Genomic DNA, 143108 nt, shown 5'->3' with positions numbered 1-143108 from the left:
CTATGCTCAGGCTATCGCGTGCACTACAGCCACTTCCAAATGTCGGCTTTACCATATACGTGGATGATATAACTATATGGACCACAAAGGGTTCCCTGGGCCAAAAAGAAACCACCCTACAATCAGCAGCCCAGATCGTCGAGGACTTCGCCTCGCAAAGCGGCGTCCACTGCGCCCCGGATAAATCGGAGGTCATTTGAGTACATGGCCCGAGATACGTCTCTCCAGGTCCCATCAACCTCACGATCGAGGGTCAAGCCATTAGGGAAGTTAACCTGATCCGCATTCTTGGTCTTTGGATACAGAGGAACCTCCGTATTACCCACACTATCCAGACTCTCAAAACTACCGCAAACCAGATAGCTCGCATGATCAGCCGCCTTACCAAGCATCGCCAAGGAATGCGAGAAGAAGACACTCTTCGGCATGGTGCAAGTACTGGTACCTAGCTGAATCACAAACGGACTACGCTTTCACACACTGACAAAGGGAGAGGAGCAGCAAGTTGACACCACCATAAGGGGGTATACAAGACGGCCCTTAACCTTCCTAAAAACACCTCAACGGAGCGTCTGACCGCACTAGGAACCATCAGCACCTTTGCGGAACTAACAGAAGCCATGTCCGTGCATCTCAAACACTAACACTTCAGACCACCCAAGGTGGACGAGCCATCCTATGCCAAGAAGGCACAGTTGCGGACATCCGCGCACTAGATGCTCAATCCTCTCTAGAAAAACAGCACAGGGAATACATCAGCGTGGCCCCGATACCGAAACATATGCTTAAAGACTTTCACACAGGCAGACGACGAGCGCGAGTATCCTACCTATGCCGACGCCTAGCCGAACGTGGTTTATGTTGACGCCGCAGCATACCCGGACCATGACAAGTACGCAGTGGCGGCAGTGGATCACCGCTCTCCACTCTATTCACTGCTTCTGTAAGACCCGAAACACCAGCGGCCATGGAGACCACCGCCGTGGCCATTGCCATTAGGCATTACGAGTCCCAAGGTCAAAGCGCTCATGTGATCACAGACTCGCAACACGCGTGTCGAAACTACCTGAGATGCCGAGTTGCTAAGCACGTCAGTCGGTTCATGGGCACTACACTTCTCACCACGCACCACCAAATCACCTGTACCCCTGGCCACGAGGGACTGGAGGGAAATGAAAGGGCACATGCCCTAGCTCGAGGCATCATCAACCGGGCGGGGCCACAAACCGTGCCCGCTTTTACCCCTCTACCTTCGAGGTATAACGAATGCCTCGAGTTTCAGCGTCATCAGAGGAGACACTTCCCACCACCTCATAGGAAATTAGACACCCCAGATGCCGTCTCTTGGCGGCAGATACAGACGAAGAGATTTCCAAACCTCCATAGATTACATCTCATACACCCAACATTTTACTCCGACACCTGTCCCTAGTGCCAGGCCCGCCCTACACTCTACCAGATTTCATGGGGATGTGGGGCCAAGACCAAACACTCTACAGACGGAAAACACGTATTTTGAGCGGTGGGAAGCGCTGCTAACCAGCGATAACCTGGAGGACCAATGGGCCCTCATACAACAGGTCCGCAGGGCAGCTCAAGCCAGTGGAGCCCTGGAATGAGGGCACCACCCATAAGCTCGCCCAACTCCCCTTCACTTTAATAAAGTTTTCCCTCCCCTTTCCCTATCCAGGCAGCCTACGCGCCCTCGTGTGCAACCGTCAGCGGTGAACATATGGTAATCGGAGCGAGAAACATTTAGGGCATTCTGCGCCGTGGCAAATCGTGCACCTGCTTCTGGGGACACCCAGAAGCGAGCGAGTAGCAACCGCACTCTCGCAGCTTTCTCTACAAGGTTTCCGGTGCGCGGTACAAACTGTCCCAGCATGCATCGCATGCATACCTTCAAATACGCCAAAGCCGTGCGACTGCAGTATCTCATTTCGTTTCGTTGTCGGCTGCACATACGAGTGGACTAATAACAAGCCGGCCAGACAAAACAAGCTCGGATTGGAAACACATGAGTCTGTGATGTGCTTCACGGTCAAGTTTCGCGTGAGAAGTCAACTGATATCAAAGGTGGCATCATGCGGCTTCTCCTATACGCACGGTAGCAGCAGCATAGTGCCGTCGCTCTTAAAATTGGCCCATTGGCTGAGGAAAGTGAGGTCACCAGACAGGAAGTGACGTCAGTTCCTGTAAAATAATCAACCTCTATTATGCTATCGCACTGTCAACGCATTACGTGTCCCTGTGCACTTTTAAAGGCAATCGTGCCTTTAACGTTTGCAGCCGTGCATTTTTTTTTTGTCTGGAGAAATCTGTGCACTGATCTTTATCCCCAGTAGGCGCACTCAAAGTGCGCGACGCAGGTGGCAGCTGCCCACGCAAGTTTCCCGGAACATGGTAGCCACGAAAATGCTAAATTTAGCCTTACTAAATTCCCTCGCGGAGGGGCGTGCGAAGCACAACTTTCAGTTGTTGGCTTCATGCTTAGACTGCCAAGTGAAGCCTTTTCGTCGCTTCCATGTTCTATAAACTCTCGTGAGCAGCTGTACACTGAAGCAGTAAGTGCGCCATCTTTTGTCATGTGGTTGAAATGGCGGCTGTAAGTGGGTGTTCCGAACAAGCGGGGAGGGGTGGGGGAGGGGCGCTGTATGTCTTAATATTCGCACATATATCGGAGTTAAAAGAAAATTTCGTTACCGCAGCGTGCAGGCGATGCTCTGCGGTTTGTTGAATGCTGTCGTTCATTGAGTAACCGACGGTCTCTCACTTTCTGTGCGCGCAGGGACGATGCCCAGAGATAAGAGGCCAGCCACTCCATGTGATCGCCTTCCTCCCGCCGCCAAATCCCTCCTAGCGTCCGACTGCGTGTGCCTCCCACAGCGGGAGGTGTCACCCTTCCTGGAGGCGGCACCTTCCCCTGCAGCGCATCTTTCTCCAGCTCGTGCATTTTTGTCCGCGGAGAACCCCCGAAAAGACTGTCTCTTCGTTCGCCAATGCGACCGCCTCCTGCCCCGTCTCCGCAGTGTTGTTATGATCTGTCCGGCGGCACCTCGTATGGGCTTTGTGGATACCGAGCTCACCAATGTTTTCGAGCCGCTCTCTTCTTCGGCGTTACCGACTTTTTCTCTATATATGTTTTAAAGCTAGGCGGAATGTCTGTTTTAGGTACACCTGACGTTAACTCAGGTGTCGTAGCCGCTAAACAATCTCACGCGTGCGACAGCACGACAAAAGTCTGTGAAGCTGCACATTCCTCGAAGAAGCTGCCTGAGGCACGGGATATGAGCGTACCAATTGAACTGTGTCATTCCGCAGACTCCTCATTCGTTGACTGGAGCATTTGTCAGTCACGCGAGTTTTCGTTATTAACACCCCCCCCCCCCCCCCTTTTTCGGGTGCACACGTCCTCCACCTAGGACATCGCTGATGGAAATGTCGCAGCTTCGATTAAGTACATCTCACGATGTACGCTGTTGGCGAGCACACTGCCCAATTATGCTTCAGCATTTAAATTGTAACGAGGACCCTTGGTTTCTGGTGCTTCTCGGTCTGCGGGAGACGTCGCGAAGTTCGCCTTCTCTGTCTCGTTTGGCAGGACGCATATAGCAATGCATACTGAGAAAGTGAAGGAAGGGGTGGGGGTGGGGGGCGTAGGGCAGATGCTGCCAGAAAGTTTGGCTTCCCTTGCTGTAGATTCGGGCTTGTTTGTGGACAAGATTCCTCGCTTCTTAACCAGCCGTTAGAGTGCAAGCTTTGCTCCATGTACAATCAATCATTAGGCCGCTGAAGAGACCAACAGGGAAGTAACGTAAAGAACGTGCGCTTCGCAGGTGCATTAACCGTTCGATCGCGGGACTGGTTCGCAGAAATATTGAGTTTGGCTCTGTTACGACAGTCGGAGAATCACTGTGCAAAACATCTATCCTGGCGTTGACCAAGACGTCACTGTATTCCTTGTTTGCCAGGGCCGTTCGTATACCATGATGGGCGTCTCTCCCATGTGTCGCTTTGGAACGTTAAACCTCACACACGGTCCCAAACCGTGCATCATATGGAGCCGCCTTGCTGAGGTTGTGGCACACGCCTCCCATAGGCCAAAAGTGTCAAGCGTGCAGAAAACAGTCTAACGTTCAGAAAAGTAACAGGTTTATGTGTGATTTACTCACACTGTGCAGTCCTCACAGCAACCTCCCCAATCCCGACGCACCAGCAGTCAATGTCTCATGCTGCGAACAGGAAATTCTTACTCAAGCGCTGCCCACGAGCCTCATCAAGTTGAAATCTCGGGAACCGGTTATTCCTTATCGCTGGTTTGAGCTCCAGACTGCCTACAGTGTCGCTGTTAAGGTGGATCCACTCCATGGGCCTAATCGTTGTGTAGTCCATTGAGCGCCTGTCATGTGACTGGACCGACAGGGCAACGTGCGTTTCCATTGCCTATATAGATGTCCCTATATAGTCACGTGATGTGCGGTCCGCGGACTACAGGCTATGGTTCGCTCCAGCGTATATACCGCTTACGAAACTTGAGACCCCTCATGTTGTTACTGCACTTATTTTATTCTTTGTCTGTTACGCCGCTGTAAGTGGATTTTGAAAGCTGCGCTGTGGATTTCTGCAAGAACGTTCTAGGTCTTCTTCATTTGTGAGCACCAGATGTTTCTGAAGCAGGTGACGTAACGCGGTCGCTTAGAGCAGAGGAAAAAAATGCATGGCGTGCAACGACTCTGGAATGATTCTATTGTAAACTGCCCCGATGTACTCCCCCGAACGTCTTGCGGACAACCCGCGATCGACGCATCGTTTACACGGTTCAGCACCAATTACGTGTTCATTCCCGCACGATTTACTGACAATCCATCGCGCAAAGTACAGAAAAGAGCCAATTTCAAATCATTTTAGGAGGTTAAGATATTTTTCGAAGGACGGTTGCCCATGGCCGAAGACAGGTTTCTTTATAAGTGGCTCTACATAATAGCGTTAAAGCCTCAATAGTCTTCACACGGCAATGGGACCGAAATCGGATGCGTCTTATAGTTAATTTAGTCGGCGGACGTTATCTGAAAGTTTTATACCGCGGCATATTAGGGCTGCTGCAGTGCGCTGTTCATTGGTTGTGTAAAAAAAGGAAACTGCAGGCTTCAAATACCAAAATAACTTCTCAATAATCTGACCTAGCGCGAGCAACCGGAGAGGGATTTGTTGTTAACGAACACCACTGCTGTTCACCATTGAGGGGTCTGCCGTGAGCATAAATTTATTATGTCTCGAGTTACATTCCACACGCCCGTGTGCCTGGTCTCCCATCCTCTGGTTTGATACTTCCGACGCTCCTATTTACCGCACTCGCCTTGCAACTCTCGCCTTCACCTCTCGGCAGGGCATTATGCTGTTCTTGCACAGTGTAAATAGGCCTGGGGTGTTCATCTTCGACTGCACCTGAGCATGAACCAGTGTCATTTTTAGCAGTGCAGCACTCACGCATGAAGAAAAAACAGCGATGGTGTAACAATGAAGGATATATAGTCGAACCTCGTTATAACGACATGATGGATATAACGAAGGACTGACGATTCTCCTTGGAAACTCGGTCCACACAGGCTATAAAGAAGCTACGGCTATAGCGAAGTAATCGCCGGGCCGCTTTCAACAGGTTCAGCTGTATATATATATATATATATATATATATATATATATATATATATATATATATATATATATATATATATATATATATATATATATATATATATATATATATATATATATATATATATGGTGAAAGTCTTGAGGTTCCGTTTCGTGCTGCTGTTTAGTTTCCGCCGGAAAGTATTATGCAGTGTGCACTTGTAGTAACCGAACTAAATATGCGAATGGGGCAACGGAAGCGTGAAAGCACAAACTGCAATTATCCGGCTTTATCTTTTTTGTCTTGGTAGCAGTTAATCCAGCGCATTTTCGGCGCATGCGTAGTGACAGGACCTGCAAATGCGTGAAACAACGCCCTAGCTGCCATTTGTCGATCTCCTTTTCCTTTTGTGTGTGTGCTGCATCTGGCGTTCCACTTTCTTTTATTGGTGTCAGTCAAGACCAGCAGCATTTACTATAGATACGATTGCTTATGATCCCGTGGGTGCGCTATGCGTACAACAAATCCAAACACACGTGGGAAAAAAAATTAACAGGGACCCCTAATTACAATGCGATAGCATTAGGTGCTGATGATGCCTTTACATCGAGTTTTGTGTCATTAGTGCATGGTGGTGTTTGCGGACCCCTTCACGTCTCTCTGCTCACAACGAGAAATCCCTTCGGCTCATCTAGCAGGCAGTTATTTGTTTCCCCGCAGGTTTCTCGAGGTGGTGACACGGGTGCTCACGTGACGGCACGGGCGCCATTTTGCTGCCCAGCGCGTAGCTTCAGCAGTGCAGACCGAAGCGGGAGGCGATAATCCCATTACACGCGCCCGCAGTTTTTCGCACTGCTCCACAGGCAACAAAATGGCGGCCGTTGTGAAGTCAGTGAATACTCCCTATAGTTGTCATCCGCCCTCATGACGTCACTTCCATCCAGCGAATTAGCGAATTTTATAACCGACGGTACATTTTCTTTCCCCCGATGCGGCTTCTGTTAATGCGTTAAAGAAAAGCCAGTTGCATTATGGTGTTTACATGTATCAGAGGAATCATGTACACTTGAGACCGGGTACAGCAAGATGCCCTGCCGAGCGGAGCACCAACTTTCGGCCACCGCCGTTCATCCGTGTTTTCTGACCCTTTTTGCCGCGTACGCATCCATAGCGCATTGTCCCGCCGTGAAAACCCTCCGTGCCTCGAGTCGTTCCGACAGTGTGACGCCTGTAGGTGCAGCCAACGGTGACGTCACGCATGTAGGCGAGCTATGTTCGCCCCCGCGCATATAGGAAAGCCAATGGGCGCCCGACGTCATCCTTTGGTGTGTTTGCGCGCGCATCTCGCTGGGTTAGACGGCCGGTGCTTGTCTGCGCGGCAACAGCTCTATACTGTCGCGGACACTGAGCATGCACAGCTGTTGCCGCAGATGTGCGAGCAGTTCGCTCGATGCCGCAGCCTTGAGCGAATCTTCTCCCCGCAGGGGGAGGACGGTGAAGCGGCATGTCGAGAAGACTTTCTGTTATACTTGTTGAGTGTGAATAAAAATGAATGATAAAACAAAGGACGTTGCATCGGTGGCTGATTGGTTATGATACTGAATATTATTGCCCCTTCGCTTTAGGCTTATACAAATGAAGCGGTGTGGAGACTGTTGTTGTTGTTGTTATCCTCATACAGTGACACATGCCCACACAGGGAGATCGGCCATTTGAGGTGCACAGATTTTTTGTGCCACAAAGGTGCAGCGTTAGAGAAACAGATGAGAAGGACATGCGAAGGGGGTTTCGATTGTCTTGTCTGGAGCTGATGCCTGCACTCGGCGGAACTGTCCCAATGGACACTGGAACTCCCTTGGATGTCCTGCGGACGTCCATGGCAGTTTTAATGTCAATTTTTTGGGGGGGAGGGGGGTAGCCAGCGACATCTAGCCGAGCAAGCGACCCACCTTGTAGGGCCTTAATGACTGGCCACCCTATACAGCGGTGCAAGGAAATTAAACTATATAAAAACAGGAAAGGTTAAGGGAGTAAAGAGTGAAGAGCGTATACTGCGCACGTAAGGGCAAGCCCGCGCCGCTGGGACAAGCGTATTGCCTGCATGCAACGTAGCATTACAAACTTTCAGGGCTGCCCGTCATTGGATGCATTGCCATAACAGTCCGTGTTCCTTCAGCAGAGGCCATATGGCTTATTTTGTTATGTCATTACGTATAGCAACATACTTGCGTGAAACGTATCTTGTATATCTGGGTTATATTGGGGATATTACCATAGCGACGAGCGGAGCACTGAAAGCCGCAGAGTCTCTAAGCAGGGTCGGATTTACGAAAACGAAAATCGGTTATGAGGAAAAAAAAAAGGGCGCAGTAGGTTCCTCACTTCTAAGTGGACACCTCAACAGCGCCATGAGGGAAGGGATGAAGGGGGAAGTGAAACAAGGAAGAGAAGACGAGGTTCTGTAGAGAAGGGCTCCGGAATAATTTCGACCGCCTGGGGATATTTAATGTTCGCTGGCACCGACCAGCACATGGACATCTTCTGAGTTTCGCCTCTATCGGAACGCGACCACCGTGGCCAGGATTGAATCCGGATCCTCAACCGAGCAACTTAACCACTTCGGCGGGGCGACTCTTGCAAAAGATTTTTAGGGGAGAGGGCAGTGTTTTTATCTACACAATTAATACAGTTCTTGTTCAAACAAAATTGCGCTCAGTGCGTTCTTTTCACGGAAATTTCCGGGGGGGGGGGGGTGATTTACTACCCTTAATCCGCAATTCTCTCCCGCAGCATGTTCAAAGCGGAGCTCCCAAGCAAAGAGTCTTAATTGCATGCGTTTACATTGCATGCTGGGGCGCTTCAATGTACGCGTTACATTTTTATCGTTTCCGCACATTTTCTTCAGAGTTTTCTCGAGAAAGCACATGCGATAAAGAAAATAAAGGGAGACAGCTTTAAGGGGCGACGTTACGTAACACGCGGGACGCACACCTACCCTCCACCCCCACATCCCATGAACGGATACTGCACCCGGCTACCCCAACAATCCAAGCAAAAGGTTCTCATCAAGAGCTTACCCGTGGCACTGATGGAGCGGAGTAAACGCAGCAGACATCCCACACACCTACCCAGAGGTACTATACACTCCAACTGGCACGTTATTACAAAAGTCAACGTTGGGGATTTTTTTTTTTTTTGAGGGCGAGATCATTAGCAGGGTCATGACGGCTAAAACTTCGGCATCGGCGTCGGTGTGAAGAGTCCACCTTCCAACCGTGGCAGTTGGCAGGTGGTTTCCCGGGGGAGTCCCCGCTCTCAAACTGCCACCTCTCTACCACCTGCTATAACACCGGTTATAACGAAATACTGGCTATAACGAAACACTGGTGTTAACAATTTGTTAAGGACACTCCAGTAACAGGTGATATGAATGGGTTTTAATGATAGTGGCTCAGTGAAGTTACAAGTGGCGGTAGTGGTCGTAGTGGTAACACTTCTCGCTCCAGGCTGCAGAATGATAGCACAAAGGAAGGAAGGATAGCATGCTCTCGCATTTCCTGCGCCTCAATTCAATGGATCGCAGCCGTACTTTTTTCTTCCTTTTTCCGTTGTTCGTTCTTTTGCATTTGTGCACTGATCATTGCGGATGTCTCGAATACATCGCCAATAGCTCGCCACTTACGCATTGCATTTGCTGCTTCGCTCTGTAGCAAGCGACTACCGAGGAACAGTGGCGGCGCGTCAACATCTCAAGCAGCTGGGTCTGGCGTAAGAGGCTTGATTCTGCGAAGGCTGCTGCCCGCGCCCATGCGGCCATTAGCTGCACATGGCGGCCATCAGAGGTACACACGCGAATCGATCGCGTTTCCCCCAATTAAGCAAGCTACTCCGCTCGTGGGCCAAGACATCCCCAATGTAGGACTTGCTTGCAGGGTATTCGTGACAACTGACTCATTAAATTCTGAAGCTCTAGAATGTCCTTCCATGCGTCTGTTTATCAGTGCGCTCCATCAGTTGAAAATATCACCTATATTGCGCTAGTGTGCAGTTATATAGGCCTCGTTAATATGGGCACTTCGGTTCCCGAGCAAAACTGTCCACGAAGCAAGTCGTTCGTAATAACGCATCATGAAGAACAAAAAATATTCTGAAAAAAAAAAACGCTTTATGACCGCGGTGGCTCAGTGGTTAAGGCGCTCGATTACTGATCCAGAGTTCCCGGGTTCGAACCCGACCGCGGCGGCTGCGTTTTTATGGGGGAAAAACGCTAAGGCGCCCGTGTGCTGTGCGTTGTCAGTGCACGTTAAAGATCCCCAGGTGGTCGAAATTATTCCGGAGCCCACCACTACGGCACAACTCTCCTCCTTTCTTCTTTCTCTCCCTCCTTTATCCCTTCCCTTACGGCGCGGTTCAGGTGTCCGCCGATATGTGAGACAGATACTGCGCCATTTCATTTCCCCCAAAACCAATTATTATTATTAATCTTGGATTATTATTATTATTATTATTATTATTATTATTATTATTATTATTATTATTATTATTATTATTATTATTATTATTATTATTATTATTATTATTATTATTATTAAATATTCCGATTGCCATTATCATTAAAAGCACGTTTGAAGCGGTCCGTGATACGTGTGATGGCGCCTCTTGGCGGGATGAAGCACCTTCCACTACGATTGTTCACATCCCAAAAACTCTGTAGTCACTCGGCCGACCGCTGCTGTATTTGGCTTTCGACGTAATGCACAAAGCACATTTTTCGAAGCCATTCCTGCCATGTGGGAAATGGCAAGGCGCGTTGACTTGGACATCTTTCCACTATAAAACCTGGGACAACACATAAAAAGGTCTTTACTACGGCATTTGCACTTTCACACTGCCTTAGGCTAGAGTTCAGAACTCAAAATACCCGAGGCGAAAAATCTGGCAGAGGCACTCCGGATATTGCTGTCATCGCTGTACATAATAACGGGACAAAAATACATGCGTCCCAAATGGGCTCCGTACATTTTCTCCCTCTCTACTGTCCGAACAGCGAGTTTCCATACTAACGAGGCCCAAATGCATTGAAAAAGTTTGGTCCCAGAAAAATTGCCCATAATTCGAGTGGTCCATATTAACTGGCGGCACGACTGTATATTGTTACATCTAGAGATGCGCGACCGCCCACGTCTTGTGATAGCGTGATGACGCGCACACGAGCTCAGGTGAAATGCGCACATCAAAAAGCTCTGACGTTAGATTCGGGCAGCTGACGAAAGTAATGCCACGTGCCGCACCGACCTGAGAAGTGTGACGCCTGTAGACGTCTTTCAGGTCACACGATATGAGTGTGACGTCACGTTGGTGCCGCATTCTCCAGCAACTGAGAATCGAAACTGGCCGCTGCAACGCAATTGTTCTTCGCCTATGTTCCCTTCTTATCATCCGCTACATCGACAGCCAAACATCTGCGATAGCGGGGTGGTGTAGTCGCTCGAGCCGACGAGAGACGAAAAAAAAATCAAAGTGGACAGAATAGATAGCATTTTCACACTCTGCCGACCATAATCGATGCAGCTAACGATTGCATTGAATGTTTCGATGTTTTTTAGCTTCTTGCATCCGGCACAGTGACCGCTACGTTAATTAACACCGGCTAAAGTAAAGAAAATTCCAGGGGTACACTTAAGTCTGCTTAGGTGCAGTAATGCGAAACTATTTCGCTTACTGCGCGTCCTTCAACTTCATGCGCGTCCGCCATCTGCTGTACCAGAGCCGTACATTGCGAGGGGGGTTTCAGTGGGAGACGCATGATGGCGCTACGACTGCACTTTTATTCATTTCGTGGGGACACGCACGCTCTGTCCACAACTTCCGTCCACAGCTTCCGGTGACGCCACTCATGAGCCAAGAAATACTTTCGCATTAAAAATCGGTGTGTGTACACGTGAGGAGGGAGGGAGGAGAGATGAAGGCTAGGACCGCTTAAAGACGTTAGACATTTTAAAATATTGTGACCCTAGCGGTTAGGGATGCAGAGGAATAGCGGGGCGCCGGTGCACATGCACAGAACGCCAACGTCCCTCGGGTTAGTGTTCTGCGCATGCGCGCTGGCGTCCCGCTATTCACCTAACCGTAGTACTGAGCCACAGTACCCGGATTCGAACCCGGCCGCTGCGGCCACGTTTCGATGGAGGCGAAACGGAAAAGACGCCCGTGTGCTGAGCGACGTCAATGCACGTTAAAGATCCCCAGGTTGACGAAATTATTCCGCAGCCCTCCACTACGGCACCTCTTTCTTCCTTGTTCTTTCACACACGCCTTCCTCCCTTCCATCACGGCGCGGTTCCGGTGTCTACCGAGAAGCGAGACAGTTAATCTCAGACCAGCTGGGGATCATTAACGTGCACTGACATCGCACAACACCGTGTGCTGTGCGATGTCAGTGCACGTTAAAGATCCCCAGGTGGTCGAAATTATTCCGGAGCCCTCCAATACGGCACCTCTTTCTTCCTGTCTTCTAATAGTCCCTCCTTCATCCCTTCCCTTACGGCGCGGTTCAAGTGTCCGCCGATATGTGTGACAGATACTGCGCCATTTCCTCCCTCTCCCCCCCCCGAAAAAAACAAATTGTTATTTTATTTATTTCTGCGCCATTTCTGTTGCTGAACAACCACAAATTACCCGTAGGGTCGCCCTATTCCAAAATTTCCTAGTGTTAGGAGGCACCCTATGATCCGTATCACTGTAACCGCCTATCGTCGTGGACAGCACGTCTGGCATCAGTCGACTGTAGCTGGCGAGTTGGCAAAGTTAACAACTCAACACTATAACTATACGACACAGAAGCGGAAATCGACATATATAGGAATGAACATAGGACTCGACGCCGGCTTTCATCTGATTGTTTGCTGGAGTTCGCAAGAATGCCAGCGAGACAACAAAAGAGCACATTCGGAACATGCGCCAGCGTAGCTTGTCCGAATATGTCTATTGCGTATTAATTTTCTGATCATGAAGTATGGCCGAGTAGGGGCTAATTCATGTCGGTTTTTTTTTTCTATCTTATAGTTAAGCGTCAGCGACCTCCCTTGCAGTTTTAAGTCGGCTGCTCCAGAACTTCAGTGTCCTCGAACATCGGGGTACACTCCGACCACCGTGAACATTACTCTCCACAGAGGGTGTAGAGAGGGTGTAAAATCGGTGAAGGTTTCTAGTTTATCGTCATGCAGTGCTAATTGAGGGAACAGCTGGTCTGGCCAATGTCTGTAGCAGTTAATTTTGCTAAATGAAAACGGGATGCGGTAAACCACCCATGACACAAACGGTTTTAACGTTTTCTACTGCACCCACCGCCAGCATCTGCTCCCTTCGGGGCCAGTGGGTGCAGTACAAGGCATAAAATGCGGTGTGTTGCCTGAAGACAGTGATAACACCATTTCTAGTGTCATCTCGCTATAGCCTCGACCATGGCCCGTGGCCTCGATCAAACACGCTACAGCAACTTATGACAAAGAAGACGCAGAGGTGGTTCTATGAGTCACTCATCTTGAAAGGTGCAGTTGGGAAGGAGGGGAGTCCCACTTGAATCATGTATTTCTGTGACTTTTTTCGTCGGAAAAATGAGGTTCGGCATGAGTAAAATCTGTTGCTTGATGGAGATGGAGAAGTTCACCCCCCTCCTTGAATCCTCCCCTTCGTAGAGGGTCACACAAAAGCCACGTCATCGTCACCACCACCAGCCTGACTACGCCCACTCCATGGCAAAGGCCTCTCCCACGTCTCTCCAATTAACCCTGTCCTTTGCCAGCTGTGGCCACCGTATCCCCGTAAACTTTTTAATGCCATCCACCCACGTAACTTTCTGCCGCCCCCCGCTACGCTTGCCTTCTCTTGGAATCCATTCCGTTGCCCTTGGGGATCAGCGGTTATCTTGCTTTCGCATTACATGCCCTGCCAAAGCCCATTTCTTCTTCCACACAAAACCCAGTGAACGATAACACGTTCCCAGAAACAGAGATATTATTCTGGGAGCCGTCAGCACAGAACGCCACAATAGCGCTAAAAGTGGCTAGGAAACTGCCCACGCTGCCTCGCACGTCTCCAATTCATTTTCATAAACGGCTTTGTGCAAGCACGGCATAAGGAGCAGCTAACAGCTGTCTCCTCCTTGCTCTGTTTACAACACGACACCCCATGGAGGCCTGCCCTTTGTGTGCGTCTCTCGGCTAACACGTGAAGCAACATCGCGCCACGTCGCTCACATGCATCCGCTTACGTGTAGCATCCACGTGTAGTTCTTCCCATTCTGTTCAGTCTATCCACACTGGCATGTTCTGATGAACTCCTCTCTGAACTTCGGAATCTCGCAGGTACTGTTAAGCCGTACACGCTAAAATGTTTCGGCTATAATGTCGGGAATGGGTAGTTTTGCTGTCTCTGCCTCCCCTAATCTCTCTTCCCAAGTGCAGAGTAGCCAACCAGAACACCCTTCTGGTTAACCCATCCCTTAACCATCCATCGTCAAGTTAACTATCCATCGTCAGGCGCGGTTCAGGTGTTGTACAACGATATATGAGACAGATACTGCGCCATTTCCTTTCTCCAAAAAACAAAAAACTATTATTATTATTATTATTATTATTATTATTATTATTATTATTATTATTATTATTATTATTATTATTATTATTATTATTATTATTATTATTATTATTATTATTATTATTATTATTATTAACCCATCCCTGCCTTCCCTCTTTCATTTTTTCTTTCGCTCTCTGCATAAGACTTGTCATTCTATCAAGAAAAACCTAACGTTTCTTGTCTGAGGTGAGAAACAGAAACAGGGCTGTACGTACCCAGACCCTCCCCCTTTTCCCAAATAAGGGCAACGAATAATCCCTTTCTGTAAACAAAGCTTCATTCATCAATTCCCTGCATGCCAAATGCTGTAAACACTGCCAGTGAAACGCCACACACCGCCTGGTTGGCTCAGTGGACTACTTAAATCTGACCACGAGACCACGGGTTTGATGATCAGTCCAGGTGTTTTCACGGGACCATAATGCGCAAAATCCGGGAATTTTTGCCACTTAACCTGCGAGTGAGACAAAGAGACGATAGCTCATCAGTTTTTTCGCTGTTTTTATGCGTCAAGATCTTCGGCAAGGTCTACTCTCGCATTCACAAGTTATAGAACGCAATATTAGCAAAAACAAAAAAAGCTTGCTTTCATCGCTTCCTTTGCACCCACCTTGGAACAGATATATGCAGCTAATTCTGATTAGGAATAATGAAGTATGCCACTGAATCTCAAGCAGTGCTCCCTGGTTGGTTGGTAACAACTTTATTCAAAAGTCCTGCAGAGCTTTCGCCGACGGGGCCTTAGGTCTCCCACGTGGGGACGTCGAGGTGTTCCCTCGCCGTCGCTTCGCGGGCCTGCTGGATGGCCCAGAGTTGGTGACCGAGACTGGGGCTGCGCAAGGCAGCGGCCCATCGCGGCGGGATGGTTCCGGAGTTAGCACCGTCAGGGTTTTTTCTACAGTCGCAGAGCATGTAAGGTAAGGTTGCTATAGCAGTGTGGCAGACCTTGCATATATTCGTCGGGTATGTCCCGGGGTAGAGTCTGTGGTATTGTGCCGGGTTGGGGTACGTGAGCGTCTGCAGTTGTCTGAGGGCCACCGCGTGCGCCCTGTCCAGCTTGTCGTTGGGCGGAGGGAAGGTTCGGCGGGCCAGGCAGAGGGCCTTGGTAATTTCGTTGTAGCTGGTCAAACAGTCTTTGGTGCTGTCCCATGGACGACGGTCGCCGGCGCGGTTCGCGAGCTCGCGCGCCTTGGCGTGTGCCGTCTCGTTTCGGTTGCGATATGTGTCCGATACTTCTCCCATGTGCGCCGGGAACCACTGGATTCTGGTTTGAAAAGCTTCCTCCCACTGGACTCCCTGGATGCAAATAAATTTCTTCGCCAATTTACTGTTACATAAACATTAAGCGGCGTGTATGCTTTCTCTCGTTCGCTCAGGGAAGCCGCAAGCCAACATTGCAGGCGGCTCGCAAGCACCGGCTGTGGCATTTCTCTGATAATGGCCTTTTGCAGCACGTCGTCAGATGCGTCGAGGCAACTATCGTATACTTGCCACTGATATATGATCGGTATTCGACTTCGCCGCATTTAAACGACGATGGCAAGACTATGAAGGCATTCGGAAGGAGTGCAAAGATGTGTTTATGTAGTGCATGCATTTAATGGTCGATATTAGAGCAAGTGTAGTAGATTAAACTTCTCGGGGTCGATCAACGAGCATGAGATAACTTAGCTCCAATGGCATACCACCGCGCGCTTACACTCCAAAAGTACTCACTTGCAGGCTAGTTGGGCAATTTATTTGCTGTCACTCCCACTCCCCGCTCCAACTGCTTCTCGCGGCAGTTTGCTCCAACGGTTAGCGCGGGTTCTGATCGCGATGATTTGCAGCGAGAGCTATTAGTGCATAAACTCCCAAGATCGCTTAGGTCGGCGTTATGGCCGCAGATAGGAGAGGAGAGGGTCGAGGAGGGAAGGAAGGAAGGCACGCAAAGGAGCGGCGAGCGCTGAGTCCGCGCCGAATAAAGCATGTTGCTACGGCGCATGCGCAACCGATCATCATCATGATGAGCCTGGCTGCACCCACTGCAGGGCAAAGGCCTCTCCCATGTCTCATCAATTAACCATGTCCTTTGACAGCTGCGGCCACCGTATCCCCGCAAATTTCTTAACCTCATCCGCCCACCTAACCTTCTGCCGCCCCCTGCGACGCTTGCCTTCTCTTGGAATCCACTCCGTTACCCTTAAGGACCAAGCGGTTATCTTGCCTTCGCATTACATGCCCTGCCCAAGCCCATTTCTTCCTCTTGATTTCGACTAGGATGTCATTAACAAGCGTTTGTTCCCTCGCCCACTCTGCCTGCTTCCGGTCTCCTAACGTTACACCTATCATTTTTATTTCCATAGCTCGCTGCGTTGTCCTTAACCTAAGCTGAACACTTTTCGTTAGTCCACGTTTGTGCCCCAAGATACAGCCGTTGTATATTTTTCCCTCGAGGGATATTGGTAAACTGCTATTCATGATCTGAGAGGACCAGCTTAGGCGCTCCACCCCATTCTTATTCGTCTAGTTATTTCCCTCTCATGATCTGGATCAGCGATCACTACCTGCCCTAAGTATTCCTTTACCACTTCCAGCACCTCGCTACCAATTATGTACTGCTGTTCCCTTGCGAGACTGTTGAACATTACATTGGTTTCCTGCATGTTAATCTTTAGAACCACAGTACTGCTCTGCCTGTCTAACCGGTAAGACCGGTGAAAGGGGGAGGGGGCGTTCTCCGCCTCCTCCTCCTCCAAGCAACTATAGCCGTTGGCTCCTTCTGTAGAAGCCTAGCAGTGCTGTTCCACGTGGCGAACGAGCTACTCGGCTGGGCTGAAAGGGGGAGGGGGCGCATTCTCCGCCTCCTCCTCCTCCAAGCAACTATAGCCGTTGGCTCCTTCGGTAGAAGCCTAGCAGTGCTGTTCCACGTGGCGAACGAGCTACTCGGCTGGGCTTGGGTGTGTTCGTCTATGCAAGCGCACTGCGCGTCTTGCTCCGATGACGTGCACGTGCTACGCGAGCACCGGCAAGCGCTGAGATGGTGTTGTGCGGCGGCTCAATTCTCGTTACCACGGTTGCCCATGCATGCAGACAGGATGAGAAAGCAGTAGCTCTATGAGGACAACCGAACAAGAGGCGGCCCTGCAAGCTCTCTTCCGGTCCCAGGAACGCATAGGAATTCAGGGTGTTCATAAAACATTGCGTGAAAACTGACGCGGCGTATGCGCCGAGGAGAGAGAGAGAAAGAAGTGAAGGTGCGCGCCCCCCAAAAATAGTTCGAGCTTTCACACGTGTCTTGTCAGTTGTCTACACAGAGTACGCACCCATTAAGAGCTAGCTGTTGCTAAAATCCGTGTTACAGGTTGGTAACGGCAACCGAGGTGTCAGGTTTTCACGGTATTTTGCTCCGATAAAGAAAAAGAAATGGCTGGCGGTTTAGAATTGCTAAGCATGTGCCATTCAGCCTGAGGACATCATCATCATCATCATTGCTAAGCACATCTTTATTGCGACGAAGAAGACAGCTGGAAATGGCGCGGGATGGAGCGCTCGCGCTAGGCCAGCGGCCATTAAGTCATCTCTTGTCAATTGTTGAACACCCCTACCCAAATTTACCGCGCAGAGTAGAGCGCCAGTGGGTGCCGGCTCACTCTGGGAACCCTGGAAACGAGGCTGAGCCGGCACCCACTGGCGCTCTCTGGGAACCCTGGAAACAACGAGGCTGCCGATAAATTGGCCCGAGGTTTGATTTGCCGGGCTCAGGACAGTCTCGATCCAGGATTCTCGAGGGAGCGGACGCACACCTTACGCAAATACCCCGTTTGGACCGTCGGACTTACCCCCCCCCCCCCTCCCCACCCTTCTCTTACGCACTCCCAACAGATTCTCTTCAGACGCCTCCAGACCCGCTCTCTGTCATCACCCCAGCTGTTATCCCACTATTGTGGCACATCCCCTGCATGCTCCCTATGCGGTGACCCTCACGCCACACTCTCCCACATCCTTTTCGGCTGCCCTGCTGACCCTCCCCCGCAGGGACAGCACGCCATCTCGAGCTGGGAGGTCCTGCTCACGTCTGCAGACTCGGCATCGCAGCTGGCTGCGGTGACTCGGGCTGCCGACGTCATGTCCCGACATGACCTATATGATGTAGTGCGGGACCGCTCAGTGGACCAGGGACCCAGCAGGGTCTAAAACTCACTTGCGAAATGAAGTTTTTCTGTCTGTCTGTCTGTCTCTTGTCAATCGTTTATTGTGCCTCATTCTTCGGCCGCCCGCCACTTAACAGTATTGTGCGAAAGCGCGGTTTTTTGCAGGTGGACACCACCGCCACGTACCTCGCGCTTTCTCTCTCTGTGGACACCATAAGGCAGACATATCACACATACTATACTCATGTAATCAAGACAAGCTATCGAACAGTCTGCAGCTCTCTACCCAATCGCGGTGGGAGGCCGCGCTGCTCAGCTCGGACCCGGAGGCTCAACTCCGAGTCACGGAACGGGCCGGAGAGTCGCCGAACGACATCGTTGGTCGGGCACCTGGCGTCTGGCTTAGAAGAGGAGCCCACCGCGGGGAGGGGAACGTCACCGCAACCCGCGCCTAAGAGGTGGAGGAGGAGGAGGAGGAGGAGGAAAAACCTTTATTGAAATGTAAGATAGGTGAGATTCGCGGAATCGGATGGTGTCTTCCATCCTCTTAGCAGTAGCCGTCTGCCCCTAGTCCAGGGCTCCGCTGGATGCTGCTGCCAGCTGAGCCCGTCGAATCAGCCCAAGTTGGACGTCCTGACGGTCGCTGGAGAGCATTCCTTCCCACTGCTCCGCACTCGGGTTTGGTATTATTGGTACCGCATCTATCTCCTGGCTGGCTATCCTGGCGCCTAAGAACTCTTCTTTAATAAAGTTTGCCTCCTTTTCCTCCTCGCGCTTTTGAGGTGTACACTGACTCAAGGAGCCAGTTATGCGCCTTTCCTTTCCTCAAAACCAACGCAGTCTAAACGTTCCGCTAGTTTTGAGAAAAGGAAAGACACAATTTCCTCAGCGTGTAGGCGGACGACACCGCTTACAACGCGACTGAGGTGACCACTCACCCAGTGAGCTAGTTACACTTACACTTGCTACTCCCGAGTGTGCACTGAAACTCCACTGGACGTCCGCAGAATGTTTCAAACACCCCCAGGACGTCCAAGGGAGTTTAAGTGCCCATTGCGCAGAGGCTTCACACACATACATAGAAACAAACCGCTGAAACCCAGTGAGTGCGACTAGAAGTGCTTTCGCACTAAAAAAAATTGGGGGGAGATAAATTCGATTGATGCGGAGGAAATGCGAGACCACTCTTCTCTCTGCCTCCTCTTCCTTTGTGCTATTGTTCTGTAGCGTGGAGCACCAACCGTTCCACTACCACTACCGCTACTAACTTACTAAGCTACTACCATCATGCGCACTAGAATCCAATCACTGCCACCTTTCAAGTGTCCTTAACAGGTTTATAGCCGGTGTTTCCTTAGAGCCAGTATTACAACAGATGGAGATGTGGCAGGCGGAGAGTGGGAACTGCCTAAACGCCATCTGTCAGTTTTGCAGGGTGGAGGCCTCACACAGGCGCCGGACACCGACGCCGGACAGTATTCGCCGTCATGGCCATCCTAATAACCTCGCGTTAAAAACAACATGGCTGCCGCGCGCTGCTGCCACGCCCTATGGACCTCCTTCACCCCGCGACGTCACGAAGATGCGGTGGCGCTGATGTTAGCAGCGACTTTCGCATGGTAGGCAAAACAGGTTCCGCTTGCCCGTGCCTACCGCAGCTGCCGCAGCTACCGGCGGCTGCTTCAAGCCTGTGCACTGCAGAAGCAGCATGTATTGACCAGCTGCGTCACTGCTAGATCCGCGTAGTAGCATAAAAAATATTAAATTAGCCTCGATAGGTTTCTCGCGCAGGCATTGGGCCACGGTAGTAAAGCGCGAAGTCTGGGAGTCGATAGGCACTGCCACTCAATGCACTTAATAGCATGCAAGTTACTGCGTTCATTCACCTGAACTTCAGGATAGTAGGCTGATAATTGCTCAAGGAAAAAAAAGACATGTGCAGCTGCACACGTACTTATCACCAAGCTTGAGCCGGAGTGCACGGGGCGCCGACAGGTTCACTCGCCCCCAAGGAATGCGTTTTTTTTAATAGCACACCATGTTTTAATGGCGCGTTTTATGACATTTAATATTTACTTGAAACTGTTTCTTGATATGACGACGTAATTATTTCATTCGAGTAGAAAGATGTCTGGTTAAGTTGTGTCAATCTTGCGCGGTCGCGTTGGTGTGCTTAGAATAGCGTACCTTAAGTGTGCTAAACGCCATATACTTTTTCATTGCATCATGCATGTGTCATGTTTCATGAGGTAGTACATGATCGCGAAGCTTGTTTGGAAAGAAGCAGCCGCAGGCGTCCTACTGACAGACACGTGGCGAGATTGAGAGGGGACGCGGCAATGAAAAGTGTTTTCGTTATTCATGCATGCAATATGTAACTAAACTTGGTGCAAATATGAAATTCCTACGCTAGTTTCAGCTATTTCTTTTATTTAGAGCTATACCTGGTGCAGTTCTGGGTAATTATAATTAACACCGTCGTCAAGTCTCCCCAAGGTCTCAAATAATTGAGTAGATAGTGCGCAGTTTTTTTATGCCAGTATGTACATAAACCCCTGTTCTGTACGATGACGCGATTAGTTCTTTTTCTATATGATCAGTACTTACGCATGCATAGTTACATGAAAACGTTTCTTACAAGAAATAACTAACAGTACTTACTGCACGTGTAGGGAAAAAAAATCGAGAGATTTGTTACGCTCTTCAACGTCTCAGGAATAGTTTGCGACAAATGGAATCATTTGATTTTCATGCGAATTACGAAGGTGAGTGATCCAGTCGCAGAAAATGTGAGAGGTCACAAAACGAACCTTAAAGTTTATTCCCTCGTTTATGGCATCTTCGCTTTCGCTTTGGTCGAAGAAATGCGGCACTGAAATCAAAGAAATCACCTCACAATTTTTGACGAGCACACTTCTAAAAAGCGTAATTTATAAATTTGTACTCAATATTTTGCTATAATTTTTCGTCACGAAACTAGACCTCAGGGCCAGGAAAGAAAATAATTCTAGAAATCAAAAATTTTCACCAAATCGACCAGCTTAACAAGAGGACAAGTCGGCCTGGCTGGTGCGTGGTCATGCGGCTAAAAACAGCGCTAAGCAAGACAGGAGATCAGGGACACGACGCTGTCCCCACTTTTCGCACAGCGCGACACGTACGTATGTCAGCAGACGATGAGCGCATGTCTGCTCCGACGAAACAAGGCCAGCGCTTCCCCTCACTATTGTCCTAGTGCAGAGTGCAAAACTAGTGCAGTGACACTAGTGCAGAGTGTCAAAACTTGTTTTACTCAATGCCTAGCGCATAAATAAACGGCAAGAACGCTTTCTACATGTTTACTACTAACCATATATACAATACAGTGGCAAACTATTGCTCTTTATAGGCCGCACGTGGCCAACGCGAGCTCATGTACTTCAACAAATTACTAAGTTGGAAGCATCGACCATTGCTATGATTCGCAGAAACTGGAAACGTGCCTACAAGCCTTGAAAACCCGCGCTCAACACCTATCCGCGACGCCACTCCCCGACCTTTTGCCTACCACGAGCTCGCTAGCGACTGCAGCGCCACCTCGTTTGTTTACAAACATGGAGGAGGTCCATACCCTCTTGAGTCTGAGCCACCGTCCGTAACACCTGCAGTAACACCCCGTCAATACCCCTTCCGACATCACCCCCTCGATCGCTCGCTCGCTCGCCACCATCGCAAAGCGTTAATTACCTGAGCTAGCACGTACTCACACTAATGCCCTGGATGGGATTTCAGGAACTCCAAAAAGCTTCTGTTTTTTTTTTTTAAAGAACTTGCGTGAGGCGCTGAACAAGCACGCCATGTCTATCGCGAAGCGTGCACGAGTACCGCTTGCGACGGGCTGCGCAATCGGATCAAGCAACAGCGTCTGGTGGAACAAGCCCAAAACACTTGCGGCAGAAGCGGCGGCGCAACTTGGAATAGCCAGGCGGCGATATGTAAAAAGCTGCAAAATTTGACAGTTTCTGCCGGATACAAATGTGGCCGTCAGTAGTTATCCCTTTTTACCTACAAATTGAGTGAGCTTCGAATCCTGTCGGAGCAGGCGATGAGGGCGCTGTTAACACAGGACAAGAACTAATTACCAGCGCTGTTTTAGTAATAAGTAAATTGCAGGCCATGAAGGCCAACGAGTACGGCAGCGGGGACACGAGGTCAGTTGGGTTATCGCCAGAAGGCATGAATAGCAGTCGTCGGTTTGCCTGATACATAACACGCGGCAATCTGGCCGCAAATGAAGGCATGGTTATAATAAGCTTTATGGTATAACGTGGTTTGTCACATTGAGGGTTTCATGTCAAACAATTAACTTGCATGTTCTTCGGCGGGAATGCGGTGTATGGAATGTTACTAACTACGAATGCCTGAACTAATGCTGAAGCAACTTTTGTTTGTGCTCAAAAGCATTTCACGAACCGCAGAACGTCTTTCAATTAATAACGCGGCTATTTAAAACCTCACTCTCCGAACCGAAACCGAAACAGTTATTATCATCCATTCCTACACGTTTAGCCGGTAGGAGCGTGCGTCGTCCGCTAGGTCGCCGCTCCGGCAAAGGGGCAAGTGGCCGCAACGACAACAGCACAGCAGCAGCGCAGCAGATCCTCTTTCGTATCCGCTCGGTTCGCGTCTGCACATGTGTTTCTCTCGTTGTGCGTAGCTCGTATTTCGCGCTAGTTCGGCGGCGTTTTTACAAGTAGCGCGTTAACTGGCAGTAGCAACCGTAGTGTTTGAGTACGCAGTCACATGTTACAAGCAGCGCAACAAAACCGGTAAGGCCGCATCGTTTAGTGGACAAGATCGATGTTCTAACCTCACAATGTGCCTTTTATATCTGTGTGTTTAAAGCGCGTGGAAATTTCTTTCTAGAGTGATTCATGCACCCTATACCGCTGTCGTCTATTCAGTGCACTGCATGCGGCTGAATGGCTGCAAAAATAGAACTCGTCTTTGAATAGTCAGCGGAAATTGAGCTTCTTGGGCAACTTGAATGCACTGTCGGCGTCGCTCTTTAATTTTTGTTTAGACTTGATTGTTGCGCGCTCCTTATGATGAAATCGATATAGTTCGTTCGATGAGTACCTCAAGCGAGTTAATGCGAAAATAAATAACAGATAATGACCGTATAGCCTGGTGAAAATCCGAACCATGTAGCCCAACTGGTTTACAGAACAATTCCCGGTTGGTTTCATAAAGCAGTTGGATTGGTAAGGATTTTCACTCGAGTGTATACAAGGTGTCTTTTATTTCCACTGCGCAGTTAGATTATGCAAGCGGTTTCATTTAATTCTTATAAGCTACAGTGTGAAGTTAATTCCTGCGCATTCCTGTATTCTACTTCTCCAGAAATACTATGCATGCGTACTTTTTTAAGAACAGCTTTAACTTAAGCTGCGGTCGTTGGTTATACCCTATAATGTTAGAGAACTCTGTATATCCTGTGACCGTAGATCTGCATGCGTGAAGATTGCATCGGTTCTAATGCTTGTTCACTCTACTCTATGTATTCCCATCTCACAGGTGTGATAAGTGTAAGGACTGACTTGCAGCGCGTGACAGCAATGGGCATCGAATCTGGAGAGCCAAAGTCCACACCACGTGCCTGTCATCTCAACTGGGCCCTGCTTTTCCCAAAGGCGAACTTCTTCCTTCTTTATGGCGGTAAGTGACACAACCCAAGATAACGCTGTCATATCACCTTCCGTGAATGCTGAGCCTCTATCTCTTCTCCGGAAAGTCAAGGCAAAGTGCATATGTTTCAAAAGGTAGCGAACAGTGTTGTTTTACTTTTTTTTTCAGCAGTATCAAAGCCTAGTTGAGAATAAATAAAAAGGCCTTTTTTTGAAGGCCCAGGTTTAGTGAAATCCAGCTTCGGGGTGTCACATACATCATTCTTATGACCACTTCTACAAGCCTGTCACTGAGAAGATGTGTTACAAAATATGTTTTTTTGCACTAATCATTGTCACATACTTAAAAAAAAAATTCCTTTTCCCCTTTAACATTATTTACCACGGCCTTTTTTGTACTTGTTTCTCACAAAGGAAGTGATGTTAATTTTTTTCTTTTAATTTTCTCTTGTTCAGGAGAGAGAGACGTCTTGCTTCTTCGTTCATGAAGTAGTATTAACTTCTTATAGCCTAGCTGTAGAAATCCGCTTTTAAGTGAGAGATGGTACTCTTCCCTATGGGCTCCTTAGTGTTTCTATGTGTGAAAGGTGTTGCTTGGTCATTTCATGCTCATTTTTATTGACTGCGATCCAACTTGATAAAGTAGGTTAGTTCAACTGTCAATGCTACTTTTACTTGAATTTTTTTGACAGGATGTTTCCTCTCAATGCGACTGCATTTCCGTTTCGATCGCTAGAGCTCCTACCTCCTTTTCCTTTCAATTTTTTTAGTTTGCAGTACTGTAACATTGTTTTAAGCATGAGCTTCTATCAAACATATGCAGCACATTGCCACCAGTACAGCACTTCATCTCTAGCCTCGCAACGGCTTCCTTTTGCAGTGGGCAAGATACAGTGTTACAGATTTTTGGGTAGTACTGATGTCCTGAAAGACAGTGTATGCTGTTATGTGTTCTAAAAATGGTGTAGTAGATAAATGTTCTGGGCACTACACAGGGGTGCGTTTCGTAGAAGGAAATTATTTCCCACATGTGCCACTCAAGGCATGTTGGATATGTGAGAACTGCTATAACATTTCAAACTTTGTGCATTTCGAAACATCTGTGGATTTGCTTTCTCTTTTAATACATCAAGCAAAATAAAAAAAGCAAACTACAACAGTGCATGTTATGTTTTAACTAACAGGGCACCCATTTAAAAGGTATCTGGCATATTCTAAGGCCTTATTCAATTTATGATCGTTTACCCTTTGCAGTCTGAAGCGCTTATCCACTTTGTGACACTTTTGGTCCGAAACTATTTTGCCAGTTTTAGGCGCCACAAAAGAAAATAGGAACTGTGTAAGATTATCTGAAGTGTTTATTTTTGGGCTTCCTTTACATGTCCAAGTCTTTCAAAAATATTTGGGCAGCGTGTTGTACCCTTCAAAGGAGCTTTGAGAAAAATGTGCACAATTGGAGTGGAGCGAGCACGGAAAATATTGTCGAGTGATACCCGACAGCAGACCAGAATGGTCGTTTTGTGTTGTCGGGAGGGGTCCGACAAGAAACCGCAGAGGGTTAGAGTTATGTTATCTTCTTGCTTGTACTGTGCAGCATGTGGTGGTACTAAACGAAATGTGGCCTGCATCCTCATCAGGCAGTAAAAGTCTTAATATTTGACTATTGGCAAAGGGTCGCCTGTGTGGATTTGAGAAACTTTAAACCACTGGCAGTACATCTTTTGATCATGCTACAAAATCTAGCAACTATTGCGCTTCCAGTTGGGGTCATCTCCAGATTAGTGTACTGACACCTTTGATGAAAATTTGTTTGAGCTTTGCAATACGGTACACAAGCCGTGAGGCATCCTGCGGCCATTTTATACATGCAAATATTAATCTACTTTGGCCATACACATGTGGACAGGAGGGGGCAATGGAGCAGTGGCCTCCCCTGAAAGATGCGGGAAAGTGCAAATTTTATCTCATTATCTCTCCTGTTTCCAAATAGACACTAACTGAAAGGCATTACTATGGGCAGGAACCACCCCTTTAAAGAGACCTATGCACACATATAGCTTTCATGCCCGCTACTTCTGAAATAATGCTCGCTTAAACATACTTGCTGAATATGAGTCATTTCAGGGCATACATTGAGTACTTATTTAGGCTTATTTAATCAGGTGCTCCACCAAAGTTGAACCTTTATTGTGTTCTTTTTTTTATTTTTCAGCATCTGCCATCATCTTGCCTAATATTTCGGTGTTTGGGCGTGAACTGGGACTTGGAGCAGCATCTATAGGCTTGGTGCTAACAGTCGCTCCTTTCGTTATCTTTCTCGTCCGACCACTCATCGCAAGCATCTCCGACAAGCTGCAGAAGATTACACCAGTGCTCATCACAGTCGTCCTGTTGGAAGCTGTCTGTGTTCTGCTTGTCAGCTTCATACCTCGCCAAGAGGTTCCCGTTGAGCATGATGCCAAGTTGAGTTTTCAGCTCAACTTGACCGCTTCAGATGCAGTGGGATCATTCATGGGACTTGAGAGGGATTCTTGTAAAGCAGAACACTTAGCAAACTCCACCATTTACTGCTCACTCACATGCCCTTGCCCAGGCGGTAACCAGACTATTGAAACGAGTGTGAATGAGTCATGTAGGTCCCTTCACTTTACAAATTTACAGCCCATGCCGGGAAATGTGACCAGTGCTTTTCGTCTCATGAGCAACGAAAGTGGACCTCTGTCGAGTGCAAGTTTTGACTTTGGCGAAGTCGCGGTGACTTGCGATGCAAACTGTTCAGCCGAACTGCTGCAGTGTTTGAAGAGAGATGCAGACTCTGCCACTGCCGTCGAAGACATGCACCTCCTCCAGTTTTGGCTCTTCCTTCTTCTAACCTGTCTCATTCGCACTGCCATCTCCAGCATATTTTCCCTGTCTGACACTGCCTGCTTTCAGCAGCTCGGTGACCAACCTCAGGACTACGGCTTGCAGAGGCTATGGGGCACTGTTGGCTGGGGCATTATGGCTCCGCTGAGCGGGCTGCTAGTCGATGTCGTCAATGCCTACCGGGGCTACAAGAGTGAAGTCCCTGGCTTCTATATGGCTGTTGGGCTGATGCTGATGCAGTGTGCGGTTGGCTGTAGGTGGAAACTGGGACCTACAAAACGCACCAAGGGCATTCTGAGGAATGTTGGCACCCTGCTGAGGAAGCCCAAGCACCTGTGCTTCCTGCTCGACATCTTTGTGGTGGGCAGCTGTAGCAGCATCCACTGGTACTACATCTACTGGTATCTGCAGGATCTGCATGCCAGCAATCTGCTCATGGGGCTCACGCTGGCGACGCAGAGCTTCTTGGGTGATCTGCCATTTATGTTCCTGTCTGGGTGGCTCATAGGTGGGTGCTGCCCTGCTGGGCTTCTTAGAACTGATATAAGCTTAACTCTTTGTACACTGGACAAAGAATGGTTGGGTTTTGACTTCTCAGGGCTGCTTACTCAGCAAAAAAATACATTGTTGTGCTGTTCGTTCTTCAGTGCTACATTTTTAGATTTTTCTTGCCTTGTTTGGTAAGTGTTGTTTCTTTTCTTTTTATTGTTATGCAGATATTGTTGAAAAACTCTAGTTGAGTGCTCTGATTTGATTTGTAACACTAATTATACCAACGTTGAAATTGGTGCACTTTGTGTGAGCTACAAGCAGTAACTGTGGCTCAAGAGAGTGAGGTATAAAACTGTGATAATGGATGACGTTATAGTGTGAAAAAAAAAAAAAATGCATGCAGTCATTTAGTAATACAAAGCAGATATTAGACAAACAGCTATCTCCATGAACATTTATGCAAATCTTTTGAATGAGCTAGATTTTCTTTTCACTTTAATGGGATAATTTTAGCAGTCTTGAGCTTCACTGCATCAAATTTGAAGTATATTTTAATTTTCATGGGACAGTAGACACATGTAGCACAAATGGTATTCATTCAATGATTAGCTTATTTAACACCATTTTCCTCTAATGGGTAACTAAATGCCTAGTAATGGTTAGCTGTTAAATAAAACCAATTGCATTAATGAAGACAACTGTTTCTTGCATTTGATATCTGTCTGCCATGTCTCAATGCACTTTTTATTATTGCAGCTTCTAGAGTGAGCTCATTTCTTTTCTTTGGTCATTAAATCATTTATAAGCTGTATTCATGGTGTGATTATGCACAAAGGGACAATTCCATTTAAGTTAAGACTGTTACATCATTACATATTATTGTCCAATTATTCTAAAATGTTATGATGAATCAGGCAGACCAGATGGATTTTTTTATTTAGCATTCTATGGAAGGCTATTCCTGCATTGTGCAGAGGTCAGCAAGGTGGCTATTAGGGCTTGTGCAGGTATCTTTACATAGCTTTTTGAAACACCATATTCGAGTAAGGCACCCCCCCCCCCCCCCCCAAGCCAGGTGCAGTGAGATATTATTAAGCACCTGTCACAAAATTGTGTGCATATGTGTTCTTGGCAGGCATTGATGATGATTGGATAGTTTTTACGGTGCTAGTTTCCAATCAGGAAAGAGTGTGTTGTAGATCTTTGTTAATGACATTATGCTGATTAAGCCTACTTCTTCGTGCATCCGTCGATGCCACATGATTGTGCTAAACTAACAAGGGCAATGTGTGCGCTATAGAGATTATTCATTCTCAAGTTTGGCGAGTGTCAAGAGGCTCTCACATGGCAATACTGCATTCCTGCAAATCCTATATAGTCAAGGTCAAACTGAGGCACAAGTGTTTAACCAGGTGTTTCACTTTCCTTTTGTTAAGCCATGCCATGAATTACTCGTGGCTTACAAGGCACTGGGTTACAAGTTGGGTCCTTCTGGACTGCCAGATTACCCTGCTCCTGAGTCAGCATTGTGATTCGATACGAAATGGCCGCGCAGCCATGGTTGCCTCTAAAGGTTCACCATGCAATTGAAGTCACAAATAATTTCTATGGGATTATGGTTGAGAAGCAAGCTGTAGCAAGCAATTAGCTATGTGGCCACATCTTCCCAAGTTATGGAGCAGCATAACTTAGTACCAGAAGTTGTGCTTAGTTGCGCCGAGCTTGGATATCGTTTTGAGGCTGCACCGCTCCGTATCATTGGGTGCCTTCTTTCAGGCAAGCTGCAGCACATCAATGTGGTGCGTCTGGCCTTCTTGGGCTTCTTCATCAAGTTCTTGGGCTACTCATTCATGCACAACCCCTGGTGGGCCATCGCCATTGAGCTCCTGCAGGGCCCCACATACGGCTCCTTCTATGTCGCCATGACCTCATATGCCCGCAGCATCTCTGTGCCCGGAACAGAGGCCACCTTCCTCAGCATTATTCAGGGAGTCTTCGACTGCCTTGGTGAGTGAGGCCAAAGATTGAAATGGGGCCAGGGAACCCTTTATATCTGTGAATGTCTGCTGATGACTTGCAGGATATTTGTGGGAAGCTTTGGGGTTGTTTGTGTCTAACTATTGACAGGGGCCTTAAAGTTTTGTTTTCATAGAGGTGCCCAAAAAGACATACCCAATAAGACAAAAAGCTCTAAAAAAACTCTATCTTATTCATTGTGGCTTTATGCACAGTTTGAATGTCGTAACTGTGTAGTGACACTCTACGTATGACATATGTGGAACCAACACTAACCCTGTTTAATAAGTGTGAAATTGACACTGGCACTTTTCTTTATTGACATGTTTCACATATTTCCATCACCAGAACTCTTTCTAAACTCTCCACTCAGGTTTTCACCGCCTGCTCTATAACACTGCTGTAATGGCATACTCTTCGTAAGTATTCAAGTGTGTAGCAGTGTCACTTTCACGTTGTGTACAGGTATAATATAATTTAGCAGTTAAGATTAAGGCTATATAAAGAGAGGCATTATTACAGAAAACGAAAAGAGGCAGGTTTAATTTCCGTCAGTATAGCACACACGTGTACATCATATGGTCTTGGAGATTACAATGTTGGGTCAGCATACTTCCTGTCTTGATTCAACTGTCACTAAAATTTAGTTCTTGTAAACAAGCTTCCCATATTTTTTCTTTGATGTGCACTGTTTGCAGAGATTTTAGTACGGAACCTTGTCCTGGCAAGAAAGATTTTTTTGTGGGGCAGCGATTGCAACTGTAAATGCGGCACTCAGAACATCAGTGAAATAGTGGCTTCGATTATAGCCATAGCCATGTTTGTCATTCCTTCTCATGTTGATGAAAGTGGTGGGATTAGAACCCATGTCCACAGTGAAACTAATTGCACCTGATGTCACAGGTGCCATGATGGTGAACTATGCACAGCTTCAGCAGTACAGGCCAGAACAAGTTTCAATAGGCGTTTTAAGTAGTTTCTCACAGTTCCCCTGGTTTTCCAGCCATCACATCTGCCATCACAGCTGCTGTGCTGTCGGTGCAAGCTTTGTAAAGACAACGCTGCGGTACATCTTTGTTGTCTTACGCACAATGAAATTATTCCAGTATACCATTATTTTAAAATAATTTTTGTCAGTTGAATGAGAACTTGACTGAGCTTCATCCTGTAAAGAAGAATAACGATTGTAGATCAGGCAGCAAAGTAGCTCTGTGCACACATTGCACCACAGAATAATATTGTGGCAGTTTCTTTTGTTTGAGGTGCAACCTGGCAGTTTTCTCAGGTGTGGATGAATGCCAGATTACGCTGCTGCATGTGCCACTCCTAGGGGAGACAGCAGAAAAGGGATTTACCGCAATCTTAATTAATTGTACCTATTTTTAAAGTATTTCATGCCAGAGAAACCAATTGCACTAGACCAGGGGAAAGCTTATATCCATTGGAGTACTGTTCCATTGTTTCTTAGTGACATGAAGATAATCGGGCATGGAAAGGGCAAAATGGGCGGCATAAGAAATTTTTAAAAACCTCACAGATAGCAAAATACGAACCTTACATATATATACATTAATTGGAATGTAGGGAATGTAATTGAAGCATTTCATGGTGGCGAGTAATAAACACCATTAGAAGCAGTCCTTTGCATTAGTGCTGCATGCAGAGAATTGGCACTTATTTTGATGCAGCAGCAGAGGGCAGTACGAGTGCTCTTGCTGTAATTGCCCTTTTTTTCCTTTGCTGTTTTATGCTCAAAACTGACAAAGTATGCCGATTATTTACGTTCCCCTCTGGGTATGTGCTACCTGTTCAATAATGTGTTGAGATGCTTACGAGCATGCATCACCATTTAGAATGTTGTGAGGTGGGCCATATGTACTTATCGCATTTGACAAACGCATAGCTTATAGTTGCAGTGCTGTGCCTTTGCGAACAACCCGTGATAGGCAAGCTACATGGCACATGTAAGCAAAGGTGCAACAGCTGTCAACGCGTGACCGTAAAACACAGAGAAAGCCTGGAATTAGAATTTGGCAGATCATACCGTGCTGTACTGGAAGACAGAATTGCTCAAATGCATTGCATTGAAAGCTTATTTTTCTGTGCCCTTTCTTTTTTTGATTTTCAGGCATAGCAGCTGGCTCCTGTCTTGCCGGATTAGGTCTGAGTGCTTATGGTGCCAGGAAAACATACTTCATTGCCAGTTTTGTGCCACTGATATGGCTGGTGCTAACAGTCATCATTCACCAGCTCATCACACGGTGTGACAACTCTGAGGACGGCAAAGGTGAGCCGTTCTTGTCTCGTTCTCAAAATGGAAATACTTCTTAGGAGTTGTAATGGTACTACAAAATTCCTATCCATCACACTAGTGTAGCAAGTGTAGTGGAGCCGTCTAGAGTGATTGCATGCTTTGAAATCTACCATGCCTACATGCCTGCATCATCCCTAGTGTTGTACAGAGTTAACACTAAAATTCCCATTTTCATTCCTGAAGTTAATTGTCTGATATAGAGGTGGTGCTTCTCTGGGAGGTCACGGAAAAATGGTCGGTATTTCACCACTTCCCTCCGTTGTGCCTGAAGTTCTCAACCATAGCATATGTGTATGCTCCACATTGCCTCTAAAGCAATTTTTAAGTGGAAGCGAGTCGTGAAATTAAAATTTTTTTAATAAAAGATATCGTAATAAAATTGGGTGTGCTTGTGTGCTTTTTCTTCCTGTTTTCAAAAATATAATTAGTTTCAGTATATCTCAATTAGTTACCATGTTATGGAACATTAATTCAAGAATGATTAGGTAATTTTTTACAGGTAATTAAGACACTTACCTTCAATACTTGTTTGTTTCGACTGAAAAGAAGCTGTAGCCAAAGGCCTACGCAGAGCCATGCTATGTGTATTGTTATTTAGATATGTCATTATGTAAAAATGTTCAATTATGTCCAAGCACCATAAGTATGAAATATAGTTAGGTGGACAACGTGGGCACCGTGGTCATTTGTCTTCGTAAAGTGTGTAGGCGATGTAAGTGGTGTAGGTTGGGATAGATGTTTGTTTGAAGACGCCGTAGGAGGTAGGTGTCTTCAGAGGAGAGGGAGGGATGAGGGAGAGTGTAGAGACGTCTATTAAGGCGTTGTGTTTAGAGCTGGGCGGCAAAGTGAGAGGATAGGGGGTATAGCGCAGGAGGGGATGGCCCCGCTCAGTGCGTATATCCTCGAGCTAAGGTGTCCGTCCTGACATTGCCATCAAGGCTCTCGTGGCCGGGGACCCAGGTGGTGACGTGGTCTTGACGGAGAGTGTGTCCCAGGATGCGTAGCGCCTGTCTTGGGACACGGCCGCTAGTATACGCTCGACAGGCGGCTTGAGAGTCTGTGAATATATGAGCGCTGTTGGAGTGGCCGTCACTCATTTTTGTGGCAAGGGCGATGGTGACCGCTTCAGCGGCGGTTGGGTTTGGGGCTCGTACAGAGGCTGCCAGAATTGGAGTGTTGGTGCTGTCTACGGCAACACAAGCGAATGTCTGTGGGTGGCCATAGGAGGCGATGTCAACACAGACAGCGGTGGAATCGTGCCCATGCTGTTTTTACAGACACCAGAATCGGGCTTGTCTCCTGGCCTTCATTAGTTCATGGTGCATGTGTCTGGGGATAGGGCTTAAGTAAAGGTGGGTGCAGATGGTGGGGGGGTAGTATTCCTGTGAGGGCGAGTGTTTAGGTTGCTTGGGGATCCCTGATGTGTTGGAGGATGGCCTGTTCCGCAGAGGTAGTGAGTAAGCGCGTGCGTCAGCAGGAGAGGACCGCATCTCGGATGTTGTGGATGCTCAGAGTCACCAGTCGAGGTGTTTTCGTGCACATGGGGAGTCCGAGAGAAGTTTTGAAGGGAGTGCGGATTAGGACTTGGTGAGGTGGAGGTAGGGAAGGCTGTACTGAATGTGGCTGATAGCAAGGGCCTTTACAAGTCACAGTATCCCCTTTACGCAGATCTGTGCCCTGCTATGCGGCTGATCATGCGGGTGACGTTGAGAACTGAGGTGCGGTTCTCAGCGTCACCCGTCTCAGCATCAAATTTTGGCCACATAATGTAGACACATGGAAGTTAATGGCCATAATGCAGTGTGAACGTTCCTATTACAACTTAAAACCAGTGATCTGGCAGCAGGCAGAAAATTCCTTCCTGTGGGCAGTAATTGATGCTCTGGGTTGATTTCTTGATGTCTTCATTATCGCAACTATAGCCAGACTATTCGACATCATCTAGGCTCACTGCTACTGCTAACATTAAAAAATATTATCTAGAGGCACAAAAAAATCACGATTACCTAGGTCATGTGCAAAGGAGCCCGACTGTCAGGTAACCTGCATTGATTGCTGATAGAAGTTGCGCGCCACAATCTTCAGTTCTGCAGAAAAATTCATCGCTTTGTAGCTAAGTTACAGATTACTTCAAAACTGAAAGGTGACTTCTAGTCTAAGAACTTGGCTACAACTAACTACACTTAGCTACAAAGCGGTGAATAACAGATGGCATACTAGGCCAGAAAATTATTGGTAGCTTTGAGACAGTGTGCAGTATCCTTGGGTCACAGATGGTCTATTCTCAGTGGGCACAGCAAAGAAAAGGTTAGCTGAAATATAACATAACATTAGCAAAGCTGGTTGTTTTTCTCCACAGGCCAAAGTGCACAGCTGTCGGCGAGTAACAATTCTAGAAGTTTTTGGTGCTTTTAGCAGAAAAATTGTATTCGTGAGCGGTAGTTTTTATATGTAACAGGAGGTATGAGTGTACACCCGACAAGCACACTTGGTTGGCTGTTCAAGAAAAAAAAAAGAGCCAGAATTTTGTGCTACGAGAGCAAATTTGCACTGAAAGTGAGCCTTCTCAAGGGGCATGACCGTGCTGACAACGATGCAGTGACAAGCAAAAGCACCAGACAATAACCAAAAGTACCAGGAGTTGTATTCAATCAAGAGAACATTTTTCATAGCCTGTACAAAGTGGATGTCGAATTTCAGAGAACTTGCAATGTTGTAGATGACCTACATGTGCATCATTGCTTTTTTACCACCATCACAGAGGCACTTTTGAACCTGATCTAGTTGATTAGAATTAAACTCGGTGCTGATTCAGTGTTGCTGTATACGACCATTTCAATAGCAATAGAGTGTGATCCTTCTCGACATCGTGCTGCTTTTTTCTGCAGTGAAATCAAGATTCTTGAGCCAGACCATTGTGGTCAGGACACACTCAGATGCAAGCTGTTAAGTGGACAAGCTGCTTGCCTGCGAAAATATGAAAATTGCTTGGCAACATTTCGATCAAAGGTGTTTCTTATTAACTAGTACTTGCTTACAAATGCATTTGCTTCCTACAACTTGTACAAAAACACACTTATGCAGCGCCACCTGTCAATTAGCGCGTGAACTCTTCAATCATGATTGAGTGTGAATGCATAGCAGTGCTGCGTACCAAGCACACTGAAAACTTAATTCACGATAGGACTTGGTCAGGATCGAAATTGCCCATACGTGACAACGGTGTTAAACATGGGATGCACCTGCCTTTAGAATGCATTCCATTTGGTGGCCACTTACATGTGCAGGCCATTCAAAATTATTTATGGAAACAGGCCTGGTGTACCACTAGTTTGTTTCAAAACTGTTAATATATCCTAATACTGAAACTTGTGTTACAGGTGTAGTTAGTGCATGGGCAGCAGCACAGCACCATTTAACCAATTTGAAAATGGTGTGATGGAAAAGTGACAGAGAGAGAGAAATGATTTCGTTACGGCACAGCATTAAGGCATCAACAATATCCTGCGCTAGGGTCACCAAAGCCAACCCGTGCGTCAGCTGAGGCTAGCCAGGCCTGCCGCGCTGGGGAGGGGTGTGTGCGTAATGTGGGGAGAGAATGGTAGCAGAACAGGAGAAAAGGGAATCCTGGCAATTCTGGCAAAGGGGCATTTCTGGTGTGCAGGAGAGGGTTGGAAATGTGAGAGGAAAGAACGGGCAAGGGTGAGGAGTGCATTTAAATAAGTGGACGTTCTTGAGAATTCGTGGCCGGTGGGTGTCAAGAGATTTTCCATAAACAGGAAGGGTATGAAGAGTTTCTTTATTGTTGTCACTGAGAAGATTTATTTCATGTTTGTAACGGAGAGTATACGTCCCACTTTGGTGGGTAAGGCCAAGGGATCCCAGGTGCCCAGTGTTGAAGTTTGCAGGCGAGGCGATGCAGCACCTCATTGCCTGGGATCCCAGCATAACCAGAAATGCACCTCAGTGTGACTGTGTGGGGGCAATGTTTGGTGAGAGCTATATCCGAATGTAGCTTTTTTTATGCAAGCATTTTCTGTGTTGCTTTATGTACAATGTGCATTTTATTTTTTTTTCTTGCAGCAACTCTTGAAGAGCCACCGGAATCTGCTCAGCCTTTTATGGCTAGTAAAAGCAGCAAAAGACCAAACTCGGAGCACCAGACACCTACTGAACAACTGTGAACAAAGTGGCTGTCAAAAGGACCAAGAGGTCAAGCACTCAGACCTGCATGGCATTTTCACTTTGTGAAGGTGTTACACCATTCACCTTTCTCTGCACTACCAACCCATTCATTCAGCTTGTCTTCAAGCAGGACTTGTTTACCAATCATTTAAATTTTTAATGTTTATTGTTAATTGCGTTAAGGTGGCAGGGCATGCATGCAGTTTATGCATGTTGCCGTATTCAAAATGTAAATGTGCTTCAACTGCATTTAAAGGTTTCCTGGAAAGCACGTATACTCAATACACTTGTTTGTGATCAGAAGTGCTAAGAAGTTCATTCCATGGTTTTAAACCACACTAACATACTAATCAGTAAATTACGTCAATGTGGAAAGAGCATGGGCTTGCTTCATGGAACCGACACAATGCCCAGTGTTAAATCACAAATAAGCCTTGCTGATCATAGTAGTGCCAATGAAGGGCAATGAAAAACACAACTGTGGCATACTTCTGGCGTACAGCAGAGCATGGAGGACACCTATCGTAATTAAGCAGGTTTGGCAAATACAAAAAGAAAAACTCAATAAACTTCCTCACAAGAGCTTCACAATGTTGGTCTAGATGTGCCCTGTTCAGTCAAGGCATGAGCACAAGTGGCTGTTTTGCATTGCTCTATGAGTAAGGCCCCTAACTTTGTGTGGCGGAAAATTCCAAATTCCACGGATGCAGAATAAAGGATGTGTGAAATTCTATGAATTTAGAATTAAGAATCTGTGAAGTTCTGCAGGAAGCATAAGACACACATGAAAAAAACATGCGAGTTCATTTTTTGAGCACATGCCTTGCATGCTGCAGAGGCTCATCTTCTAAAATTGAAGGTGGCTGTTGTAACTTAGCATCAAGTAATGTTTCATGCTATCTTAACTCAAAGAATGGTGCTTGTTTGATATAATGTGCCTATAACGACTACAATGGAACGGAGTGTTAGGGTCACTTCTTTCATTCTAGCCCAGAAAGACGAGATATTGAAATCTTCACCATGTTTGTCTTGCTTAGAAAGAAATTGTGCGTGGTCTCTATCACCGGATTTCAGTGCACGAGCAGTGTTCAGGTACACTTGATGCTCGGCATCTAGGACTGGCAGTTCTTTATTAAGTCCAGGCATGCTTGCAAACTCGTTTTTTTGTAGAAACCTTACCAGCAGTGGATCCTCTTTTGGCTGTGGCTGGAATTAACGGTTTGGGATTTTGTTGTAATCAACTCTTTCTTTTAAAATTTAATTTCGTGCAGGTCTCAAACTCCCCCTTTTGTTGTATTTGCAAAGATAAAGCAAATTTCTCCATCGTTCTGTCATTCCTGCTGATGCCTGTAAAAAGAGTAGTATCAAGAGATGAGAATTTGGCTGACAACACAAAAATTCTGCAAAAAATGCTGAAATGATGGGAAACTAGGGGCCTTATGTGTAAGCATGCAAAGCGGTTTCACTCAGTTTTTTCTATAGGCAAAGATGTCGGAGGAAGGGAGCAATGACTGTATTTTATGGCATTCCTTTAAATAAATATTGTTTCAAAACCCAGTCATGGCTTGTGTAGCCTCTTATTTTTCGTGGCTTATGCCCATGAATGCTTTTTGCATGTTTCCTAAACGTGCGTTCATCGCGATTTTATAAACAGTCCCTTGGAGACAAAGTAAGATATAATGGCAGAATTCAATACGTATGCAACTAGGCTATTTAGCCGATGCTAGAGATGGTTATGTGCAACTGGTGGGCATGTGTACGCACACAGGCAGCCTATTTTAATGCATTGTTGCCCTTAATCATTTTTCTGCTCCAGTTATTAAGGTGTACTTTTGGTTGCACTCGAGGATGGAGTGAACTGCAATTTCCTTGAGAACTTTGGCCATCTTTATGAAGAATTTAATAACATGTTTATTGCTCTTTCTCAAGATACAAGCAAATTAAGAATAAAAATATTTTCTTCCATTGGATTTGCATGGAATGTTGGCATGCAATGAGCATTCATTTTTCTTCTGCTTTTGCAAAGCTGCAGCACAGAACAGTCTCTTTTCAGTGTACTCATACAATTGCGTTTAGGTACAAAGGGTACGAATTATATGTAAACAGGTGCGCGGAATGGCTAAAGTCCAAAGGGAACAATTGATGTGAGGCCCATATAGTAGTGGCAGTAAAAAATTCTACCGCTGAGGCCATAGTGGGTGGAGGCCATAGTCTTGGTCGATGGGGACCCTGTGTGTACACAATATAGGCTGCTGTGCTGTTTGGCAAGATACCTGTTCCTTCCAGGTGCCAGATTCTATTAGTTGACCGTAATGCAGGGCAGACCCACTGGAGGTGTTGAATGTCTGTTTCGGGACACTGACAACAATTGTGCACAGGGCATGTAAACGAGCCATTTGCTAAATCTGCTCACTAAAAACTGCTCACAATCAGTCAAAAATGACCAATCTGAACTACATGAAGCGAAACTGGAAACTACCCGGAAGTAATTGGATCAAATGGCCTTTTTTGAGTCGGATGATCAGCATGGCTACAAACATGTTCCATTTGTTTACGAACTGCATATTTGGGAGTGCAGTGTATGTACAGCCAAAATCGTAAGATCTTGCAAGCTTTTGTATGTGGCGTTTGCGTATGTTATTGATTGCAAGAGACTCCCAACGACCATTCTATACAGTTCGCCGAATTCGCGATCCATGAAAACGATAATAAATTGATACACTTCCTCCAACCGAAACTTTTCAGTTTTAAGAAGTCCCGACGTTTCGGAACTTCTTAAGATTAAGGTTCTTAAAAGGTTAGGACGTTCTGTCGAAGTGTTTAGCAAGCGACCGCGATTAGAGGAGTCTTGCCGACTGTGTGACCGCCATTTTTTTTTTATGTTCCTGGTTACTTCACACGATTAGGAAGTGCATAAATGACCTCAATAACGTTGCATTCGCAATCTAGCGCACATGGAACGATGGAAGACACACGCATGATTTGCCACTCCCACATGCAACTCCTCAAAATTTATAAGCTACAGTCAAATGAAGCTAACGAAACTATTCAAACCAATTCAACCCCTGCAGTCTGCACTACTGTAGCATTGTTGTCAAATCACGCGTTTTATCCGTTTAACCGCTACACTCCTGTTCAGATTAATCCACTTTCGCTGGACTTTTCATTAATCAAAACTACTATTTTTTGGCGTTAGAGCGTTCGGGTATGACAAGTAAATTGTGCCTTGGACGACACCCTAGCCTTGGTTCTTTTGTATTATATTTTTCGGTTTCAGTTGATCAGCGCTATGTTTCAGTTTGTTCTTGTACCATAATAAACTCATTGTCTTATGCTAAGCAGCTTCAAGATACAAAAATTTTTGTTCTTACTATTTTATGCAAATATTGAGCCTATAGCTGTAAATAAATGTTTTAAAATTAATTTGATTTTGTTTACTAGCGCCATCTTTTGATGTTTGACCGTCGCTGTTAGGGCCGCGTCGATGTGTTTGTTTTGTTCGCATGTGCGTTTGTTTACGATGAGTTCGCGGGTATTTCGTGCAAATTGCCTACAAAAACGGTAAGAAACATGTTAACCTCTGCTGACTATTTCGTACAGAAGACGGCAAACGCACTGAACTGTCGGCATATGCTTATTTCACCGGCTATTATGTTGGTGTCGTTTACGCGCCTTATGAACTGTCATGTCCGACACGCGGGGCTGTCATTCGCGTGTAGCATGGGTTCGTCTGATAAATTGCATTGGCCGATTCGTTGAAAGTGCTGCCAACAACGGCCAACAGTGACATGAGCTCACAGAGGTAGCTTTCTTGCAGCGATCGAGAAGAAAAATTAAAATCGAAAACTGAGATTGCCGATTTCCATGCTCGCCAGCAAGTTTGTGGGTGCTGCGACGCAACGCGCTCGAAGTTTGTGCATCGCTCATTCGTACTTAATTCGTGTATTGTGTCCTTGGCTTCGACACCGGCGGCATAGCTTCGGCCCGCGACCTATGGACATAGGTCGCTGTTCTCACCTGTTTTGGCTTCTTGGGGCGACCCCCTTGATGGGGCGGTTTTTTTTTTTTCGAAGTCGTAGCCACTGCAGGGCGAACGCCAGGCTAAAGTATATATGCTTGTTTAAAGGCGCTAAATGCGCCTAGACTCATCCATTTCGGCAATGTTCAGATTTTTATGGACACACATTCCTTCCTTACACCAGCGAGGAGAATGCGTTCATGGGTGCACAAAAAAAAAAAAAGCTGGCGCTCTCATGGGCAAGCGTCGGGAGCGTTTCATGTGCTGCATCAACACTTGCATTAGCTCCGCCCGGGCACATGCCGCCGCTACACGTTCTAGCGCGCTTGAAATATGGAGTAAAACCCGTAGCCAAAGAAAAGGCATCGTTTGGGGAAATTGTTAAAGCGGCGCAGATTCCATCCCATTTAAAAACTGCCGGGACAAGCTTCTGAGCAGCAGACCTCCGAGGTGCCCGAAACGCTTCCACGATGGAATTTTTCTTATGGACAATGTGCAGTTGCCAGATATACCTTCCCAATCATTGTGCCAAACAGATGGGTCGAGGGGCTCTTGCAGGTATATTGGGCAAACAAATACTGTCTGGTCACAATTTCCTGCACCTACCTTGTTAATTTCCAATAACAAAGCCCTGGCTAAATGAGTTAAGCATAAAATTCACTGCAAGCGAAGGCGTTCGTGACCTGAGAGACTTTTGTATGCAGGAATTTATTTTCATACAGGATTACAAAAGAGAAAACATTGGTCTCAATGTTCCCAATGCACAGAAACTTTGAAAAATTTGCAGATCCCAAACTTCCAAGCACTGGAGAAGCCCAAACTTTTGGGTGTTGAAATCTCCAACTGCGGTCAAGAAATTTGGTCCGTGATCCATTCCGTAGTCAAATCCATACAGAGCTACCGGTATTTTGCACTAACTCAAAGGGAAAAAATACCTCAACCTTCAAGCACCCTATATGCCCAACAACAACAGCTGAGCCATTTAAAACTTTGCACCTGGAATATTATAAAAACATCAAGGCATTCGCAGGAACTGTTCAGAACAGCGTTGAAATGCAGTGGACTATGACACATGAGGTGTGTGTTTTATAAAGGAGGAACAGTTTTTTAAAAAATAGAAAAAAGCTTGACTAGTAGAAAGTGCTAATAGTACAGAGTAATGTCATACAAAAAAAGGGGGGGCACGTATGAAACGGGCTTTTAAGAGCAGAGCCGGGGGCTGCATTAAAATGACCTAAGAAACTACAATAGGCAACAGCGGATTTTAAATCCTTGCCCATGTATGCCATCTGTACAGGTAAAACTAATAAATAGGCCCCCGAAGAACTCTAGTAAGAAAAAAATCACGGTATCGCAGCACTTTGTGGACTACAGGGCTGAGATTGCCCATGTGAAATAAAAATGCTTGTTCGAGCAGGAAAAAAAATGTACACGAGAGGTGCTGGAGTGACAACCTCCACAAGAGCAAAGGGGGAAAAAAAAAAGAAGAAAAGACTAGCAAATGAAGGACACACAATCAAGCAACGACAGACAAGTATCCACCCTGCTTGCACAGATCCTTCCCTCAAATTCTTTCCTTAGTACTCAGTACTAATGGGCAACAAACACTAAAGGGCGAAAAAGAGCTGAGAGAAACAAAAAGGAAGCACAGCAGCACAGGATGGACATGAGGGACACTTGCCCCCTGTTTTTGCACAAAACAGAACTTAAAAGCACTCTTATTTTAGTTAACAAAGAAGGAAAACAACCTAACAGCCACTCACAACAACCGGCGCACAAAGCAAAGAAAACAACGACACTCTTCCCCTCTCCCATCCTCAGTGGAGAAGAGGGAAGGGCAACAAAGGTGACAACAATGGAGTGTTAGGTTAACACACAAAAGAGGAGGAGGGGAGGACGGAAACAGAACCGGAGGGGAAAGGCTCTCAAAGGCTGCGAGAAAAGGCTGCTCTTGCTTCCTGCAAGACTGGGGTTGAGTCGGGGGGTGGGGGTGGTGGAGATGGGGGAGAGAGTAGAAGCTCAGCGTGTGTTGGCCTTGTTGCGCATGAGGGGCTTGTGGTTGCGCATCCCGTCAACGTTGTGTTGCCAACTCCAGCAGGTGCGGCAGAAGTAGCGGAAGCAGACTATGTCGCGGCAGAAGACTGGTCCTGGCTGCTTGTGGCACGAGGAGCACATGGCGTCCTCCAGGTAAGGGTCCACTTGCACCTGCACGCAGCACCAGCATGGAATTAGCCGTAATACTTGCAAGTGTCGAAGAGCTGTCGATAAACGAGACCCCAGCACAGACAGGATACGACGCAGCGGTTAACTGCTAATATGCAGCTAATAGATGCTACAGGAAAGGTTCAAACATCCTCTAGATCAAATGGTGGATACTTCGAACTGCTGACACTGCCAAAGACTAATAATGCAGGAAGAGTGAATTGCATAAATCAAACTTTGCAACAACCTATGTCTGCGACTGATGTAGTCATGCTAAAAATGTACTACACTCCCCATCTCAGCAGTTCCTTGCAGCACTACTAAACTTGTCACAAGTGCACATGCAACGTTCGGACGCTGCAGAATGTAGTGCCAGTATAAAAAAAGCATATGGGTATATGGACATATGGGATGTGTCAAATGCTATTTCATATCGAGCCCTAACGTACGCTCGTGTTACGTACGCTACTTCCACAGCTCTGCATGTGCGACTCTTGCCTACGTAAGATCGTTTCCAAAATGGCGCTGCCCTTCGAAGCAGGACCCTTTGCCTCAGGCTGAATGCGTCGTCGTTACTGCCACTTTCAGTACATCCCTTGGCTGTGAATGGGGCACTGTGCTTTCGCTTTGTCTCATCTCGCCTATAACAAAACACAAATTTACTTCAGTTTTTATTTACAGAGACAATTCAGCTGCTTAATTCCTAAGAGGAGCCTCAGTCTAGTGACAAAAATGGTACCCGTTCTAACAGCTAGATGGTGCCACTAGGCTGAGCTTATTGTTGAGTGTCCGTCTGCATAAGCTGAACTGCAACTACGAATGTGATGAATGGCATAACATCCTGCAAAAGGCTTGCGTTTAGCGTATATAAGTGTGCATATGCTTATGGTACATAGGCCATATCTATATATGCCATGAGAAGACATGCACATGAAAAGTCACGAAGGAACGCATTTAATGTGCTCCCCTGATTGGCCAAGGAGGTTTCTACCTTCCATAGTGCTGCAAGTACGGTATCTCACGAGATGGGAGTATAGGGTATGACACTAATCAGCAGCCCAGAGACTATCAACTGTGGAAGATTGTAGTTCCCAGAGCTTGAATAGGAAGCAAGATAGTGTTCCTTCATGACGTGATAAGCTTCACCAGTTTAATTAGCTCCATCAGCTCCATTATTGATGTGTTAAGCTTCATTAGAGGCCAGGCTGCTAACTACAAACAATGTCTGTAGTTATTTTGAGTTGTGAGGCAGACTGTCAATTTTTAAAACCTTCAAGCTGCACAGCAACCTAGTCTTGACATTGTTCCATGAAACCACTGAGCAGTGCCCACATAAAGCGCCGCAGATGCTTGCCACTCTATCACCTATTGCTGCCTGCCTAAAAGCAAAATGCAATTTAGGGTTTCAGTCAAGGCCGACTGCTTGCACGCTACCGGGTATACCAAAGTGTTTCAGTGTTTTTTTTTAAGTAATTGTGTAAACTCAGGCCTCAATTCAAACCTTTAGGAACCATTTTATGTAGAAAATCCTTTGTTTTAGCTTTTACACTCACAGCCACTAATGCTTTGTTCTCATTTTTACAACTGCACATGGCTGATGTCCAAGAGGACCCTAGCACTGGTGTACTATCGCGATAGAAACGTGAACAGAGCAGAGCCTAAGTGCTCCACTATTCGAATTTCCCTTGATCGCAATTTTACCTGTGTGGTAAAAAAAAAAAAGATCCTAGAATGCATCACTGACGACTCTAGTGTCTTTGTGCTACCACAGAAGTAAAAGTGTGATGAAAAGAAATGCGAACAGTGGAGCGCCTAGGCTCTGCTCTGTTCGCATTTCTATCTCCCCTGCAAACCGATCACAAATCAAGCATTGCGTATACGCACTGCAAACTTTATAAAGGAGCAAGGAAAGGCATTTGCAAGTATGTACCATCACGATCAAAATATTACGGGACGAATGTTCTCGGAAAAGCGTTTAGTGCAGTTCTACCTTATTAAACAGTCGCACGATATTGTTACCAGCGGGTAGAGCATGCACATTCCCTCATACCTTGACACATTTCGTGCGACTGGATTATGAGACTGTGGCAAATAGAATTTTTTCCACACACTCTCGTCCCGTAAACTTTTGATCACGATAGTCCATCACTGTCTTTCTGGGAACAGTAGAAGCCACTTTTCACACCCAGCAGTGTGAAGGGTGGCATACAAAACTGAATTAGCGCCTTCATCTGCAGCACTGTGCAGCTGTCATTTCTGTTCTTTGGACTTGGCATGCCTGAAATCGTTTTTTGACAAGCTCATGCTGTTTTGCAGTAAGCACGAAAAAAAAAATATCTGGATTAAAACGCAAAAGAATGATGCACAGTCAAAAGGTGCAGACAAAAAAAAGTTATGCTGAGACCTTTTGGTAACAACAAATGGTTTACATGGGCTTCAATATATATTAGTCAAGTGCAAACTGCATCTTGTATATCACATGCCTCAGCAGTGTGGATTTCAGAGCGTTACGGCACAGAACAAAAAGGAGTTTTCATTACTGTTTATCATGTCATAAATGTACTGGCCAAAAGTGTGTTCTGGGCAAAATGCTACTCGCTTCTGCTTTCTGCTCTGATATATAATGCTCTCTGATGCATAAAGACGACAGTAGTGCACATACTTTCTTTGAGAACCGAGGAGTCTTGATCTCCACAAAGGACGCAGCCACAGCCTTCATAAAGCTCTTCTGGTTGTTGAAAGTCACCCGGCCGGACCCTGAGTTGTTTGGAAAAATGGCAATGAGAATGCGACATGTGAAGATTACACATAGAGCACGGAAGTGGAAAATTACTCTCGGGCTTATGGCTTCTGCACTGTTGAAGGTCTCGTCAAGTATGGGCACGTATGAGTTGAAAGCATGCTGTGCTGTCGAGTCTTAGTTGTTTATCTTCTCGCAGTTTAAATGTAATCATGCTGTCGAAAAGCCATAGCGAAGCAAAAACTGTGTGCTTTCAGTTTTCCTAACATCTGTGCACATCACGCACAGAAGTTTCGGTCTCTTTTTTTTTTTAAACGAAATTGAAGCTCCAGAACACTTGCGGTGAAGGAGACCAGAATGCTATTGACAAGAGAAGCAGCATTGTAACTGGCCAAATGAACTGCAACAACTTCCACCTATACAGTGACATGCAGCAGTCAAACGAAGGTGTTTCTGCAATCGTACCAAGGTTCAGGTCTATAAGTGTAGTACAGCAGACTTGTTAATTCGAACAGCTTGCACACAGAGGAAAACTTAAGCAATTATTGTTCACAAAAAAAATTGGACTTCAGCTCTTTCTGAGTATGTTGGCGTTTGTCCAGCAGCAAAGACACATATCCGATAAAATTGGATTACAAGATATTTCTGTCAGTCAATTCAAATTGTGATGTCCTTACCGAAAAGGACGGGTTGCTTGAATTGAACAACAGTGTACTAGTATGGCCTCTGGGAATCTCACCAAAAGTTCTATGTTGACGCATGCATTTTCCATGTGAAATCTGGTGAAATTGGCCGGTGAGGGAGACATCTGTGTCCTCTTTTTTGGTCTTTTCTAGCTTATAAAATCTTATCAGTGGCGGTGATTTCATTGTCATTGGAACACAGTGTCCTATTGATACAGCCGCATTTCCATTTGTCCTCAATGTCTCTCAACTAACGAGAGTACCTCGAGGGTTAAATATGCTTTCATTAATCTGAACTCTGCATGATTTGAATAACTAAATTTTAAATCCCCTCCGAGTTCAAAGTGAGATTCCACAGTAACTGCTACAGAGTCTGCATAATAAGGTGCTGTTGAAGCACAAATCCATATTGCCAAATTAACACCTCAAACCTAGCTAAGAACTAATCTGTGCAAGAGCCAGCTAGAAACAAGGCTGGATGCATCGAGGCAGGGAGCACTTGCGATCGGCATTTCAGGGCATACCTAATTAAAGAGAGGATCGCCAGAAACGAGTAAAAATTAGCATGTTCTTCCTATGGTGACAATGATGAGTAGAACTTTCATCTTTGGCAGGAATTTGTATTTTTAATTGGCATAGAAAGGCCAGAGCCGATGGTGGCACCGTGCTGCATTCAAACTTAGTCACTCTGCTTGCAATATGGCTACGTTACATGGAGTTGCACTGCATTTGATGAGCATGACCAAGTGCAATACAGAAGGGTAATTTTGTACAAAGAAACCTCAGGTGCCTGAATTTTAACTTAGAGGTGACATAAGCGGTCAGTCTTTCTGGTCAGTCTTTCAGGCATCGGCCATAGTAGAATATAGAGAGGAGGAAAGTAGTCTCGGCATGGTGGGGGAGAAGGCGATATGTGGAAAGGAGAGTGAATAGGTAGATTAGAGATTACAGCGACAGTGCAAGCAAGTGGCAAGGAGAGCAGCCACACCCCCATCAAGTGTGCGAGCTCCATAAAGAATGCACAGTGCACATAGGGAGCACAGTGCACATTGTGTACCTCTGTCAGCGGCAGTAGCGGCCAGTCTGGTCTATGTTGTGCCTTATTCTAATTTATGACTTCAGAGCGTGCTCTTACCGATGGGGTACTTGTACTTGTCCGTGTCAATGCCAGCATACAGGACTCCCCCAAAGAGTTCTTCCATCACATGGGCCAGGCCCTGCGCGTTGAGCATGCCGTGGAGAGCTCCCACAAACACCGTTTTTCCTGGGTCTAGCCGCTGCGACGGGGAGCGCACAAAATTGCTGTCACTCAGCACCCACGGGATCACTTGCACCTCCTTGCAGCGCATGCGCCGCGACGATATCTTGTAGTACCAGTTGCCCCCATTCAGGTAGTCCTGGTTGCAGGCGTGCAGCAGCATCTTGACCTGCTTCTCGTTCTCGAAGATGATGTATACATAACCAGCTTTGGGGGGAAACCCCTGGCTCCGCTCGCGGCTGGGCCACTGCACCTTGATGTTGCCAAAGGCCGCAAAGGCCTCTATGAGGCCAGGCTCCGAGATGTCCCAAGGCACTCCTCCCAGAAAGACCTTGCAGGAGAGGGATGAATTCTTGAGGGTGCGTGGTGGCAGGGTGCCGCTCCAGCAGCAGCTTGCCTCTGAGAAACCTGCGGGGTACAGGGAAGTGAGATGGGAAATGTAAGGGCATTGTCTAGGGAGAGGTGTGGGTTGACTGGCATGTAGCCAGGGGTCAAGGCCTCCCATGAATCAAGTGGCCCTGCAGATATTCAGAGAATGTCTCATTACATAGAGCTGACACACAAGAGTGCAGCAGGGTCCCCCCAATTGCATACCCTCTGATAATGCCTACAGTGATTTACACACACCCCACCAAGACTGCGAGACTAGTCCAGAATTATATTATGAGCAGTCTTCACATCAGCACCCATGCCACATCCACCATTGGAAAGCTGTCAACGTAGTCAACACTACCCATGGGCTGAGCTTGAAATTGATGGCAAAATTCCATCGACACAGTCGCGAGAAAATGGTAAAGCAATGCTTCAGCAACACCACCAATTCTTGCAGTCTGTCTAGAGCCTTGAATACTGGACAGAATCATCGAGGGAAGCAGAATTGTTTATATAGGCCACTGCAACAGATGTGGCTCTGGGCCTTCAGGTACCTTTCTGAACAATGGGAAGGGCTATCACTCAAGGGAGGCTTCCCGTGAATATAAACAGGTGCTGATCTACTAGCGTACATCACTTGCAGGGAGAGGAAGTAAACTTGTCGCTGGGCTAGATGGTGCATATATCCACTCACCAAGTTAACACAAAACGAGTAAGCTGTTTGTAGCAAATTTTCTCCTATCTTTCTTCCCTGTGCTCATCTCGTGTTGTGCAGACTTATCACTTCGGCTAGTACCTCCTCCAATCCGCTGGGTTGGTTTGGTGGCTTTAGCATTTGGGTGTTGAGCCAGAGGTTGCATGCTCTAATCCTATTTCAGTGGGAAATTACTCAAAAATGCCTATGTGCTGTATGACGTGCCCAAAAACCCGTGGTGGTAGAAATTAAAAAGCACTCAATTACAGCACCTCTTACAGCAGCTTTAGGATGAACACTACATATAACATTTTAATTGGGCCTGAGTGCATTCTTTTTAAACTTCTCGTATTCTTGATTGTTTGCAAAGCAGCTGCATCATAATCCGGTCTACGAAGGACAGATGCTATATTTCTGCCGACTGCCAGAAGTGTCTCTCTACAAACGTCCTTGAGCAAGTTTATTTCACCTCGTTATATGTTCTTTCCAGTGCACTTGTATGACGCCAGCTGCTGTAGTCAGTTTCACTTTGACCTCTCGTGTACTGCCCTCCATTTTTTGGATGCTGTTGCTAAGTGCCAAAGTGATGTTTGGGAAATTGAATTTATGTGCGCTGCCAGATTTCAGTTTCCTTAACTGAAATCCCAAACAGACAGACAATGCCACAGAAATTTTTAGCTTACAATTGTGACTGCTCTGCATTAGTAGCTAGATAGGTTTGGAGTGTCATTGGTAGTGAGTGTCTATTGGTAGCGAGGCGCTGCAAGTGGTCAAGTTGACGTGTTCCTTTAAGAACATGTCACACAGGAACACAGCTCTTAGGAATACAGGTAGTGGCTGTATCTTACCGGTACTCATCTACAGGAAGAAACAGAGGCTAACGAAAAAGGTTAAACTTAAGTTGAGGGCAATGCATCGAGCTATGGGAGGGAAAATGGTAGGTGCAACATTAAGAGACAGGAACAGGGCAGAGTGGGTCAGGGAACAAATGCTGGTTAATGACATCCCAGTCAAAATAAAGAAGAAATAGGCATGGACAGGGCATGTAATGCGAAGGCTAGGTAAGCGATGGTCATTATGAGTAACTGACTGGGTTCCAAGAGAAGACAGGCATAGCAGGGGGCGGCAGAAAGTTAGTTGGGCAGATAAGATTAAAAAGTGTGCAGGGATAAGCTGCCACAGGGCAGTATTGACTGGAGAGATATGGGAGAGGTGTTTGTCCTGCAGTAGGACAAGGCAGGCTGTTGATTATGATGATTATTATATAATCATACAACTTTAACCAAGACAAAAAAAGAGGTGCTATAGTATAGGATTCCAAGTTTACTGCTTTTCAGTATGCCTGTTAGCAACTGATACTGCATTAAGGCAAAGTAAAAGGCAAGTCTTATCATGAATGAGGTGGGCTTATTAAGAGCACTAGTGAAATAGCTTGAAAATTCTGTTTGCCAGTGCAACAAGCCTGGCCTCGATGAGCTTTATGTGCCCACTAATCCCCATGTCACACTAATGTTTAATACAGTTTGAAACAAACGAGGTTTGGTACACGAGGAGTTTTCATTTACCTCCTTCTGGTGCTACACTGTAAAAATACATCCACAGATAATAGCGATCGTAATCTGATAAAAACAAGAGTACAAATGTGTTCTTGCAAAGCGCTTTAAACATATGCAATGCAATTTCAAACACTCAGCACTTCTCTGCTATACCAATTTAAAATCAATAATTCCATTTCACATCACAACTGCAGCAGTGTCTCATTGATGTGAAGTCAGAAATCAAAATTTGATAAATGCAAACCAATGAATTGACAAATCAGTGCAGCGGCCGCAAATTGGTGCGAAATTGGCATTTACGAGGCGAAGGCCTCTTAAATTTGCGGAGCAATCTTGAATATGTCGAGTAACGAGCAAGAGTGACAACTATACCTAAGTGTTTGGTAAATGAAAATCTGACACGACCAACTGGCACGACAGTGCTACTGCGCTACCGTCTGGAAACTGGAAACTGATAGCCTGCAATATATGTAGCTTTGAGTTCATTAAATTCATTCGATGGCTGATGTCATTTGAAGCTAATGGCAGTAAATATTCCCGCATAGGTATTAATGACATTACATGCCAATGAATTTGGTTCTAACAATTAAATCGTCCACTGCGAAAGGAGCATAAAAAAGCTGCTCACCAAGACCCTAAAATGCACTTAGCATGGTCGCAGTATGACTGGACTTGGAAGCTAGTGTCTGCATTTGGGAAAATGACAGTGAAGGCCCCAGTTCATTATTTCTAGTGGTGCAACAAGCCAGAAGGGTTTTTCGCTAGTGTCAGAAGGATAACTTGGCAAACTTCACGCTGACTGGCACATCAAGAGTCTCTTGGAAACAATTTTGCAGTCCTGGCACTGCTTCACACTTCATTTGCTTTTGCACATGGTTCTATTCCAGAGTGTCGAAACTGCGCACTCGTCTTGCACTGCTCATGTATAGGAGCTGAGGCTCCATTGCTACTGAGTCGCATTGCGAAAGAGGCTGCAAAGGCCCTGACCATTTTGGAGCAGTTTTCCTTTGGTTTGCTTTATGGGGTTTAACGTCCCAAAGAGACTCTGGCCATGAGGGACACTGTAGTGGAGGGCTCCGGATAATTTCGACCACCTGGGGTTCTTTAACGTGCACGAACCTCGCACAGTACATAGGCTTCTAACATTTCGCTTCCATCGATCGAACCTGAGTCTTCCGGATCAGCAGCCGAGCACCATAACCACAGAATCACCGTGGCGGCTAGTAGGGCAGGTAGTGACAGCTGATCTGGATCATGAGAGGGAAATAACTAGAAGGATGAGAATGGGGTGGAGGGCATATGGCTGGTTTTCTCGGATCATGAATAGTAGGTTACCAATATCCATCAAGAGAAAAGTGTACAACAGCTGTATCTTACCGGTACTCACCTACGGGGCAGAAACATGGAGGCTAACGAAAAGGGTTCAGCTTAAGTTAAGGACAGCACAGCGAGCGCCATGGAAAGGAAAATGATATGCGTATCGTTAAGAGACCGGAAGCGGGCAGAATGGGTGAGGGAACAAACGTATGTTAATGACATCCTAGTCGAAATCAAGAGGAAGAAATGGACTTGGGCAGGGCATGTACTGCGAAGGCAAGATAACCGCTGGTCCTTAAGTGTAACGGAGTGGATTCCAAGAGAAGGCAAGCGTAGCAGGAGGCAGCAGAAGGTTAGGTGGACGCATGAGATTACGAAGTTTGCAGGCATAGGGTGGGCACAGCTGGCAAAGGACAGGGTTAATTGGAGAGACATGGGAGAGGCCTTTGCCCTGCAGTGGGTGTAGTCAGTCTGATGATGATACACACCGTTTTTATCTCAACAGCAGACTACTATTGCTCAACCGAGTATTTCACCTGCGATGAGAGTGGTTTTCGGCCGTTTAGTAGGTGTCATTTGATTATTCAGTCTTCAGGTAATTAGGTCCTTTTATTAGGAATTTTCTTCCCAGTTACTTGAAGTCTAAATCAGCTGCTGTGTGAATGCGACAATTACAACACAGTAAATGCCTTTATTTTGAAAGAAAAAGGCCATTATGCACCACTTTAGGAGGGAGAAATACTCTCAAACACATGCGCAGCACGACACCCCACTGTTGCCAACCTCCCCTGGGCTATTAATCCGGCATGTGGAGCAGTATCCGGCTGCTTAGCCATCGGTTAAGTGAATGTTCTGTATAGCAAAAGCTGCAATGTTGCACGCAACATCAATCTCCTTTAAACACCCAGTGCTTTTTTTTTTTTTTTTTGCTGGCCGCGACAGTAGCCAACGAAAATATAAAAACGCTGCCATTATGCACTTGCACCATGTTATGCAGAGGTCTGTGCATTCACTACGTCTATTCCTTCACCACTTTCCTGCCAGCCCCGAGTTACATCAGCAGTGGACGTCGTTGGTGAACAGAGAACGCATGCACCAACAACAAGCTTTATTCATTTACCGTGTTTGCACGATTCTAACGCGCACCTTTTTTTCTGAAAACAAGTGCCCAAAAATACATGTGCGTTACAATCGTGCCCAAAACTCAAAACCGAAACAGAGCAGCTCAAAGTTTGGCCAGCCACATTGCCATCGTCATCATCAAGCCCTCGAGCATCTTTGTTTTGTGTCGTTCCGTTGGCATGCTCAGACAAGGTGGTGTGCGTTCATCCACCCTGTTAGCCCTAACCCTGTCAGCGTGGAAAGGAAACGACATTTCCATCATGAAGCATCGTTCAAGCACGAGGCAATCGTCATGGCTGAAGCCGAAAGGAATCTGAACAGTGTCTCGTGCGTTACGTGTCCCGGAGACATGCGTTCGCGATTGGCGAAAGCAAAGGGACCGCATTTTTCAGTGCAAAGCATCACGGAAAGGCTTCAATGGCCCACAGCATGGTCGATTTCCAGAACTTGAAGATCCTCTTAGAGAATATACCAAGGAGCTCCGAAGCAACCAGCTGCCCGTGTCCTCAGATATAATCAAGGCGAAGGCTCTCCAACATACCGAGGGATCGGTTCAAAGACAGCAGGAGTTGGATTCAAAAATTTTTCAAGGGGAAGGGTGCTCGCTTAAGCGGAGAACGAGCATCTGCCAAAAATTCCAGACGCGTACGAACAGAAGTTGATCGTGTTCCAGCGGTTCATGATCAACCTTCGTCTCTCGCCTAACTACCCGCTTAGGCAGATCGGAAACGCCGACCAAACCCCAATTTTCTTCGATATGCTGTCAAACTATACGGTTGAGTCAAGGGGCGCCAAGCAGGTGCGTATGCTCATGTCAGGCAATGAAAAAAACAGGGTGACGGCGATGCTGTGCTGCACGGGAGACGGACTCAAACTGAGTCTGTATTTAATTTTCAAGAGAAAAACTGTGCCAGTGGACACTGCGTTTCCCAGTAGCGTCGTTGTCCGCATGCAACCTAAAGGTTAGATGGACACTGACCTCATGATCGACTGGACTGATTCGGTCTGGCGGAAGAGGCCTGGAGCCAGCCTTGGCGTGTGCGTTCTACTGGTTCGACTCCTTCAGGTGCCACATCACCGACCGCATCAAGGAGAAACTTGCGGCCTGCCACACAGATCTGGTGGTTATCCCTAGAGGGATGACATTGCAAATCCAGCTGCTCGATGTGTGCTTAAATAAGCTCATAAAGCACCGCGTACGTGCAGCATACAACGAGTGGCTCGCTGAGCAGGTCCTCACGCCAACAGGCCGTTCCAAGAGAGCGACACTCGGGGACATAACCACATGGGCTCACGGTGCTTGGAAGGTCCTCCCGCAGGCGATGGTTGTGCGGGCATTTAAAAAGTGTGGCATTTCGAACGCCTAGGATGGCACTGAGGACGACTTGCTGTGGTCTGTGGACAGTGAGAAAGAGCTCTCGTCAGACTGCGACGTCTAGTAGCCTACAATGTCTACATCTCGTGGTGCTTGTGTGTGTGTGCAGATTTATGTGCCATAAAATGTTTATGCAATTCTGAGGTGTCTGAGTTATTTTATGTGCGCGATAGAATCTGCGCCAAGTATTTTTTTTTTTCGGTTTGGTTTCCGGTCCTTCTACTGCGCATTACAATCGAGGGCGCGTTAGAATCGTGCAACCACGGCATTTATTTAAAAATACTACAGCCCCATGCAGGGGCTATAGCAGAAGTGGGCTACATAAAATATTACAATACACAATTTCATGCACCAAGAGCACATGGCAACAACAAAATATAAACAATACCTTGGCATGTCGCAACGACTCAATTGCAGACACGAAATCTGAAAGCGAAGATTGAATGTTGCCATGTAAAGAATTCCAACTCTCCACAGTATGTGGAAAGAAGCTGAGCTCGTCCTGTTTGCTTCTACCCTGTGTCTTGTCCCGTGCTCAGTTTTATGTTTTGTAATCATGTCATACCAACTAGCCCCTCATCGCTCACTCTTGGAATGTATTTTAAAGCGTTAGTGTGTGCAAAAAAAGGTTGGATATTAAGATTGTGATGGTTCCTAGTTGCAGATGGCTTTGAAAACGAGATATGGTTACCATCTGAAAGGCAGCAAGCAGAATGCGCCATAGGGTGAAGCTTTTAAAAATAAGTTTTCCGGCGGGATGAGAGCGGACACAAATTTTGCACTTTTCCACTGTGCAGACTCAGTTTTATTACTTTCACGGTGCTTATGTGGATTCCAGACATTTTCACGGTGCTTATGTGGATTCCAGACATTTGAAGCATATTCAAGAATAGGATGGATTGAAGTTTTGTACATGAGCAATTTGGTGTCTTTAAGGAGCTACCCATACAGTTTGCTTCAAGTAACCTATTTTAGTGCTTTAGCTGTGACGTAATAGATGTATTTTGACCAGGGCATATCGGAAAAACGATGCCAAGATATTTGTATTCCTGTACCATCTGCAGTGTAGTCGAAATAAGAAGGTGATCGGTGGTTCATGAAAACTTTTGCTGTATTTGAGCTCCATCTCCCATATCTTCCGCCAATCGCAGAACATGCGAAAAGACTCATTCAGAAGAAGCTGGTCATCAGCAGTGGCAATTGTGTAGTACAAGATGCAGTCATCGGTGTATAAACTGGTCTTAGAGGCTACAGCGTCAGGCAAATCATTAATGTAGAGTAAAAACAGCAAAGGGCCAAGGACAGAGCCTAAGGAACTCCTGGGGAACAAACATAAGCTTATGTATATGTTTATTGCACTTTGTGAAAGCAGACAGAAACAGACTGCCTATGCTTAATCTTGGGCATGGAACGAAGCACAGCGCCTGACCTACCAACTACCCTGTACATAATTTTAGGAGACTGTTTTTGGGTGGCTTGGGCAAAGCTGTTTTAATTCAAAAGCATACGATGCAGGGATTTCACAAATTTAGCCACAACTTTGTTCTGTTGCCTCACATTTACAAACAACAGGAACGTGTAGGCATCGCCGCCTGAAAAAAAGGAGTATGAAAATACTAATTGCATTTGCACAGAAGGCAAAAACTGCATGCACAGGAAGGTAAACTATGCCATGCATCATAATGAATCGTTCGACTGGAAGCGTACTGAATGCACTATAAACAGGTCCACTCTATGGGAAGATGCATAGCTGTGCCAGGCATACAACAAATGTTAAGGCTTGATCAATGGCCCTCCCCAAATGAGACAAATTCTTAACACAGGTGCAGTGATTAGGACTCTTGGTAAGCTGTAGTAGTGTTGCATAACGTTCGTGTAATTGCACCTATCAGTCCGTGTAATTGCATATTTTTCCGTATTTGTGGACCAGTGAGTACTGGTGGGAGTGAAGTAGGCGAGAATGCGTATTACTTTCAGTGAATTGGCTTGTATCGCTTGTAGTATGAACAGCCCTACTTGAGCGGCAGGAGGGACTGAATTTCAGTTTCATTATGCGTATCGCTGCAAACAAACATCGCTATGATCAGACGTGGATACATTTCGTTACGTAGCTCGCTGTTGTCTCCTGAATGTTCAGTTTGCGAACAGAGTGACTGTCGTAAGCTCTGCAGTCTAAACTGTTGCACTCACCATGGCCCAGCAGGCAATGAGAGCGTGTTGCTCCCCGAAACCATAGATATTCTATCGCTCACAGCAATTTTGAGTTTAAACACATTTTGCTTTCGTTTTTCCATCATGCAACACCGTGCCACATTTACCTTACAGGCAACTGGTGACAAGAACTACACACATGAACTGTGAGCATGGCACTTACCAAAGCTGATTGTTCGCTCCGTCAAAACACTGTTGCCTGCTCCCGTTTGGTTGTTGCAGGCACTCGTGGCATAGCACACGCGAGGATGAACAAGAGGCAAACCACCAAGCGCAATTTCTAGGTTTGGCAGGAATAAAATGAGCGGATGGCGCTTTCAGACATCACACGCTTGCAGCCCACGGGCTGCAGATTATCAGCCCATGGTGGAGTCTGCAGTAGGCGGCGCTCTGGTGGAGCAAACATGGCGGCACCCACCTATCGAAACTAAAATAGTGTTTATAAAAATTGTTTGTCCGAGGCTAAGTATTACATGAAATAACGTCTTGCTGGGCAAATTGGTAACTGTACATCTTTTTGGTTACAGGTGCGAAAACAGACAACACAAGGTAAAGACGGGACGTAGGCGCTCTGTCCCATCTTTACCTTGTGTTGTGTCTGTTTTCACGCCTGTAACCAAAAAGATATTACATGAAAGTTTGCATACATACTGATCTTTAGGGCCAGTATGCTTTAGCACTACTAGTCCTCACTGACAGTTCTGAGACTTCTGGCTGCATATCGTAAAGCAGACTGAAGCGACTTGAGGTGAACTGAGCAGCGTGACAGGAGCATTTGTCCCTCTGATAGGGGTCTAGAAAGTTGAGGCCCAGCCCTCTGTAGTGCATTAAACAGACTTACTAGCAGCAGATCTGTGCAGCTTGGCCGCCTTTTCAATGTTGTCCGAGTCTCCTGTGCTCGCAGTAGGGCTGACACCAGGCGACCAGCGCTGGTCCATGAAGAATGAAAATGGATTGCTGGGCAGGTCAAACTCAGATCGCATGCCCGCACCGTTTGGCTGGACGAGGCTCCTAGTGCCACCAGGGCTGGATGCGGTCAGTGCCAGGGAATTCTGCAGTGGAGAGAAGACATGACAAGCTGATCCATATTGCCTTTGAAGCTCAGTATGTCCCGCAGCCAGCAGTTGTGCTCAAATTTATGTGAACAGACGAGGCTACATCCAGAAATTCTGCCTGACAACATATGCCGCTGAAGAATTTAACCGACGCTCTAAATCTGTGCTGAATCACAGGGATGTCTTAATATAAAGCTTAGAATTCAGCTGTATCCTGTGCAACTGCATTTTACAACTAAAGGCTAATAGAGGTAGGTGTGTGCGTGCGTGTGTGTGTGTGTGCGCGCTTGCGTGCGTGTGTGTGTGTGTTATTGGAATTTTTGGTTACCTTCATTAGTGACATCCATAGAGGTGTTGCTACAGTAGCATCAGTGCTCACTGAAACAGCACATGTAAAGCCTGCAAAAATGCTATCTTTAAAATTAAATAGCTCCAGACCTAATGTTGAACTTTCACTGAGCATAAATGCATTTACTTTTGCCCTGCACATTTTAATTTTTCAATAGCAGTCAGACTACATAACCGTACTTTTACCAACAAATGGCCACAGTTTCTCAAAGCAGAGCAGCTGGAACACATTTATTCGATGCCTCGACTGGGGACTGGTCCCTAGTCGAGATGTCGAATAAATGCAACTTCCTTCACTGCAATGTTTTGGAGTGATAGCGCTACTCTATGCACAAACCCTGCTCAACACCATGTCTCCTGTCGGCTATCTGACCTTCAGCATGTGCCTAGATAGAAAGAACTCGAAAATCACATTCATGACTGGGAGTGGAACCCGTGGCGACACGTAACAATCAGCTTCACAGGATGCTGTGAGAGACCACTAGGCTATCGCCACAGCTGCACATGCCTCGTGTTGAACTGTACAAAAGTCTCGCACTGTGCATTGAAGAGCGTCGTCTTCATAAAACTTCAATCTGCTCCGTCTAGCAGCACTGCCAGCCTATCGTCGTCTTCTAGGTAGCACACATCCATGCTTTTGCACCGATTTGAATATAGTAAATATTCTCTGCAGTTTCCAAAATTCCGAAATTTGGCACAGCCCACCCCCGAAATTTGACCTTTGCAGGTTTGGACCATAATCGATGACCAACCATAACTGTGTATGCCAGACACGATGGTGGCCTCCAAATTTGGCCCGTGCCATTGCCAAAATGCCATCGCTCGACCTTTAGGTATAACCATGGTTAAACACTACAACAAACTTTTTTCTTTGGTGGTATACACATTATGCATGGCTGTAGTCTGCCAAGCTACTCACCATGAGATCAGACAGGGTGCTCATTTCTGTGCCACAGCTGGCACCACTAGAGTCGGAGTCTGGGGACAGGCTCCTGGAATCTCGGAAGGGGTCACAGCCAAAGGCTAGGGATCGCTCCACAGAAGGACTCCCCTGGTAACTGCAGAGAGCAGAAAGAGTGCCAGCACAACACTCGTAAGCCCATGAGGATCCTTTAAAGCAATGCTTTTTAATGGCAGCCTGAATCAAACAGGGACCGACATACTCTTACGACTGCCAACTACATTCGTACTGCCTTTTGTCATAGCTTTTAAGCTGCATGTACAGAACTGCACATGCTATTCCAAGCAACAGTATTACTATGTCACAAAGCTGCACCTTACCTAATGGTGATATGTAGCTAGGTGCTTATCATATGCACCGTCTAAATGCATGGGCATTTTCGAATTCTGCAATCAGTGTGCACCTTCCACGACTATGATACAAATGCCCAACAGGAAGAGAACATGTCGGTCACTAAGCCATCATGGTAGGCAATTTCAAATCACGGTGCCTCAGAACTACGCCACCGGCTCCGATGGAACTCCACTCAGGGTGGAGAGATCTGGCACCTTGCACACTGTATAGAGGTAGTTCGTGGATACCAACCCAAAATAACTGATGCCTGAAAATGATTCCTTCCACAGTACTGCACGGGCATGACGCTGCCTTTGTTCACAAACAGTGAGTAGATCTGGTGTTTGTCCAGTGCACTCGCGAGAAATCCTCTTAAGGTGGAGCAGACTCCAAATGATGGGGTAATTATTTTCTAGCACCCACCTGAACGCAGCTAACATCTAGTTGTGTAGGTCTTGGACCAAGGTGAATTCTTAAACTTCTAAGTTTCCAAGATAGTTTTCCTTTGTACCCGTGCAGTTGTGCAGAGGTGATATAGACGTTACCTCCCTTAACTTATATGATGACACTGGCATCGGCAGACTAATCCTAGTAGTTGCTCTTTATTGTAGCCTGTGGGCCTGCAGCTGCCACTTCACTGTCCCATGTATGAGCCTATGACAGGCTGGTGAGGCTACATTGCATGCATGAAATATGTTTCCATTCTGTTGTGGTTTATTAAAGTTTAGCATTTTACATCAAGAAAGCAAGGAACAGCGATGTAAATCTGATACCGTTCCACTGTTGCAGGATCTGTACCCTGTTTTCAGGCAGTCTCAACAAGTGGACAACAAAGCTACCGTATCTACTTGCATAACTTGTGCACATTTTTTTCCTAAAATTAAGCATTCAAAAAGGGGGGTGTGCAAATTACGCGCAAATTTTGCGAACACGTGCTAAAAAACTACAAAGTTCACAACGCGCAATGTATATACAATATATTGCCCCATGTGTAAGATGACCCCGCAATTCGCGCCCCTTAGCGGCCAAAAGAAAGATGACTTCACAACCCCACTCTGTACCCATGGTACATAGTTCCCCACGTGATGGCATGATGCGTGCCCAGCTCAAAGCAATTAACATGAATACAGTCGCAAAGCAAACCCAGCAGTCAGAGGCAAATTGAAATACAATGAGATATGGCACCCTCGCATGTGGCCCCAGCTCACTAGCAACAAACAGAACAGCCAACGTTTCAGTAGTTTTGGATTCTGGCGCGACGCAATCTCCGGAGGTTACCGGAAGTTTGCTCTCGCAGCCGCTCGTACGGGAAAGTGACAGTTTTGGCGCGAAAAAGGCGGATAAACTGCGCACAATTGACTTTCTTTACCAGAAACAATTTTCAAATGGATAACTCAGTTCTGTTAACACCACTACCCTCTTTTGCAATCGCTCGCGGTGTCACGGCAGTGCTCGTCTTCCGAAGCCTGCCCTGTGCACACCCGCGTGCATGCTGGTGTGTTTGCGCAGCAGGCAGCTCAGAATATGAGATTAAGTTTCGAAGTGTTTTTTTATAAATCCGGGCATTAAATTAGGGGTGTGCAATACACGAGTAAATACGATATCTCTTGTCACAAAAACCTACAAAGAACTTGTATAACTGGATAGCAAGAAAGATTTCAAGATTGTGCTCAAAAACGATCACATGTATAAAGCTTCAAAACTTGTGAATCCAACTCAGCTGCTTGTCCTTTGAATGGGTTTTCAGTTCAGCAGTGTTAATTTTGCTACATTTGAACCTTGAGGAACTACATTAGATGTCTTGAAATCTGGCTTTATTGTGGCATGTTAAAGTTTGCTCCAGAAAATGGAACCTAGAAAATGACCTTGTTCTTTTTATTTCATTCAAAAACATCTCATTGTTGCATTTTAACCCTTTCGGGCCTTGATTTTTTTATATGTGTCTCAGTATTTTTTTGCTCTGTTTTTACGATGTCTAAGTCTCCATAACCACGTAGTAAATATTTATGAAGCTCATGGTGCAAGTGCTAATTGATTTACACGTATTGTGTCAAAATAGGACATCAGGGCTCAGTGTGCGTAAAATGCGAAAGGGACCACTTTGGTTACAGCAGTTCACAACAAAGAAGTGAACGAAAAAATTATCTATTTTGCAGTGTGGAGAACTCTGAAGAAGCTTTTTTTTTTACTTTGTAAGGGATAGTCTGATCTTGCAGTTGCCACACAAGGCACTCTCTCCTGTTTACCTTGTGTTTTGTATCATTTCTCCTCGCTCTTGTCACTGACAGGAGTGTGTTCCAGCTAATAGTATGTCACGTCAACAACACACATGTTCAAAACTTGCATAGCCTTCCTGCAAAACGACTGTGGACAACATGAAGCCTTTCCCCAAATCCAACGCCCTCTTCTATAGAGCTTCATAAAACGCTTCAGTAAACCTCAGCACAGAGCCAGCACATCTAAGTTCTCGGCTGGTGCAAGGCACAATGCATCTAGCTTGCGCCTGTTTTCAAACCAGCTGTTTACCATAGAACAAATGTGGCGCCTGCATCGTGACCAAATGCTGCTCTGTAGAGGTGACAAGAAATTTCTTGGTGACAAGAAACTTCTTCTGATCTATAGGCTTATGTGGCGAGGAATCTCTCTGCTGGGGAGAAAGCCGAAGTTGTTTATGAGCGCACCGAATACGCATTCAAGAAATAGTAGCCAAACAGGCTGCATGGCTCCCAATGTTCAGGGTGCACCACACGTGCTGCATGAGTGGCGGTGCGCGAGTTGCAGTCTGAACGCCCCCGTCTCTTCCTGCAGCTCACTGCTGATGCTCATAGGAGAGGGAGTGGCAGAAAAGAAATAAAAATTCCAGGTCAGGTGTCCATTTATTTTCGTTGTTCCTTTGCTCCGGTTTCTGTTTGCGAACACCCTCGTAGTTTCCAGGCGTGATCTCAACGTTCACCTTCTACGATAGTGATAGTTTCCATTTTCCAGTTCATCAAAAAGCTAATGTTCATATGTCGTCTATTTGCCTTGAGGAATATCCATGTCAGCATTCCAACAAGCTCATCAGTATGGGTGCATCCTTGAAAAGACTAGCAGAACTTCGAGCGACTGGCCACCGCTGGCAACCATTTGAGCCCTGGTGGTGTCAAAATCACATGTCAAAAACTTGTTTCAGCACTGCCTTGACGCATTCAATAATATCTATGATGCGGATATGAGCTTGGATAGGAGTTTCGCAAAACATTTAAATCTGAGAGGAAAATAAGGAACTGTTATTGAGATATAAATCTACAAATTTGCCATACCTTGGCTTTTTCACCCCATGCCTGCCATGCTGCTGCCTCTTAGACCACACAGCTGAATCAAAACACGTGAACAACGATGCTGATAGCAACAGGGATCCCGGAGGAACTATACTATTAAAAATTAATAGTAGTCTCATCTGTTACCGAGGCGCAAGCTTAATATTTGTGTTGTGTCAATTGATGCCACCAGGGCTAAAAGGGTTAACCAAATTTGTTTTTTACTCAATCAATGCAAAATAAGGATCACACCCAGCACACATGTGGGCAGCGACATTAAATGCAGGATTACTGTGGATCTCACTGAAAGCACCGATGGAACACGAGTATATGGTATAGTATATGGGGTTTAACATACCAAAGCTGCACATTGCCTCCGAGAGACATAACTGTTGGCTGCAGATTAATTTAGAGCTCGAGGGAAATGTGGCCAAATCAAGACTGGGCTTTTTTTGTTTAGACTTTCAGCGCATTTGGCAGCATGTCAAAAAAACAATACAAAAAGAAAATGCAGAAATTACAATCAATGTAGCACAACTCTCAGATAAAGAAATGGTGGAATATTTTACAGGGACTTTGGGCGATCCTCTGCAGAGAAAATGAGTTTTGTAAATGCAGGCTCCATATCATTTGCAAGACCTGACCAAACACTTAGAATTTCTAATTCTGCAGTCTTAGGCAAGCTGTTTCACACGCGTAAGAATGGCTTATCCGGTTGGTGACAATGTGTTGTATCTGGAGAGCAGGGGCAGATATAGGTTTATTTAGAGAACATGGGGCTGCTGCCCATTGCCTATTCACAGTGTGGCTAAGCACATTACAAAAAGGAAAAAAAAAACATTACACGAATGTATACAGATATGCTGTACTCCCATTAAATTCATTATGCCTAATTTCAAAAAATTCTACGGAAGCATTAGCTGAGTATACCAAGGAGAAGTAAAAAAATGTGGCAAGGGTGTGCACTCGGAGGGGGGAGGGGGCAGTGACATTACCAAATGGGTAATGTGGCTTAGTCTTGTGAGTGGGTTATGAGATGTCCTTTCATGCAGGCAACCACGAGATTTTAGGAAACAAGGAAGCTCTAAAACAGATGATTCAAAGTACCAGTCACTGCAGAATCCTTTACTCGTTACATCTTGATGTGCCATAGACCAGTGCTGCATGGCAATGTGGGACCAGTTTCTGAACACATTTTCCCAACTCTGCATTCCACTGTAGCAAAGCGGTGCTACTGGTCCACATACCTGTATGGTGTGTAAGGAGATGCAGAGCGGATGGCCCGAGGTCCTGAGCCTACAGGCGCATTTTGTAGCGTTCCCTGCCTCAGCAGTCTGTTCAGAGAGGCTTCGGAGAAGCGCATGTCACCAGAGTATAGGGAGCCGAGACCGCTGCCGTTCTGGTAGGTCGCCAAGTAGGCTGGGTTAGAGAGTAGGCTAGACAGGTTTCCCGTGCCACCTTGCAGGACACTGTTCCTGAGGCCACAGTTGCTGTACCCTGCATGGACACATGCGATGCAATGGGTTGGGCCTGTGCGGCCAACCAGAAGGAAGGGCCAACGCATTAAGGGGTCGTTCCTTGATCGACACGGTTTGGCACAGGGTTAAAGCTGCAGTCATGCAAGTGCTGAAGCATCAAACTATTCCGTTTTTGTGGTAATCACTTCACTGTGTTATGGCACGACAGCTTTTTCCCAACATGCTTTTTGAGAAATGTTTTAAGTCTTTGCGATTGTACGGCATAAGTCAGAATAGCCACATTGTTTTGCAAGCTACTATAATTTGTTTGCTGGCTTTCAAATGTTTATTGCCATACAATATTCTAAATCCAGTAAAAGTATGTCTTAAACCATTGCTCTATTCACACATGGGAGGCAAACACATGCGTGCTGAATAGTGACATTCGTAGCCTTTAACACTGGAACTCCTTTCATTTGAGTTTTCCTCTATCTGGTTACAGTTCACTCCTGTTAATAAACGAGTGATGGGAGTGGAATTTATTGTCAGTCTGTATGACTGAACGCAGTTTAAACATATGTGGGACACGAACAGAAATTCATCATCAGCAGCAGCCTGATTACGGCCACTGCAGGACAGAGGCCTCCCCTATCTCTCTCCAATCAGCCTTGTCCTGTGCCAGCTGCGGCCAGCCTATCCCTGCAAACTTCTAAATGTCATCCGCCCACCTAACTATCTGCTGCCCCCTGCTGAGCTTGCCTTTTTGAACAGAAAGTAGGACAAGCTTAAAGCTCGAAGCGGTTTTTGAGCTAAAAGACTGATGAATTATGACAACTAATTGATACTACATGCTGAACAATCTAACTAAGCACCCAAGAAGGCATGCATGAGTGCTGTTCACATTTGTCTTGCAAGGCCTCCATTTGGCGAAACAAGCAAGAGTACGAGATTTCGAAAGGTGCATCAATGGTGCAGTGGGACTTATAAGGCTGAAATGGCTGCAATGAGGAGCAGACACTTTTGCTTGCAGTAGTTGTGACTTACCATTAAAATTGAGGCAGTCCTCAGCAATGTTATCTGAAACAAGACAAAATCCCAATTTCTGTGATGCACTAAAATGATAAGCACATAACTCGAGGCCATCAACCACTGACGATTTACTCAAACTCAGCATGTGCAACTGTCACCCGTGAGTTACCTTCAGGAAGGTCATGGTATGAAGGCAGCAATTTGCATGTTTAAGCAAAAAAAAAAAGCTGCAGGGCATCCTAAAGCACCGTGAAGCCTTTACTTAATATGCCGAGAATGTGTGGCAAAAGGAACAGGAACACAAAGTCTATGCTACCTGGAGACAAATAACACTCACCAAATAGTCTGCTGAGGGGTCGGCGATCCACCATTGAACAGTCATTGGTGTTGTCAAGTGTACCATTAAAATTCGGCAGCACTCTGTTATAATTGTGATCATTTAAGGACTCCATGAGTGCAAGCTCATCATCCAAAAAGTTGCTGGAAGACTGATGAAGCTGGAAAGAAAAATCAGTTACGGTACCTTCAGCTACAGGTGCTACAACTACAGCAGTCGCACAGGAAGTGCTCAGGGAACAACTGTCAAAATGCACAGTGTACAAGCTTTAGTGCACAGATACCAGTGACGCCAGGTCGGCTTGAAAGTATGTGTATTTAAGTTTGAAGTAGAGGGAAGAATGAACATGCAAACGAAACTACAAAAAAGGTGATGACAAGAGGTTGCGCAAAGGTACTGCACACGGCGATTAACAGCTGTTAGTGCAGTGTAAGCAAGAACGATAATTGTAAGGGTTCAAGCGCGTAATGCACAGGGAGCAGTTTCAAGGTAAAATGGACCAGCGAAGATTTCTGCGGCCAGCACGTGGCTGCGGCGCATCGTGTGGCGAGAAAGTACGCAACGGAGGGTGCAGTAAAAACACAGCGTTGCCCTATGTGCAGAGAGAGAGAAAAAAAAGAACTGCACACGATGGTAAACAAAAAAAAAAACGAAAAAACCCGATAGGGTGTGACAAGGGGCAACCGAACGCGGACCTTGTATCGAGCAGGCATTAATTACCAGCGATAGCGAAGAGTGCTGGAAAAATCCTTTCAAATATTAAAGAAAATAAAAGGCGATCGGAAAAGGAGTCTGCGCTATCGCTGCGACCGAAACCAGTCGCGTAACATGCGTTGTGCGCACTCGCCTCGCGTTGAACGGAAAAATTACGGGCAGTCGACAACGGGTGCTTTTGCGTTTCGAGAATGGAACACCGCCGAGAATGGAACATCGCCCGGCCGAGCTAGGGCGAACGCCTGCGCATCGCGCGACAAAACGCCGGCTGCTGCTCATTTTTGCTGCGCCACGAAATTAAAGTGCACGAACGCTTTAAAGCGCAGGAACCGAAACGGTGCTGAGCACGCCGACGAGTGCGAGAAAAAAAGATAAGTGGTCCAAGGTTTCGATGCGTAGCGCAGCAGCCGTGGAAGGAAGGAAAGAGAAAACACTCGCTCCGCAGTTCACCTTTGCCAGAGAGAACATTGCGTCGCGTCTGCTGCCTCCCCGTCCGTAGTACCACATGTAGCCGTGGGGCCTCGCCGCTTCAGGAACCGAGACGACCGGAGGGAAGGGGAAAAAAAAAAATCCCGAGCTGCTGCTTGAGCGTCGCAGGCTCGAACAGCTGGCCGGCCGAATAATCGAACGTGCCCACGAGCTCGCGCCGCCGGTGCACCACGGGCCGAGAAGAAACGCCACGCTTCTTCGTCGCCCAAGGGCACTAACCCTCAAGAAAAATGCCAGCGGGGAAGCGGTACGCGTCCGCGAAAAACGCGAAGAGCACCCACCTGCCCGCAGAAACGTGTTGGTCGGAGCGCAGGGCCCGCAGTCGTGATGGAATCGTACTGCATGCTGCTAGTGCTGCGGTGGCCGGTGCGCTACGAGGGGGTGAACGCCGACTTTCGAATCGGCACACGCCTGCCTCTCGCACTGCTAACGCCAAAATGCGTCCCTGTCGAGAACGGTGCTCGCTTTTTTTTTTCTTTTTTCCTTCGGGGGGTGGAAAGAGGAGGGGTGGCCATGCCCGTCGCGTGCAACCATTCCTCGGTTGCGGCGGTGTTTCGCATGCACGCGCTGACAGAGCGAGAGCTGCACGGGGCGTGCGGGGAAACGTGGTGCGAGAAGAGAAGATGGAATACTTCACCATTAAAACTGTTCTTCACGCTAACACGTGGCAGGACGGGAGTCAAATTGCGGTCTCTCCAGGCGAAACAACGCCGCTGAAGTGTGTGCGCCGCGTCGGCGGGCCGGCACCGGTTAAAATCAGCGCTTGGGCGGCTCGCAAATTGGTCAAATCCCTCGGTTCCGAAGCCGGGCAGAGAAATGAGACGTGCGACGAGTGTAAGCGGAGAGGGGGAGGTTATCGAACCACGTGCTTCGGCGGCATAAACACTACGGTGGGGGATCTGCCGCTTCCGGTTCCGCCGGCGGTTTCGGCCGCTCCGCAGGCTTTCGCAGGCGCGTCGTCTGCTACACCGTCGACGCCCCGCCGCCCGCACGCTCCGCTAAGCTTACCGAGAGCATGGTATGGGGACCCGGGTGGCACTTTGCCGCACTAGTTACGGGTTCGGTCCGCGCGCACCTCGCCGAAAGTGGTGCATGTGGCGAATGCCTGCCGTAACGCTGCTCGCCGTTGACACCCGAAGCGCACTAGCATCGCGCGCCACGCCGACCAACGCTTATGTGGAGGCGAAAACGGCGTGGCGCTCCCGTCCGCAAATGGTCGGTGCCGCGTGGAGCCGATTCCGTTCTGCTTCTTTGTGTTGTTGCTGATGTCGTTGTTTAAGCATTAAATGGCCAGAGTGCGGCCCGAGTTGAGGGTCTCGGGCGAGTGTGATACGCTAACGAATAAAAAAAAAGGAAATAATACACGAAACTTGAGTAAAAAAATAAATGGGAGGGAGGGTGGCGCACTGCGGTGGTGAAGTTCCTCGTCGCAGCCGACGAGCGAAGTAAATCTGGCACGGCTTGTGGCTCTCCATGCTGAATTCGATAATCGAACGTATCAGAAGCGCGCACTCCTTTTCAAGCTCCGCGAAGCAGGACCCCACCCCTGATCTATGTTTTCTTTTTTTTTCTCAATGCCAGGCCTTATTTTTTTTAGTAGAAAGGTTGAGGGGGGAGTGTGATTTTCGCGGAAGAACATTGTCTTTCTGTCGCTGGAAAGGCACTCGCCGTGTGCCGATCACTTACTCTAATTTAAACTCGAGAACCGCTTTCTGCGGCTCTTCAGTAGGTGTGCTCTAGAAATCGTGAGCTAGCCACAGAGGCGTGGAAGCTGCCACATTGCTCTGGTTGCTTCTGCTGCCGCATAGCTTGAAGGGGGGGGGGGGGGGGGGGCAGTCAGAAAGACTAAGGACAGAAAGAAAGATATGCGCACAGCGAGGACTGGACTATGAACCGTGTTTTATTGAAGAAAATGCGTCGCCTAGCAAGGCTAACGCGGCATGCCCAGCACAGCCAGCATCATGCAATCATCGCACAATGATATAGGGAAGATACACAGCAAATCTATCGCCAGTGATCCACATAGCCACACGGCTAACGCGGGGAACTGCTGTGCTCTAAGAATACATATATGCATTTTAGCCGCCCCTTTTGTGTCCACTGACGTGATGGAAAAACATTCAAAGAGCGCGGCAACCGATTTCGTTGTGCGTGCAGGTGCATTTTAGGTGCAATATCGCGAGCGATAGATAAGTTAGCCTTTGCTGCGATACGTGCGACAGTCGATATCGTACAGCTGTTCAGGCACAGCGCGAACGCGCTGTGAAGCAAATGGCGGGGAGATAGCTATACGCCGCCCTTTACTGTACTGCACTGGAGTAATCCAAGGTCTATACAGTCATGGACAAAAGTTTGCGGGATGCGTATTCGCGGGAAAAAAAAAATGGTATTACGGCGCTGTTAGCACAGCAGGTGAATAAATGCATAGAAGAGTGACGAGACAGGCGGTCTCCATCTGCTAGAAGAATACCATCTGACTGGCTAGCGAGGCAATGCAGAAATAATTTTTTTCCGCGAATCCGCATCCGGAAAGCTTTTGTCCATGACTGTACACATGTACACTCCTGCATTGCACCAACGCAACAGTCGCAAGGAGAAAGCACGAAGAAGACTACTATTCCGGCACCTCTTTCTTCTCTCAGTCCCTCCTTTATCCCTTCCCTTACGGCGCGGTCAGGGTGTGCACCGAGATATGCGAGACAGTTACTTCGCCATTTTCCCCAACAGCCAATTCACCTTTGAAACCCCTACAGACGTTTTTGAGGAAATGAAATGGCGCAGTAGCTGTCTAACCTCGCGGTGGACGTCTCAACCGCTCACTGAGGGAAGGGAGTGGAAGAAGGGGGTGGGAGGGGGGATGTGCCGTAGTGGAGGGCTCCGGGATCTTTAACGTGCACTGACATTGCACAGCACACGGGCGCCTTTTGAGTTTCGCCTCCATCGAAACGCGGCAGCAGCAGTCGGGTTCGAACCCGGGTACTCGACCCACCAGGAGCAATCCCGAAGCCAGAGCTCTGCAGTATCTCCTGTGTATAACTAATTTAATGTCAATAGCCAGCCCAGCAAGAAAACATTTTTATTTTGTGAGTGCCATGGAGGCGGAGACTGTCAGGCTTCGACGGCGGCGTCGGCCTCTGCGTGAAGTCTCAACCTGACAACCATGGCCGGTGGCGTTAGAGGGATTTCTCTCTTTCACCTGCCACCTGCCAATCGTCCCCTTCTCCACTTGTAGGGGAGAGGAGATAGACGCAGACTATGAGCGACTCAGCAAAAATTAATAGAAGAGCGATTACGAATAGAAGTGGAATAAGAATATGAATGGAGTCGGAATTAGAAGATTGGCATGTGAGTGAAAGACAGTGGAGTCAGATTGATTGATTGTAAAACATTTTATTCGCCGGGAAGAGCTTGGCAAGAGGTCGCGTTAAGTGGTCGAGAGTACATAGCCCTCGACGACTTTGTCAGCCCACTCCACCGCCAAAACTTGCGTTCTGGGGTCAGAGATAGCCAGCACGGTCTCCCACCGCTCGAGAGAAGGAGCTGTAACTAGATCACCCGGAGGTGGCTCTATTTTGCAGTCCCACAGGATGTGATCGTAGGTAGCATGTTGGCCACAGTGTTTGCAGTTTGGGTTGTAAAGATCTGGATAAATGTGCGCGAGGAGTGATGGGGTGCGTATCGATCTCGTCTGTAGACGACGCCACGTAACCTCTTGTTCTTTAGTAAGTCTTTTGTCTGGAGGGGGGAAAATTCTCCTCTCTAGTTTAAAATGATTGGTGAGATCATGATATGGAGTCAGAATAGTAATAGTCTGTCCGGGTTCGAACCTGACCGCGGCGGCCGCGTTTCGATGGAGGCGAAACGCAAAGGCGCCCGTCTGCTGTGCTATGTCAGTGCGCGTTAAAGATCCCCAGGTGGTCGAAATTATTCCGGAGCCCTCCACTACGGCACCTCTTCATTTCTTCTCTCAGTGCCTCCTTTATCCCTTCCCTTACGGCGTGGTTCAAGTGTCCGCCGATATGTGAGACAGATACTGCGCCACCCCCCCCCCACACACACACACACAAAAAAAAACAATTTTCGAGCAAGGGAAAGATGGTTTATGGGAGTTTGACGTCCCAAAGCTACTCAGGCTATGAGGGACGCCGTAGTGAAGGGCTAATTTCGACCACCTGGGGTTCATTAACGTGCACTGACATCGTCGCACAGTACAGGGGCCTCTAGAATTTCGCCTCCACCGAAATTCGCGGCCGGGATCGAACCGCGTCTTTCGGGTCAGTAGTCGAGCGCCCTAACCACTGAGCCACCGTGGCGAGGGAAAGAAAAATGCTATCTTATTGCCTCCGCATCAGTCTAATTGATCGGCCCCTAACTTTTTTTTTTCCTGGTTCCTCCGCGTGGTGAATGGCGTTAACAATTAGCACCCGCCACGGCGACTCAGTCCATCAAAGTAGCGTTGATGGTGATGGCGTTCGGCAGCATTGCAAGAAATAGAATAGCATTGCAAGCAATAGAATAGAATGTAGACACAACTATGCATTCCATAAACTAGAAAAAGCCCAGTGCGGAACAGTGGGAGTGCCTGCTCACCAGCAGCGAGCTGGCGGTCCAGAGAGGACTCGTGCGGCACGCAGGCGAGGTGGCAAAGCTCAGCGGGGCCCTGGAATGAGGGCACCGACCATTGGAACTCGGAAGATGAAGACGTCCGGAATCCGCTAAGCCCAAAGAAACGAAAATAAAGTTTCATTCATTCATTCATTCATTCATTCATTCATTCATTCATTCATTCATTCATTCATTCATTCGGCCGCGTTTCGGGGCCGGAGACGAGGTGCTAGAATGTTGGTGGGCTCTGTGATGTCAGTCAGTGCACGTGAAAGTAGTAGAAGTATAATAATAATAATTGGTTTTTGGTGGAAAGGAAATGGCGCAGTATCTGTCCCGTATATCGTTGGACACCTGAACCGCGCCGTAAGGGAAGGGATAAAGGAGGGAGTGAAAGAAGAAAGGAAGAATGAGGTGCCCGTAGTGGAGGGCTCCGGAATAATTTCTACCACCTGGGGATCTTCAACGTGCACTGACATCGCACAGCACACGGGCGCCTTAGCGTTTTTCCTCCATAAAAACGCAGCCGCCGCGGTCATCGGCCATACCATGCTGAATACGGCGGTTCTCGTAGTAGAAGTGACTGTGCGGAAAAGAGGAAGACGTTCTACGAGCCTGATTGGAACCTGCTGGGCCACGTGCGAATAGGAGGGAGTTGAGGGCAGAACAGGTGAAGGGAAAAGACGCGCTTCGCACCCACACACTAGAATACGCCACTAGGGGAGTGAAAGGGTAGTAAGCGTTCCTGTAATGAGGGGGTGCGCTAGAGGCGAAGTGCACCGCCTGGGCTTATAGGATAGGATAAACTTTACTGCTCTAGTTTCTATACACTTCAGAGTGCAGAGGTCGTCTTCATCTTGCGATGTCTTCGCCCTCTTCAGCGGGTGGAGTCCCTATTCCAGGGCCCCATTGGATCTTTGCAGCTTTCACAGCATGTTGTACCAGCCTTCGTTGGAAGGCTGGATTGTGGCTGGTAAGCGCTTCCTCCCACTGCTCCCGACACGGTTCTTTTTAATTATGGAAACTATAATTGTCCTTGCACTCCCACGTTGTGTGATACACCGTGGGTCTGCCTTCGCATTTGGGGCACGTGTCCCTGTACTGCGTTGGATACATCTTATTAAATATGAAAAGATTAGCTAGGGTTTCTGTTTGGAGCCTCCTCCACGTGACCGCCTATTCCTGAGTCATGCTGCAGTGCGGTTACGGATATCTTTTCCTTACCCCCTTGTGTAGTAGTTGGGCATTTCCGAGAAGGTGGGCCGAAGCGACTGCAGTCGCTGCGTCAAAGCTTCATACCCTCCGCTCGCTTGTTGAAGAACTCGGCTGCTTAGGGCGCGGGTTCGATCTCGACCGCGGCGGCCGCGTTTCGACGGACGCAAAAAGGCGCCCGTCTGCAGTGCTGTGCGATGCCGGTGCTTTTTAATTCCGCTCTGGAAACTAATTTAAATCTTTTTTTTTGTATGTCGGAGGAGGGAACGAAGTTAACATTTCTTCATATATTGACGGCCAGATCATCGCAACTGTGGTGCAGCGAGCTAATTTTTGGGTAGATCGTTTTTAAGTTTGAAATGCTTTTAGTCCCCGTTAAAGAACCCCAGGTGGTCGGAATTAATCTAAAGCGCTCCACTGCGTCGTCGTTCATGTGTACGTTCGGGCTTTATCCAGGTGATGTAAGAATGCTGAGCCTGTCGGTCTGCAGGGGCGTATAAGGTAGCGAATAATGCATAAAAGTGCACGACTGCTTTAATCCAGTGGCACCAACGTCTTACTACGCCTACAGTGGCTAGCCACTGTACTACAGCCTTGGGTTCCGTACTTCGTTATTTTTTTTTCCTTCTGCTGAGTTGAACTCGTATGGTCAGGCCAGCTCGGTGCGGCGTGCATGTTATGAATACTGACCATTTTCGGTTAAAATCGAATTTCGAAAACTGATGTCGGCGTACCTTTAAATCTTTTGTTTTCTTTAGGTTTAAACCGTGAAGTACACCCCCAACTCATTGTTTGAGTCGCCTTGGGACGTTATGCCCGGTAAAACTAAACTAAAACCTAAACCTCCTAAACCTAAAGTTCCCGAGTTCGAACCCGACCGCGGCGGCTGCGTTTTTATGAAGGCAAAACGCTAAGGCGCGCCCGTGTGCTGTGCGATATGAGTGCACGTTAAAGATCCCCAGGTGGTCGAAATTATTCCGGAGCCCTCCACTAGGGCACCTCCTCTTTCACTTTATCCCTTCCCTTACGACCGCGGCGGCTGCGTTTTTATGGAGGAAAAACGCTAAGGCGCCCGTGTGCTGTGCGATGTCAGTGCACGTTAAAGATCCCCAGGTGGTCGAAATTATTCCGGAGCCCTCCACTACCGCACCTCTTCTTCCTTTCTTCTTTCACTCCCTCCTTTATCCCTTCCCTTACGGCGCGGTTCAGGTGTCCAACGATATATGAGACAGATACTGCGCCATTTCCTTTCCCCACAAAAAACCAATTATTATTTATTATTACTTCCCTTACGGCGCGGTTCAGGTGTTCAACGATATATGAGACAGATACTGCGCCATTTCCTTTCCCCAAAAACCAATTGTATATAAAACCTAAGCCTACCTGCTTTTCTTCATGGCGCTGTTGAGGAGTCCATCAGGAATGACACACTTACTGCGCGCATTTTTTAAAAACCAAACTTTGGCAGAGACACTTGGGGCTGCTTACGTGTGAGAATGCCCAAACATTTAAAGCCCTGAGCCATGCTACGTTGCAGAATGACTATTAGTCTTGATTATGACTCTGAGGCATGCATATGAATATGTACTAACTCTCTACGTCTTAAGTTACATTACCCTTAAAGTGCTGAGTCACGATACGTTGGAGAATGACTGAGTCATGACTACGACCTCTGAAAGTCATAGTATGTCACGTTTCGTTACTCACGTCTACACATGCTCGCTTACACGTGTTCTGACATTCTCCGAATTTCGTGCCATAGACGGTGGACGGCGGATGCCGGCTTTTGCGCTAATGGGGTATATAAACAGGGTCCCACCGCAGTGGCTCAGTGGTTACGGCGTCCTCCGGCGTGAGGACGCGGACTCAAATCCCGGCCGAGTCCGTTTTCTTCGTTTTTTCTTTGGGCAAAACGCAGAACAATACTGTGAGCTGTGCGGGGACTGGGCCAGTTGCTGCTCTTTGTAGTTCCTCGTGACCACTTTATGAAGGAGGGAGTGAAACAAGGCAGAGGGAAAGAGGCGGCATAGTGGTGTGCTCCACGGCCGGTTGAGGTGTCCACCGAGATTGTGAGACAGTTACTGCGCCATATTCTTACCACGGTGATCCTTGCTTAAAAAAAAGCACACACAAAAAAACGTGCATTGACTCGACTTTGCATTTCGCCTCTATCGAAACGTGGCCCGCCTCCTGGTCGTACCAGCAGCCGAACTCCGTTAACTATTTTGCTTCGCCTGTCGATCAAAGCCCGCGCGCGCTCCTCGAGGCGGTGGGGAAGAAGTCCTCGTGGCGGATGGCCGCGCACGTGGTCTCATCTGGTCGGACCCGTCCCACCGCGGCGGCCGATGCCGGTTTCTGACGTAGTAGCGCCGCGCGAGCTTTCAATCGCGCAGCTCGACGCTGCGGCTAATGGCGCTTCGTGACCACATCGGCCCCGATCTCGCCGAGCGCATCGGGGGAGCCCCCCCCCCCCCCCCTTTTCCTTCCGGTGCCAGTGGAGCGGCACGCGCCGCCCAAAGCAGCACGGGCTTTTCCTTGCACGTGGTCGGTCGCGAGAGCAGAGGTATCGCCAGCCCGAGGACACGGGATCAAATCCCTGGCGCGGCACGGACTCGTTGCGATGCTGAATAGTAATAATAATAATTGGTTTTTGGGGAAAGGAAATGGCGCAGTATCTGTCTCATATATCGTTGGACACCTGAACCGCGCCGTAAGGGAAGGGATAAAGGAAGGAGTGAAAGAAGAAATGAAGGAAGAGGTGCCGTAGTGGAGGGCTCCGGAATAATTTCGACCACCCATGGGGATCTTTAACGTGCACTGATATCGCACAGCACACGGGCGCCTTAGCGTTTTTCCTCCATAAAAACGCAGCCGCCGCGGTCGGGTTCGAAAGCGGGAATTCCGGATCAGTAGTCGAGCGCCCTAACCACTGAGCCACCGCGGCGGGTATTGCGATGCTGTCGAAATACAAAATTAAGACGCCCGTGCGTGGTGCGACGTCAGGTGGTCGAAATTAATCCGGAGCCCCTTCACTACTGCGTTTCTCTCTTCCCTCTTTCAGTCCCTCCTTCGTCCCTTCTCTCATGCTGGGTTCAGGTATCCGGCGCGAGTGACACGGTTACTGCGGTTATCATGTTCTCGTAACATATCAGTGCACGTTAAAGATCCCCGGGGTGGTCTAAATTATTTCGAACCACTCCACTATGGTACCTCTTTCTCCCTTTCTTCTTTCACTCCCAGGCCGCCGTGGTGGCTCAGTGGTTATGGTGCTCGGCTGCTGACCCGAAATACGCGGGTTCGATCCCGGCCGCGGCGGTCGAATTTCGATAGAGGCGAAATGCTAGAGGCCCGTGTAGAGTGCGATGTCAGTGCACGTTAAAGAACCCCAGGTGGTCGAAATTTCCGGAGCTCTTCACTACGGCGTCTCTCACAGCGTTAGTCGCTTTGGGACGTTAAACCCCCATAAACCAAACTAAACCAATCTTTCACTCCCTCCTTTATCCCATTTTTTGCAGCGCGGTTGAGGTGTCCACCGAGATCCACTGTGCGATTTCCTTTCCTAAAAAAAATAATAAAAGCTGCTATGAAGCCATCGAGGGTTACGGCATGCAGCCCCCCCCCCCCCCTCTTTTTTTGTGACTGCCCCCTATACCACGGCGACTGCGGCGTCCCTTCCGAGGTCGCTGGTTCGTGTCTCGATGCAGGCATGCATTCGATAAGGAAACACGCATGCGCTGTGGTTTCCAGGCGCATGTGAACAGAGCACTCGGGTGGCCGACGGACTGTATCAACGCCCCGCCACTGCGAAGATAGCTCACATGATATCGTTATCATCATCAGTTGAGCAGCTGTTCTAGGGGACAACTTCATGTGGCTCTGCACGAGAAGCTGCGTGCAGTGAGCTTGTTGACTGTGTGGCTGGCTCGTGAGCGTGGCAGAACGGACGGCGTGCTTGCAGTGTTTACAGAAAGCTGTCACAGCGTCTTGTGTACGGTTGCCTGATAATTTCCGATGATGATAGTGAATTTTTATGGCGCAACGGCATCTGCGGCCAAAGAGCGCCGTGGGCCTGATAATTTCTGACGCATCGCGATATAGCCGCGCTTTTGCAGTCTAGCGACACCGGTGCCGTTTCGCGGTGTTCGAAAATGCGCGCCTACGTCGCCATGCCGTGATTGTGGGGGCGAGCAAAGATGGGCAAACCAGTGGTGCGAGCAAGCCACTGTGTTACGGAAGCGTGATTCCGACCGATGTGATCATCAATCTTCCAGCCTCCTGGCAAAAAACATAAGCGAATTATTTCGGCACTGTCAGGTTTGAATCAGACGCGAACGCACCTCCTGTTCGCGTTTTATTTCGCATTTTACAGCGACAGCTGTTGGTGGCTCACACCGCGAGATTTCAGTCGCGGCGATGTCTATATCTCGCGCAGCTTCGAGAGCGGGCACGCCCATGATGTATTGGGGAAGGGAGGAGGGGGGTCGCGTGGCGGCTGGATTCTTCTCATTCGACGTTTGATCTCACGTCACGGGCTTCTTCCGTGTTGCAGACGGTACTGAGCTAGCGTGGTATGCTGAGCGGGGGGTATCAAATGCGGAAAAAAAAACAGCTCCTGTTGGAGAGTGGGTATTGTTCTCTACCCGTATCGTATCCAACCGCCGTGTATTGATTGCTGCAGAATGGGCTGTCGTTACGGCAACTTCATGTATCGAAGTACCACAGCTTATTGCGGAAGAGAAAAGTTCTGACGTCTTTCTTCATGGGAGCTCGTGGTTCGTTCATTCGCTCGCTTTTGACGTCTTGGAGGCCTCTGGCGGTATACATTCCAGTCCCGACGTTGAAACGCGGATTGCGTGTCCTATAGAAGAACAAACCCTGTCTCATTTCGCATTGGAGCTTTTGAAGTACACTTTCGTCCATGCGCCGGCGGTGAAGGCCTGAAGCGTCGTCGGTCTGGACTCCGCAATTCGAGAGTCGGGCAGCCTCGGCGGCGGCGCTCGCCCAGTTTAGCTCAACGGTCTGCAGGCTCGTTCGGACAAAGTACGCGCTGACTGGCTCGATTGCGGGGCGCACATTAAGACGGCACGGCGGTCGTCCGCGGCTTCGACGAACGGTATCCGACATTGTTATTATCATACCACGAGTAACGACCGCGCGCGCGCCGCCAGTCGGGATGTTTTCGCCGCCGTGGATGCACCACCGACCAGGACTTCCGGAGCGCGCCCATATCCCATAGAGTTCGGGGCCTTGCGTCATCACCGCTACGGCTAGCCTCTTCTTCTCATCCCTCCTCCCTTTCCTGCGTATGTGGCTGTGGCCAGCCCACAACCGAGGCCCATTTCTGCTCCCTCCCCCCTTCCGTCCCAAGATAAATGCTCGTCGGGCCAGCATGCGCGCTGCAATTTGCCGCCGCGCCTCAGCCCAAGGTAATCAGCTAGGTGGGCGGAATGCGAACTGGCCGCAGCGCTCGCGCAACAACCGCAGTCTTGCCGTAGCACGTACTACACTGGTACGGTGCTGTTGTGTGTGCCCTTTAAAGTGCTCTCTGAGGCGCGCGCGCGCGAATGCTGATTTATGCGTGGTGGTGTGGGCCGGGCTGCGGCTGAGGTTAATCTCAGCGCCGTATCCTTCCTCCTGACTTGTCTGTCTTTCTTTCTTTGTCTAAACGCCTGCGCCAAGTCGCAAACTTTTTTTCTTTTTGCTGCCTGCTGCTTCCTTAGCGTCAGAGGCCCGGCAGTAACCCGCGTCCGCCGCATAGCGCGAGTTGTGAAGCCAGTGAAGCGACTGACAACTACTACGGTGTCTGTTTCGAGGTTGTCGAAAATCACCGCCGTCAAGCGCAAGCTGTGCTTCCCTTCCTCAAAGAAAGGTCACTCCAGCAGTGATTTGGCCTCACTGTTAAGAGACCTTTTTCTCGCGCGATGCCTCAGTACCGAACGCAGTGACCGCCATTGGAAGCATCTCATGCATTTGAGCTTCTAATCCCTGCTTTAGTAGAGACGGTGTGCGAGTCGAACGCGGTCGCTACTTGCCCCAAAGCACGGAACGGTTGTGAAAAATCGGTGCCAAGGTTGCGGCAACCTCGTTCGGTGACTGAACCCGGCCGCAGAGAGCGAGGCGTCGCCGTCAGCGCGGCGCCGGACAAACGCCGGAGCGAGCGAGCGCGCGCTCGCGGGTGCGCGGGGCGGAAGTCGTCTGCTGCCGAGCGGAGCAGACGACACCCGCGAGGAGACGCGCCGCTGCCGCTGGGGACGACGGCCAGCTGCTAAACGGCGAGATCTCGTTGCCTCGGCGAGGTGATACGATTGGCCCTGTTTTCGTGCCTACATTCCGATCTCGTGGACTGTTCCTTAATAATTTCTCCGTTGAGGAAAGAAACGCCAGAGTACGGACGGCGCTTGGGGGCAAGCCTGAAACCGGTAGTGCCGAAACGCGGGCCGCTCGTTCCTGAGCGCTGGGGCGAGGAGGTGTGCAGGGGAGGAGGTTTCGGTGGTGTTCACTGCCGGGAGCGGCAGTACTATCTTGGATGTGCTCGAACTCTCCTTCTTGCCCCTCCGGACCCGCCTCCTCTCTTCTGTCCCATTGCGCGGTGCCTTGTAAAACGAGACATAGCTCTGCGAATTCCCCCGTCTTTCGCTTCCCCATTCCCTTAAGTGCGACATTTGTACAATCGCAATGTACTCGCACGTGTGCCGCCAGAACGAACGTTCAGTAGTTAGATTTTATTCACAACTTCTAGAAGGTTTTGTTGTGATCTTTCTGTAGGCACTGTGTGAGAGCGTATGTGCTTCTGTGCTGTTGTCGACGTGCACATCGCTTCCGTTTGCATAACTCGTTCCGGCTACGTTGTTTGCCGTTGTGATAAAAAAAAATTTAGCAACGTGCAAGTTGGAAAATTGATTCTTCTTAATGTACGCTTGTGATTACGGTTAGAGTGTTCCCGCAGTCGTGAATGTGGCAGTTGCTAAAGTATGTGGCAAACGCTTTATTAAAGTGACGATGGTGCGACTACCGGTCCGTTTAACGGTATGCTTCCCTTCAATGGCGGGAGAGGGTAGAGAGGGCGCCACTGCTGCGCTTTTGCGTCAGCGGCGTGTTTTTCTTGTGAAGTTTGTTGTGGCTGCGGCTGTTGGTGGTGGTGCGTGTGTGCATGTTACGCCAGTGCTCCTTGGGATATGAGCAACAAGTTAATTCTGGAATACTCATTGTCTTGTGGTGAGTACATTTCGTTGAAGCAACGGCTCTAGTTTTCATCCCGCGCGGGCTGCCAAACGCCGATCGAGAAATGTCTCGCATTCTTTAGAGGCCCTGCCAAGGAGGAGAAGAGGGTTCTAGGCCTAATAACCTGTCGCTTTGGAAGTGCCCCGTGCTCTTGACGTTGACATTTTTGCGGTGTTTGACCTGGCGGGTTTGTTGCAGCGTTGGGAGGGGGGGCTACGAGCTACGTTGTATTCGATCGAAAAGTTCACTTCGGTACGCACAGTGAGCAGTGTCTTGCGCGCTCCGCTGTCGAGGGTGAACTGTCAAACTGACGGTAGAAATCCGTGGGAGCATTACCTGACCAGGCTGCGCGCTTGCGATGTATGCCGCATGAATCGCCCGTGTTCCACATAACGGATTTTAATACGTGTGCCGTTCTGACGGTGTCTCGTGCTTTTTGTTAAGTTAATGGGCGCATCCGCGCCTTTGAGAGCAGTTATAAGAAATCAGAATTGCGCGATCGCGATATTTTCCTCTGAGAGGGAATGAGTTTTGATTCTGATTTCTCGCGTTTCATTAGCACCATACTTTTTTTCTGGTTTCTGGTTGCGAGAAATCATCGGTTATGTTTTTGCTGTCGCTTTTGTACGCTTAGCATTGGAGGACTTAGCCGTTTGTATGCGTTTGTTGTTCGTAAGCAACGCGGCAGTACTGTACTTACATCTAGTGGCATGTGGATCAAATTTGCGTTGTGTCTACCTGTAAGTTCTCAGTAATGATGGATATCGTTCGTGGTGGATATCGACGTGATGAAAAGAATTAAACCTGCGGCACCGAAACAGCGGCATTTTCGATCGCAATGTTTACTGGCGTTCTCTCTTGCATAAAAAAAAATGGTTTTTGAGGAATGGAAATGGCGCAGTAATTGTCCCACAACTCGGTGGACACCTGAACCGCGCCGTAAGGGAAGGGAGGAAGATGGGAGTGGAAGAGGAAAAAGAGGTGCCGTAGCATTGAGAATGAATTTTATCAAGAACAACTCATAAACCAATGAGGAGCTGTCTGTGAACGAAGTGAATGTTATGAAAATGGGCTGGCAGAGTCACATATTTGGATGGTCGGTATTGCTTTCGGGGTGGAAAAAAATGACTTTATGATTTCGGGTTAAGGCTCCTTAGTTTGTTTAGAAAATATTCCTGGTTCCATGAATAGCATGCTCACTATGACTTGTTTGGAGTCATCAAGAAGGTAGTACAAAAAGAGCAGAGCCTAATTTCACGAGCACTGTGCTGTTCTCATTGGCATGCTATACTGCATGAAGCCATACGTATGCAGTCCTCTAATGAAAGCATGGCAAGCTGCTTATAATTCCATTGTAAAGGTAGCAACGGGCACATACTGTCTTATCCAGTCAAAAGATGGGTTCTAATATATTTTCTTTGCACTGAGCACTTTAAAGGTACCCTAAGGCAGTCTTGTTGAGACCCATCCTTGCGGTTAAATGCTAGCTAAACTTGTTAAATGTAAGTTGTGTCACTGAAAGCGACATCCATGAGCACATTGTTAGGCAGTAAGATTTATTAGGAGAGGGCCTCAGAATAAAAAAAAATGCCAGTGGTAATCAGAGGGGTTTGAGGGCACCTTAGGTATCTGTTGTGTGGTGTACATGCTTCTTTAGTTCTGGAAAGCTTTTTCCATGGCTCAGGCTAACCGTGTGTCATGGCATACAGTGCCATAGGATGGTTCAAGTTGGCTACCAGCCGTGCATGTGCCCATAGTTTGATGAATTTGAACTGGCACAGATTTTCAGTGGTCATAAGCAATTTCCAGCTGGTTGGGAAGAACTCCACTAAGGCAGCCATCGTAGCTCCCAGTTCGCTTTCTTTCAGACAAGGAAAAACACGTTTTTATTCTTTACATGTGGTATTGCTGTTTTTTTTTTTTCTGTTGAGGCTAACAGTAAAACTAAACGTACACATGGATATGGCAGCGAAACAGGAAGAAATTTTAGTACAGAATCGCTTGTTGTGCTGCTCACAAAAGTCTGCACAACTAGCCCATGAAAACAAATGCCTTTTGATAACATTATGTGTGCTGTTTGTATAAAAAGAGATTTTTTAGCATCATTTTTGTAGGTGACCTCTCAAGCTGCAAAGAGCTAGCCAAAATATGGGATGTATGTACGGTATCGGTAATGTTCTTGCTTTGTCTTGTGGAATACGCAGTCACCACTCGAATTGAGCTGATGACTGTCAACAGAAATATGCCTCATATCATACATAAGCCATTAGAGCGAGAAAACTAAGTCAAGAAAGAGGGATGTATATAGTGTTTTCATTAAAAGGACCCCTCCAACTACAGTTTTGCAGAGCCTGCACATGACATGGGGCTCAAAAGAAGTTAAATTTCACAATGCCCTCTAAGAACAAAGGAGCTCTCTGTGTTGAAAGTGGTTCTTTTTCATATATTTCAAAAATGATATGCTTTGCAAAAAGTTCATGGGGTAACATCCAGCATAAGACTTTACACGTATCAAAGCAAGTCACGGTAAATTCTGCTTGAGGTAAGCACCTCATGATTGCCTAAAGGTAGGCATGGTGATGTTTTAATGTGTAGTGAGAATAAGTACTTGTGGCTTAAACCTTAGTTCCAGGTATGTATGTAACTCCTTGTAGAGAACCTCAACCAGAAACTGACATGCTCAAGCTGTGCAGGAACCAGTGCTGCCGCAGCTGTTAAGTAAAAAGGTTGCTGCTTTCGTGGCATGTGAAAGAAATAATTAGGAAAATGGCAATGCCACAGCAGTTTGTATTTCATACAACTTCATGGGTACACTTTGCAAATTGTATTACAAACTTGCTCCGTCTCTTACCTTATATCAAGTTGTCATTATACTTGCCTTTCCGAGCACAGCACGCTTATTTCGACTATGCCTTGCTGCACCTCACCGCCAGCTTTAATGTCTTAGCTCGTTATTTAAGCATTCAGGTGTAGGGAGTGTCAGAAAAATATTGCACAGGAAAAGGTTGTAGTCAAGAATCGCGAGCACAGACAAATTTGTATTGGGACTCACCTGATGATGAAATGTTATTCTCTTGCCATAAATGTCATCTCAAGCACTCTTTCATGGGCATACTTACGGGCATTAAGTTCTTTCGTGTGTGTGTGCTGCCACGTTGGGTCTCATTTGGCTTGCTGGGGCTTCCCTAGCACTGGTAGAAGATCAGAGGCGCTGCTACCCTCTCCTCCCCTTCAGTTGTGCTGTGGAAGTGAAGCATTGCTGCACCTCAACATGATTCTGGGACTGCACCTCAAAACACTTTTCCCATCTTGGGACTCTGCACCTCATGGGCTTACCCAGCTTTGGTGGATAAAGATTAAAAGTGCACTAAAGAGGAATCTGAGCTCATCTTTTTACCGCGGGAGCTCTATCTACACCTTCCGGGCATTCTTAGAAACTTGGAATTATTGTCCTGTGCAGCCGGTTGCCCTAATTAAATCGGATTAAACGTCCCGGCTCCAGCTATTTTCTTGAACTCAACGCAGTAGGTAGGAGGAGTCAGCGAACGCGTCAGCCAGTCCCGTGGCGGCTTGCCGCTCTGCCATCGGCGGAGCAGTACGTAAATCAAAAAGTGCGGCTATATTGTCTGTGACTGAAAAATGTTTATTCACAGAAACCTAGAAAAAAACTAAATAAAACCGAAGCCGCCACGGGACTTGACTCCGCCTACCTACTGCGTTGAGTTCAAGAAAGGGCGGGAGCCGGGACTTTTAATCCGATTTAATTAGAGCAGTCGGCCGCACAGGATAATAATTTGAAGTTTCTGAGAATGCCCGGAACGTATAAATGGAGTTCCCGCTGTAAAAAGACGAGTTCAGGTTCCTCTTTAGTGCACCTTTAAGGCATGCTTGCAACACATGCACTTCTTACAGCTTGTGTCATTTGCGTCATGTAAGCATCAAGCAGCATGACATTTCAGCAGGTATGGGCACGTTAATGTGCTGCCATTGGTGAATGCGGTGCACACATGGTTAAACATGGAAGGGACCACAATTGTCATGTCTGCTCGAAGGCGGTGGGCTTGATGTTGCTTGCATTATACTCTGTTCCATACATACTAGGCAACGCTGCCAAAGCTGGCGCGCCTATTCACGCACGCTAAGTCCGCGCCTAAAAGTAGTTCGCCATACGACCAACGTGAACACAGTCATATTTCATTGAGGCAAATCTTGGGTACTGTAACTGGTCACCTCCTGCATTTCGTTTTACCTTTAAGAAGATTTTCATAGTGCAACTTGTGAAGACTTGCAGAAGTAAGAATTACATGTAACGGTATGATATGCAGCTGGTAGGGCGAATCGCACTGACTCCAGCTGCGCCTAAAGAGTAGTTCACGCTCGGAAGCCCCAAACACTGAGCGCCTCACAGCTTTGAACGTGATTTTCAGTGTTACCAGTTAATCTTACACCGCTCGTTGCTTTCATCTAAACACTCGCCAGGGGGTCGAGAATGAATGGTGCATGGTCGAGTAACATCGTTTCGTGGATGCACTACTTCTACAGCCTCTGCAGCATTGCCTGCTATGTATGAAATGGAGTATAATTACCTGGCAAATTTACCAAATGCTGTTGCAGGCTCCCTCCTCCAACACAGTTCTCGGAGTGACCAATATTTTGCATTAACTGATATTCGTTATTAATTCTCTGCACGCAAAAAAGAACTTCAGACATGGGGACACAGGTGGGCCAGTACATGATTTCTGTTCTCTTCTGGTCATGTCTCATGGCTTTCATTTTTTTTTCTCTTAATCCGCAAACAGCACCGTGGTGTTATCTTTTTCTTTGCAGTATGCTTGCAAAGATATAATTGCAAACATGCTTGCACAGCTTGAGCATGCGAGTTGCTGCTCACAGTTCTCGATAAGGGGTCACAGCCAGGGGCCCTGATACTTTCTTACTGGTCATGAAACTTCTGTGTAATGCTACAAAGGAACCTTGTATATTAGGCTGGCTGGATGCGTTTCGCTGGATGTGAAATGTCAGCACACATTAAAGAACCCCAAGTGGTGTAAATTAATCCGGAGCTTTCCACTATGGCATTCCTCATCGCCATTAAACACCACAATTTAGTTTTGCTATCATGTGTGGTGTGCTAAATTTGGCTAGCTTCTTAAAGCGACTATGCAATAAATTAATTGAGATTACATAAAGCAGACGAGAGATAGGCATTTCATCACTCGTCACCCCAACGCAGGAATTTTTAAGCTAGCATCAATAACACTGAAGATATAGACGATTAAAAATTACACTCCTTCTCTCCCTCCTCAACTCGTACACGCGGGGCAGCAGAAAAAAATAAAGAAAACAGCTCTGGGACTGGGCCCCGCCCATGAATACGTCATCCGCTGACGTTTCTTTTGCAACTTCCGGTTGTCGCTCCTAGCACCCCAGCAGCAGCGTCGGCGGCGTGATTGCACGGCACGTTGGGTTTCTTTGCTTCTCGTCTGTTGTAGTTAGCAGTAATGGATCCGGACCTCAAGGCGCGACTGCTCGCTCTTACGGCCGCGGTGGGCATCGAGCCCTATGCGTTCACGCCGTACCGGCTGAATGCCAGCGACTACAGTACCGACTCGGCGAGCCACTGCGAGTGGCTCCGTAACTCCCTACAGAAGGAGCCGGCAGAGGAAAATTGAAACCATATGCGCGAAGGCAATGCCCTGGCTCGCGCTTGCCCGAGAGGGTTGCTCGGCGGCACGAGCAGACGATTTTCACGGCTACCGGAAGTGTGCCTGTGACGTCGTGGCTGCCGTGGCTCCAGTGAATGAGGGCGTGTGGTGGCCTGGCGACGTCAAGGGTACAGTGACGCATTTTTTAACGATTTTAGTTTCCAAATCGGTCACTACGAGCACGCCAATCGGCCCGCAAATTTTAAAAAACACGGTTTCTAAAAATTCATAATAAATTGCCGGCTTAGTTCCGAAGACTCATACTTGGTGTGAATGCTTCTTAGCATCATTTATAATCATTGAAAACATTTACAAGCGACTTAATATTCATTGCATAGTTCCTTTAAAGAGTTCCTGCAAGTTGCAGTTTTGTGAAGTAAGCTGTTTTATTGTATTGATATTTTCAAACCCATAAGCATAATAATACTGTCTGCATTTGACATTGATATTTAAACTTTTTATTGTAGCTTCATATATTGTGTAATCTGCACTATGTGGCTGTGATTGTGATGTTAAGGCAAGCACATAGCTTGTTACGACAGTTCAAGAGACTTGTGGTGAAAGTGTAATTTTTACAATTCTTGTGTGCTAGGTGCCTAAATCATTCTGCCGTGTAGGTGTGAATGGACAGTTGTTCTTAATTTTCATAGCAGTGGAATGATGCTGTGCACCAGAACTTGGCAGGCCCTCAGGTCAGGGTGTTGGGTTCTATGGGCACCAGACTGCTGGCTCGATTTCTAATTTGTTTTAGCATGTCATGAGCGTAGTCAAAAGAGTTCCAGCAGAATGAAGAATAAAGACCACGTATGCGTTGTAATGGTTGCCCTTAGTGCCGACTTTTTGCTCAAGGTTTTATTGGTTTTCATTGCTAGAGCATTGAAATTGGTTGCAGTGTGGTGCGTAATGGAGAATTGTTCATTTATCCTTCGGCTTTGTGACAGTGTTATAACTATGGGATAGACTTCTCGGTTCAAACCAGAAATGCCAATAAAAGTACGCCGAATTCATTTTTTTTTTTTTTCAAATTCAGTTTCAACTCAAAAAGGTTAGTATTCCTGACATGCATATCACAACCACGTGGTTATTGAGTACCAGTTACAGTAGGCCACAGGAGAAAATTTAAAAAGTGCTGAAACCAGGAATGCAAGGGTATTTTTGGAATTTAGTGCCGTGGTTGTGAGCTTTGAGGTAGTCGTATATCAGGAGGCTCCACCTCCTAGCCAAGCACTGTCGGCTAACATAGCATTGTCTCCTCCTATTTGTATCACCGGCTTACAGCCGTCTCTTGGTTCAATAGGTTTTTCCACAGCATTACTGTAAGGACACTGACAACTTTTGAAACCATGACAAGCAACTGTCAACACGAAACCAGCGGCATGAAAATGTCAGGGTCTGGCTTCCATAACAGTTAAACGGCAGTTCCATCGCTGTCGTTGCTATGCCGACCACATGATGAGTGATCCTCTCGTCCAGAGCAACAGCTTCCTTCTGCAAGCATAGCTTTGAATACATCATTTGTGTCTTAATTACTGCTGCATCAGCTGCTCGTTCGATAAAAAAAAAGAAGGGCCAAGATAAACGTGTAATTTTTGACCGCACAAAGACGACATATATTTCACCAATAAAAACTGAAAATTGCTATATAGAAATTAATAGTACTATTCGCCGAAAAAAAAAAAAAAGAAGGAAGTTACATTCTGAAATCAACACCGAAAAAAGTTGCCAAATTTTCAAAAATGAAAAACTGAAAAGTCCAACCCCTAGTTATACAACAGGATAGATAAGCGGGCGAGTTGGTGATACATAATGCAAAAAAACAGCGCTTGTTCCTGTGTATTCTTCGTCTAGTCCCCGTTTGTTCGCGCTGTTTTTTTGCCCTAGTTATAACCTGCAAGGAATTTTCCTGTTAAGTGTTTTTGTATTTGTGAAACAAGATTCTATTCCCATCTTTTTTCTGTCCAGATGGGCATGTTGAGGAGTTCGAGCCATGACAGAGTCGTTGCTGCTATGGGCACAGTGCAGCGCTTCCCTAGTCTGTGTAAGTCTTATGTTTTTTGTTTGTTTTTTGTTTGTTTTGCATTGTTTTGAGGGAGGCCTCCCCCGAGACTTGAACAACTTGCTTTGCTGTTTGCTGACCGCATGACGTAGAAATTTTTGGAGCTTTCCAAATGTAAGCCCTCACAGAGTATGATTATACCAGGTGCAGACCTCTGTGTATCGAATCTTCATTCTCTGGTATTGCTAACTGCGTTGGTGACGTAAACATTATGCTTTGAATGAGGTAGCTTTCATCAGAGTCCTACATAAAGGGGCACTGAAATGGTGTTCACCGAGGGTAAAAAAATGCGGGAATGCTGACAGATACTGCATTGTCTATCATCCTCGCGAAAAATTTTTTTTCGTGTAGCATATATAAAGCGCCAGAAATATTGGCTATTAAAAACGGCCCAGCTCAGTTGTTTACTTTTTTTTTTTTGCCACTCAGTCTCTCGTCATGGCTATACAGTACAGGAAAGTGTGGAAAGGGAGACGCCGTGGTCTCCTGCTGACCATACACCAATGACGGCCCTTTGCTGCTGTCACGTGCACTGCATGAGGTCGTGTGCGAACTTTCGGGCAAAAGCCCAGCACTGCAAGTTGCCGCAAGGTGCAACAGCTGGAAAAAAATTTGTCAATTATCATTTCACAGAGAACTTGTGCACAGCATGCACACTCAGTAGAATTTACTCTACATAATGCTCACATTTGATAGCCACTTTCAGAACCGCATTTCAGGGACCCTCTAAGTGCATTCGTAACTTATTTGAAAGGTAGGCATGACAAAAGGAAAAGAAACTAATAGCAAGAATACTTTGGGTTAGGCCATTGGTACACATGCTGAGATGAAATAGTTTGACCCCAAAATACAAGGGTATAAGATGCGGAGGTTGGCCTGTGTCTATTGCCAGTCCTTTTGTCTGTTTTCTCCATCTCTATCTTTTGGGCTCAAACTTTTTCATTCTAGCTTTAGAGGCCCACTTGGCTGCTGGTGGCCATCTATGTCAGTGGCTGTTGTTAAAGAGAAAAAAAATAGCAGTGGTTAGTATTTGGCAAAGTAGTGCGTACAAGCATTGCAGCTACTGTGGGATAGTCTTTCGTTAGCAGGGGTAACAAGGGAATGTTTACTGCTTCTTTGCACTGTGTGAAATGTTGGCAAGTTTTTTTCTATTCCACCCAGGGACACTAGCAATAGTTGTGTAGTTACTCTCATTGAAAAATATATTGTTTTATAACATTCAGGCTTTTCTCATTAAGTTTTTTGTTACTGTGACCCCCTTGCCATCTGAGTGATTTTTTTTTGTGAATGCATTTTTTTTTTAGAAGAACTTTTTGTTGGGCTAGATGGTGCATACTGTAACAAAAGAACTGTAGTGCGACCAAGACGAACACAAGACAGAGGCACACAGGACTAGCGCTAAACTTATCTAACTTTATTCACTGGCAGCGCAGCAAATATAAGGAAAAAAACCCGATCACGTGCAGATACCAGGTCACACACACCGCTATCAACAGAACCGTTCAAGATATGCCATCTCCGATTTGTATAGATTCACAGATGTATCGCTAACACAATATACGTCTCTCTTCCTTATATGAAATGCCTCCAGTAGTTCCCTTGCCCTAATAGATAAAGATTTTGGGCAAAAGCAAAGATACCTTGAAGAAAGTGTAACTTGGCAGTGAAAAAACCTGAAGGCACCGCACACAGAAACTACAGATGTCACGAAGACATTATAGAGCGGTGTTTTCACTGTGGGTGATTTGAGACCTTTTTAGTGAATGGTATCCATGGCATTACTTCATCGTAGGATAAGTTCAAATAGCATCTGTAGGAAGCAGGCAGCCGGATGCTGTCTATTGACACGGTTGTATCATGTGCTGCCCACGCTAATGACATCCTTCTGTAACACTGTTTTGCATTCTAAATTGTCGCTTTGATGAATGAATATGTTTAGTCTGCATGCAAAAGTGGGCACAGCTAATACAAATGCAGAAATTCTGTGTATAGGGATGGTGATGTATGAAACAAGGTAATTTCAATGAATGAGAAAAAAATATAGGTTTGATTTGGTAAACAAGTTCATAACAAAACCTACAAATGTCACTTGTTTATGAAAGTAGTAAGCTAGGTAGAGCGTTTTGTATTCCACAGCAGAACAACTGATAATAGTTATAGTTGTTTTTGCTGCCAGAATATCTCCAAAAAATTCAGATTGTGGAAGTAATTCCTAAAACCTGGTTTGTTCAGAAAATAGCACCTGATTCCCTCACGAAATTCTGAGAAAACAGAAAAGAAACGCTGAAACGAAGGGCCCTGTGTATTGATTTTTGAATACTTGGTGGGTGGAGATATAAGCCTCCTAGTTCAGACATTAGTGACTTTTTTTTCTTTGATCCAGATGGCTGGGATAATATGGATACATTTACGTTGCAGTAATGCGATCTTTATTGATGATAGTTGCTAATGCTTTTGGCACTAGTTGTAGTTGGGGGTCCTCTAAAAGTGTTGTTGTTGCTCAACGAAGTGAAGCACGCCTCTCCTCGCATCCTCCTTCCCTTCTTGCCGTCATCTACAGGGGTTCCTGGCACCACCTGGGGACCCCTGTGTAGCTGTAGGGGTAGCTGAGCCATGGAGTGTGTGGCCGGGGGGTCGGGCCTCGGTGGTGCCCTTCCCAAGGTTCGCAGCTCCTCGCCAGGAGACTTGGGCTACCACACGCTGCTGTCTGCACCGGGATGGCCGACCACGACCACAGGCAGCGGCCACCATCAGCGACCGGCAAGCACGCGATGCCTGTTTGACCGATTGCCAGACGACCTCCTGCTCCGCGTGCTTGCGTGCTTGTCGAGTGATGAGCTGTGTCGCTGTGCACGCGTCTGCCGCCGGTGGTATTTCCTGGCCTGGGAGCCACGCCTGTGGACCAGCATTGTGCTCTCATCGGAGCATCTGCCCGTCGACCAGGGTGAGTGTTGCTCGTGCTTTGAAAGCAAAGAATGACCTGCTGGCTATGCAAGCCGTCTTTGAGTCTTAGCAAACTCTTAAGACAAATTGCTTATTCGGTGAACTTATGCCAGTGAAACGAAGAGGGAACTAGGGGGTGATGAAGCTGATGAGTGCGAATAGCTGCTCTCAAATAATAGAGTAGCTCAGACTTTGGCAAGCCACTGTATTTGTGTACCTCTTGCATTTTCAACAGTGTGCCACAGGCATCACAGAAAAAAAAAAACAACTATGCAGTCCTCAAATTGCACCAAGTGCTAGCTCAGAAACTTGCTATCACACATCACACTGTTGGGTAAAGCTAAAGAAAAACAACAAGCATGCCTGTCTTAGTAGTTTAAGCTGTCACTGGAAAAGGTCGAGGGATATGTATGACAGATTTGCAAAATTAGCACACAGAACTAACATGCAGCACACAAGCTGCTGCTTGTGAATTGCGGTAGAAAAATATTCGCTTTCAAAGGCATATCCGTAGAGAAACACTGAAGCGTAGCCTTAACTCATCTGCCAATGAGCAATCGTCTCCTAGCTTGTGAGGCTGTTTGTGTAAGGTGCTAAGTGCTAATCTTGTCATGTGAAAAACTTCTAAGCTTTTTACTAACTGCATAAGACAAGCTCTCATGGTGAAGACCACACAGACAAGGTGTGTTAACTCCCACACCTCTGTTGCTGCAGGCCTGCGCACACTCTTTCGCCTGCTGAGTCGGGACACCCCTGGTGTGTGCTCCGCTGTGGAGCGCATCTGCCTGAACGGGTGCCTCTGCCTTACGGACAGTGGCCTGAGTGCTGTGGCCCGAAGGTGCCCTCAGCTGCGGACACTGGAAGTGCGCGGCTGCTCCCAGGTGACTGACTTGGGTGTCTCTGAAGTGGTCACGCGATGTCTCAACCTGTCACGCCTTGATGTCACTGGTAAGCATTCTGGCATTCTCATTTCAGTTATGTCATTCACTGACTTGTGCCATCATTTCTCTAAAATATTCTAAAGGTCTTGATATGCAGATTAGGGGGGAGACTGTACATTCTTTTCACAGCAGTGTTACACAGTAGGCATGTGTGGATAATGAATTCTCATTTCGAAGCATACATTATTACAGGTGCTTCAGAATAGTGTATGCATGTTTACGTATGCTAAATGCGAGCATTATGAGGGACATAATGATGCATGTCACAGCAGCACATTTATTTGCGATGAAAACTTCAGTCATTTTGGCGCCATCTTGTTTTCTTAAAAGTTAACCATTTTTGTGAACAAACCAATCTCTCATTAAGCCTAGCAGCTGCTGAATTGTCGAGCGAAATAAAAAAATAAATGAGCAAATTTATCTCCCATCCATTTTGCTATAGATGAGATAAGACAAAGTGAAAGCCCTATGTGCCACTTATAATTTGTGTGTACTGAAAAACGCGGTAACAGCAACGAATTCATCACGAAATAAGGGCCCCGCTTTAGAGCGCGTCACTATTTTGGGAGCGCTAGTTCCTTGCTTAAGCAAAAGTTACATATGCAAAACTTGAAAAATGGAGTCTGCTACCTGAGCACACATTGTGGCTCAATCAGAAATAGCGTTTCACGCATGCATACTGTGAAACCTGCTATTTTTTACACGTACGCAATCCTTTTGAGTTTGTCTGTGTATTCTATGCTGAAACTGCCTATTGTTTTAATAATTTCAACACAAAGTGAGTATTTTTTAATTGTACTCCATATGCTGTGTGATGTCAATGCATGTTAAAAGTCCAGGTGGTCTAAATTAATCAAGAGGCCTCACCTCCACTGCGGCGTTCCTCATAGCCCATGTGTCACGTCGGAATGTTAAAGCACCATAATTTACATTTTTGCAGTCTGACTCATCCATTGCATGACAAAGGCCTCTCCCATATCCTTCCTATTACCGTAATTTTCCGCAGCCTTTACGAACCAAGAAAATTCAACTCCAAATTTAAGTCAACTCTCCCCCCTTCCCCCACACTCCCTGCAGCTCACAACGGATGTATGCTTACATTGTGCTCTGTTATATTTAGTTCTTTGTGATTATATTTTTTCTTACCTTCCCTTCATCAATTTCGCTAACAGCTAAAACCTTTTTCTTGAGTGCTTGGTCGTGTAGTATGGTACTGCTCACTGTGCCGCCGCACTATTTGCCGTATAAACGCGTGTAAGGGCCGCTGTTTTTTTCTCACATTCGAGGGCCAATTTTAGGGGTGCGGCCCATACATACGATGTGTGAAAAAAAAAACTTTTTTTTAAGTAAAACACACCAATCGGAGAATGAGCGGGATTTATTCCTTGTTTAGTCATCACTCATGGAGTCTTCCGACTCCAAGCTGGTACTATGCTCTGGCGCACGCTCATCCCACAAGAAGTCACACAGCATGGGCACTGTCAACGCGTAGCCATCGTTCTGCACTTCAATTGCGTAGCAGAGCAGCCCTTCCTCCAGTTTGGGAAACTTGCACGACTTGCCTTGGAAAGCGCGCTTTTTGCAGCTTGTGTTCCTCAGTGCATCCTTTTGGTTGCATCATCGTCGGGACTCACTTCTCGGCCACGGCGAATTTCCTGCCCAGCGCACGCTTGCCGTGTTTGAGAGCAAACTCCCCTGCTGTGTAGCCATTAAGGGGCTTGCCCATCGTGCGTAAATTGCAACGCTCAGCGGCAGCACACTAAAGCCACAACTGCGGTGAAAGCAGGGGAAGGCAACCACAACAGGCTGGTGATACTGATGCTGATATGGATAGCGGGAGCTTGCGGAAGAGGAAAAAGTTGACGACGATGATGATGAGCCGCAGCCTTGGACGCCATCCGTGAGCGGCACCTGCAAGCTCCTGTGCGCTTGCGCGGCCTCTACAATCAAACACACCGTTGCTCGCAGCCGGATCTGATCATTGAGGCCATGGCGCGTGCATTTCGAAGGCTATTCCTGCATGAGTCATGGTGCGGTCCTTACAAGGATTTAAAGAAAAAAAATATTTCCTTGGAGAAAACAGGGTGCAGCCCGTACATGGGTAAGGCACTTACACACGTTTATGCGGTAATCTTGTGGTATGATTCACGTGTACAGATATAGTGATTTCCGTGTATACGGCATATTGCACCTACCAGAATATCGTCATTGATGCCTAGTGTTTCTGTACATGTTCTCGATATACAGGAACACTATTGCTGACTGCTGGCGAGCGACAGCTTGTAGAGGGAGCCCGCGCTGATGGTACGAGCGATGCGTAGACAGAGCTTCATGCTGGGCAATCAACTTTTTGTACTGAGTAAATGGCAGTTACTCTTGTAAAGCCCGTTTGTCAAAATCTTGGGCAGCGTGGCCGACGGTGAAAATGGCTGCGAGGCACAATGTGCCCGTGCACTTTAGGCTGAGAGCCATGCGGTTGCACAGGTTTGATGGCAAGCTTTTTCAAAGGAGAGGGGGACAAGAAGCGCTGACAATGCATTAGTGTCGATCCACTCCTCATCTGTCCCACAAGATTCACACTTACTTGGGTAGCCTTGCAGTGAGCTCAAAGTTTCTGCGAGATAGGGCAATGCTGGGCTCTCATGGAGTATTTTTTCCTGCCTTTTGCCGCATAAATGTAACGCGTATTGTTCTCGCGTTGTGCGCTCATTATTTTTGACACACATGGACATTGGCGATGAAGAACGTGGCCACGCTGTGCATTCCAGCACGCAGTGACTTTCACGCCATCCGATTTTAACTGCCACGTTTATCTTACTCGTGCTAGGCCAGTGTTCATTACAAATGGGCACAGCTGCACAGAGGTGCTGTGTTTGCACTTTGCCATTCATTTCAGTTGTGCAACATAGTGACACTGGTGCTCTGCCATTTGCTAAAAATGGAGCTCTATGCATCGTTCAGTGTTAAATCAGGCTTTGTGCGCACTACAGGCAGAAATGTTGACGATGCTTCAGGCAGCACAGGGACAGATCAAAACTGGCTTGGCTCACAAGGATAAGGAGGTGACTGAGTCTGATTAATTGCTTCTGAGTGTGGCAAGCACAGGTGTACAAGAAAGTGTGACAACTTGCTGACATAAATTAAAAACCGGAGAGGTTTTAGTGTGGAGGAAATTTAATAAAGCTTCTTAAGCTTTGTAAACAAAAGTTAAGAGCCACACATCAGCACATTTGAGCCACTGTGCTCAAGGGTATGTGCAGTGTACGGGCTGTTCAACTCATTGTATGATGTGTTTCACGAAGGTGTCCCCTTTTCTCTTATGCAACGTAAAACTTAGAATTGAAGACCTTCCAGGTGTGTCTGTGTGACAGTAATAACAAAGTTATTGTTGTAACACATCTTTACACCACACTAAAACTTTTCTAGTGTTGTTTGCCAGCTTTACACAGATTAGGAAACAAAAAGCTGCATGCTCCAGAGTGCTTCTAAAGCAGTGTTTTATTGCTCCAAAGTGCTCCAGATTCGAAATTTGAATGCTCCAGAGTGCTTTAAATCAGTGTTCCTCTGCTCCAAAGTGCTGCAAATTGGAAATTTTAGTGCTCCGAAAATTGCTCCAAATTGCATTTTACCAGAAGCATTACTGCTCTAGGCTTTGTCCTGTTGGCAGAGAGTGGAGCCACACTGGAACGTATGCACAGTATGACTTCCTGAGCCTGAAGGCAGAAAATTTTCTTACTTTAGTTCTGCTGCGCATGCTTGTCATGCAGCGTCAACACAGTCGCCTTCCCTTATAGCTGGGGTAAATAGGGAGTCATGCCATTGTGGGGAAGGTGAACCTGAGGGGGCGGTGTCTCAAGTGTGTTCCCCCACGATTTGTATCTGTCATTTGGTTACTGCCCAATGCCAAAGCCCTAATGCCACCCAGGGAAGCTTCTCCGCTGCGTCAGTCACTCCGTTTTTGTTTTCACACAATGTCATTGACCGACCAACTCATGTTTGTTCACCAGAACTGATAGTAGGAGGCTTGTCTTGCATGCTCAGGGTGCTACCAGGTTACGAGTGTGCGTCCGAGGCATGGCGCCAGCATGGAAGTGAGCGAGTCCCTGGGGGGCCTGGCTCCATCAGGGGGGGGCCAGCTGTACCTCCAGTACGTGGACCTCACCGATTGCCAGGCCCTGGAAGACTCGGGGCTCAAGGCCCTAGCCCGAGCCTGCCCACAGCTCACGCACCTGTTCCTGCGGCGTTGCGTGCGCCTCACTGATGCTGCCCTCAAGTGCGTGGCCAGCTACTGTGTCGTGCTGAGGGAGCTCAGCATCAGTGACTGTGTCCAGGTGAGGGGCGCCTTTCTTTTCTGTACTTGTAGTGTTCAGAGATATTATTCTGCAATTTTGAGAGTCTAATTGAACTCTAGGGGAGATCTCAATTAGTCTCATCTCTCCACCACGTTACCAGCTTGTTGGATTAGATGCGGTGGCATTGGCATTTAGATAATGAGCCTAAGGTCATACATTTGATACTGCCCACTGCTGCTGCATTTCAGTGGAGGCAGAACGTAAAGACACCTCTTTGGTGAGATTTTGCTTCATTTAAAGAGCCCTCCAATACGATATCTGCATAGCCCACAGTGTTGCCTTGATAAGTGAAAATCTATCAGTCATTCATCTAGTAGCCTCTATCTAGTAGGCTATTATAGTTGCACCAAAGAAGAATCGAAATGGAGAGGCAGTGGGTGACAGCAGTGATTTGGGACATACAGTAAAACCTCATTAATTCGGAAAGCTGGATACCGTATTAAACGCGTATAAGGGCCACACTTGTGTACTGTACGGGCCGGAACTTGTTTTTCCGAAGGAAATATTTAAGAAAACATCCGTGTAAGGGTCGCACCTGAACTTTCCATGACACACACGGGAATAGCCTTTGAAATGCACATGCCGTGGCCTCCGCGATCAGCTCCAGCTGCGAGTAACGATGCGCTTGATTGTGGAGGCTGCGTACACGCACAGGAGCTTCCAGACTTTGCCAGAATATGTAAATAACGGATACGTCAATATTATTTGAAAAGCAACACTTGTAACATGTGCACGACATCTCTGTGGGCAGTGAATGCTTTGAGGCCCTAACGCGTGCACTCTCCCATACTCCAGTGGCTGCCGTCATCATTGTGCTGCAGCTGCTTTTATTTCGTGCTGCCCAGTCCTGTGCCTGTTTGCCTGCCTTTCCTTTCCTTACTCCACTCAAATGTTTAAGTGCCTTCTCCTTCTCCTAGCAACTTGAGAGTCTGGTGCTGAAGCTTGCTGTAGCTATTTTGAGCAGTGAGAAGAAAGATCATGTTATTTGCGTACCCTTGGTTCCGAATCAGTCGAGCCCATTTATAGCAGCCGCAGTTATAACTAGGAGTTGGACTTTTCAGTTTATATTTTTTGAAAATTTGGCGGAATTTTTTTGTTTTTATTTCAGAACTCGTTTCGCTTTTTTTTTTGGCGAATATTGTTTTCGATGGATGAAATACTGACTTTTTTTTGGTGATTTAAGGGGTGACACGGCTCTTTCGGGCCGAAAATTCGGGAAAAAATGAGTTTTCCAATTTTGTCATATTCGGATTCACGAGGTCATTTTGCACCTGACAGAGAATATTTAGAAAGAAATAGCCAGTATATGCTTAGTAATAGCCATTTAAATTTCCGAAGGTGCACGATTTGCCTTCTAAATTGAGGTCAAATCATGCCTCGCCGTCGCTCGGTACCTGCGCGCTCCCCCGACGCCGTTTTGGTCTCGTTCAAAAACCTGCGCCTCCAGTTTTTTTTTTTTTTTTAAATCGGTAAGCAACGCTGGCATTTTTTCGTTCGCGGACAAAATGACCACAAAGAAACGTGCGCGCTGCGTTGTCATTGGTTAGAAAAACCATGTGATCAAAATGTGGTTGGGTAGGCCATGGGTTAGGCTTGTCTGCTCCAGAAGCGCGCCACCATTTTGAGAGAGTCTGCCCCGCAGCGCATGTGGATGAAGTATCACTTGTTTCATCGGTTCGGCACCCGGAAACGGAGAAAACGCAAAAGGCACAAGGAGCCTGGACTATCGCAGTCTCCGCAGAGCGAAGGTCGAAGTGCGGATGGCGCGCTGCCAACCGCACCGTGAACGACCGTGAAGCGCGTCGCGGACCGGCGCCGTCAACAATATCGCTAGTGCCGTTACCGGCTCACTGTGGCCTTTACTGTTACATAATTAAATTACCTGCAAGTTTCTAACAAAGATTACATAATATTTTGAGAACAACTTGTTTCACAGAAAAACTAAAAGCATATTTGAAATGAGCATTTTGAAATACATAAACTGGTTAAGTTTCATGAATATCTATCAAGAAATAAGATAAATAGTTCTAAGAGGGGTGTGTCCCCTCTTAATGCAGCAATCTTGTGTGGTAAAAAGTCATTTGAAGTCTTTCTCGGTGTTTTTGTCATCCCGAACAACTTATCTTGGTAATTAGCATGCAAGTGACAGTACTTGGAGCTTTGTTGTAGAAGAAATTGCTATTATCATTAAAAGAGTAAATCAAGTAAATTGAGATAGCCAGCAGACAAAAATGCAAGTTGACGTTTACTTCTAAGAACTAGGTTGACATTTTAAAAAATGTTGGGTTGTCGTGCTGGGTCAGTGCGAAGGTGGGGCATCATGTGGTTTGCGTGTTTGATGGCAGCGATCAAACTGCCGACCAGTTGTCACGGTAGCCAGAACATACTTTTTCCTAATGCCCATGCACGGTTTCGTGTCAGTGTCTTGCTTGCAGTTCATTAACCTACTGTATGCAGGACACTGCAAGGCACAGCAGCATATGCTGCTGAGCATCATGCATCATGCACCTCGAGCATCATGCGCTTGTCAGTCATTTTGCATTTGACCTTTGTACACAAAGGAACAAAAGTATGTTCTGGCCAGCTGTTGTTTTCTCACTGCTGCACTTGTAGAAATTTTTGGTATCGTTGCAGTAATTGTCATGTGAGCTGGAATGCATGCAACACATTTGGCAATTATGGGTGTGCTTGTGAACTGTGTTGCCATTGAATATATGCCCATTTTGCTTTGCAAACTCCAATGCACACACTGAACCATTTGTTTCCAGTTCAGCTTACTGGTGGAGTGCCTCACTCAACCTTGTCGCCCCTTTCAGGTTACTGACTTCGGCCTGTATGAACTGGCCAAGCTGGGTCCGCACCTCCGCTACCTGAGTGTGGCCAAGTGCGAACGAGTGTCGGATGCTGGGCTGAAGCAGGTCTGCCGGCACTGTTACCGACTGCGCTACCTCAATGCCCGGGGCTGTGAAGCTGTCTCGGATGCCACCCTTGAAGTCCTGGCTCGCTCCTGCCCAAGGCTCAGGGCTCTCGACGTGGGCAAGTGCGAGGTGAGCTAAACAGGCCTCAGCAGAGCCGAGTCGTGCACACTTCAGTGGTCGTCAAAGAAAAGGGCAGCAGGGAGAGAGAGCATGGGGAGCGTGGTTCAAGGCTGAAAGGAATAGATTTTGAAAAAGCAGAAGTTTTTCCTGCTCTCTCACTCCCCAATGCACTTCCATTAAGAGCACTGATTGGACGAAACTTACGGCATCTCTTTACTCCCAGTGCTTCCAGCATGCATGCTTGTACAGCCGGGCTGAAGTGAAACACAAAGAGCGCACGTGAAGCTGTAGTGTACAACTAGCCTGATTCCTGTTTTGGAGTAAAAGGTCTGCCGAAGTACATATTTATAAGCTGGTTGTAAAGGAAAATCTTGCTGAAATATAGAAAAATATGGCATCTGTGTGCTGAAGCGATAGCTTCACTACGCCATGTAAAGCCAAGGTCACCGGGCCGAGCCAGAGTCGTTAATGCGCATGCGCTGAGCAACAACTGCGCCACGCAGGATGTCAGAGTTGCGCTGCTGCCGCTGCCGACTTCGCAACCTCGCTGCACGCATCGCGCATGCCCAGTAGCTATAGGTGCGCTGCGCATGCGCAGTTGGGCAACAGATGTGCATCATTGCTCGGCCACTTTATAATCAGAGGGTGTGAAGCGCTCGTTCTTCAGATGAATGGTGGGTGAAGAAGGGGAAAGTCTGCGTGTATACTGCGACCCAGGAATGCCAAGCGCGCGGCCCAGACGCTGGAACGAGAGGAACGGCTTGCCAAACGATGCCGTCAAGAAGCGGAAAAATGACTGCGACAAGCCGTGAGCGAAGCAACGTCTTCTTCGGGTCAGCTATCACGCACACACTAGGTTTAACCGGAGCTAAACCATCACCAATTTTTTAAATTCCAACCACAGAGAAGCGAGCGGCGCACTGCATCTTGATGTTGGGACCGACTGAGAAGCATGCTGCAGGACATTGTGAAAATTTGCATTTTGTGGCCGCACTTTGCTGGCATCATGAGCAAATCAAGCTGCCTCAATTGCACTTGAGTTCATGTGGCGTCTGTTCTGCTGATAGCCAGGAAATGGCAAAATTTGTACCTTGAAACGAAGCAGAGCATCATGACAGAGATTGAAAGCGGCTGCATCAGGAGGGGTTGTCTGTCTGTTTGTTCCATAACCAACGAAAATGCACAGGTGACACTTAAGCTGTTTGCCAGGTTTGGTGCAGAAATTTGACAAATGCATGGTTGTTGGGAAGCGGCAGGTCAGTTTGATTGTCAGCAACTGCTCCATTCATAATGTCACGCCGGTATTGACTGCAGCGAGCCTAAAACTCTTGCTGATGAATACAGTAGCCAAGAGCCAGCAGCTTCCTCCCAGGCACCGTGAAAAGAGCATGTGATGCACTGGCTGCGCAGTTTCAGTTCCTCTCGTGTGCAAGCTCAAGTTTCCTTGTGCTGCAGCTGAGATGTCAACTGCATTTTTGAAAAACTGAACTGAAAACCATAGCCATGGCCTTGTAGAGCACCCACTTTGGCTTCGAGAGGTGGTGGGTTCGAATCCCAGTGCCAACCAGTTCCTGACCGGTTTTCTGAAATGGGTACAAGCCATCACCGGGCCTGGAGCGGCTTCTCAGGGTTCATGGCTTGGGAAAGGGGCCTGTGTCTTCAATTCCTTTCACTTTGGGCTTGACTAGGGACTCGGGGAAAAATGGCCATAATGGGCGTTAATGCACAAGGGAGATTTCGGTCCATCACAGACAGAATGATATGGAAACAGCTAACAGTGAGCTACAAGTCCAAATAAATGGGGTGCCTAACTGTAATAGTTAAAAAGTTGGCTATTATATACAGTAATCCTTCGTTATAACAAAGTCAGCGGGATGGCGAAAAAATTCGTTATAAGCGGTAATTTGATATAAGCGACCACCCGAGAAAAGCTAAAGCAGTCGAGCTTTATTTGCGCTGCAACTGCGAAGAAGTCAAAATACAATTTATTCAGCGAAGCAAAACTTTATTCAGGCGCAAAAAAGCAGTGAGCTTTGGCTGTTTCAAATTCTTACCAGGCGTATGCAACTCCTGCTCTAATCTGACCAAGCATTGCACGAGGCCATGGTCGCCACCCATGCATTCAACCTTCGGGGTACAGTCGAAACCCGCGATAACGAAATCGCCGGGGGCAGCAAAAAAATTCGCTTTCACAAGAATTTCGTTGCCGCGAAAATGAGGCATAAAAGATAGAAAACAACCCGCAAAAGGAAATTTATTGCCAAAAGTTGGTTAGCTTGGTTTGCCAAGCCTTGCCTTGCAGCAACGTCGTAGTTCTCCTTTCACATTGCAAGAAGTGATCCATTGCCACGTTGTCGTCATGTGCACCTAAAAACGTCCGGATCGTGTCGAAAGCGTCCAACACATTCCTCGGGCTTACCTTCTCTTCATTTTTTGGACCTTGGTACTCGGTGTCGTCGCTTTCGCACACACTGCTGATGATAGCCTCATCGGTCATTTCCTCATGAACAACTACGTCGTCATCAGCGCGAACGAAATGATCGACACTGAGGCCATTTGGAACAACGTAGTTGTCGACGGCACAAAGCGCACCCCATGCGTTGGCCAGCGATTGCGGCACTGCGCTGGCAGAACAGTCATCGTGCGTCTTCATGCGCGTTTTCATTTGGCGACTCTGAATCAGAGTCTGCTTGCGGTGTCTGCTGGGTGGAGGCGAAGCCCGCGTGCTTGAAACAGTGCTCAATCACAGCCGGAGGCGTCGCAACCCATGCAGTGGCCAGCATCTCAAGAGCCATGAACAAGTCCACGTCGGTGGGACGCTTGAGGTGGAGAATAAGTATGAGACACTGAATTAGCCTCTCTTTGTAGGCCCACTTCACACTTCGTATGACGCCTTGGTCGAGCGGCTGCACAACATAAGTGCACCCGGACGGGAAAAAAAAAAGCACACGTTTGTGAGCTCCATATCAACGTGATAGGCGGTACAGTTGTCTAAGAAAAGACTCACCGACCTGCCTGCCTTTCTCATGTCAGCATCGAAGGCCTCAAGCCAGCTGGAAAATATTGAACGGGTCATCCGAGACTTCCCGTTAGAGGTGTACTGGACAGGCAGCGTGCGATTCTCCTTGAAGCAGCGGGGCTTCTTGCTCCGGCCAATGACAAGCGGCGGCTATCTTTCAGTGCCGTCCATATTAGAGCACAACAATACTGTCACGCGCTGCTTGGTGGGCTTCCCTCCGTGGCATTTTTTACCTTTCAGGTGCAGGGTCTTAAAGGCAGCATTTGATAGAATAAACCCATTTCGTCCACATTGTACACGTCTGAGGGTTCGTACTGGCCCAGGATTTCTTCGGCAGTCAGCTGCCACGTCAATGTTGCCACCGGGTCCACTCCTGCTGCTTCGCCCGAAATCACTTTGGCCACAATATCGTGACGGGCTCAGCCAGCCAGCGCTTGCTCTGAATTGTTCACGCCCTAGCATGCAGGCAAAGCCCAGAGCCTTCTGTTGCAGCACTTTGCCAGACAGAGGCACTTTGTTCACTTGCTGTTCACTAAACCAGGCAAACACCGCCTTGTCGACGTCCAGGAACACTGCAGCCGTCACCGTTTTGTGCTAGCTCGAGCACCATTCTCAAGCGCACCGAGAATGGCTGCCTTACTTTTCAAAATTGTAGACAGAGAGCTGCACGCAATCCCGTACTCGCCGGTGATATCCATTCTTTCCTGCCTTTTTCACCTTGGGCAATGATGGCAGCCCTTCCCCTGCAGCGACAAAAATCTTTGTTTTTTGGCTGGTGGAGATATCTTTTGAAACGCAAACGTGCCGACTGCTGCTCATACACACACACACACACCACCACCACCATCGCACACAACGAACGCACGTGCACCGCTTCGCAGGCCTAAAAGTGCAGCGCCGATGATCAGTCTAGTGTCCCCCCTGATGGTGTCGCTGCCACGCGGAACCGATCACAGAGAGCATGCGCTGCGCCGGTATGGTGGCCAGCACCAGCTAAAGGTGGCTAAAAACGCATCGGCTGCAAGGTTGCCAGGCGCCAACACTGTCGCTGCAGCCACGCAAGCGCGCTGTGGCAGTTTACTCAATTTGAGCGCTTTTTTGAGGCTGTTATTCATAATATGGGAGACAGTATGCGGACCGGCGTTGCAGTAAATTTTGTTATTGTGGGATTGCAGCACAAAAATGTTTCGTTACCAAGAGATACGAAATGCATTGGCCCTATGGGCATTTGCCGGGGATCCGGAAATATTTCGTTGCAGCGAGAATTTCCTATTCTCGAAATTTCGTTATCCTGGGTTTTGACTGTATTTCGAATTTGGAATACAGTGGCCGCTTTTATGGCTGAGGTGGGGGGGCTCACGGAAGACTGCAACAGTATCGTGCTGGAAAGTGCTGCAAATGCCGTAACTCGAATCTGAATTTGTGTTTTGTTGTGCTCAAAAAACGATTAGCCGCTCATCATGGGTATGCAGCGCAATCATGAAAACTGAACGATTTTGCAGTAGGGGCTTTGAATGAGATCGCTGGGCAGTTTCTTCCGAGCTGTGTAGCCTTGAAGTTTGCAAAACGAAAGGTTTTCGGCGCACTGTTGTCGACTACAATGTGTGAATTCTATGGTTTGAGGGTCGTTGTTCGCGCAGCGTCATGTCTGCGCCGTTGGCAAATGTCGAGGAACAAAATTCAATGATCCCACCACGCATTTAGACCGTTTGTCTAGTTGGATGGCACGAATCGAGCTTGACCGGCTCGAGAAGGTCATCGGGGAAACACCATGGTTGCATTGACCCTCCATGTTGACAGCCTGACTCGCCTCTGGCGACGCTCGGATTTTTCATATTTTTGGCAAGTTATTGGTCGATTTGCGCCGTCAAAAGTGCAACGCAGCTAAGGGCGCTATTTTATTGCGATGCAGGCCGATTATGGCGAGTCGCGAACAAATTTCTAGACTGGCTTCCGCAAAATTGTCTTCCGAATTTGTTAACGTAGCTCCTCGCATCGAACGTCACAAAGTAAATGCGACCAGCAGTCGCTTGTGACCAGGCAGCAGCTCAACAACACCGTTGTTCACACTTGCAAGCATGACCTGCAGGTCGCCTTCTCGTTTGAAGCGAAAACTCTCGGGAATGACGTTGTTCGCGCGCTTTCAAGAGTTTCGTGCGCTTTGGCCGATCTGAAACAGTTAGGCTTAGCGATGACTACGGCTGCCAGGGAGCAGCTCAGTTCATTGCCTGGCGTGTCCGCGGTCGGCGTCGTTGCCGAAAGCTCGGCTCGCTCGCTGATTGCTTCAGCTGTTTGCGACTCGCATTTGCTATGCTGGAAAATCGAGGAGCGAGCGACTGGTCTGCAACTTGCAAGTGTGAATGGGCCCCATCGGATGGATACTTCTTTTGTGTTTATTTATTGCGTTTCAGCACAAGAAGGGCTCTTTAGAGCGGTTAAACTTTGCCCATCGAGCGCACCCTATGGAACGCTACGACGCAAGTCTGCCTGCGGTCTTTTGCCCACTTTTCGGCATTCAAGAGACTGCGGTTTTCTGGCATCGCAAAGCGTCAGGAAAAGTTTACATCACGGGGGACACCAGTGGTGCGATTGCAACCAAGATTAACGATTCGGGCACTCTACGCCATGGAATTTGGCAGCTTCCATTCGCTCCGCTCTAAACAGCTGCGGGCACTCACTACTCGCTTGGTACCCGTTACTAGGCAGGTCATCAGTCGCAGGTTTGGTACTTTTGTGGCCTGTTCTGTGCCTGCATGAGACTAATTCGTCGGCGACATTCATTTGACACTGCATGCGCAAAAGGGTCACCGCCGCTCGGCATCAGCTATGCCTCCGCTTGCCACTTCGCTCTAGGTGGGTCAAGCTCTTCGTGCACTTTGAGTAATGCGGATTAAAATGCATGCGTTTGGGTCGGGACCGGAAGAAATTTCGAATAAAGCGATATTTCGAGTAACGCAATGTTGTTATAATGAGAGATTACTGTATTATCAATAAAGGGTACTGTGCACACATAAATAAGGATGAGAAGGGTACACAACTGCGCTTGTTGAGTGCGCGTTCCTTGTTTATGTGTGCACAGTACCATTTGTTGATAATGATCGACCAACTCGCCCAGCAACTCATTCTCTTAAATTATATATTAGTTCACCAGATTAGTAAACATGTTTAGTTGGATTCTGATGCAGACCACCTCTGAAAATACTATACTGAGGAAAGTGCTCAACAGACTTAAAAAGCCTATATTTAAAAATTACCAACTGTATTAGTTGAAACACCCTGTCCCTTCTAGCAGCTTCTGTATACATGACATAAAAAATAGTGCAGCAGCACACAAGGATGAGAAAGAACACACAGAAGCGCTAATGTTTGTTCTTTCTCATCCTTGTTTGCTGTTGCACTGTTTTGTATCTTATGCGCTACCAGCATGCCCAAACTGCTACTTTGTATACTGTGTGGGGCTTGAAACTTGATTCTGCACTCTTCGTCTGTTTGATGGGCAGGTTGGGGACCGTGGCCTTGCCTGCCTGGCTCGCCACTGTCTGAACCTGCGCAAACTGAGCCTCAAGTCGTGTGACCTGGTCACCGACCGGGGACTGCAAGCACTGGCCTACTTCTGCCGGGGCCTGCAGCAGTTGAGCCTCCAGGACTGCGCGGGAGTCACAGTGGACGGCTACCGCATAGTGCGCAAGTACTGCCGTCGCTGCATCATCGAGCACACCAACCCAGGCTTCAACTAGACTGCCCTGGTGCCAACGGCTTTTGCCACCTTTTCTCCTCGGGCTGTTTTCTAGAGCGATCATTTCTGGGGACAGTGCTTTGCTTGAGTTCCATTTGGCTGTAGCGGGCGGAACTGCACTGGAGGAAAGAAGTTAGGGGCCAGGCACACTTTCTGTAGTCATCATCAGTTTGGGGTAGTGTATTTGTCCGTAAAGTACATTGACAGTGATAGAAGAACGGGATGGTTCATGTCAAGCTGCTTTCAAGAACAGGCCAGTACCGCCCCTGTGTGCAGGTCCAGAATTTTTCACACGTTGGCCCGTGAAGGAAATTTGAGGTCTAATCCGTGCTTTGCCTAGATTACCCCGCTGCAGGAATGCATATGCTTTGCTATGCTTTGTTGCCATGTATGAACAGCAGGATAGTGACACTAAACAAACCTTTATGCACTCGTCTCGTTATGCCTGCTGCACATTGTGCAAAGCACGGCCTGTGGCATTTCGGAGGATGTTGCAGATGTGGCTCTTGCGAAAAAGCTGCAATATTTTCAAGGAGCCTCTCTTTGGCCATCTCGTAAGAATGTTGTGCATTCATAAGCAGATAAAATTTATCTCATGCAAGATTTCGTGTCTTGTATATAAATATTTCTTTCCTTCTTGTGCTTCGCTGTGTACGAAACCAGCGCAACTTTTGCAATACAGTAATTGTTCATGTCACGCTAATTGCAAGCTGATGTGAACAAGTTGCTCTTTGCATAAGCTTCTACAGTCTACTCCCGTTAATACGAATTTCACGGGGATGCCAAAAACTTCCAATTAAACAAACTTCCCATTAAGAGGCACCAAAAAAATTCTCTTTATTGGCAGTGAAATCGCGCTAGCTCACGAGAAATAGTTCGTCACCTTTCTCTGCTTCTGCTGCAGAATCGTGCAGCAGAAAGCATGTTTTGTAGGCTACAGATATGCTTAAATGCTTCCGCCACGTTATTTTCTGCAGCGAAAAACCGCTCCACAACAGCGAGGCCCGCCTCTGCATCGGCAGCCCTTGGTTGCGGCTTGTCTTCGACGTCGTCGTCCACGTCGCTCTTGTCAAGGGATTCGCTGGGCCGAACAATTTGCAGAATTTCGCCATCCATGAGAGCTTCGCAGGTTTTGACTTCACTGTCCGCAGCGACAAAGTCTTCCAAGCGAACCTCACCCAGAAAAAAAAATTGTAAATTGGTTTTTGGGGAAAAGAAATGGTGCAGTATCTGTCTCACATATGGGTGGACGCCTGAACTGTGCCCTAAGGGAAGGGATACAGGAGGGACTAAGAATGGACAGAAAGATGAAAGGAAGAAAGAGGTGCCATAGTGGAGGGCTGGGGAATAATTTCAACCACCTGGGGATCTTTAACGTGCACTGACATCTCACAGCACATGGGCGCCTTAGCATTTTTCCTCCATCGAAACGCAGCCGCTGCGATCAGGTTCGAACCCGGGTACCCCGGATCAGTAGCCCTAACCACTGATCCACCGCGGCAGCGCCAGGATTGGCGCTGCTGGGCTCTCCTGTTTGTGCTTCCCCCGATGTAGCACAAGGAGAGGCATCTTCCGAAGCAGGTGTCACAAAGCCACAAACCCTGAAGCAGTTGGTAATCATCTCTTTTTTTGCAGGATCGCATGCTCACGGTAGCCTATGAATGGCGCTAAGCAAACTCGCCTCGTACTGTGAGGAGCTGTCCGTGCACAAAATAATGCGCTCAAAAAGGTGCTTCCTGTAGAGGGCCTTCACATTTTTTATTAGACCCTGGTCCATGGGCTGCAGGACAGACGTGGTATTCGCAGGCAAGAATGCAAGGCATATAGCACTTCAAGCTTTGTAGGGGGCTAGTTGGTTGTACATACTGAAACGGGAGCGCTGTAGTCAAGACAAGAGGACAACACTATATAAGAACACCACAAGACACGAGCGCAAACTTTAAGCTGAGTTTATTTTCGACATGGCACATATTTATACGCATCTAATCATGGGACACACAAACATAAAAGTTGCATTTCACACATGACCATCTAAAAACAGTTTTTCTTTTTCTTGGGTTCGTTGGCGACCCGTCTGTGGTTTTAACGAATAAAGAAAAATTGTTTTTAGCCGGTCATGTGTGAAATGCATGACTTGCGAGGATAGCTTATATCTCGCATGGTGTAGGTGATTGTTTTGATATCTTGGCTGGCTCTAATGCTTTTATGTTTGTGTGTCCCATGATTAGATTCGTATAAATATGCGCCATGTCGAAAATAAACTCATTTCAAAGTTTGCGTTCGTGTCTTGTGGTGTTCTTATGTGGTGTTCTCCCCTTGTCTTGATTATAGCGCTCCCCAGTTTCAGTATAGCACTTAAGGTCGGCACATTCATATGCGCACTGCACTGGTCCACAAGAAACAGTACTTTCCGGTTGTATGACGCAAATTTTCGATCCAGCTTCATCAGCCAATCTTTGAAGAAATCTGGCATCATCCACGTCTTTCTGTTCGACGCGTAGTCGGCGAAGTGTTTTCACAGCATCTTGGCTTGACAGCTTTCCCTGCCAAAACCAGGTGGCATCTTTCTGTGCCAGTCATGTTGGCTGCAAGAACCACAGACACCCTTCCTTGCTCTCTTTGGTCCCGGCACAATCGTCATCTTTTTAAAGTTCAATGTCTTCTCTGGCAGAAGCCGATAAAAGAGATCAGTCTTTTCTGCATTGAAGATGTTTTCCTGTTGGTACTCAGCCAAGTACTTGGGGAGCTTCTCATCTTTCCACGTCGAGTATGTTTCTGGGTCTACAGACGCCTTCTCACCGCAGACGCTCTTGAACACTAGGCCATGGTGATTCTTGGAGCGTGTGAGCCATCCATCATATGAAGCAAACTCATCATTCCCTAACATTGTTGCTAGTGATTGGGCTTTCGCCGCAACAATCTCACCGCTGAGAGGAAGTTTGTTATTGCGTGCTTCCCTAACCCATACCAGCGGGGCCTTCTCAACGCCTCTACGCATTCGTTTCCTCAACATCTTGAATGTGTCATGCTCATGCTCAAACGCATCCAAAATTGAGCACTTGCTCTTAACAAAGTTGGAAAGGGTGTTAGGCTTAATACCATACTTCCAAGCGATGTCTTGATTGGCGGTGCTTCCCTTTTCAACTTCTCCCAGAATCTTGACTTTTGTCGCCAAGTCAAGCGTGTGATACTTCCACGAGTTGCCATGACTGGTAGAACTGCTGCGTGCCAAGTCCAAACAATGGTCCAAATTACACTCGGCGCGGAACCATCTGTGGAATGGACAAGAGGCACACAGTTCGCACCAAACAAATGAGCCAGGTGACGCTGTCTCGTCGAGACTTTTCAGCACAGGCTCAGCCTAATCTCATCACTTCAAGATTAGCGGCGCTGCGGGTGCTTACAATGGCATCGGTGTATCTTGTTTGCTTCAAGGCGGCTGTGGCGACAACTATGGTGATATAAAAAATGGCAGTTGTTATGATCCTCGATTGAAAAATAACTTCTGATTAAACAATACTCTAATAATCAACCAAAAATTCCAATTAAGCGGCTTCGAATTATCGGGAGTAGACTGTACAACCTGCATGGCATGTGAAAGAGCAGTGCCGGCACTTAAAGGGTATGGGTTCAAGTTCCACTCAGACCTCTACCTCTCTGCTTCTTTTATTTTTTGAGTCTTGTAGTTCAGATGGCAAAAAATCTGCAAGCAAAGAGAGGTGAAAACATTGCCGTTTAAGGCATTCCTGCATTAAATAAACTAACCTGGCTGCTGTAACAGCTTGCTGGTCATACCTGAAGAGAGGCTTCAAAACATCCTTCTGTGGTAAAATGGCAACTTTATGCTTTCAGTCCAGCACATCAGGCATGTTGAATTCAATGGAATGCATGAGTAGAAATGTGATAGTGAACAGTGATCACTTCACCAATGCACTGCACCTGATATTGTAAAATGCAGAGGGAAAGTGCTGCCGGAAATGATCGTTTTAGAAAACAGCGTCTGGATTCTTAGAGTAAAAGTTTCGCAAAGTAGCCGGGTACTGCTCCCTTCCATATTGGAAGTAGCTGCAGCGAAGTGCAAGCGTCAGTGTTCAGATACTGCTAGTGCTATAGGCTAAGGTGACTTCTTTGTTCACTCATGTAGTCACTGTGCCTGTGAACTGATGTTGTGTAAGATAAAAGGAACGCTTAGTTCTATATATTGTACAGTTTTCAATGTGACTTTTACAAGAAAACAAGAAGGACCACCTGCATTTTACCATTGCACTGCCACTAGTTTGTAGAGACAGAGGTGCCAATTACAGCAGCAGAGTTCTACAGTGTGTGTAACTTGCAGACAAACTCTTTATGCAGGAGGTGATGTGCTATGTCCTGACATTTACAAAAGTGTTTGTTAAAAGTGTTTGTTTCTACAGGGACACTGAAACAATGTGGCCTGAGAAGTCCGTCTTTGGCTGCTGCTTCTTTTCATCTTTCTATTGTTTACTGAAATTGTGTGCAATACGTTGGTCTTGTAGAAGACTTCTGTGAAAGCGTAAATGTACCTGTGCTCAACGGTAGACAGTTAGCCAGTGCTAACACTAATCAAAATGCCAAAGTGCAAAATGCAAAAAGTGTTGTGGTGCTGTTTTTAAGTACTGCACTGTGGGGACGGCTTACAATCACCTTGTTTAACTTGGAGGCAGAGAAGTTAAAAAGTCAGCAACGAAGTACACTGGCAGAACTGCTGTGTACAGGAGCATTGTATACAATGAGCACAGAGGGTGGAAGCACCAGGAGGTCTCACAAGTATATTACAGATGGCATCAAAATGAGCTCGCATTCTCTGCAATCTCATTTATGCGGTGCGTCTAAGGGCCATGCCGCGGGCCATTATCAGTAGCATCTGGGAGGAAATTCACAAACGCAGTGGCTTCATTAGAAGGCAATTTTACGACGTAAGGCGAGTTGTGCCCCCTTCTTGGTTTTTAATTGATCAGTGAGAGCAACAAATGGAAGTTTGGATGAATGCAGTAGCTTTACTCACAAGTTCTTAGATATGCTTCTTATTGTGATCATAGCTGAAGTGCTGCAATTAATGCTTTCCTTTCACACCTCTTACTTCTCTTGATTTCTTTTTTTTTTACATTTCTGTGATTTCATTATTATGGAAATGTTTTAAACTTTGCACTCTGAATGGGGGATAAGTTTCAAAATATTAGCCTAATTGTCTGGTGGAAAGCCTGTTTGCTGCCGAGAACAAAAAAAATACCATGGGTCTGTAAACTGTAAGCAAATGTCACTTCGATGAAGTTCTTCCTGTAGCCAAGTGTTTTCAACTCCCACTCAGGGACCCATGAGAGTTAATGCTCCAGCTTCCTGCTACAGTGCAGACTTGTTTTCATGCTGCTGCCGATTTCTCATGCCCGCCATCTATTTGCAGCGTCAAGTAGCTGTATGTGAGAGCCCATAATATATTTAGGCGGGATCAGTGCATTTTTTTTGCATTCTTTCTCTCTCTCTTTTTGTCTTCCTTTTATTTTTTTATGCCTTTTGTAGGCAACCCCCTATGGCTTAGTGAATTTAGGTACCAGCTTTAAATGAGTGCACAAACATCCTTTCTGTAACAGTTTTTATGTAGCACCTTGCAATGCGTGTTAACACTGCATTGCAGTAAAGCCAGCATGCTATGCTTTTTAGTGCGGAAGCACTACTTCGTGGGGTAAAACCTAGCCAAGAATCTTGCAGCGTCCCTCACCTTAAGGGCGCAAATATTGCCGTGACTGGGTTCTGAAACCCACGGCGGCATGAACAGATCAGCTTCGCTGGCCACTGCACACGAGAGCACTATGCTATCGCGGTTATCGATCACGCCTCATGTTAAACTGCAACACACTCTCGCACTGTGCATTGCACATCGTCGTCTTCATCAACTTCCATCTGCGGCGTGAACAAAGCAGATCAGCTAAACCTTGAATGGAGCTTAACCCGAGTCTGATATCGTCGCCAGACGTTCTAACGACCCAGCAAAACAAAACCATGAGTCAACCAGGCTAAATGCATGCTTTCGCATAACTGCTCGGTTCAGTTGTGTTAAAACCCTACTACATTTTTTTCAGGCAAGCAACCTTTCTTGTGATAGGATGCTAGAATAATGTTGGTAACCCTAATTATGGGGTGGTGGTCCAAAAAGTTTCAAGGTATCCTTTTGTTCGCTCACATGGAGCGTGCAGAGTTAGTTTTCAGTGTCCATCTTTTTGGACTTGGTAGCGATTATTTGGAGTTGAAAGAATCTGGCTTTATGCAGGGGAGTCTCTTCATAGTTCTTTGAATGCAGGTAGAAAAATCAAGTAAATAATTGCAGTAACCTGTTGATTTTTTGCCGCAGTTTGTATCGTGCGCTCAGTGGAATAATTATTATCAGCATGTCGGCATAAACGTTAAGTCTTCCAAGGCCACTCGGCAGCTCAGTGAGATTGTATCTTTGTTTTGATCTGAAGATTGGCAACATTGTCTGATGGCAGTACATATTACTGGCATCTTGGGGTTATATCTGTACCTACTGTACTCTTTCTTTTTTCTGTTGCTCACTTCGTTAGTTTCATTGTTCTTTTTACGGTTGCTGCAGGTGCAGCAGCGTGGAATGACCTAATATTTATGTTGCAAATTTGCATTTCCCACATGCTGGTCATGGGGAAATGGTAGGACTCTTATTGCTTGGCATGCCCTTTGTATACTTACTCCACCTTTGTTATACGTGCTGCTTTGAGCTGAACGTTCAAGGTGTTTTTGTGTGAATGCATAGACTTCATGGAGTTGTCTCGGCATAACACATGCCCATGACAGAAACCGCAGATGTGTCAAATACGCTCAAGCTGTTTCATTTGAGCTTTTCTTCCTCTCCGACTCTGGCTGTACAAGGATTTTTTTATTTTTTCACTCATGAACTTGTGAACAGCATGCAAAAGGTTTCGCACATGACATACGCTATTTAGGACTCTGAATATTAGTTTTAAGTGAGTACTTACCGTTTTAATGTTAATTTGTGCTTTAATATTTCTTTTTGGTCCTCTCTGCTGTATGTCTCTCTTGCACAGAGGAGGGAGTTGAAAGTGGTACGCGTCTGCAAGCTGATCTTTATTGTGCCAGAAATTGAGGAGAGGAGTGTGATTTCAGAAGTAGACGAGCCATGCAATTTGCATTGAAGCACTTCATTTAAACATTGTTGCTTTGATGCCGCATGGTTTTTTAGCCAAATATTTATTTTTTCTGCCCTCACATCTCACTGAATTCGATAACATAGTACAGTAGAATCTCAGCGGTACGAATCTCGCGGGGCCGCGAAAAAATTCATCATCCGAAATTTTTTATCATCCAAACGAACAAAATTCGTATGCAGAAGCATAGGAAATGAATGCACAGAGATCTGTTTACGGCTGACGGGATTTACTCTTGGCCGTGTGGCCACGCTACTCGCAGTGCATACCACATGATTAGCGATTGTGATTTCGGCGATGTGAGAGCCGCGCACCACTGCTCACTGCTCGCAGTGCATGCCGCGCTATTAGCGATGGCGATTTCAGCGATGTGTGGGCAGCACTTAGTGCTCGAGGGTGCGATCGCGGCTCACATGTTCATATTATCCAATGTGGTGTGGGAGAGAGTTCGGAAGATCCGGAATTCCGCACATTGTGCAAAGTGCACTCCGGCCGGGGAATTTTATGAGTTCATATCATCGCGAAATTCGTATCAACCATGTTCGTATCACCGAGATTTTACTGTATAGTGCGATACTCAAAGCATTTTACTACAGCATATGGAGAGTGTAGTTTTCACTCTAGCTTTGTCTATGTGAACAGCAGTTTTTTTTTTTTTTGGTTATTTGTAGCTCGTACATTGAGCTGCCATTTTATGAGGGACTCGAAAACAGAAGTGAGGAAGTGCTCTGGCTATTACCCCACTTGTTCACAATAAAATCATTCTGTTAATTGACACATGGAAGTGAATATTTTGTGCATCAGTCTGTTTATTATTCCGCATTTAAAAGAAACCTCTGCCTGTTCTTCCATAAATGTATGGGAGCAATGTTGCGGAATTTTAGCAAGTGCCTTATCGTGGTCAACAACAATAAAATTGCTACAACATGGTGCACGCTTTGCATTTCCAACTGATGGTCAAGCAAGGTTCAGCGCTTTTATTCATACATCACTGCATTGCAACAGTTCGTACTGAACACTTATTTCCAGTGGCAAGCGTCGTCTCACCAGTGCACGTCACCACATAAGCAGTTTTTTGTTCATCACTTCATGACAAACACTTCGAGGACAGCAGTTGCACATGCAAGGTCCTCAAAAAACAATACATCTTGCTCGGGGACTAGTCCTTCACTTGACCAACTTGAGCATGCGAATCTTCTCCATGTCACGGGCGATGTCACTCGTGTCGGGCAGGATGCGAATAGCCTTGCAAAAGTCAAAGTAGATGCCGTACTTGTTGGCGTTGTCTTCGCGTATGTGCTGCAACACAACAAGGTCTGTCTTCTCAGGCTTGCAGCAGACATAGAGTGCGATGAAGAAGACCCCGGACACCGTGAGGCCGAGAAGGAGGGCTGACACAATGACACGGTAGTTGTGCGGCGTGGTGTGGCTGCCCCAGAGTTGCCAGGCCCCAAAGCAGAGCAGGTTTTCAACAATGAAGACAAAGACAAACAGGAAGACCCGTCGTTTGAGCTTGAACTCGAACATGATGGGCCAGAAGATGAGCGAGGGCAGACCAAACAGTGCAAAGATGAGGATAGTGGTGACGCATGGGCTGCGCAGGGGCTGCTCGGATGGGTCTCTTCTGCTGTCTTGGCGCACACTGTCTTGGCGCTGGTGCGTGTCACGCACGAAGCTAGCAATCCAGGCTGTCATGGCGACAGCATGCCCCAGGCAGGCCAGCACCACCCAGCCGTGGATGACAGCGGTGAGTAGAGAAAGGGCTAGTCCCCTGGCGGCCGTCACGGAGAGCCAGCCCAGGAAGGAGAGGGTGCCCGTAAGAAGGCCGTCATCTTTGCGCTGCACAGCCTTGATAAGGGACCACAGGCTGAGCGCGGAACCCACCAGCTGGCCAATCACTGCGCAAGGAGAAACCAGGTTTAATGCATCTGAGAACTGTTTCATTGGCCATTTGCTGCTCTGAACACATTGAACAGGGCAGAACTGTAGTTATTTGCAACTTTGCTCGCAAGGAACCTGTGTCGATGGCTTTAGGCATGGCTACAAACAACAGCTACGTTAGTAATTGGATTGCTTCTCTGCTCAACAAAAGTGTGTCTCCGTGTAGCATTAGCCTACCAAGTTCATTCTGCAGTTTAGAAGATCACATCAAATGTACAGTGCGTGAGGCACAGAAATGTTCATTGTGAGCAGTGATAATGGTTATAAAGTGAAAGCTCATACAGACTTGAAGGGACCGGATAAATGTTTGAATTATTCCAAGTTCCACATACCAAATGAGCTTGAACAAACTGGCAAGAAAAATTTGGTGGAAGAATGAGCAGTGATCACCTGCTTTTGGGATAAGAACTGCGCGGACACTGCCGAGAGCATTGAAGCAGAAATGTTTCAAAATGGTAAGGGCCTCCCCGACGTCCTTCACGGTGAAACGCGGTTGCGATGGAGCCCCTTCACAAGTGGCAGCGTCACGTGTGAGGCCTCGGTGCACAGACGGCGAACGGCATGCGACGAATGCGTAGCTCCGGTGCACTTGAAGGACAGAACTACGTGGACCGCACCGAGGGAACGCGCAGCGGCTCCGAAGCGGCGGGAAAAAAAAAAACTGCACCGAGCTTCGCTCGCTGATGCGCGGCCGATAGCCGCCGTTGCCACCTCGGAAAAGAGAAACCGAAACTATGCGGTTGGCGAGGGGGCGGGGCATTGTCACGCACGTCAGAGGCGTGTGGCGGACTGCAGCATACGAATAATAATAATTGGTTTTGAGGGAAAGGAAATGGCGCAGTATCTGTCTCGTATATCGTTGGACACCTGAACCGCGCCGTAAGGGAAGGGTAAAGGAGGTAGTGAAAGAAGAAAGGAAGAGAGAGGTGCCGTAGTGGAGAGCTCCGGAATAATTTCGACCACCTGGGGATCTTTAACGTGCACTGACATCGCACAGCACACGGGCGCCTTAGCGTTTTTCCTCCATAAAAGCGCAGCCGCCGCGGTCGGGTTCGAACCCGGGAACTCCGGATCCGTAGTCGAGCGCCCTAACCACTGAGCCACCGCGGCGGGTGCAGCATACGAATAATAATTGGTTTTTGGGGAAAGGAAATGGCGCAGTATCTGTCATATATCGTTGGACACCTGAACCGCGCCATAAGGGAAGGGATAAAGGAGGGAGTGAAGGAAAAAGATGTGCCGTAGTGGAGGGCTCCGGAATAATTTCGACCACCTGGGGATCAGAATTGCTGTTTGGACGATCGCTTGCCGGGTTGGTTTTACGTGGACACGACCTCCTTTCGGGAACCCGAGCTTTTGCTGCATTCTGAGTCTGCAACTGCGGGTGAGTACACTTTCATTGGAAGCATTTTTTTTTCTTGGGCGATGTGGCGTGGCGGGCAACAAGCAGAGGACAACGCTGTACAAGGCTTTCCTTTTGTCCGAAGAACGCAGAAACTACATTCCGCTTCTACGTGAAGCAAGGCCGGGATCGCTAAAGTTTCCAACGTATCTGGGGGCGTCCTGTGCACAGTCGTGGTTTTGTATTGCCGCCAGGACTGAGAAGCTTGCGAGTTGCCAGAAACGGGCATTAGCTTTTCCAGCCGTAGTTGCCGTGCGGGTTTCTCAGATTCCGTACGACAAAACATTGCTTACTTTCAAGTGCACAAATCGGAGTGCGGAGCTGTTGTAGGAAGCTTTTAATTTCGCGCCCTATTCGTTGCTGTTAAACCCCCAAGCTCCGCCTGTGGGAACCTGGTATCGTGCTCGGAAAAGCGTTTGCCGCGGCCGCCAACTGCTTCCATCATATCACAGGTGCGTTATAAGGGATTACATGTTACTGATATTTGTGACGCTGCTAACCGGAAGTTTCGGTCCTTGCAGAGTTTTTTTTTTGTTCTTTTTCGCATTTCTTAGTCGTGAAATCTCATGAGTCGGTCAGAATGCGTGGACTTCCAAGCCCACGTAATTGCCAAGTCTGTGCAGTAGCATGGGTGCTTGGACATCAGTATAGAGGTGGTCATCTTAGGTCCGTTCGATTCGCCTGCACCAGTCTGTAAAGTTCCGCAGCGGTGCTGCGAGTGTGCAGCGCCAGTTCCAGCAGTTCAAGTGCTGCCTCTTCCAAGACGAATGGTCGAGTGCAGGCCTGGTCGTCTGTTAGCCTTGGCGTCGCCACCAAATTACAGCCAGCAGCGTGGCGCCCAAATCAACGGCCGCCACCATCCCGAACCGCGTGAAGAATTTTCAAACAGCACATCACAGCGAAGTGTTGCCATGAATCAGCCTCGATGCAACCTCGCGGCAGCTAAGCGAAACGCACGTGTGTTCTTTTACTGAACACGACTGAGGTGTGCGGGCGCCGACTTGCATGCTAAGCGGTTGTTGCAACAACGTGCATCATGCGCTGTATGCGCGTGTTTACTTTTTAGTTAAGCGGCTTCGAGTACTAATATAACTTTACTTGTAGAAAGGAAAGACGCCGGTTACGGGTCCGTCGAGAGCACGATGGTCGAGAGATGCAAGGTGCCGGCGAGGGCTGCCGCCTTCTCGGGTGGCCACTAACGTTTCCTGAGAGTCGGCGGGCCCGTGTGAGGCATTGCATCATCGACGAGTGGAATAATTTGAGTATATCCGCCGTTTATCGCAAAGCGCAAGCCGTCGTCTGCTTCCATGGCGACTGCAGCTGCACCATTTCGGCACGGACCATTGAGGAGGTGCGCAGTTTTCCTGCACTTTTCTGAACTAGACCTGCACAACGTCTGCACTTTTTTTAAACGAATGGCGTCGTGCAGACGGCGCCATCTTGCACTGCTGAAACGAATGGCGAAGTGCAGCACCGCGAGAACCAGTTCACGTATAGAGTAGGCGAATCGAACGGACCTCTTGTTGTCACTCTCCGATGGCCGTTGTCCTAACTGCATGCCTCACACATGCCAACTTATAACGCCGCGTCTTCCAATGCTCCGTCGCCCTCCTATCCCTAACCTACGTGCCTGGCTGGGATCGACTCAACTAGCTGACCAACTAGCCTCGAGGCTCGGCGCTTGATCTTCGTCAAATAAAAATCATCTTTTATATTTGGCGCTATTGAGTGGCCCCGAGTGTGTTACTCGGGCTTTAGCGCCAGGTTTGATCTGTGCCCCTTGTGCCTGTGCTGTGCACAAAGCTTCGTCCAAAACCAATGTGTGTGAGGAGTCTTTCCTTATAGTGTACTCACGCGCATTAGACGTCTGGTCGGCGTTGAGGAAGAGCACGACGAGGTACAGCTGGAGCAGGATCTGTATGAAGCCTGCGTAGAAGTCCTCGAAGAACTCCAGCACGAACGTCTCTCGCTTGAGGGTGCGCAGCCTCACCATCTCACCCTTGCTGGGTGACAGGCAGCTGCACACACGCTGCGCAGCAAAGTGCAGCACCTCCACGTGCCTGCAACGGGGAACAACAGAAGAAGGGACAGTTCTCGAACGTTCGTCGAGGGCGCTATTATATCAGCGAGCAGGCACACACACTACATTCGAACAGTCTGAATCGACATTCGGGATCATGTACTAAGGAAAGGTCAGAGCAGTTTGGGCAAGAGGTTTCCTGTTTGGCGTGGTTCGTGGTTCATGGTTCCCAATTGCGTCGTGTTATAATCTAGCTTCATCTATACCTGTACTGCCAATTCTACGTCGATTAATGCTCATTGTACTAACCGACGTGGAGGCTAAGTGGCTATGTCGTTCGGCCGCTGAACCCTAAGGTCGCATGATGGGATCCCGGCATCGGCCGCATTTCGATGGATGCGAAGTACAAAACGCCCACGTACTATGTGATGTCGGCGCCCGTTAAAGAATCCCAGGTGGCCCTCCACTACGGCGTCCCGTCTAAATACAGCGTTGGGGCATTACCTAACCATACCATATCTATTCGACCGTGTTCAGACCACCGAAGTGAGTTCATGCACCTTTAAGTGGAACTTAGTGACAAACGTCATGTATTTGTCGTCAGTTCCGAACGATGAGGCTCCGTGGCAGTAAGCAAAAACAGAACTGGAGAGGGTCGCCGGAAAGCTGGCTACCATCGTAGCGATGACATTGGTACAGATTAGTAGACTTGCTCGGGCGGGTGCTGAAATTACTGGATATGCTTTGAACATGTCGCCTGTGCTTTACTCATTGACAGCTGGAGGACCTTTTATCGGAACCGGAGGAGCTGCGCTTCGACTTGGCAGGCTGTTTATAAGTGCGGTCGAAGATGGCCGGGTGTTTGTATTGCAGGCTTGTCACGCTTCAAGAGAGATTTAATTTGCTGCTAATTTGGAAGTCGATCGTGTAAGCACTGGTGGCATGGTAGTCGCCCACTCCGAACTCCACACTCAACCTACCCAGTTAAACCAGTGACGCTTATCAAACTTTCTGTGTCCTTCCCTCAGTATCTGCAATTATCTGGCACTGGTTTCGTTTATTGCAATTATCTGCTACGTTTGATTCAGCCCGCACAGCATCCAACTCGTGCTCAGGTGAACAGAACTCGCACTCGACTCGTTTTCTTAGTATGCGGTGACCGGGGCGATGCGTCGTGCAGATGGGACGCGGGCAATGATCGGGGCCTGAACACTAATCCGGAAGCGATTGTGCGCCGGAATCCCTGTGGTGCCCCCGACACTCCAGTGCCCTGGACAGTGCAATCTGTCCCCGCGACATCTGCGGTTGAGCTTCCAACGTACACAGCATGTCACATTGGCGGTTGAGCTTCCAACGTACACAGCATGTCACATTGCCAACGAAGACTTCGGGCTTCGAATGCTAAAGAATGCGGAAAGCTGATCGGCCGCTTACCCTTTGATCTGCCAGGGGACGAGCAGGAGCCCGTTGACGAGCTTGGTGCAGATGTCCGAGGCAGGCGTGGAGCGGTCCAGGATGCTGTCGGCCACCAGGTAGGCCGAGTAGACGAGCGAAGGCACGAATAAGCACAGCACCGAGATGGCGCAGTAGTAGAGCTGCTGCTCCTGGTAATATGTGGACACCGAGTACGCGTCCTGCGTCAGCTTGTGGATGTAGATGCCCAGGTGCACCAGCGCCTGCACCAGCAGGTAGGGGAAGCTGCAGCCACGGCACGTGGGCGTCCCCCCGGCCGCCTCCTCCTGGTCCTCCGCTTCCTCGCGCTCCAGCCTCTGGTGCTCTCCGGTGACGCCCTGCACGCAAGAGGAGGCCACGTTGTCCACGGCTCGCACTACGCGACTCTGAGCTCCAGCGGGGGCTTTCGTCACGGCCGCCATGGTGGTTCACCATCATGGCGCACGTGATGTGTGCTTAATTGCGCTTTTTAATGAAAGGGCGCTTCCTGTTCGAACTTTTTAAAGGGGCGAATTTGCTCACGTGGAGCATGTGGCTATCGTCGCATCCGACCTGGCTCGCCAAAGTTTCGTTAGCTGCCCCGTGGTGGTCCGTTGCGCGTACTTAAGTGTTGTCTTCCGTGTGCTCCCTTAAAATGAGTGCGACGTATCCAGCGTGGTAAATTTTAGGACTCCTAACGAGTTTTCTATGAAGACTTTGCCGAGTTACGTCATGAAATCTTCGTACGAAACCCCATATGTCTAGACTGCAGTGACATATGCCACTGTAGTCGGATACAACTTAATTCCGCAGTGGTCGCCGCACAGAATTCCTCCGTGACAAAAAGTACTTCGCAGTTGAGGCTTTTCATGTTACTTAGACGAAAAACTAACCACCAGACGAAATTATCAAGAATTTCGATGCCTCTGGCTTGTTTGGTAAGTCAGTCACAAAAAGCTGATTTCGTTTACTGCTGTGATTGGTCAGCGGAGTAATGTAAGACACCGCGGACCATAGCCCATTGTTACCAACTGCTGTTCTTTTCTTTTTTTTAAGTTGGGACTGAACAACAGTACGCTGCACGTTTTCATACTTGTCAAGACAACCATAACGCTGTGACAGAAGCCGAAGAAACGCGTTCACGTTCGTGCAACGCTCGCCCTCCCCTAACTTCCTGTCGTACGTTCTTTCAACCCCTTTTTTCAGAGAATAGAATTCTGAAACCAGCAAGCTATGGCCGCCATGCAGCTCTGTCTGCCCCCCCCCCCCCTTCCTATTATGCAGAATTGTGAAGTGCACCATTTTCAGTTTATGCGTTCATCGTGTTCAAAAGCCGTCAAGCCCGGGCGAAAGCGTTCCCCGTAAGCACCTGCCCATAGATCCTGCCTGGAAGAAGTGTTGCTTAGGGGGCTCGCCGAGTGGCACGGTTCCCTCGGCTTTCGGCGTGTACATGGTATGTGTACACAGCTACACACACTCGTGTATAGCCGCGTGCGCTACGCCGTGACACCGCCGTTCCTCTCCGTCTCCCCTCCGTTATTCTGTCCTCTCTCTCCAAAGGCGCCGGATGTCCGCTGTCTTGTCCAAGAGACGCACCCAGCCCTGTCCCGTGTCACAAAACACTGCGCTCGAGCGAAACGCGCGCTTCCCCGGCCGACCGCTAGCGGGCACTTGCGTCGTTTAATAAATATGCTGATGACAGCGGAACATGCACCTGTCCCACATTGCGCCGCAAAATCTTGGCATTCATTCGCTCATTTTATTACCCTGTGGGCCCAACGGCGCACTATGTAGGGAGGGGATGTTTGCGTATTAAGGCTGTGTTATTCGGATCCCTCAAGAAGGCAGGAGTTCCTCACAGTTCTCTTCGGGACATTGTTTTCCCGCGCGGGAGCCAGTCGAGTAGAAGGGATGCTTCTCGCCTTCTTCTACTTTACCTGCAGGACACGGATTTGGCCTCCACATGGTGACCTCAGGAGTGTCTATTTGGGTCTTTGCGGACAGTGTTTCTGTGATTTCTATTCAAGTGTCGCTACAGTGGAGCAATTGCCGGAAGCAACTGCAAGGCTAATCCCACCGGTAGTTTACAACCACTCAACTCAACCCTTGTCCTCAGTTTTGGGAATCTTTTGCCATGTAGGAGTGCCGTAAGGGCTGCACAACACAACTGAGAAGCCAACCCCGTTGTTCAGTTATTTTTGCACATGTATTATCAGCAAAAAATGTGACTCGAACAAGACAGTTGAACCACGATCAGCCAGGGCTTAAGTCTGGCTCCAACGGAGGGGGGTCTCTAGTGATTCGAGCGTAGGTGGAGAGGCTAATAGAGGGAAAGAGAAAGCGGCTGGCAGCCTGTTTTACGCATAGTTTTAACAAAGGGGAGAAATAAATTTAAGGGTGTCTTTTTTTTTTTGCTTTGCTCAGTTTATAACAGTTTTATACAAAGTGCATGGAGAAATCATCAGTTTATGGCACAGACTTTAAATAAGCGATCCCCAAGCTCTGCCAGTGTGTTCGATGGTATCTGAAGTAAAACAACTTACAGTGAAACGAAGCGTCGGTAATTCTACCGAATGCCCATTTACGAAACCACCACTTTACAGTATTTTTTTTGAAAACGTGGATAAAGGTAGCTTTTCTGAACATTCGCCAATACCCAAAGACAATGAAGGCGAGGCGGGGTCTCAGACCCCTCGTGAATATTGGAGGGGGGTGTGAGACCCCCCGATACCCCGCTGACTTTAAGCCCTGCGAACAGCAAGAAGGCCTTAGGCGGGGGAAGCTCAATACTAGCGGATGGTAATTTCACTTCGAAGGCGCGAAGACCGTCCCTTAGAAGTGCTATTCAACCTCGCTTGTATTTTCTCTCCAAGAGGTAATACGTACATTGGCGTTTTTTTTTTTTTGCTGTCACTTCGGTTGTCTTGTTCGCGTTCCATTCGTTGCCGATAGTACAGATATTCGAATTGAGCACTCGCGTTCTTAGCAAGGAAACGTAATGAAAAACCAAATCAAATAACCACTATTTGTGCATGAGATGGTCATTTGTGTATTAGGCGACGAATACTGTAAGCCGATCTGTACAGCATCTCGATAAGTAGTCCTGCTCGAGACACATTATGCGTTTAATTCTTTAACAAGTTCGACGCAGGCGTAAGATTTATTACGGCTCTCGAGTGCTAAATAACTGTTTCCAATTCTTGATATAGGTCGTACCTGCGCAGAAAAATGCAACTCACAGAACGTGTTCGCAAAAGAGGAATGAACGCCTTTTCTGCCGTGAATTGCATTGCGGAGTTCGTGATTCGTGTGACGCATCCCAAGGTAGCATAACAACGCATGCGTATAGCTGTGAAAGTAGCGAATCTCGGGACTTGGTACGGACTTTATTCCTAACCAAAGCTCAAGAGCGAGCTAAATTAACTCTACTGTGGTCTGGTGCCCTTCCCTTTTACATGCCAGTATAGAGTAGCTTCAACCCCCAACCGACGTTAAACGCATAATGGTTCGAGTGCAGGGGGGGAGGACAGTCACGGTGCGCCGTACTCTTGCAGACGGGCGCAGTGCCCCGGGGTGTGCCGCACCCTGGGGCACGTATAGCTCGACCCTTGCCAGGTCCCTAGGTGGTGCTGCCCTTGGAAGTCAGTGTGCGGCCGTGGTGGTGGTGGTGGTCCGAGCAGACCCTCGGGCAGAGGGCGTTGTCTGCGGCGCACGAATATCGCGGCCCACAGCTCTTCCCTCCCCCGCGCAGCTTGCGGGCGGCACACCTCTGAGACAGGGCGTGCTCGGAGTTTCCGAAAGCAGAGTCGGGGGGGAGGTGGGAGGGACGGTGGAGGGGTGGGGGGCAGCTGTTTTTGGCCCTGGCCACTTTGCACGCCACGTGTGTATCTGTTGCTCTCTTTCCTTCGTCGAGACGTAACCTCTGTGCTACAAGCGAGCTTTTGCACGCCTATGCATCCGTCGCCGCTTTTGCGTTCCCACTATACGTACACGTAGCTCCAATATGAAAGGGAACCGTGTTGTTACTTATCCACTAAAGTTGAAAATACCTCAAGGACATTATTCGTCCACATGACAACTATACACTACAAAGAAGTGTGTTTTTTTCAGTGGTACGTATGGAGTAATTAATCATTGGTTGTATCAGCAACGCACCCTGGCCATGCCCTCGCCTTGGGTATGTGCCATTGAGCCTGAGGACATCACTATCATCATCGCTGGTTTAATGCGGGCAATACGGCGAGTGATACAGGCCACTAATCGGGTCGCAGCGTAGCGCACCGAGTTCGCAAGCTGTGCTGGGAGCCCCTACGACTTATTACTATACCTCAGGGCCTGCCCCACCCCGGTAGCCGTACCAGCCTCACACCCGGCCCCACACCGGGCCGCCTCCTAGGAGACCGACCGCTCTTTTGGCTAAGGTTCGGCTGCAAGTGGTGGCCAAAGGGGTCCTGGACTGAAAACGTCTCGCGGGAGGCTAGAAAAAAAAAATCCCAGTAAAGTAAATTTTTCTCACTGTTACACGCGCTTGTAAGCTCATTTTCTTGTCTGCGAAGCGTTTTCATCCGGTAAAACAGTGGCATTTGCTCAACTGATTTGCCGCAGTGTCCGAGAGAAGGGGCTCGGTTGGGGATCTCAAGTGCTTTCTGCTCTGTTGGTGGCCTGAAGGGAGATAAACCGTCAAGCGGCGTTGCTTTATCGCGCTGTTGGATCTAGCGCGCGACATTCAGCCGCTCATTTAAAGGGGCCTGTTACTTAACATGGCAAGCAGGTTCATTCCTTCTTTTTCTTCAAGTATATGTTGTTACACGTGATTGTCTCTGAAGTCAAACCACTCGGAAGAAGTGCCGTGACCAGACATCTTCGTTTGTCTTTTGGTGCTTCTCTTTTTCCTCTGCGTTACGGAGGGGCGCCCCTTTATTGCTGTCGGTACAGAAGGGGGGTAACCCCCTCATCGTAAGAAACGGGGGACGGAGGCTGCAGCGTCCGAGTGATGACGCTGAAGAAGTGTGGGCTTCCCTTCGCGGGCATAATGTCATTTAATAATAATAATAATAATAATAATAATAATAATAATAATAATAATAATAATAATAATAATTGGTTTTGGGGGGTAAGGAAATGGCGCAGTATCTGTCTCATATATCGTTGGACACTTGAACCGCGCCGTAAGGGAAGGGTAAAGGAGGGAGTGAAAGAAGAAAGGAAGAGAGAGGTGCCGTAGTGGAGGGTTCCGGAATAATTTCGACCACCTGGGGATCTTTCCTGCGCGTGCAGTTCTGAGCAGCTTCTGCGTGGGCCTCCCCGGAAAGGCGTAAAAACGCGCGGGCATCCATGTACCCTGAAGACAGTCTGCCGAAATGTCTAGTTTAAAAGCTTTCCTCGGACTGTCGGTCGAACACGCTTAATGCGAACTTCCTGTTAATTCGAAGTTCACATTATCGAAAGCCGACTGTAACTGGTACACTGCACTGATGCACACAACACGCACTTTCGAATGACGGCGATTGAGATAAAACACCGACGCACTATTGAAACGTTTCGCTAATGTCCGATAGGGAGCCGATTGCATTAGTGAAGCGATTATGGAATTGGGGCTATGTCTTCGTCAAGCACTTTATCGCAACTGTCCAGCCAGGCTCACTGAATGGCAAGGCACTGATGCGGCACCAGCGCAGACGCCCGTGCCTTATAACAGGGGACGCACGGCAGCCGCCCGGGGGCCATCGAGGAGCGCCCTTGGTAATGGGGCGGGAGGGCGGAGCGCTCGCGCCGCTCGCTTATTTCGCATCCATGCGGTCTCGCGCAAGCCCGATTGATAGGCACAATAGCCTCCCCCACTTCCCCGTTCACTCGGCGGCCGTTTCTGCCTGCCTAATTTAGCGTTCCCTGCGGAGGTTCATCGCGGCAAAGGCGCACCAAACAAGTGGCCGAAAGCATCGTGCACCGCCGGCGGCACTGCCTCCTTCACCGCAGGCGTGCTCATACGTGCCGCACGGCACGGGAGACGGTAATTTGCGCACTTCCGTTAAGCGCCCCTCCCCCTCTCTGCCTGTTATTCCTTTCCTCCTCTCCACCCTCCCACTCCTTCGCGTGCCCTACGCATCACCTTGGCGGTTGGTGCCGCTCCGCAAAGTTGCGCTTCGCGTTTCCGATCAATCTGCCTCCTGCGGCGGCGGTGCGCGCTCGAGGTGACCACGCCGCCAGGCGGACTCATCAATCAGTGCGGACTCATCAATCAGTCCTTCGGGTCATTTGCTTCTTTTTATTTATCAATCCATGCCCTTTAGAGCTCAGCCCCCCGTCCTGGTCCCCAGTCTATTATCATATATACTGTTCCTCTCTCGAGTGAATTATGCGAACTGCTGCGCTGGTCAGTGACTCAAGATGAATTGCACTGCGACTTTGTTGTTGTGAGCTCTTTTACGAGAGACGTATGCAGGCTATTTTCGACGATCGGTCTTCACGCGAGGCTGATGCACGCTTCTGCGTTATACTATAATAATCCTCTCTCGGGCATCGTGAACGATGCCTTTCACTTTTTTTTTCTTGCAGTTTAGAAAGCGTACCTCTTCAAAGTAAGATGAAATTAAAACATGAAAGGAGGATAACGACCCAGAAGAATGCTTTCGAGTCTGCCCGTGCGCATGCTAACACTGAACGTCTTGCGTCATTACACAGCATATAGTGAAATTAAAACGAAAAATTAAGCACGAGAGAAGGTATTTGAAGTATACGAGGTACAAAACCTGGCTTCATCGTCGTGATCATCAACTCGGGTGTTCATTTCTATTTGTCCTTGACGCGGAACACGCTATTCAAGACACTTCCGGAGTTGCGCAAGTCGCGGGAAAGCAACGTCGTCTTTCCCAGCCATCCTTGGACACGTTACTATACCGAGTATCGTTGAGTCATTCCTTTCCTCTTGTTCGCATTACGCTTGCTATTTTGTTATTTTTTATTGCTCGAGGAGCTTTAACTAATTGTAGCATGTACGAGTGCCCGAAGATCTCGGAATATTGAAACTGCAAAAAAAAAAAAAACATTGGCGGTGGTTTAGCTCTGGTTAAACCTGGAGTGACGCGATAGCTACAGCTGGCCGAGTGGAACTAGCTCAGTCGAATTGCAAAGTCAGTCTTCCGCCGCTCCGTTTCGCTGGGCGTTCCTTCTTCATCTTCGTCCCACTTGACACGGCGCATGCGCACAGCTGTGGCAGCTCGGTTTCGCCGGAGCGCCGCGCCGCCAGCAGCAGCAGCTGCTCCGCACCACGTGGCTAGTCACGTGACGAACCACGTGATCAACCACGGCGCCGCGCCGCCGGCAACTGCTCCGCACCACGTGACAGCGTGGAGGTGCAGCCACAGGGTGGCGGCGGCGCCGCCGCGCTGAAGGCTCGAGATGCTACCGTAATGTAGCTATCGCTAAAAAAAAAAAAACTTGAATGTCCTCGCTGCCTGACATTGAGGAACGCTACCTGCAGGTCACACAGAGAAGTTCACCGTTCAGTTAATGGCTGCCTACTTAAGACTGTCAAAATAAGCAAATAATTTAAAGGTTTTCCGTAGTTTATGTTGTGTTCCTAAAACTTCAGTGGGCGCTTGTACACCCGTAGTCAGAAATTTGTGGAACGGGACTTTGGCGAATAAATTTAATCTCCTTCCATCTGCGGCGTGTAACCTGAGATTTAATGGCGCATTATGTAAATCGCGCACTCAGAATTAGGATGCATATAGTATGTATTATAGGCTACGGGGAAAGGCGGCAATGAAACAATTTTTTTTTTCGCTCATATTGCGTGCATAAACTTTTGACTGCGGATGTAGTACATACGTGTGCTGCAAGATATACTTCCTTTACCTTCCGAGGAGCACGCATTTTCCTTCTTTTGCAATTGTGTATATATGCAAATAGTTAAATTCCGTTTTTTATATATTTTCTCCTGTCTTGCCTAGCCTCATAAAGCCTTCTTGCGCAATTTCTACCGGAATATCGTACGTATGTGGCGCTCAAAATTTGATTCCTCTTCGTGGAATCCTTGCGATGTGTACAATGCATGCACAAAAATTGACCTGTTGTGAATGTAAACCCTTTGTAAAAAGTTTGGAGCCCAGGTGGTTTGTTTGTAAGCCCTATTGTGGGGCTCGTGTAGCATTCGTGGGAATCCTGTACCCACTGGAGGGGGCAGGCCCAGAAATATTCTTACCTTCAGGAGATTTGGAACGCTGGGGATGCGCTACGAGCCACACTGTGTGGCTGGAAGAAAACCGCCTGGGCTATAAACTTTTGACAAATGCTGTATCAAAGCTACTGTGAGGGCTACAAGGAACGCCGAAGCGGCGACGTCGGAATAATTTCTATCGTTTGACATATCTCGAAAATCAGCTCGTTTTTTTATTGTTTTTATTTACTCCTAGTGTTGCCCCCTTCGAAGTGGCACAGGGCGTCGAACCCATGACCTCACGATCGGGGGCGGTAGTTCGTAGCCTCTAAGTCACAGCGGGCTAGCACGCATTGGCTGAAAATTCGCAGGACGTGTGTAAGGTGTTGAGGATGGGCCGCGCGTACAGGCACCCGAAGACTGTCTTGGACGGTTAGAAGGGGGCTTTAATGAGTGCAAAAATGAGTGTGAAAACGGTGAAAAAGATTCAACATAAGGTTTGGTTTGATTAGGTTTATGGTCGTTTAACGTCCCAAAGCGACTCAGGCTATGAGGGACGCCGTAGTGAAGGGCTCCGGGAATTTCGACCACCTGGGGTTCTTTAACGTGCACTGACATCGCACAGCACACGGGCCTCTAGAATTTCGCCTCCATCGAGATTCGACCGCCCCGGCTGGGATCGAGCCCGCGTCTTTCGGGCCGGCAGCCGAGCGCCATAACCACTCAGCCACCGCGGCGGCCCTCAACATAAGGATTATAATGCACCACCTACGCCCTGCAGAGGATTTGTTAAGCCCTCTAATTTATATAACGCGCTGAGTATACTACAACGACAGCTCTATTGGCTATGTAAGGAATACACAGTTATTTTCTTTGTTTATTTTTTTTCGCAGGCCATGCTGTGCGTCGGGAAGAACTGTTCATATCGGCGTCGGGACTGGCGCGTAATTTATTGCCTCTGCTATTCATGCGAAGTAAACACATATCTTGCGTATCTCCTTCACCACCCCCCCCCCCTCCCGCGCTCTATTTTTTCTTCTTCGTGTCTACTGTGCCCTGTCCGCGAACACGGGGCTGATAACGAAGACGCTTCCTCCGGATTCGTCGCACGTCAGCAGACGAAAGTCCGAGCGGGCTTTCTACTCGGTCTTTGCCACCGTGCGCGGAATGTCGTCCGGTCAGTTCGACAACGTCCCTCGGACATCGCCGTATCTCGAGGACGTCTTTGGCGGTCCTCCTCGTCGTGAGTTTTCCTCGTTATATCGTTCTATGCAGAGGCGTGTCCGAGCTGGCTTTCCGAAGGCAAAGCGGTCGCTGCCTGCGGCCGTCTTTAAACTCTGCGCTTCCAACTGAGTATTATTCTACGAACGTTGTTTAGTGGCGAGCCGTGAAAAGTCTGCCGCGGTGGATGCCGGGAGCGTTTATTTAACTAAAACTCCCGTTACGGCATTTTAAAACGAGGAAGTTCATACGATATGCGGGTAAGTTCGCAGTGCGGCGAAGGAGTATATGAAGTCCCCTATTATACATATATATATATATATATATATATATATATATATATATATATATATATATATATATATATATATATATATATATATATATATATTGTTGGCCTCACTTTGAGGCCGTAACAGGATCGGGTTTACATACATATGAAAAAGTGCGAAAGAAAAAAAAGAAAAAGAGAAACAGCAGAGAAGGAACTTTTTCATTTTACACATAGGTACACGTAAACGCACATGGTGACACTGTTGTTATATATATATATATATATATATATATATATATATATATATATATATATATATATATATATATATATATATATATATATATATATATAAACTGTATAGAACATATAGGACAGAAACTCATTTGATGCGTTGTTCTGACGATCACGGTGTCTTATAGCAAACTCCTGCTTAGCTCGGCTTATGCTGTGATGCTTATTCTCAGATGCCAGAAAAGAATATCCATGCACCACAAAGTAACAGAGTTCGCCATGACGTATTCGACCGCTGACGACAGCTGAAAGTTTTCTGTGTCGCGCTTTCTTCAGCGGCACGCAAGGAAGCGTACTTTGAAGAGGCAGGCAAGCTATTAAACGAAACACTAAATTGGGTGACGCCTGTAGCGTCATGTTCTCTGAGTTACGTTAGAATCACTCTGCTGCGCCCGTGCTCCCGGACGGACTACGGAGCGACCTATTCCGCGGTTCTTAGATCTCTCAGAATCCTCGGCGGGAAAAATTGTCTTGGCCCGGGGCTCAAATTTCGGACCACCGCTCCTGTCCGACGCAGTCGCTGCATAACAACGAGGCCAACAAAAACGGCTAGATAATTCAATCAATCAATCAATCAATCGATCAATCAATCAATCGATCGATCAATCAATAAAATTGTATCGATAGATCGATCGATCAATGTAATTTTATTTACTAGAAAAGCCTGGGTGGCCACACTAGGGTAAATGCCGTGCACACAGCTTGACAAACTTCCATGGGACCTTTAGATGAGAATAGCAAACGTTAGCAAAACAAGTTGCGACCTTGACACTCACCCAACATAAAATATATATGTTACAATCGATTCACAGCACATAAGATAAAACGGAAAATGCAGTTGCGTCTCGCCACCCCCCCCCCCACCCCCCCCCCCACCCCCCCCCAATCCCGGATTTTTTTCTTTCTAAATGGCACAGCAAGGCCGAGTTGATCAAGAATTTGAAGTGGGTATAATACCTCTCCCCCTATCCTCTCTTCCTCTCTCCCCTCACCTCTTTCATTTCATTTCTCCATTCTGCCTGCTGTCCTTTATTTCCGCTGCCTCAGCTTAGGTGCTTCAGTATCGATGGCGGATGCCTGGGCAAGCAAAAATCTTTTCCTTCCTTTTTATTATTATTTCAATAAAACCACTTACTACTACTACTACCACTGCGTTAGCCCGGTATATGTGTGCAGACTGTTCCCTCCTCGATTCGTCGCCTTTATATATATAGGGACTGCACTTTGCGGTTTTTATTTTATGAAAATTCGGTGGACTTTTTTCGGTGTTTATTTTATAACGCGACTTTGTTTTTGTTTCGGCGAATATTATTTTGGGGCACAAACTTTCGTTGATTTATTCTCGATGTCCTTATGAGGTTAAAAGTTATCCAGAGTTTATAGTGGCCTATTTTTATTCAGAACGAGCAGCTCATGTAGCAGTGCTTAGCTCACAAATATTCGGATTAAGAGCCACACCTGCAGAAGGAAGTACAGCAGTCGTAACAAAAATGATCGGGCCGTGAACATGAGTGGAAGATTAGTGCTAAAAACTTGGTTGTCATGTTCCCGTCGACGTTGCGCTGAACGCGAGGACTGCTGGTCATAAAGTCCGCTTGCTGACTGCAGCAATGGAAGCCATAACATTAATTAAATTTTCGCGCAGTTTACGCGTGGTTTCCCTTTCACGGTTGCTTGATGCGGATCCAAAATTTGCCATTATTTACACGTAATGCCAAGCGACGGCCCTATGCCGGTGATGGGACTGAGCAAACGGCCAGCCGACAGCGCTTAACCATGATGTGGAGCCTCCTGGTTTGTAAGTGTGCATTGAAGAATGCTTCCTAACACAACCACGGTACTATAAATTCTAAAAATAGTTTTGTCTCACGGTAGCTCCCTATTCCAGCACTTGCTAATTTTTTTCGTGTAACTATACTCTAACTGGTACTCAAAAGCCAGCTAGTTGTGACATGCGTGCCAGAAATTCTGACCTTTTTCGGCCAAAACGGCGCGGTTCAGGTGTCCGCCGAGATGTGACAGATACTGCGTCATTTGTTTTCCCCCAAAGCCAATTTTTACGTTAAAACCAAATTTTAAAATATGAATTCCGCGTACTTTATTAGTGTTTTCGGTTTAAACCGAGAAGTCCAATCCTTACCTATATACCGGATGTTTCAGCGAGCACTTTCAAACAAATTAGAAAATAGGCGCTGTGGCTCGGCGAATTTAAATTGGTTTTTTGGGGGAAGGAAACGCCGCAGTCTTGAAAAGCTGAAAGGAAAAATAAGAAAGGGGGCAGCTCGATGTTATGGCATGAGCGCCGTCGTTGGGCCGCTTTCATTCAAAGTCGATAATGCACGTATACTTACGTTCACAGGGATGATCATAATAATAATTGGTTTTGGGGGAAAGGAAATGGCGCAGTATCTGTCTCATGTATCGTTGGACACCTGAACCGCGCCGTAAGGGGAGGGATAAAAAAAGGAAGGAAGAGGTTTCGTGTGGAGGGCTCCGGAATAATTTCGACCACCTGGGGATCTTTAACGTGCACTGACATCGCACAGCAGAAAATTTGGCTTTTTCGACTAGTTATGTGCACTGGAGGGGTTGCTTTGCCTGCATGCTTTCGAAAGCGCATGTAGTTTTGCACGATGCAGCCAAATTTTGTCGAGCCACAGCAGCGAGGGTAATCGCGTTTTCGAAATTCTAAAAACTGATATGGCTATTACCAGCTATTACTAACGGCCGGCTACAAATCTCTTATTGCAACTAGGCGCCTAACTCTGGTAGTTAAAAAGTTAATTATTAAAAATTAGTTAACCAGCTTACTAAACACGATTCAGCAGTTTTCTGGTGTCCGCCAACACTAGTGATACTATGCCCTAAAAACCATATTTTTACGTGCGCTGTGCGATGTCAGTGCACGTTAAAGATCCCCAGGTGGTCGAAATTATTCCGGAGCCCTCCACTACGGCGCCTATTATTTCCTTTCTTCTTTCACTCCCTCCTTTATCCCTTTCCTTACGGCGCGTTTCAGGTGTCCAACGATATATGAGACAGATACTGCGCCATTTCCTTTCCCAAAAAAAAAACAATTGTTATTATTACCCCAAAAAGCCTATTTTGAAAAATTTTGAAAGTGTTCGCTCATGCCCGGTATACCTTAAGGCTGCGTTCATGCAAGACTGACTCGTCAAAAACGCATCCGGCTCACGTCCTATCACGAATAGGACGCAAATTCTAGCGGCACACCGACCCCCCCTTTCGAGTGTCAAGGAAAGGCGCCTTTTCTCACGCAGCTGGGTCGGCGTCCCACGCAGTAGGACACACGAGCGGCGTGCATAGCAAGGGGCCGCTCGAAACGGACCGCGGGGTGTTCCGCTCGACGGGAAAAAGGCACACTCATTCGGCCCAGCGCGGAAAGGGAAAACACAAACGCGCGTCCTTGGAGCAGGCGTCGCAACTGCCGCCGCCAACGCACGCGCAACGAGCCAACGTTGCCGCGCACGACAACGCGTCGCCATGGGCTGCCGTCCGTACACGACCCCGACTTTCCTTTTCTTTCTTTCTTTCTTTCTTTCTTTCTTTCTTTCTTTCTTTAGTTGTCTCTTTCATTGTCGTGACACGAGCGCGCCAGTATAGAGGCCACCGAGGTTTGCTGCTTTGAAAAATAGTGGGGTTCTTGTAGCACCGTTGGAACTCCAGAGCCCTAGAGGGGCGCGGGAAATATAGATCCTTTCACCGTTCAGTGGGGCGCTGGCGATGTAAAATGAGTTGCAGTGCACAGCGCAGAATCCAAACCGGTGGCCCGTGTAATATTTACAAACGACGCCACACACGTCTTGTTTCGATGGTGGTGGTAGTGGTTTTATTAAAAAATAATAGTAAAAAGGAAGGAAAAGATTTTTGCTAGCCCCGGCATCTGCCATCGATACTGAAGCACCTGAGCTGGGGCAGCGGAGTTTCGATGGAGGAAAAACGCAAAGGCGCCCGTGTGCTGTGCGATGTCAGTGCACGTTAAAGATCCCCAGGTGGTCGAAATTATTCCAGAGCCGTCCCCTACAGCACATCTTTCTTCCTTTCTTCTTTCACTCACTCCTTTATCCCTTCCCTTACGGCGCGCTTCACTTGTCCAACGAAATATGAGACAGATACTGTGCCATTTCCTTTCCCCAAGAGCCAATTCAATTCAATTCACGTATGTCTTGGAAAACCGAAAGGTAAAACCTTTTAGCAGCCGTAGCGGCGTATTATTATGTACAGTTCAGTATGCACGCAGTTAAGAAGGGGTGTTAGGCAAAAGTATCGGTATGGTCGGTGGTTAGGTGGATGATAACGAGTAATTACTCCTGAGACAGGAGGTTACGGCTGCTTTTAAATGGCCCGTGTAGGCTTTTTGAAGTTGTGTCATCATATAAATGTGTTATCTGGCCAGGACCTTTGTTTCAGGTGCCCTTAGTGACACAAAAAATGGAGGGGACGCATAAGCAAGCTCCACCTTTAAGGGTATGACGCGGCAACGTTACTGGGTTAATATACATGCATGCAGAATTGGTCATTCTCGACATTTACATTCAAAGATCGGCGGGGGTCCTCGTACCGCTCATGGTGCAGTGGCAGGTGCTGCCATAAGCGAGGCTTGTGCGACCGAGGTTAAACTTCTCGAGCAACCTCTCGCGACCAATCATTAATTTAACTGCCACCTGCCACGGTGTGCGGGTTGTGATGACGTCATAGGGTCACCTCTGGGAATTTCTCAGCGGATTTTTCGGTCACGGTCACGCTGCCGACGACAACGAAGACGCCGGGTTTTGTACCATTGTGTGAGGTCAACAACAACAGCAACAACAACAACAACAACAACGGGGCCCTTAACACTATCGCGCTATAAGATTCCTGTGAAGCCGAAGTGGTGAGACCATCCATGCCGTATGGAACTGAAGTAATACCCCCAAAGAAGGAGCGTTCAAAAGGATGAAAGTTGCAGAAATGAGGATGCGAGATGTGGAGTTACAAAGAAAGGACAGAATTCTCGCTGGACATTGCTTTTCAACAGCGCCGTTTCACAGGCATAACTTAACAAAGCACACGGGGGGTGGGTGCGCGTGAACGACATTTCTGGCTTATGCGCCACTGGGTGCCTTGTGCGCTCTCGGCGGCGGCTGGGGGTACACGCAGCAGCGCTCGAGTTCACTGTCGCGAGTTTCCGGGATGTGCTTTGTCGCAGCAGGACGCAGCAAAGCGCGGCGCCACCGGCGGGCTATTGTTGACCCAGCTTGCGCCACTGACGAGGTTCCTCTCGCTGCGAGATCTGCACGTCTCCGACGCCCCCGCTGAACGGGCGCTCGCGGTCGTTGTCGTATAATCATCATCATCATTATCCCTATCACGTCCACTGCACGAGAAATGCCTCTCCCATTGCTTTGCACTTAAACCTGACGCGCGTTATCTGGTGCACCATATATCTCCGCGAAGTTCCTTATTCCATCTCCCTGCCCCTCTATATGCAGCCCCCACTCGATTCCTTCCCTTGGATTCAAATCCGCTGCCCATATGGGCCACCGGTTATCTGTTCGCCGCATAGCAGTCCCGCTCAAGTCTGCTGCTCTTTAAATCCGCCCGGATTTCGTCAGTTATCGAATTGGTTCTCTATGGCCCACTTTGCAGTGTTTGCCACGTACACCATTTTCGTTAAATACATTTTTCTCTTCGTGTTTCTCAAACGTACCCCTCCCAAAATTTCCCTTCACTATGGCACGTCGTGCTCTCCAGTTTAATTTTATGTCTTTCCGTTAGCTTCTTCATCGTCCATTTTCAAGGAATTCCCGGCTGTGAAACGGAGCGAACTGTCACTATGATGTCTACGGTATACAGGGAAACGTCGACATGAGGGAGTTTTAGGATAGGGATATCTCAGTTAGGGAGATAGGGGAATGGAGAGGCGCCAGTGAGCATGCGCAGAAAACTAACTGAAGGACCCTGCTATTCCCCTATCGCCCTAATCGACAGGGTCCGCTATTGTAATGCTCCCTATTACTGACCCTGTGAAAGAAAAAGGAAACGTTTGCTGCTGGTACGGTAACCGTACAACTTTCATTGCGCGTACAAAGTTGAGCGGTTCTCTCTTACGACCGGAGTCTCCGCAGGGGCTCTGTTTCTAAACTCGACGTCCGTATAGGGAAATACCCGAAGATGGAGCCGCACCTCAGCGGGTGCCAAAGAAAGCTCTCAAATCTTCATAGGCGCAGAAAGATTCGTCCTAATAAGGGGCTCGAACCCCCCCAATCATGCACAACCTCACCGGCACACTCGTTCCACCAGTGCTAACCAAGATGGCCAACGGATGAGGACGAAGTGGTTGGCAACTCTTATCGGGGATGAGCTAAACTCCTGTTCTATATTTTTTCACACAAAAAGAATAATTACGCTAACATCCACCGAGATTATAAGAGCCATACGACTACAAGCTTTATTTCGTAGCCGTGTGGCTACGCGCTGGTATAAGATAACATGAATAAAATAGCCTAGAAGGGCAACGAACCAGAATAGAAGCAAAATTTCAAGAAACGCGAAATAAACATGATCGCCATTAATTTTAGTAGGCAAGGTGGCACTGGCCACCGTTCCGATTCAAAGGGAATGGCAGTAAAATTAATCTGTTTGCAGTTATTACGAGATGGCGCAGGTCACTTTCATGTATGTCTCGTGTTTTAGCTTAGGTGTGACAAAAGCCGCACAGATATATAGTAGTCGAAGATACGTGCTCATTTTCTACAGTAGCGCTTTTGTGCGTCCCTGCTAAATTAAAATGTTTTGTTGGCACAAGAATTCTCCTAATGAAAACGCGGCCAGTTTCCGCTTAATGTCATCGTAGAAAGAGGTGGATTTTTCTGCTAGAAGGAAGGAAAGGGGCCACGTTTCTTCTGACAATGCTCTGGCCTGGATGCGGCGGAGACGAGCAACACCATAAATTGGTGGCTGGGAGCGCGTTTCGGAGCACACAACAGTTGGACCAACTACTACCTTTGGTCCCCGCTGTCACCGCATCCGTCAGATGGCTTTTCGCAACTTGTCCTGCGCACTCGCTGCCTTTCTGTATAAAATTATGCACAGCTGACATCCCTGTCTGGCCACTTTCGTGCACCATGTCATTCTCTCAGCGGGTATACGATAATAATAATAATAATAATAAAAATAATAATAATAATAATAATAATAATAATAATAATAATAATAATAATAATAATAATAATAATAATTGGTTTTTAGGGAAAGGAAACGGCGCAGTATCTGTCTCATATATCTTTGGACACCTGAACCGCGCCGTAAGGGAAGGGATAAAGGAGGGAGTGAAAGAAGAAAGGAAGAAAGATGTGCCGTAGTGGAGGGCTCCGGAATAATTTCGACCACCTGGGGATCTTTAACGTGCACTGACATCGCACAGCACACGGGCGCCTTGGCGTTTTTCCTCCATAAAAACGCAGCCGCCGCGGTCGGGTTCTAACCCGGGAACTCCGGATCAGTAGTCGAGCGCCCTAACCACTGAGCCACTGCGGCGGGTGCAATCTGCATGGCAGGTATAGATTAACGGACATCTCCTCGAGCAGAAGTGGAGCGAGGCAGGGTGGGGGCAGGGTCGTTGTTCTCGTCCCCCTCTTAAATCAGACCCCGCTGGAACGCAACGGGTTCACTGATCGGAGACACCCTGTGTTCTGAGAGATGCGCCGTTCCTTCTTTGAGTGAAGGACTGGAACAAACAAGACGGTCCCGCGGAGCAGCAGCCTAGCACGGACCGAAGGAGGAGGAGGATGCGGACACGGTCCCAAGCGGTAGACACTCGGCGACTAAATCCTTGCGGGCCGGAGGAAAAGACCTTCAGATGCGACCCACTTTTCGCGTTGCCTCGTGCGCGTGCCACGGCGGCATCACCATCTGGTCGTCGTGCCTCGCTCCCCCACCTCCTCCTCAATGAGAGCGTGCGCCTGGTCGAGCGGTGTGTCTGTGTATGCAGAACGGGAACCAGCGGTGCTGTCTCTTTGTACGTGCCCCCCTCCCACACACGCACACAGTCCGGGGGCGGCGGCGAGTGTGGCGCGACGTCCAGAGGGAGACAGCTCGCCCAGATGTGCATGGCGTGGTGGCCCGCATATACGAACGCCGCCGCGACTCCCACGCTGCCTGCCCTACGTGGAGTGGCCAGGAGACGCATAGCGCCAGCGGCGTGGGCCGCAAAGTGGCGCGCGCTGGGAAAGGTGCACGGCTGACTTTTAGTCCGGCGGCGATAGGAGTGCCGTTATGTACTTTCGGTTGTGCAACGCTAAAGCTGTAGGACAAGTGGCTTGATGGGCGAGTTGGTGCAACAAAATTGAAAGGCACTTTGTGGAAGCGCCGTCGCGTACATCTTCTCTTGTGTTCATGTCCTTTACGCTGGTTTCATGTATAGGCTGCAGAAAGGAAATTGAGATTTAGCACAGCAGAGAAGTTCTAAGGTATACAAGTATAGCGGAGGAGCCGGGTGTCAACTGCGCATGCGCAGTGAAGAGTGCGTGCTTTCACCTGACCGCTGCGCGTAGTCACCTGACCCGCGTAGTCCGCTGCATGTCCGCTATAGTACGCCTGCGCTGTTCTACAAATACTGCCACATTGCTAACCACTCAACTGGCGCCGTCACGCGGCAGGACTGCATTATCTGGTACTTACCTAGCCTTGGGAATTCTAGGGGCTAGAGGTTTCTACGTCTTCCTCTCGAGCTCCCTGATACCTTGCGCGTCCCAAATAGTCTCAGTATCTCTGTAAACCTTCCTTGTAAACGTCAACCGTTTGTCGGTGACATATTTGGTGGAGCCACTGGGTAACGTCCCATGTACGCTGACTTAACTCGAGGACACCCTTGACGCCAATTCTGAACGCGTGGACTAAACACCCGCCCGCAAGGCGAGTCGCCGCCTGTGAGGTCTACAACCTGTGTTTGGCAGACTGACAACACCAATAAGAACCATGACTTGACTTTACCCACGGGTAGCCAGACAACTCAGCATTCCGGAAATGCCCCGCCGTTCGTCCTTCACGCACGGAGACAGGTTCGTTGACGTTGAAGACTGGTTGGCCAGTTTTTACCGTGAGTCGGGCTTAAACGAGTGGGATGGCGAGCGTAGACTGAGGAGCGTCTACTTTGCGCTGCAGGACTCGGAAAATGGTTAGAAAATCGCGCGGATTCCTTCATCAGATGCGAGGCTTTCCGCCGGGAGTTGCTGGCGACGTTCTGTACCAGCGAGAAACTCCACCCGATGATTTTCCGCGGCGACCCGACCGACGACGACCTGATCCAATGATCCCAACGACGCGCTGTGTGGGACTGGTTTTCGTCGAAATTCCAGTTGCCGCCGATAACCATGACGTGACCGCACTCGTGGACACCGGCGCTGATTTTTCTATATTGAGCAACCGGTTAGCCGCGACCCTGAGAAAAGTTCGGACCCCTTGGTCTCGACCGCAGGTCCGCACAGCCGGTGGCCATGCGGTGACTCCTATTGTCGTCTGCACCTCGCGTGTACAGATCCGTGGTGTTACTTTTCCTGGCTTCTTTGCTGTGCTACCCGAGCGCTCGAAAGACCTATTGCTCGGTTTGGATTTCCTTAGGGAGTACGGTGCAGCCATCTACCGTCAGGAGCTAATGGTGTCGTCCACTCGGCGCACTGTTAAAGACGATATCGAGCCACGCAGGACTACTCTGCGCACCTGTGACGACCACGTACGGATCCCGTCAAGAGCCAGCATGTTTGATACCACAGAGTGTGATAGCAGTTGCGGCACTCACGGCATCGCTGAGACCAACATGTCGCTGCTCCTGTGTCGGCAAGTCTGCCTAGCTCGCGGACTTATTGAACTGAAAAATAGGCGCACCAAACTTCTGGTAACGAATCTTAGTTCTGAACCTCAACGTTTGACGAGCAACATCACAGCGACTGCGTATTTCGGAAAAATCAGCGAATGTGCGAGACAACACGCGTTATCACAGGTCACGGAATCAGTAGAGGAACCGAGTGTTTTCATAAAAACCGACGTGAAGCCGAACCTCTCGAGTGGTCGAAAACGGTGCCTGCCGAGAGAATTATCGACTCCTTCCGCGATCGCTTTGCCTCGACCTCCAAGGTTAGACAGACATCGCTAACAAAGCACCGAAGTATAGTCGACGAAAGTCAGAGACCGTTATGTCTGCCACCTTACCAGGTCTCTTCGAAGAAACGTTGAGTAATTCGCCGGCATGTTCGAGATATTCTCCCGGACGACGTGATACAGCCGTCGACAAGCCCTTGGGCATCGCCTGTTGTTTTAGTGGCAAATAAAGATGGAACCCTACGGTTCTGTGTTGATTACAGGAGTCTATACAAAGTCACAAAAAAAAAACTTTTTATCATTTACCGCGCATTGATGACTCCTTGGACCGGCTGCGTCACGCCACGTAATTCTCATAGCTCGATTTACGCAGAGGCTATTGGAAAATTGAGGTCGACGAACGCGACCGGGAGAAGTCTGCCTTTATTACCCCGGACGGCTTGTACAAATTTCGGGTGCTCCCTTTCGGCCTGTGCTCGGCTCCTGCAGTTTTCCAGCGGATGATTGACACCGTGCTTTCCGATGTGAAATGGTAGTCCTGCCTCGTGTACGTGGATGAAGTGATTTTCTCCGACACGTTCGAAGAGTACCTGAGGCGCCTCTACGCTGTTTCAAAGCAATTCGTTCGGCCGGTCATTCCCTCAAGGCCGAAAAGTGCCACTTCGCTTTCCAATAGCTGGAGTTTCTGAGCCACATTGTAAGCGCTAAGGGGAATTCCAGGTGCTCCCTTGGGATGAGCCAAGACCCCGATAAGACAGCCGCCATCGCTGCTTTCCACATCACAACTGATAAGTGCAGTGTGCTCCGCTTTCTGGGTCTCTTCACCTATTATCAGCGTCTTGCTGCGAACTTCTCCCAGATAGTTGAGCCCCTAACCCGTCTCACGAAAGACAAAGAACCGTTCTTTTGGAGCCAGGAGCGACAACAGGCCTTCGCAGACCTCCGAAATAGTCTCCAAAGTACTCCAGTGCTCGAGCACTTGACGAGTCAGCCGACACAGAACTGCACATCGATGTAAGTAACGCCGGCCTCGTTGCAGTCCTTGTGCAGTGGCAGGATAGTCCTGAACGCGTAATCGCTTATGCAAGCCACACCTTGTCCCGATCCGAGGCGAACTATTCCATCACCGAAAAAGAATTCCCCGCAATTGTGTGGGCAGTGACGAAATTTCGCCCGTATTTGTGTGGCCGCCCTCTCAGAGTCGTCAGCGGCCACCAATCGCTGTGATGGCTGGCGAACCTCACAGATCCGTCAGGGCGGCTTGCACGCTGGAGCCGTCGACTGCAAGAATTCGATGTCACCATCGTCTATAAGTCAGGGATGGAGCACAGTAATGCTGACTGTCTGTCCCATGCTCCAATCCTGGTCAACCGAGGTGACTCCGAAGGCTGCTGCTCTCCTCTTCTTGGCGCTATCTCCACGTCCATTCTCACTCCACAAGAACGACACAGCAGCGAACTACGGCTCCTCATTGATTATCTTGATGGAAGCGCTCAGTCTCCCCGTCGAGTCTTCTCGCGCGGACCGTCGTCGTTCTGTTCACGAGACGGCGTTGTGTATAAGAAAAACTACAACCCGACGGAAGCTGTCTATCTGCTCGTCGTACCTGCGGCCTTTCGCGACTAAGTCCTGCAGGGGTGCCAGGAGGACTCTTCTGGTTTCTCCCGAACGTTGGCGCGGACACGCCAAAAGTACTACTGGCCCAGGCTTGCTGCGGCTGTGAAGCGTTACGTCAGAACTTGCCGCGACTAAACCAGCCGGGCAAGTGCAGCCTATTCGGATCCGCCACAAGTCCTGTTCCACCAAGTCTGCACGGTCTTCTCGTCCTAAGTCCTCGCTAGGTAACCGTTATATTGTGGTGGTCACCGACTATCTCTGCCGATAATGTGAGACTTGCTGAAATTGTGACCTCCATCATTCAAAACATTTTACTTCGTCACGATGCACTCACGTTAGTTTTAATTTACAGGGAAACACTGCTAACCACTCTAGTGGCGCCGTAACGCGGCCTGTATTGCCTGGTACTTGCCTAGTCTTCAGCATTCTAGGGGCTAGAGGTCTCATCGTCTCCATCTCCCCAGCTCTCTGTTTCCTTGCGCGTCCCGGCTAGTGTCAGTAAACCTTTCCTGTGAACGTCAATCGTTTGTCTGTGACATCTAATATCAGTTATTTAAGCCGGTAGGCGTCAGAGGGCCTCAGTGCGTACCGTTAAACCAACTGCTCTATGTATATCAGTCTTGGGCGTGCTGCTTTTGCGAAAAGTACACGAGCCACTTTACCCCTGGGATTTGTGGAGCTCCAATTCGCCGATATATCGACGTTTCTTCCGTGGCGCCTCTATAACGCTCCGAAGTGCGCTGAACGCTATTTCTTGCTCACACCGATAGTGGCTTGAGGTCATCACCGCCAGCACCAGACATGTTTCGTGCGCCGTCTACTGCAGGACTAAAACATCCGTTATTGATCACCATCTGGCCCTATACATATTCCATGCGCCAGTCGTGGCTAATTAACTATCCCAGCAAGCTTTCCAGCTCATGTGTCCACTTCCCTCCCCATTTTTCCATTCTATATATCCGCCCTATTGCCCAAACGAGTCGTCGGTTATCTTTTTGTCCGTATATTATACACGTCTGGCCGGGGTCCATTCACTTGCAAATTATACGCTCACTTTATTCAAACCACTCTTGCGGGCAGTAAGTTCGCGCACGAGCTTCTTCGCTTCGTCCACAGAAAGGATCACCGTAAGCCGGATCAGCCGACATCGTGATCGACGGCGCCCCGCCGAAAGCCCGTCCGCACCCCAGCGGATTCCGCACGGCGCTGTGCCCGCAAGCAGGCACCCACGGCGCTAGCGTCATCGCTGGGGCACGCACCGCCGGATGCGCGGAGGCGCAGCCGAGCAACGGATGTATCGGCGAACGGGACCGCGTTATGCAAATGACGCTCCGAAATCTTCGTATTTGTTTTTGAACTCCCAACACTCCGGTATTGAAAGTCGGTGTACACATGCCGGGTGCAGTACAGGCCAGAACAGGCGCTGTATAGGGACCGAACCTTTAACCGGAGCTGTTCAGTACCTTTGCTTTTAACCCATCAGCGCCATCAGGAAGCCAGAAGCGGTGATGAGCACACAATAGACGACCGTCACCATTGTACAGTCGCGCACTGCGTAGTTCTGCTTCTGCAGCAGAAGGACCTGTCTTACATAGTAGTTATTGAAAGAGGTTAGCACAAACAAAACCAAATCGTGTCCTTTTGCCTCTTCTCTTTCTTCCTGTCTTGATTTTGCTTTCCGTCATATTTACTTGTTTTTAACGTGCCTTGTTCTCTACAACCACCACCACACATCGCAGCGCATGCAGGTCCTCTTGTCCCTACCTTAAAGATGCTATTAAAAAAGGAGCGGTGTGTCTTGCAGAAATAAAACCGAAGCACGGCTTTTGGCCGTCGCGCGCTCGAGAGTAATTTCCGCTAACGGCATTTTTCTACAGCGATCAGTTTAACGCAGGCTCGGAGAAAACATTCAGATCACAACAACGAGCAATAATCTTCTTTGAATATCCCCCTCTGCCGCGGCCCACAACATCCGGGTAGGCACAGCCGCTTTCACCGCGCGGTCGCAATGACCGGTTTTGCTACGCTTGGTTCACTGACGGCGCAGAAGAAAGCCAGCCGACGCTGAATAGATTGGAACAGTTTACATTTGCAGCAAAAGTGCAATAAACGCATGCGTGCAGTTTGGTTTGGTTTATGGGGGTTTAACGTCCCAATGGGACTCAGGCTATGAGAGACGCCGTAGTGAAGGGCTCCAGAAATTTCGACCGCCTGGGGTTCTGTAACAGGCACTGACATCGCACAGTACACGGGCCTCTAGAATTTCGCCTCCATCGAAATTCGACCGCCGCGGCCGGGATCGAACCCGCGTCTTTCGGGCCGGCAGCCGAGCGCCGTAACCACTCAGTCACCGCGGCGGCTGCATGCGTGCAGTTTATGAAGGCACATGATGCTACGCACAGCCCGACATGAGTTGTTTTGTTTCTCCTTATATTTACATGATGTTAGCGTCATACATGATAAAGGCAAAGCTTATATACATCATCTCATGTCTTGGTCTGGTTGTAAGGGAGCATAGAAAGTGTGTACAGTAAAAAAATACATTAAATTACACCTTTTTCGGAAAGTGTACTGTTTTGAAGTCGCTCTTGACACACTAATTGGTCTCAAGAGTGTGGAAAGTATAGTTGAAAAAGTTAATAACTGGCCTTAACTAAACAATCGCGTACTTAACATAAAACAAGTCCAGGATTCCTGGCATCAATTTTAATTTTGAGGCGACTATGACATATTGTAAAGTACTGGTACGTAAATATTGAAGGTAATGGTCCGTTCTTCCGATGGTTAGCAAAATCTCTATTTTTAAAGTTTGTCCATCGCTGGCATCGAGTAGTTAAAACTGCCATAGAAAACCAATATAGGTGACGCTTTTGACGATAGCAAAAACGTTAATAGCAAAAAAAAAAAAAGAAAACGCAAGCCTGCCGATGGGAGATCTGCGGATATATTGATTGTTATAGTGGACTCTTACGACATGTGCAAAAATTGCTTTCATAAACAACTTCCCGTTGAAAACTGCGCTTGTCCAGAATTTCTGGGTATGGCATGGCTGCGTTTTGAAATACTTGCTTCTTGTTAAATGGAACGCCCTGCGTAAATCTGACCACAAAGT

General features: G+C 47.7%; 5 protein-coding genes across 8 annotated transcripts in view; 3 read left to right on the top strand and 2 right to left on the bottom strand.

Moving 5' to 3' along the window:
* The window catches only part of LOC144093430 (ras-related protein Rab-27A-like), a 120229-nt gene extending 114541 nt beyond the window's left edge, over positions 1-5688 (top strand). For both annotated transcript variants that reach the window (XM_077626798.1, XM_077626799.1), the window contains exon 5: positions 2789-5688. The gene's annotated coding sequence lies outside the window, so the exon portion shown is untranslated. The remainder of the gene's footprint in view (positions 1-2788) is intronic.
* Positions 5689-22996: 17308 nt separating this feature from the next.
* On the top strand, positions 22997-37503 carry LOC144136796 (major facilitator superfamily domain-containing protein 6-like). The gene is made up of 6 exons (XM_077669423.1): positions 22997-23216; positions 23965-24105; positions 26287-27447; positions 29208-29438; positions 31576-31734; positions 35845-37503. The coding sequence occupies exons 2-6, from the start codon at positions 24006-24008 to the stop codon at positions 35943-35945; spliced, it is 1752 nt and encodes a 583-aa protein (XP_077525549.1). The 5' UTR covers positions 22997-23216; positions 23965-24005; the 3' UTR covers positions 35946-37503.
* Positions 37504-40648: 3145 nt separating this feature from the next.
* orb (polyadenylation element binding protein orb) lies at positions 40649-66356 on the bottom strand. 3 transcript variants are annotated; one of them, XM_077669422.1, is made up of 9 exons: positions 66154-66356; positions 64314-64473; positions 63992-64024; positions 62738-62987; positions 57817-57955; positions 56336-56546; positions 46725-47255; positions 44829-44923; positions 40649-42169 (listed from the first exon to the last, which is right to left on the bottom strand). In XM_077669422.1, the coding sequence occupies exons 1-9, from the start codon at positions 66154-66156 to the stop codon at positions 41984-41986; spliced, it is 1608 nt and encodes a 535-aa protein (XP_077525548.1). In that variant the 5' UTR covers positions 66157-66356; the 3' UTR covers positions 40649-41983. The 3 variants fall into 3 exon arrangements, with proteins under 3 accessions (XP_077525548.1, XP_077525546.1, XP_077525547.1); XM_077669420.1 differs by lacking the exon at positions 66154-66356 and adding an exon at positions 65798-66067; XM_077669421.1 differs by lacking the exon at positions 66154-66356 and adding an exon at positions 65478-65891.
* Positions 66357-78421: 12065 nt separating this feature from the next.
* Fbxl7 (F-box and leucine-rich repeat protein 7) lies at positions 78422-106170 on the top strand. The gene is made up of 7 exons (XM_077669418.1): positions 78422-78548; positions 86222-86297; positions 88876-89259; positions 89973-90206; positions 94241-94530; positions 97368-97598; positions 104109-106170. Exons 3-7 carry the CDS (start codon positions 88929-88931, stop codon positions 104343-104345), a joined length of 1323 nt encoding a protein of 440 aa, XP_077525544.1. The 5' UTR covers positions 78422-78548; positions 86222-86297; positions 88876-88928; the 3' UTR covers positions 104346-106170.
* Positions 106171-112331: 6161 nt separating this feature from the next.
* The window catches only part of LOC144136794 (uncharacterized), a 34913-nt gene continuing 4136 nt past the window's right edge, over positions 112332-143108 (bottom strand). The window contains exons 2-4 of the mRNA XM_077669419.1: positions 118338-118693; positions 116738-116943; positions 112332-113438 (exon numbers count right to left, since the gene is read on the bottom strand). Of these exons, the coding sequence (XP_077525545.1) occupies positions 112708-113438; positions 116738-116943; positions 118338-118693 (1293 nt within the window). The 3' untranslated portion in view covers positions 112332-112707. The remainder of the gene's footprint in view (positions 113439-116737; positions 116944-118337; positions 118694-143108) is intronic.

Source organism: Amblyomma americanum, chromosome 6 (assembly GCF_052857255.1).
Source record: "Amblyomma americanum isolate KBUSLIRL-KWMA chromosome 6, ASM5285725v1, whole genome shotgun sequence".
Taxonomy (NCBI): domain Eukaryota; kingdom Metazoa; phylum Arthropoda; class Arachnida; order Ixodida; family Ixodidae; genus Amblyomma; species Amblyomma americanum.
This window is presented reverse-complemented; position numbering and strand designations above follow the sequence as displayed.

Excerpts from the sequence above, each read along its gene's own strand:
- LOC144136796 (XM_077669423.1), top strand. The coding sequence starts at position 24,006 with ATGGGCATCGAATCTGGAGAGCCAAAGTCCACACCACGTGCCTGTCAT. Across the intron at positions 27,448-29,207 it reads CCTGTCTGGGTGGCTCATAG|GCAAGCTGCAGCACATCAAT; the intron begins GTGGGTGCTGCC and ends GCCTTCTTTCAG. Across the intron at positions 31,735-35,844 it reads CAACTCTGAGGACGGCAAAG|CAACTCTTGAAGAGCCACCG; the intron begins GTGAGCCGTTCT and ends TTTTTCTTGCAG.
- orb (XM_077669420.1), bottom strand. The coding sequence starts at position 65,860 with ATGCAGTACGATTCCATCACGACTGCGGGCCCTGCGCTCCGACCAACA. Across the intron at positions 62,988-63,991 it reads GGACTGCCTCAATTTTAATG|GGTACAGCAACTGTGGCCTC; the intron begins GTAAGTCACAAC and ends GTGTCCATGCAG. Across the intron at positions 44,924-46,724 it reads CAAGTACAAGTACCCCATCG|GGTCCGGCCGGGTGACTTTC; the intron begins GTAAGAGCACGC and ends CAAACAACTCAG.
- Fbxl7 (XM_077669418.1), top strand. The coding sequence starts at position 88,929 with ATGGAGTGTGTGGCCGGGGGGTCGGGCCTCGGTGGTGCCCTTCCCAAG. Across the intron at positions 89,260-89,972 it reads GCATCTGCCCGTCGACCAGG|GCCTGCGCACACTCTTTCGC; the intron begins GTGAGTGTTGCT and ends CTGTTGCTGCAG. Across the intron at positions 94,531-97,367 it reads GCATCAGTGACTGTGTCCAG|GTTACTGACTTCGGCCTGTA; the intron begins GTGAGGGGCGCC and ends CGCCCCTTTCAG.